Source organism: Oncorhynchus nerka, linkage group LG20, assembly GCF_034236695.1.
Source record: "Oncorhynchus nerka isolate Pitt River linkage group LG20, Oner_Uvic_2.0, whole genome shotgun sequence".
In the NCBI taxonomy this organism is placed as follows: domain Eukaryota; kingdom Metazoa; phylum Chordata; class Actinopteri; order Salmoniformes; family Salmonidae; genus Oncorhynchus; species Oncorhynchus nerka.
Window position 1 is genome coordinate 45,908,329 of NC_088415.1, and position 144,179 is coordinate 46,052,507.

At 43.3% G+C, this 144,179-nt stretch overlaps 2 protein-coding genes and 1 pseudogene across 6 annotated transcripts; 2 read left to right on the forward strand and 1 right to left on the reverse strand.

Annotated features, from left to right (window-relative positions):
• The window catches only part of LOC115101917 (nucleolar complex protein 2 homolog), a 65,928-nt pseudogene extending 29,602 nt beyond the window's left edge, over positions 1-36,326 (reverse strand).
• A 10,620-nt stretch (positions 36,327-46,946) lies between these two features.
• On the forward strand, positions 46,947-82,729 carry LOC115102613 (kelch-like protein 17). Of its 5 annotated transcripts, none has more exons than XM_029622738.2 (12): positions 46,947-47,258; positions 57,829-58,093; positions 60,541-60,662; positions 64,815-65,036; positions 76,738-76,854; positions 76,958-77,171; positions 77,526-77,670; positions 78,635-78,802; positions 79,193-79,281; positions 79,550-79,623; positions 79,968-80,149; positions 80,817-82,729. In XM_029622738.2, exons 2-12 carry the CDS (start codon positions 57,880-57,882, stop codon positions 81,043-81,045), a joined length of 1,776 nt encoding a protein of 591 aa, XP_029478598.2. In that variant the 5' UTR covers positions 46,947-47,258; positions 57,829-57,879; the 3' UTR covers positions 81,046-82,729. The 5 variants fall into 5 exon arrangements, with proteins under 5 accessions (XP_029478598.2, XP_064861621.1, XP_029478597.2 ...); XM_029622737.2 differs by lacking the exon at positions 46,947-47,258 and adding an exon at positions 55,428-56,514; XM_065005549.1 differs by lacking the exons at positions 46,947-47,258; positions 80,817-82,729 and adding an exon at positions 55,426-56,514 and having other exon boundaries at positions 79,968-80,787.
• Positions 82,730-91,618: 8,889 nt separating this feature from the next.
• LOC115102612 (pleckstrin homology domain-containing family N member 1-like) lies at positions 91,619-116,506 on the forward strand. Its single transcript, XM_029622736.2, is given in 17 exon segments — positions 91,619-91,958; positions 94,641-94,731; positions 95,961-96,122; positions 100,030-100,110; positions 101,061-101,151; positions 105,258-105,394; positions 106,029-106,175; positions 109,107-109,187; positions 109,535-109,610; positions 109,737-109,882; positions 110,359-110,592; positions 111,992-112,228; positions 112,884-113,001; positions 113,004-113,056; positions 113,430-113,648; positions 114,384-114,444; positions 115,441-116,506. Coding segments are annotated over 17 exon segments (2,196 nt in total). The 5' UTR covers positions 91,619-91,884; the 3' UTR covers positions 115,629-116,506.
• Positions 116,507-144,179: the final 27,673 nt, after the last annotated feature.

Genomic DNA, 144,179 nt, shown 5'->3' on the forward strand with positions numbered 1-144,179 from the left:
TAATGGTGGTCGGACCCATCTATGTGAAGCTAAGCACAATAAGGATTAGCCACAATAGTGGACTTTTAGGTTAAAAGTATGTCATTAACAGTGATGCAAATGAATACAAATTGTAGAATTCTGCCATAATTGATTAGATCATGCTAAACGAGGTTGGAATGTTGTTATATAAAATCAACAAAGACAATCATTTGTTAATTTGACAAATCTGTTGAAATCACACTGGAATTATTAGACTTTGCATTGGGGGCATTTCACTATACAGCCTTACCTATGGATTGTGGATCTATGACATGAGGTATCAGTCTACTCAGTGACACCCAGCTCTTATTGCGGGACTCTGAAGCAACTGTGAATTGAACCACATTTATTGTCAACCTACAATGTGCATTGAACACTATTCCAGAGGAAACACAATACTGTGTGGATGTTTTGGAGTCTGATAACTCTGAAGAAGAAAAAATATCTTTGGTATTGTGTAGACTGATACCCCATTTCATTGTTCCCCAATCCTTAGGTAAAGCTGTAGAGTGCAATATGAATGTCAATACACACAATAGGCTGACTGGTAAGGTGATTTCACACAGTCACAGTCTCGCGATAAGAGCTACAACGCTAGCTTTTGCGTAAACGCTTCATAGTTGTGTTCTGTGGGTGTCACCGAGTAGACTGATACCCTAGTTCATTGCTTCACATTCCAACCTTGTTTAACATTATTTAGTCTAAATATGGCATGATTCCACCAATTGTAGCCTTCTGCACCACTTTCAAATAGTTACTTTTATTTTGAAGGCAAACCGCAAATTCCACAATTGTGCCTAATCGTTATTGTGGCTAGCTTCACAACACATAACCCGGTCCGGTCGAGCCTGAAGTTCAATTTCAATAGGTGAACAACAAGTGGCTACCTAGCTAATACTTACTTACTCACAAGGATTCCTAAATTATTGTTAAGAATAATGAAAATGACTGCAGTTTCTACTGGTCATTGTTTTCAGGTTGGTTGTATTGGTGCTAGCTAGGTGCCAAGCTAAAGCTAGCTAGCTACCCCAGAAGTTGTGGTCAAACAATGAATGCTGTATTGTAAACACATCGTTCGTGGCCGGTGTTTGCTTGTTTGTACAGCTTTGACAGTGCTACTGATAGTAGTGGTGGAACTTGGCTAGCACATGCATATTCAGAACACACAACATTCTATAATAGAACTGTTATTTGACGTATCAAATTAAAAGCTAATTTAACACGTTATATAGTGTAATTTGACGTGTATCTTTTTTGACACACAAAGACCCAAACGGCGTTCCATAGGAGACTTTCTTCAGCAAAGATGGCTGACAAAAATACTAGGATGTAAGTGATTATAACATCATAATGAATCATGCAAAAACAATGACAGTTGACAGGAATATGTTAGTTAATATAGAGACAAACGATTATGCATATTTTTTTATAAAGTTAATTTACAAAAATCACGATTTTGCAAGCTAGCTGACGAGCTAACATTAGCCAGCTGGCTGCCTTCACGGGTGTTGTGACATGAGTATGAAATTGTAATTCTGGTTGTTTAACGTTTTAGGGACTCCTGAAACAACCAGCAAACCAGGCTGTCGTCTTGTGAAACAGTGGATGTAAAGAATCTAGCTAGCTAAAGCACTTACTGCGCATTGAATGTACAATGGTGTAAGCCTGCATTGCTGAAATTTGCCATGCAATGCAGATAAATGAAATAACGTAGCTAGCTTACTATGTTCTTGCTTACTGTGCAGTGGAGGATAGAAATACCTGTATGCCTATGGATGGAGCTAGCTATGGATGTGTAGCTAACTATGTACCCGATCTATGTATGGACCCAAACATTTGGTATACATATTAGTTCAGAACCTATCTTTAATAAAGATGAAAGTACAACAATCTACAAAACAAGAAACGTGAAAAAACCAAAACAGTCCTATCTGGTGCCACAAACAGAAAGACAGGAACAATCACCCACAAAACCCAACACAAAACAGGCTACCTAAATATGGTTCCCAATCAGAGACAATGACTAACACCTCCCAATCAGAGACAATGACAAACCAGACACACAACATAGAATGCCCACCCAGCTCACGTCCTGACCAACACTAAAACAAGGAAAACACACACGAACGATGGTCAGAACATGACAGTACCCCCAAGGTGCGGACTCCGAACGCACAACCTAAACCTATAGGGGAGGGTCTGGGTGGGCATCTGTCCGCGGTTGCGGCTCTGGCGCTGGACGTGGACCCCACTCCATAATTGTCTTAGTCCACCTCCTTAGCGCCCCTTGAGTGGCAACCCTCGCTGCTAACCTTGGCCTAGGAACCCTAACAACAGGCCCCACTGGACTGAGGGGCAGCTCCGGACTGAGGGGCAGCTCGGGACTGAGGTAGCTCAGGACTGAGGGGAAGCTCAGGACTGAGAGGAAGCTCAGGAAGGTTGATGAATCTAGCAGATCCTGGCTGGCTGGTGGTTCTGGCAGATCCTGGCTGACTGGTGGTTCCAGCAGATCCTGGCTGACTGGCGGTTCTGGCAGATCCTGGCTGACTGGCGGTTCTGGCAGATCCTGGCTGACTGGCAGTTCTGGCAGATCCTGGCTGACTGGTGGTTCTGGCGAATCCTGGCAAACTGACGGCTCTGGCAGATCCTGGCTGACTGGCAGTTCTGGCAGATCCTGGCTGACTGGCGGATCCTGGTTGAATGGCGGATCCTGGCTGAATGGTGGATCCTGGCTGACTGGTGGATCTAACCGATCCTGGCAGACTGGCTGCTCTGGCGGATCCTGGCAGACTGGCGGCACTGGCGGCTCCTGGCTGACTGGCGGCTCCTGGCTGACTGGCGGCTCCTGGCTGACTGGCGGCACTGGCGACTCCTGGCTGACTGGCAGCACTGGCGGCGCCTTGCAGACTGGCGGCACTGGCTGCGCTGGGCAGACTGGCGGCACTGGCTGCGCTGGGCAGACTGGCGGCGCTGGGCAGACTGGCGGCACTGGCGGCGCTGGGCAGACTGGCGGCACTGGCGGCGCTGGGCAGACGGGTGGCTCAGACGGCGCTGGGCAGACGGGTAGCTCAGGCGGCGCTGGAGAGGAAGGCTCTGGCAGTGCTGGACTGAGGAGCTCTGGCGCCTCTGGAATGAGGGGCTCTGGCGCCTCTGGAATGAGGGGCGGGAGCTCTGGCAGCGCCGGACAGGCGGGAGACTCCGGCTGCGCTGGAGAGGAGGAAGGCTCTGGCCGCTCTGGACAGAGAAGCTCTGGCGCCTCTGGACTGAGGAGCGGGAGCTCTGGCAGCGCCGGACAGGCGGGAGACTCTGGCAGCGCTGGACAGAGAAGCTCTGGCGCCTCTGGACTGAGGAGCGGGAGCTCTGGCAGCGCCGGACAGGCGGGAGACTCTGGCAGCGCTGGACAGAGAAGCTCTGGCGCCTCTGGACTGGGGGGCTCTGGCGCCTCTGGACTGGGGGGCGGAAACACTGGTAGCGCCGGACAGGTGGGAGCAACTGTGTTGATGGGACGGAGAGACAGCTTGGTGCGGGGTGCCGGCACTGGTGGTACCGGGCTGGGGACACACACCTCAGGGCAAATGCCTTGCATACTACGCCAAATCAACTGCTCTCTCTCTTCACACTCCCCCAATTCTATTAACACCTCCTCGAGTGTCTCCTCATCTCCCATCCGTTCACTCTCCTCCATTCTGTCCAATAACTCCTCGACCCTCTCAGACTCAGCCCTCAGCTTCGCCGATAGCTCCGATAACATCCATGGCTCCTTAGGGTAAACAGGGGGAGTTGGCTCAGGTCTGGCTCCTGACTCTGCCACACTCTCCCTGTGCCCCCACCCAAGACATTTTTGGGGGGTGCCTCTCGGGCTTCCAGCCGCTCTGCCGTGCTAGCTCCTCATAATGCCGCCTCTCTGCCTTCGCTGCCTCCAGCTCGGCTTTGGGGCGGCAATATTCCCCTGGCTCTGCCCAGGGTCCTTTCCCGTCAAGGATCTCCTCCCAAGTCCATCTCTCCAAATAGTGCAGCCTCTCCCACTGCTGCTGCTGCTGCTGCTGCTGCTGCCTCTGTTGCTTCTCCTGCTGCTGCCTTTGCTGCTGTTGCTGCTGCTGCTGTTGCACCTGTCGCTTCTCCTGCTGCTGCTGTTGCTGCTGCCTCTGTTTACCACGCCGGTCCTTGGTTGGTGAGTGATTCTGTAATGGTTTTCTTCTGGGGAAAGAGAGGCGGACCAAAATGCAGCGTGGTTAGTTTTGTGCATCTTTAATAAAGATGAAAGTACAACAATCTACACAACAAGAAATGTGAAAAAACCAAAACAGTCCTATCTGGTGCCACAAACACAAAGACAGGAACAATCACCCACAAAACCCAACACAAAACAGGCTACCTAAATATGGTTCCCAATCAGAGACAATGACTAACACTTATCTCTGATTGGGAACCATATTTAGGTAGCCTGTTTTGTGTTGGGTTTTGTGGGTGATTGTTCCTGTCTCTGTGTTAGTTTGCACCAGCATAGGCTGTTTCGTTTTTTTCATGTTGTTTGTTTTTTGTATTATGTTCATGTTTGAGTTTTTCCTTTATTAAAGAACATGAACACCAACTACGCCGCATTTTGGTCCGATCCTTGCTACACCTCTTCGTCAGAGGAGGAGTTAGAAAAAAACTGTGACAACCTAGCTATAAACCTCGGCTATCATAGCCAGTTGTATCAACTTCAAAACAGTCTGAATGACATTAATGAAACCTATGAATTGAGTAGAATATAATATAACTTTGTGCTAAGCATGCAAGTCGTATATACATGTAGTTATTACCATGCATGAGATCCTCACATTGTACCCTGTACATTTAATATATTCACTGATCATGTACTCTACCTTCGCAAATAAAGGTGCAGTTCAGGCATGAATGTCTTTGAGATTATTTTTCAGTCATTTCCAATACCAGGAGTATCAAATTCCAGTCTTTGAATGATGCTGTGTCTGCATGTATGTATTACAATTATACACTTCATCAGTGTTACCAATCTTGGTCCTGGGACGTCAATGGTTGCACAATGTAACTATGCAATAGACTAGAAACACGATTTAACTAGTTAAAGGCTGATTTTAAATGCATATATACAGACATAGAATTTTTAAAACAGTACACTACACTTCATATGCATCATGTAAATACTCAAACCGGTTCATCTCAATATCTAATGCCCTTCATCTGCATTGATCTGATAAACACAGGACAGGTGTAGTATTTCATCAAATGAGAGGTTTAATTTCAACCAGTAGAGAATGTGAAATGCTTTATTGAAAGAAGTTAATTATCCAAGTGTTATAAATAAATGCATTTGAAATATTATAATTGTAATACATTATAAATACAAGTTCAATCTGTACTTCAATGCACATCTGTTTTGCATTATAAAAACAGAGGAAGAAACGTGGCGAGAGAGGTGTTAAAGACAAAGGGAAAGAGGTAAGGACATTGGAGCAGGGAAGGCAGCATCTGTTTAATGAATCACAGTGCTACCCTAATATTCTCTTAGTTCATCACAATTACATAAGTGTCTCCAGTGGTGTCTCCTTAACCAGCCTTGGGCTCCCAGTCGGCCCGAAGGTTATCTTAAGAGCGGGTGAGGTGGTGATGACGGGACTGGGGGTTGGCATCCTCTCACACATCAAAACATACAAGAACGGCTGAGGTGGCGATGACCGGACTGGGGGTTGGCATCCACTCTCACATCAAAACATACCTGCAGATGAGAGACAGATGGGGAGAGAGAGAGATAGAAAAATATTTTAAAAACACGCTAACGCTGTCGGTCATAATAATCAGGAGGGGAAATACAAAACTGACCTTGGATCATTAACTCTGGGACTACTGCATCAATGTAAAGCATCTCTTTAAAAACACTTCCTGTTGGCCTGACCAACTGACCTCTCAAGTCTGATCATGCTGTGCCCTCTATGTAGCCAGTTCAGATGTGGGAGGGGTTCACCGACACAGCTGATATGGTTCCCAAACTTTTTATAGTCCCGTACCCCTTCAAACATTCAACCTCCAGCTGCGTACCCCCTCTACCACCAGGGTCAGTGCACTCTCAGATTTTTTGTTTTTTGTTTTTTTGCCATCATTGTAAGCCTGCCACATAAGAATAAGTGTGAGTTTGTCACAACCCAGCTCGTGGGAAGTGACAAAGAGCTCTTATTGGACCAGGGCACAAATAAAAATAATGTAATAATAATCAATCATTTTGCTCTTTATTTAGCCATCTTACATATAAAACCTTATTTGCTGTCCAATACTTAAAAAATATCCTCTCATGTCCTGGTTTCCATTGGTTTACAGAAGAGGATGTCTTCCTTAATTGATCCCCCATAAACGTAACGGACATACACCAGGAGCTGTGCCAGGCCCGCCACGTCTACAGCTGTAACGCATGGAATTCACTAGCTTGTATGCCAAGCAGTAATTGTTTCAAAACATCTCCTGCCATGTCACTGACGCGTCGTGAAACAGTTGTTTAATTGTATTTAATTGTATGTATAGTTTTTGGCCCTTTTCACCCAGCATTGTCCTAGCCATATCTGCGGCAGCAGGAATAATGAAGTCCTCCACAATAGTATGGGGCTTGCCTGTCCTAGCCACTCGGTAACTCATCATATAAGACGCTTCTAGCCCCTTCTTAATAATGGTATCTGTTGCTTTTATTCATTTCTTACTACTCGAAAGTCATCTTTATTCTCGCTCAAAAAACTCCTGTGGCTTATTTTTCAAATTGTCATGTTTCGTTTCTAATGTCTGCGCAAGATTGAAGGTTTCCCGCGAGAGATTATCGGTTAATGTGATTGGATGTTCATTATTTGACTAGGCACCTGTATTTGACATTGTGTTGTTATTTTGCTGAGCACTAGATGGTTGAATTGTATTTTTGGCAGTGAAACGAGGCTACTCAGGCAAGAAAAAAAACTCAGCCAAATGTATAACTCTGCGTACCCAAGTTTGGGAATACCTGACCTCGAGGATTTAGGGAGAAGGTGAGAGAGTGATGAAGTGAAGGAGAGAGACTGTTATTTTCTCTATAATGTAGTTAAAGCAAGTGTTCAACAGGAATCTGTGTGTGTGACCTCACCTGGTGTCCACACTGTTGCTGCAGAGTACTTTATGTAGAAAAACTTGAACCGACACACAAGGACCAACAATATGGCGTAGTTATAGAAATAATGAAGTGTCTTACTATTCTCCATGGTTGGCCCTCTTGCCTATTCTTTGAAGGTGGAAGGAGCCACAGCAATACACCTGAGCCTGCTTACAGCACAGCACAATCCATCAATCAGATTGATACATGAGTGTGTAGGTGTGGGTTATAGGGTGTCTAATTGTTCTACATTTGTTTCAATATGGGTGTAACGTACTGGGTGTCGTGAGTATGAAGTCAGGCGCAGGGAAAACAGAGAGTTCAATATAGTGCTCCTTTAATGCACACACGGTGAACCCCGCCCACCCCACTAAACACTGGATGCTCAAAACCAAAATGCCCCAGACACGGGGAACGAAAACAGTCCAGCACTATATACGAACATACACGAACACGTTCGTCTGTATCAAACACCAGGGTTACAGTAATCAATCCCGCACAAAGAAACGGGCGGGCCGGCTGACTAATAAAGCCCAACTAATTACAACCAACTCAAAACAGGTGTAATCAATAAACACATAAGGAGGGGGAGAAAAGAATCAGTGGACTTTAGTAGGTCGGATGACGACGACCGCCGAGCGCCACCCGAACGGGAAGGGGAGTCGTGACAATGGGTGACTTAAAATATTTGATTTGATTTATTTCACCTTTATTTAACCAGGTGGCAAAGATAAAGCAAAGCAGTGTGACAAAAACGACACAGAGTTACACATGGGATAGACAAACGTACAGTCAATAACACAATAGAAAAATCTATATAGAGTGTGTGCAAATATAGTAAGATCAGGGAGGTAAGGCAATAAATAGGCCAGAGTGGTGGAATAATTACAATTTAGCATTAACACTGGATTGGTAGATGTGCAGATGATGATGTGCAAGTAGAGATACCAGGGTGCAAAAGAGCAACAAAACAAAAAAACAATATGGGGATGAGGTAGTTATTTACAGATGGGCTGTGTACAGGTACAGTGATCGGTAAGGTGCTCTGACAGCTGATGCTTATAGTTAGTGAGGGACATATTGTTGGATTTATTATGGATAAATGAATAAACATTATCCCCATTTTAAATAGAATTGTAACTAAGTAAACTTATACTCTGTGTTATAAGTGATTAACAATATGAGTTCATAAGAAGGGATTGTGTGACACGGACAATGAGCAATAAAAAGTGAATGAACACCATTCCAACTAGGAATGGAACGAATGGGTTGTGGACTGTGAAAACAGATAAGGTCGTTAGCTTATGGTTGACCCTACAGAAACTTAGCTCTGGGGTTTTGAGATAAGGCAGTGAGTGCATTCCTAGGTTTTCTGTTAATTAAAAGTGTCAGTTCAGTGGTGATCGATAATGTTGAGGGATCAAAAGTTATCTGGGAGTGTGTTAGTAAGTTAGAATGAACTTTTCACCTTACTTTGTCCCGATCGAGAGGAGGGGATTCTGTTAAAGCAATGAAATGACGTCATGATCTGTATATAAACTGCTGCACGTGATTAAGTGGGAGCGCGCTCCGAGAATAAATTCTATTACCTATTACTGGCCTGCGTCTATTTTATGCAAACAAGAAATCATACAAATTCTCATAAAATAGATTAAGGGCTTTCAATTGATGAAAGCACAATGGCATAATTAAATTACAGTAACACATATGTCTCCAGCTTCAGTTACTTTTGCAGTTCGTTCCAATCATTGGCAGCAGAGAACTGGAAGGAAAGGCGGCCAAAGTAGGTGTTGGCCTTGGGGATGACCACTGAAATATACCTGCTGGAGCACGTGCTACGGGTGGGTGTTGCTATGGTGACCAGTGAGCTGAGATCAGGCGGGGCTTTACCTAGCAAAGACTTATAGATGACCTAGGGTTTAGTGGGTTTAGCGACGGTTATGTAGCGAGGGCCAGCCAACGAGAGCACACAGGTCGCGGTGGTGGGTAGCATATGGAGCTTTAGTGACAAGACGGATGGCACTGTGATAGACTACATCCAATTTGCTAAGTAGAGTGTGTGAGGCTATTTTGTAAATGACATCGCCGAAGTCAAGGATCGGTAGGATAGTCAGCTTTACGAGGGTATGTTTGGCAGCATGAGTGAAGGAGACTTTGTTGCAAAATAGGAAGCCAATTGAAGATTTCATTTTGGATTGGAGATGCTTAATGTGAGTCTGGAAGGAGAGTTTACAGTCTAACCAGACACATAGGTATTTGTAGTTGTCCACATATTCAGAACCGTCCAGAGTAGTGATGCTAGTCGGGCGGGCACGTGTGGATAACGATCGGTTGAAGAGCATGCCTTTAGTTTTACTAGCATTTAAGAGCAGTTGGAGGCCACGGAGGGAGTGTTGTATGGCATTGAAGCTCGTCTAGAGATTTGTTAACACAGTGTCCAAAGAAAGGCCAGAAGTATACAGAATGGCGTCGTTTGTGTAGAGGTGGATCAGAGAATCACCAGCAGCAAGAGCGACATCATTGATATATACAGAGAAAAGATTCGGCCCGAGAATTGAACCCTGTGGCACCCCCATAGAGACTGCTAGAGGTCCGGACAACAGGCCCTCCGATTTGACACACTGAACTCTATCTGACACGGAACCCAAACCGGATGCGCGCGTGCGCCATTGTGCATACATTTATTTTGTCCCCATACTCCAAACGCGATCACGACACACAGGTTAAAATATCAAAACAATTACATTAATTTGGGAACAGGTTGAAAAGCATTACACATTTATGGCAATTTAGCTAGTTAGCTTGCACTTGCTAGCTAATTTGTCCTATTTAGCTAGCTTGCTGTTGCTAGCTAATTTGTCCTGGGATATAAACATTGAGTTGTTACTTTACCTGAAATGCACAAGATCCTCTACTTCGACAACTAATCCACACATAAAATGGTCAATCGAATCGTTTCTAGTCATCTCTCCTCCTTCCAGGCTTTTTCATCTTTGAACTTATATGGTGATTGGCATCTAAACTTTCATAGTATTACTACACCGACCGGCAACACAGTTCGTCTTTCAATCACCCTCGTGGGTATAACCAATGAGGAGATGGGAGAGGCAGGATTTGCAGCTCAATCTGCGTCATAAATAGAAAGGACTTCTATTTTAGCCCATGGCAACACAGACGCTCATTGACGCGCACGAGCAGTGTGGGAGCAATAATTGAATAACATAGATTTCTAAATTTATTTTGCAACGCTCGCATCGTGGTCAGCATGAGAAGTAGTTGGTGAACCGGGCGAGGCAGTACTTTGGGAAACCAAGGCTATTGAGTCTGCCGATAAGAATGCAGTGATTGACAGAGTCGAAAGCTTTGGCCAGGTCGATGAAGACATCTGCACAGTACTGTCTTTTATCGATGGCGTTTGTCGCACCCATGACTAGCTCGGGAACCAGATTGCATAGCGGAGAAGGTACGGTGGGATTCGAAATGGTCGGTGATCTGTTTTTTAACAGGATGGATGTAGGTCTGTAACAGTTTGGGTCTAGAGTTTCTCCCCGTTTGAAGAGGGGGATGACAGCAGCAGCTTACCAATCTTTAGGGATCTCAGACAATACGAAAGAGAGGTTGAACAGGTTGCAACAATTACAGTGGATAATTTTAGAAAGAGAGGGTCCAGTTTGTCTAGCCCAGTTGATTTGTAGGGGTGCAGATTTTGCAGCTCTTTCAGAACATCAGCTATCTGGATTTGGGTGAAGGAGAAGCAGGGGGGGCTTGGGCAGGTTGCTGCGAGGGGCGCAGAGCTGTTGTCCGAGGCTGGGGTAGCCAAGTGGAAAGCATGGCCGTGCTTATTGAAATTCTCGATTATCGTAGATTTATCGGTGGTGACAGTGTTTCCTAGCCTCAGTGCAGTGGGCAGCTGGGAGGAGGTGCTCTTATTCTCCATGGACTTTTTGGAATTAGTGCTACAGGATGCAAATTTCTGTTTGAAAGAGCTAGCCTTTGCTTTCCTAACTGACTGTATACCGTATATTGGTTCCTGATTTCTCTGAAAAGTTGCATATCGCGGGGGCTATTCGATGTTATTGCAGGGCTGGCAGATGGGTCTTCAGCGACATCGCAACGGAAAAGCCTGTTAAAATCACATCGGACGATGTAGCCTGTTTTGTTTTTGTACAGATATCACACCCTTACCTAAACAGCACCCTCACCTGAGAAGTAGAAATCAAAGGGAGAGAATCTGGGAATTGGATAACTGCAGTTGACATAGCTAAGTAAATGGAAGTATACTCTTATTGCAATGTAGATGGCTCTTAATAGAGCATTTGGTTGTGCATAGTGTAGTCTATGGTTTTGCCAGGGAACAGCACCCTCTTCGAAGAAGTAGGAGGTGAAATGTTTTACATTTTTTATTTAGCCAGGTAGGCCAGTTGAGAACAAGTTCTCATTTACAACTGCGACCTGGCCAAGATAAAGCAAAACAGTGTGACTCAAACAACAACACAGAGTTACACATAGAATAAACAAACTTACACTCAATAACACAATAGGAAAAGTCTATATACAGTGTGTGCAAATGGCGTAAGGAGGTATGGAGCGAAATAATTACAATTTAGCAAATTAACACTAGAGTGATAGATGTGCAGATAGAAATACTAGTGTGCAAAAGAGCAAAAAAGTAAATAAAACAATATGGGGATGAGGTAGTTGGATGGGCTATTTACAGATGGGCTGTGTGCAGCTGCAGCGATCGGTAAACTGCACAGATTGCTGATGCTTAAAGTTAATGAGGGAGATATAATTCTCCAACTTCAGTGATTTTTGCAATTCGTTCCAGTCATTGGCAGGAGAGAACTGGAAGGAAAGGCGGACAAAGGAGGTGTTGGCTTTGGGGATGACCAGTGAGGTATACCTGCTGGAGCGCGTGCTACGGGTGGGTGTTGTTATGGTGACGTAAAAGATCTCCCGCAGACGGATTGCCTCTCTTGCTGCGTTGTTGGACCCCATCCTTGAAACATCCTGCAGAGCAAGCTACATATCCCCTCCTGGTCCTCATGTCCATCCTCATGAAGTTATGCAGGACAAATCTGTCGTTCTGCCCCTGAACAGGCAGTTAACCCATTGTTCCTAGGCCGTCATTGAAAATAAGAATTTGTTCTTAACTGACTTGCCTAGTAAAATAAAGGTTAAAAAAAATATTAAAAAATAAAATAGGTAGCCTTCACACATCTGAATTCCTCCAGGAGGCAGTCCCAGATGGCCCTTGTCAACCAACCTTGCAGTGCCCTACACAGTAACTGTAGGCAATCGGTTTGAAATAATCTACAGTTACAAGGTCTCTGTGGTAATATGGAAGATAGTCATTATTAGACTTTTACATCACCAGGTAATTGTGGATTACTAAAGTATAATATCCCTTACAACAAATCATGATAAAATTGGATTTATAGATGCATGTGCACACACACATGTGCAGCATGTGCAATAACAGGATCATATCAAGGAGGGGTCCAACAAAACCAAGCTTTTCTAGTTAAATGGATTTATTAGACTGGAGGCAATTGGTACTCCTCAAGGCCAGGCTATTCTAGTGTTAAATATGCATACGATCATTTTGACCGTCATTGTGTTTTGTGGATGAAATGCACATATTTAGGAAAGTCAAGGACTTTTTTTTATTGAAGTTAAGTTATTGAAATTGAAAACTGTCAGATTGACCATCTTGGCGGTTCTAGTGTTTAGTAAGCGCAACATGGTGCATTGGCCAATTCATTGAAAACTTCAACTTTGTCTTGCTTATAGAGTCGGTACTACCTGTTTGCTGAAATGGGTGCAAGAGGGAATTTTGTATCGTGTCTCGAGCACTTTCACAAGGTGCTGAAACCCCCTATTCTCAACCAATGAGAATGGGTGCATATCCGCAGCTTTAAACCAAAAGACTGTAAAAAATAAACACAGCCTACCTATCGCTCTTGTGATTTCTTTGGCCGGGTCAGAATCAGCTGCCAAGGGCTGCTTATAAATGCAGAAGGGAGAAGCTGTTGTGTTGTTGTTTCTTCGCATTTGCATCTTGCTCCGGTTTACTGGAGTGATGTTGTTGTGTCAACATATTTGAGGTGTTGGCAGCTGCATAGGCTACTCTCGTTGAGTGTTGTGACATACTGTTAATATTTCATCCTCAACTCTCCATCGCCGTAATCTACTGGGAAGCCAAAATGTTCCCAAACTGGAGATAAACGATGATGCATGGAGGATCCTCTAATTCTTGTTTATCGACGCCAGCACTCGCCATCGTACAGAACTAGTTCTCGGCTGCGCCTCGCAAAAGGACAGTTTGAAATGTGAATTTTGATTACAACGTACTCAGTTGTTTTAGCTGTATAACCTGAAATGTTAGTTTTTTTCAGCTCAGAAATTACTCAAGAGGCATAGGCATAGCCTAGTGTTTTAAAAAAAATCTTTTTAATTTTTTTTTATTTGGGATCACAGTGCGGACGAACAGAGGTCCCTGTACCGAACGGATCAGTATGAATATGTGTACCATTTACGCCTCTAGATAAGAACTTTGCCAACCTGCATGGCAAAGGAACATTTTAGAACACAAAGACTTCACGACTGGGTCGCGCCTCTGGCAACCTAACCGATAGAATGAAAGACCAGACATTGTGGACATGCTAGCAAAGTCGACAGGCTAGCGTGCTGTAAAAACAGTTGGAGACGGACCGAAGGGTGTGTTCATAACAATTCAACTGTTCTACCTTGTTAGCTACAGTAGCAAATAGATCCAAGTTGGCTGGACTCATCAAACATATGGAATTGTTTTATGATGGCCATACCAAGGATCATTTAGCTATTTGATTTAGAATTTTAGTACCCCTTTAGGTATCAGAAATACATGTATTTACATATTTTGAAGAAACATTTCATTTTGCCATACTGCCATAAGCCCATAGAAACACACTGAATAACTGGTTCATACATGGGGAAAAAAATCAATGTCCGTCCGATATATATATCCGAGAGATATAAGATCAGGATTTTTAACAAATATTTAACTACTTAACTACTTCTGTATGTACATACCTCCATGGGTGTCCTAGAGCAAAACCGAGAACAGTGTGTAGACCAAACGGGTCGGACGCTATAGACAGAAATGGTCAGATCAGCTTTACCGACTTCAGACAAGTCCCCTGACATTTTTAGGGTTGTAGAGCAAAATGGATATAATAGTTTGTAGACCAAACCGTTCGGACGCTACAGACAGAAATGGTGTTTTGTGTGGCTGGCAGGTAGCCTAGCGGTTAGAGCACTGGGCCAGTAACCGAAAGGTTACGGGTTTGAATACCCGAGTCGACAAGCTGAAACATCTGTTGATGTGCCCTTGAGCAAGACACTTATCCCTAATTTGCTCCAGTGGCGGAGTACTACTATGGCTCTCCCTGTAAAACACATTTCACTGCACCTACCTGGTGTATATGACAGTAAAAAAAGTATTTATTTTTTTGTGAAAGGCTTATATGTAGCCAAGGTATAATTTCACTAGCCAAGGTATAATTTCACAAGCCCGGAATTCATTAGATTACTGCTGACTATTTGAAATGCAGTGTATTTGACCTTTTATTGCACAACAAAGCTTATTTAGCGATAATTATTGTGAATCGCCCATTCACATGGGCCCAATTGTTTTTTTATAGGATTTACAGGTCGCCCAGCCCTCGTTAAGATGACATATTACCACCAGCTTATCCAAAGACATGGTCCTCTTTTCCAAATGATTTAGCGTGGGTCCGTCAACACGGCAGTTAGGCTATACATGAAATACAACACAGAGGTTATGACCGACTGTTCCATCCATTTGAGTTCTATTATGGTAATAACGCTAATTTCTGTACTGTAGGCCAAGCTAAGACCCATTGTCGCATAGTCTATTGTGGTAGTTGGTCACTCTCGACTTGGTCTATTGGGCAGATAGGTGCTCGTTTAGCCAGGTCTGACAGTAGCAGGGTAGAGTCATGATACACTGACTGCATGGTAGAAGCAATCGGTGGAGCCGGTGGCGTTGGTTGCCCCAGGCGACAGCAGCGAAGCCAGCCCTGACGAGAGGAGTGCGAGGGATAATCCCAGAGGGCCTTGAGGCAATCCTCTTGGCAGCGACGACGAGCACTGCGATTTACACCCGGGTAAGAGCCCTTGACATCCGCTTTCGCCCGCTGCCCTTAATCCTCTTATGCACACATGGAGGGTAACACCCACAGTGTCGGGGACGAGTGTGAAAATATATTAGTTAAGGCCTGAGCCACGGAGCTCATCAGCTGCTCTTATTGCCTTGTAAATGCCATCGTTATTCTATTACAGTGACACAGACAATAGGTTGAGTAGTGCACCATAATCTAATCTGGAATCTTTCCCAAAAATTTTTAAAATTTAAAGCAGGGTGGAATTGTGAGCAATTGTATAATGGTCATATATGAATCAAATCTGACTGGATTTTCATGAGGAAGTCCAGAACAACTAATACAGTAAAAATATGAAACTCAACTACCTGACAATGCAGGACAACGAGAGGTATTTTCGCTAAATGCCCGTAGGTTGAACATAAAAGGACATCCTCTCTCATCCTGTAGATTTAGGCTACTCCGACAAACATCTTAAGCTAGTTGCACATTCCCTCTAGACATGCTACAATAGCTAGGGCTAAGAGAAATACCTGAGCTCCTGACCAATGACCTATCAGACTTTCAATTCTTGTACTAAGGCACCAAGCCATTGTAGGCACCACAATTTCTGCAACTGTCACGACATCCGCTGAAGTCGGCCCTTCTCCTTGTTCGGGTGGTCGACGTCACCGGCTTTCTAGTCACTACCGATCCATTTTTCTTTTTCGTTTAGTTTTGTCTGATTACATACACACCTGTTTTACACTCCCTCATTACATTCCCTATTTACCACCTGACATACATTTCTGTTCTGTCTGTGATTGTTTATGTCGTTAGTGGTTGTGTTCGTGTTAGAGTTTTGTTTGTTCCATTTTTGGAATTTTGCTTTATTCTTTGAGTAAACTCAGTTGGATTACTCCGCCTGACTCCGCTTTCACTCTGCACCCAATCGCTGACAGCAACCATTATAAAACAGGTGCATCTCCACGTGGTCTGTCAGAACAAGTCATAGAAATAACCCAGTTTAAAGGAAAGGAACATGAACAAATGCAACAAAAACTCCCAAATACTTTTTTTTAGAAACGGAAACACTCTCAGTATAGTGATGCAGGCATTTAGATGTTGTACATATGAAATTGTGTCATTCTGAACTTTATCCACAATATAAAACAGGTGCATCAATTTGACAGTATATTCCATTTTGTGCGACTCGAGCTGTTTCCCCTATCCAGATGTTTCATTCTCTGAGTAGCATGAAGCTAGAATGAACAGAAGGGTATCACTCGAGTCGCAACAAAATTAAATATAACATTGCAGATAAAGTTATTAATGACACCATTTCATTTGTACAACATCTAAAACAGCAATTCTCAACTGGTAGGTCGAGACCCAAGTGTGGATCCCGGAAGGTTTTGAGTGGGTCATAGGTGTCTGAGTAAAATAAATATATATATTATTTTTTATGAAAAAATAATACTCCGGTCTGAACTTTAATGGCTTAAACCAGGTAGAACGTGTGTAGAAGTCATAACGAACTTAAAATTGTCAAATAATTTACCCCCCCCCCCAAAAAAAAACATTATTCAATCATATTTTCAATATAGAGCTATTACCCAGCTAGCACTGTGGATTCCAGCTGAGTTTCGGGGAACTCGGCTGAGAGTCAGACTCAGCCGACGTCATGTGGCCCGAGTCTGGGCCGCCTTAGGCAGTATTACTTATGGCTAGGATGCGGAGATTGAGCTCGGGCCGATTCCGGTGCGATTTATCTGGCCCAAATGTATTACTTGGGTCTCAGGACGATTGGGGCTACTCTCTGGCAGATGATTACATTGGCTGCTTTATATAATTAATGCTTAATTATTTATACATTTTTCCATATTTTCTCATTGTTCCTGTGATCAAAAAATACAATTACCATTTAAATTGAATTCTTTAAGAGTCCTGTTTAAGTTGTATTTTAGTATTTTGATACTTTGTGCAAGACAATAAGCATTAAAAACCTTGTGGGTGGAGCTTCCAGAGTGACACAGTGCTCTGAGACACTGCATCTGTGCTGACACTGTCACCAGGTGTATGATGTTTCCTCCAACATATATTATTTTGGGGGGGTGGATGATTATAATTTGTATGCATAAAATGTAAACTAGTCATATTTAAAATGACTAAAACGGATAATTTTGTATACATTTATTTAAATTTGCATCGGGCAGCTTCTGGGTGCATTCTGGTAAGATGCCGACGGAAACGGCCCAGTGTACATGGGCCAATTCTGGGCAGTCATTCATTTTGATTCCGGGCCAAGTCCGACACCCGATTCCTGGCCAATTCAATCAGTTCCGGTCTCTCGGAAGAGGGCCGCTTCTGGGTCGATTCCTCATGGCTAGCTGGGTAGCAGCACTATTTTGGTTGATTTTTGTGGTCTCAAACCAGTGAGTTTAACATTCTTCATCAAGAATATGGGTAACATTTAATTATTGACAATGAAAGAGGTGGGAATGTTGTTCCCTTGTCATATATTTGCCATTACCATCAATATAGCATCAACATTGTTTTCCTGATTGTATTTTGGCTATTATTTTTTCGCGATGTGAGTTTTGGGTCGCAACCGAGACAACCCGGTTGGGTCCCGAGGCAAAACCTGTTGAGAACCACTGATCTAAAAGACATGCAACACCTGTACTGGGAGCTTTTCCCTTTCTTAAAGGACGTATTTGGGTATTTTTGAGCATTTCATGTTTTTTTTTAGAGCCCCCGTACTGCACAATGAGGAAGTGAGTCGCTGGTTGGGGTAAGTTTCTCCAAAACAAGTGAAATCACAACAAGAACAAAATACAAAAAAAGTGTTTGGACCCTTCTATAACATGCCATTTAAATAAAACTATACAGCAACATTCTCCTTTATAGCCTAATTACTGGTAGCCTAATTAGATTACTAATTGAGATGATTCAAGTATCAAGAGGTCAAGTGTCATGAGAAGATACTATATTGACCTGCTTGAGGACAAGACTAGGCCTCCCAGTTAAAAATAAATCTTCCTAGCCATTACAACCTATGAATCTAGTAGTACTAAGTCTAATTCCCACCATGGTCAAGACAAGCTAACTGAGCTAGCAGTACTCACCCAGTCTAAGTCTTCCCTGTGGTAACAAGCCTAGTTAGCATGCTAAGCTAGCAATACTTACCCAGTCGAAGTCTTCTCCTGTTGTATACAAGCCTATTCAGTTAACATGCTCAACTAGCAATACCCTCCCTCTAGGCCTTCTCCTTCAGGTTGGTGTTGCTGAGCTTCAGGATAACATCAAATTTGATGTGCTTCACACTCATCCGACCAGGCTTCTTGTTAAAGTCCACCTGACGGATGATCTAAAGGACACACAAAGAACAGAAAAATGTGTGCCTTCAGAAATCATGCTAAATAACCAAAAACTTTACACACGTTAGACATCATCAAAACACCAGTGACAGTGCCTGCCCTCAAAAACACACAAGCCAGGACGTCACCATCCTTTAGTTCGGGGCTTGTACAATGGGAAAATAATTGAGGTTCCTGACGACAGACATTTTAATAAATGATCAATGCAAATATATGACCAAATGTTACAGTCCGTAAAAAAGCATATAATTAAAAACTACAACCCATCAAACACTATATGCTTGGTGGTTTTTGAGTGAGTGTTTCTGTGCCCCTGGTGATGTGACCCTTTAGTAGCTGTGTCTTCTGCAAAAGCTACTGGGGATCCAAATGAACAAATGCCAATTATATTGTGCATGTCCTTCAGAATCAGCACATTATGTGCCAGTGCTATATTTCTGTATTTTTACTGATATCATGTTGCATATCACATTGTGTGTTTTATGTGTACTGAATTGACCAAAAACTGTATATTTCATTTGTGTATCTGTGTGTGTGTGCATGTGAGGTCGTTGGCACTAAGCGAGCGGGAGCACTCCTGGCCAGGTCTGTCTGTACAGACATCGGATGTGGTGGTGGTCGCCTGGGGGTGGGGGGTATGGGCCAGCCCTGATACACAGAGGGGGGCACTGTAGCAGGAAGCTCCAAATCGTATACCCCCCAACACACACACACACACACACACACACACACACACACACACACACACACACACACACACACACACACACACACACACACACACACATACACACACACACACAAAGTATGTATGATGGTGTGGTTTGTTATTGTATATGGAGTGTGTCTTAGCGTTTGTTGGTGTCCTGTGGTAAACTAGCACGAAAAAGGCAGTATGGGAGGTGACCGCTTGTTCCTGTGTGCATGTGCACAGTTTGACCAGAGCGATAAAGACCAGGCTGTGGTTTACGCTCTGCTCCTAACTCAGACATACCAAACTTGACACATTTTTATGATCCCACAATGCACGCATTTGCCTAGGCCCTTTTTTAGTCTAATAATGTTGGCAGAAGACTGCCTCAGTATGAATTGTAATTTATAGACTGTTATGGGTACTTGGTAATTGGCTTCTCTTCATCTAGCTAACTAGAAGAAGACTTCAGGGCGCCCAAGAAAGTCCAGCAAGCGCCAGGACCGTCTCCTAAAGTTGATTCAGCTGCGGGATTGGGGCACCACCAGTACAGAGCTTGCTCAGGAATGGCAGCAGGCGTGAGTGCATCTGCACGCACAGTGAGGCGAAGACTTTTGGAGGATGGCCTGGTGTCAAGAAGGGCAACAAAGAAGACACTTCTCTCCAGGAAAAACATCAGGGACAGACTGATATTCTGCAAAAGGTACAGGGATTGGACTGCTGAGGACTGGGGTAAAGTCATTTTCTCTGATGAATCCCCTTTCCGATTGTTTGGGGCATCCGGAAAAAAGCTTGAGAAGACAAGGTGAGCGCTACCATCAGTCCTGTGTCATGCCAACAGTAAAGCATCCTGAGACCATTCATGTGTGGGGTTGCTTCTCAGCCAAGGGAGTGGGCTCACTCACAATTTTGCCTAAGAACACAGCCATGAATAAAGAATGGTACCAACACATCCTCCGAGAGGAACTTCTCCCAACCATCCAGGAACAGTTTGGTGATGAACAATGTCTTTTCCAGCATGATGGAGCACCTTGCCATAAGGCAAAAGTGATAACTAAGTGGCTCTGGGAACAAAACATCGATATTTTGGGTCCATGGCCAGGAAACTCCCCAGACCTTAATCCCATTGAGAACTTGTGGTCAATCCTCAAGAGGCAGGTGGTCAAACAAAACCCCACAAATTCTGACAAACTCCAAGCATTTATTATGCAAGAATGGCTGCCATCTGTCAGGATGTGGCCCAGAAGTTAATTGACAGCATGCAAGGGTGGAATGCAGAGGTCTTGAAAAAGAAGGGTCAACACTGCAAATATTGACTCTTTGCATCAACTTCATGTAATTGTCGATAAAAGCCTTTGACACTTATGAAATGCTTGTAATTATACTTCAGTATTCCATAGTAACATCTGACAGAAATATCTAAAGACACTGAAGCAGCAAACTTTGTGAAAATTAATATTTGTGTCATTCTCAAAACTTTTGGCCACGACTGTAGGCCTAAGGTTTGCTAGGGGGGAGGTCCGGATGGGGTCAGTCAAGTTGTAGCATTTAGCATTTTTGAAACACCTGTAACCGACATTCGCTGAAACCTAGCGTCTTAAAATATATCAAACATTGTAACCAAGACAGAAGTATTTTTTGATCCTAAATTAAATTGAAGTGTCTCAATGACGCTTTCAAATTTTGTAGGTTACATTTTGGGGTAATGATTATTCTAAATAATAGGCGTATTTATGTGGATAGTCGACTGAAAATGTCAACTGGCTTAATTGTTTTTGGGGAGAAAATTCAGAATAATTCAATTACTGGATTCAATTAAGACAGTTTCCTGTAGGCTTTTTGTAATATGAAACAACTGAACTAGGCCTATAGGAGCTTGTTTCAGTTCTCCATCCCTGACCTAATCCATCAAATCAAACTGACTACTAGACTACCATTCATTCAACATGCCTTGTCGTAATTGGCGAACTATTATCACACCATTAGCAGCCTACTGTTGACATATAGCTAGCTATATGAAGAGGACAGATGAACTGATTAATTAACGTAGGCCTGCTAATCTTTAATAGCCTAAATACATTTTTTGTGAAGGATGATATTAGCGGAACAGCTCTCTGCTACTGTATGTCTGCTTCCATCTACACAGCGATGTGTACTGAACTACTACAGCACTGCACGTTTCATTGCTTGTCTATGCGCTCGCACCTACTACAGACATCAAAGCATATGAAATGTGCTATTTTACAGGGTCTACCTGCCAGGGTAAGCCTTAGCTAAGGCACTAACTACAAAATAATAGTGGTTATGTGCTTGACTAACACATATCATTTTGGAAAATGTATTTGGCAACCAGTTTGTTCTCCATTTGACATACCCTGTGGTATCAAGGAATGAAGTGGAGAGCTGCCATCCAGGTAGAGGGAGGAAAAGCAATAATAGTACTATGACTACAGGAGTGAGCCTGAGCAGAGAACTAGAGTTTTCTTTCTCCTCATCCAAGGCCTCTGAATGGCTCAGCTCCAACTTCAGACAGTTACAGATACCACAATGTGCCAACTAGAAGCCTATTTTTGGGTAGTTTTTCGTACCAGCGTACTTTGACCTCAAATTGTGTGCATGGAATGCAAAATGCGTGCAGGTTGACAGGTTTACTAATGCACTCTGCAGACCACATCCTCTCTGCCTATGTCGCAGCCGGCCACCCCCCCCACCCACACACACACACACACACACACAAACAGGGGAGGACGAGGGGGGTGCTTTTCTGCTGCTCTAATTAAAACAGTAGCAGCGCGCACCTCAGCCTCTTTTCTCTTTAACGAGGGGAACAGTTAAAAAAATGAATAAACAGGCAGTGGGGTGCATCATGAATAAACACTGTGCGCTGTGAGGGGTTCTTGGAGTGTGTGTGCTGGAGGGTGGACGACTGTGCCGTAGGCAGAGAGGATGTGGTCTGCAGAGCACGTTAGGAGTAGAGTAAACCACAGCCTGGTCTTTATCACTTTGGTCAGACCATCAACACACAGACACACACACACACACACACACACACACACACACACACACACACACACACACACACACACACCAGACCATCACAGTGACCACTCCCACAAAACCAAGCAGTCGCCTCCATACTACCGTTCTCCTGTTAGCTTACCACAGGAGGCTAGCACTCACTAAGACATATATGGGTATGCACACCACATGTACTCAAAGCCAAACCCACACGCACACAGTCAAACATGTTGACAGTTTGCGACCTTACCCTGATAACAAAGGTTTGTAACGCGCAGACACAACCCTCAGATGTCCTTCCTCCCCCTCATCGTTCCGAGCCTATGCAGTCGTTAGCCGTTGAGACCTCGCTAACTGCCTTGACACACTGGACTGTGTTTTCCACTGATACCTGAGAAAATGTTGCATAACTCTCACCCCAGTTGTTTGTTTCCATTGGGTTTGTTGTCAAATGTTGTCCTCTTGTTGTATTTCTCACATCGAATCAACCCCTTCAGATCAAGGCTACACAAGTGCTAAGGGCAGGGGTGGCCAACCCTCCTCATAGTGAGCTACTGGTTATGCAATGCTACTGGTTATTCCGCTGAGCATGGTCCAGTGAGCATATTACCAGTTCATTTAGGTGTGATACCTAGATTAGGGTTGGAGCGAAATCCTTCAGGGCTCGTATTCACAAAGTATCTAAGAGTAGGAGTGCTGATCTAGGATCAGGTCCCTCCTGTCCATGTAATCGTATTCATTATAAAGTAAAGAAGGAAAAACTCGTTCTAGATCAGCACCTCCACAGGGAGACGCTTTGTGAATAAAGGCCTAAGAGGGCAGTGCTGTTGGGGGAAGGTGGGGGACCCTTAGTATAGAGCAGTGGTTCATTGTAAACCTGCCACACACACACACACTATATGATTCATTTATTAAACATATGAATGAGTGTGAGTTTGTCACTTCCCACAAGCCGGGTTGTGACAAAGAGCTATTATAGGGCCAGGGCACAAATAATAATAATCAATAATTTTGCTCTTTATTTAACCATCTTACATATAAAACCTTATTTGTTCATCGGAAATTGTGGATAACTCACTACAGGTTAATGAGAAGGGAGTGCTTGAAAGGATGCACATAACTCTGCAATGTTGGGTTGTATTGGAGAGAGTCTCAGTCTTAAATAATTTTCCACACACAGTCTATGCCTGTATTTTGTTTTCATGTTAGTGAGGGCCAAAAATCCACTCTCACATAGGTTTTTTATTTTATTTTAACCAGGCAAGTCAGTTAAGAACAAATTCTTATTTACAATGACAGCCTATGGGGGAACAATGGGTTAACTGCCTTGTTCAGGGGTAGAACAACATATTTTTACTTTATCAGCTCTGGGATTCGATCTAACAACCTTTCAGGTTACTGGCCCAACACCCTAACCACTAGGCTACGTGCCTCCAGGTACATGGTTGCAAAGAGCATCAGTGTCTTACCAGCACGATTTGCCAAGACAGGATACTCTGAGCACAGCCCAATCCAGAATCTGGCAGTGGCTTCTGATTAAATACAATTTTCACAGAACCTCCTGTTGCAATTTTCGATGAGACTTTCTTGTTCAGATATCAGTAAGTGGACTGGAGGCAGGGTATGAAAGGGATAACGAATCCAGTTGTTTGTGTCGTCGTAATTGCGCACCCAACTCACTCAGGTGCTTCGCTATATCACATTTGACGTTGTCCGTGAGCTAGAGTTCATTTGCACACAAAAGTCATACAATGATGGAAAGACCTGTGTGTTGTTCATGCAGACAGAGGAGAGCTCCAACTTCTTAATAATAGCCTCAATTTTGTCCAGCGCATTGAATGTAGTTGCGGAGTGTCCCTGTAATCCTAGATTCAGATCATTCGGGCGAGAAAAAACATCACCCAGATAGGCCAGTCGTGTGAGAAACATGCTAGTGGTCAGACAAGTGAAAATGATGGTCAGTGAAGAAAACTTTAAGCTCGTCTCTCAATTTTAAAAATCGTGTCAATACTTTGCCCCTTGATAACCAGCGCACTTCTGTATGTTATATAAAAGCATTACATGGTCGCTGCCCATATCATTGCATAGCGCAGAAAATACACGAGAGTTCAGGGGCCTTGCTTTAACAAAGTTAACCATTTTCACTGTAGTATCCAAAACGTCTTTTAAGCTGTCAGGCATTCCTTTGGCAGCAAGAGCCTCTCGGTGGATGCTGCAGTGTACCCAAGTGGCATCGGGAGCAACTGCTTGCACGAATGTTACCATACCACTCTGTCTCCCTGTCATGGCTTTTGCGCCATCAGTACAGATACCAACATGAGCAGCAGCTACGTTTGGATACATACAGACCGTTAGTGGAATTCCCCCGAGAGAGTAGCGGTTAATGTGATTGGATGTTAATTATTTGACTAGGCTACCTGTATTTGACATTGTGTTATTTCACTGAACACTGGTTGATGCTTATTTATAAAATCCTCTTAGGCCTCACTCCTCCCTATCTGAGATATCTGCTGCAGCCCTCATCCTCCACATACAACACCTGTTCTGCCAGTCACATTCTGTTAAAGGTCCTAAAAGCACACACATCCCTGGGTTGCTCCTCTTTTCTGTTCGCTGCAGCTAGCGACTGGAACGAGCTGTAATAAACACTCAAACTGGACGGTTTTATCTCAATCTCTTCATTCGAAGACTCAATCATGGACACTCTTACTGACTGTTGTGGCTGCTTTGCCTTGATGTATTGTTGTCTCCACCTTCTTTCCCTTTGTGCTGTTGTTTGTGCCCAATAATGTTTGTACCATGTTTTGTGCTGCTACCATGTTGTGTTGTTACCATGTTGTTGTCATGTTGTGTTGCTACCATGCTGTGTTGTCATGTGTTGCTGCCTTGCTATGTTGTAGTCTTAGGTCTCACTTTATGTAGTGTTGTGTTGTCTCTCTTGTCGTGATGTGTGTTTTGTCCTACATTTATATTGTATTTATTTTTAATCCCAGCAGGAAGTCTTTGCCTTTTGATAGGCCGTCATTGTAAATAAGAATTTGTTCTTGACTGACTTGCCTAGTTAAAGGTAAAAAAATAAGAAAAAAAACACTAGATGGTTTAATTTTATTTTGGAAGTGAAACGAAGCTACTCAGGCGAGAAAAAATAACTTACCCAAATGTATAGTCCGCTGGAAAATATAAATGGACTGTTTGAAAATGTGCATTTTTTTTATGTTCTTTAAAAAAAAAGTTACATGTGAATCACATTTTTATTTGGCCAGATGGCATTGTGTACCACAGTTTGGGAATATCTGGTAAATAAGGTAGGTTCGGGATGGTGATGGGGGATTTGGCTCTTACCTCCAGTAGGAAGGGCAGAACAGGCACAACGGTGTGTGTGCTGCGAGAGAGGAGGGTGAGGCCACGCACACAGTGCATCCTCTGAGGGTAGTAGCATGACGTGGGCACCAGCCTGCACAGCAAGACAGACACAGATTCAGTGGTTAACACTACCACCTGCTGGTTGAAGTGTGAAGTACAACTTGCTTTTAGGGAAGGGGTGGGCAATACATTTAGGCTCGAGAGCCACATAGAGATTAAGAAATTCTATAGCAGGCCAAACATAATTTATATGTGTGTGTGTGTGTGTGTGTGTGTGTGTGTGTGTGTGTGTGTGTGTGTGTGTGTGTGTGTGTGTGTGTGTGTGTGTGCGTACCCACTTGATGGTGCCCACTATGACCTGGCACAGTGGGTAGATGAGGGGCTGCAGGACGTTGCTGGGGTGCAGCGTGCTGAGAAAACGACGCCACAGGTATTTGTATTTATTATGGATCCCCATTAGCTGCTGCCAAGGCAGAATCTACTCTTCCTGGGGTCCGGCAAAAAAATTATAAAAATGTTCAGAACATTACAACACACTGTGTGCCCTCAGGCCCCTACTCCACCACACATCTACAGTTCTAAATCCATGTGTAGATGTGTGTATAGTGCCCATGTTAAGGTGTGTGTGTGTATACATGTGTCTGTGCCTATGTTTATGCTTCTTCACAGTCCGCGCTGTTCCATAAGGTGTTTTTTAATCTGTTTTTTTAAATCCAATTTTACGGCTTGCATCAGTAACTTGATGTGGAGTAGAGTTCCATGTTGTCATGGCTCTATGTAGTACTGTGCACTTCTCATAGTCTGTTCTGGACTTGGGGACTGTGAAGAGACCTCTTGTGGCATGTCTGGTACAGGCAGTGGACAAACTGCCAGTTATACACCGACTGGTATGTCTCCTGCAGCGATCACACACAGAGACACACAAGGACACAGACACCTTAAATTAACATCAGCACCGGTCTACATTCCATTCGTAGTTTGTAATGGAAATATTGTAACAAGCTTTTTGAAATCACTGCTTTTCTAACGATTTGTCCCAATTGTCTGAAATAAAAGTGGAACCCTTGACTCCTATGTTAATATGTCACTTTGACCACGCAATAAAACCTTTATGAATAACATTATTCCTTAATATCACTTAATATCACTGTACTTCCTAGTCTCCGATATCATACCTCATAATCATGAACCTGTTTACGTTTATGTCACACATAGTCCTTGACTATGTTCTCCAAATGTTGCTATTTGATTAGGATCCCCATTAGCAGATATTCTTCTTAGGGTCCACACAAAACATTGCATAATACAGAATATTAACAAGAAAAGAAAAGCTCAAGAAGATAACTACATACATTTAAAATGTCACAGCCTACAAAGCAATACATACACAAAATATATCTAGGTCAAACAGGGGAGGTGTTGCTTTCAGTTTTTTTGAAACCAGGTTTGCTGTTCACTGCTTTGCTCAGGGGCAGAACGATAGGTGTTGACCTTGTCGGCTCTGGGATTTGATCCAGCAACCTTTCAGTTACTGGCCCAATGCTCTAACCACTAGGCTACCTTCAAATGAATAGGAGCTCCATGCAATCATGGCTCTAGAAAATACTGTAGAGTTTTTTGAATTTGTTGTGGATTTGGGGGACTGTGAAAATCTGGTGCCATGTCTGGTGGGGTAGGTGCGTGTCAGAGCTGTGTGTAAATTGACTATGAAAACAATTCTGAATTTAAGACATCGTTACTTATATAAATAAGAAGTGATGGAGTCAATCTCTCCGATACTTTTAGCCAAGAGAGACTTGCATGCATAGTATTGATATAGACCTCTGATCACAGTGAAGAGCAACACGCGCCAGTCTGCTCTGGGCCAGCATCGTTTTTCTTTATGTACTTCTTTGCAGCACCTGACCATATGACTAGGCAATAATGAAGATACACTATATATACATAAAAGTATATTGACACCCCTTCAAATTAGTGGATTCGGCTATTTCAGCCACACCCGTTGCTGACAGGTGTATAAAATCGAGCACACCTCCATGCAATTTCCATAAACAAACATTGGCAGTAGAATGGCCTTATACTGAAGAGCTCAGCGACTTTCAACATGGCACCGTCATAGGATGCAACCTTTTCAACAAGTCAGTTTGTCAAATTTCTGCCCTGCTAGAGCTTCCCGGGTCAACTGTAAATTCTGTGAGGTGGAAACATCTAAGAGCAGCAACAGCTCAGCCGCAAAGTGGTAGGCCACACAAGCTCACAGAACCGGATGGCTGAGTGCTGAAGCGCCTAACGTGTCAAAATCGTCTGTCCTTGGTTGCAACACTCACTACTGGAAGCAATGTCAGCACAAGAACAGCCTCACGCACACAAAGCCTAAGATCACTATGCGCAATGCCAAGTGTCAGCTGCAGTGATATACAGCTCACCGCTATTGGACTCTGGAGCAGTGAAAAAACGCCTTCTCTGGAGTGATGAATTACGCTTCACCATCTGGCAGTCCAACAGACAAATCTGGGTTTGACGGATGCCAGGAGAACTCTATCTTCCCCAGTGCATAGTGCCAACTGTAAAGTCAGGTGGAGGAGGAATAATGGTTTGGGGCTGTTTTTCATGGTTCGGACCCCTTAGTTCCAGTGAAGGGAAATCTTAATGCTACAGCATACAATGACATTCTACGATTGTGTTTCCAAATTTGTGGCAACAGTTTGGGGAAGGCCCTTTCCTGTTTCCGCATAACAATGTCCCCGGTGCACAAAGTGAGGTACATACAGAAATGGTTTGTTGAGATCGATGTGGAAGAACTTGACTGGCCCACACACAGATCCCTGACCTCAATCCCATCGAAACACCTTTGGGATAAATTGGAACGCCGACTGCAAGCCAGGCCAAGATCATTGCCCAACCTCACTCATGCTTTTGTGGCTGAATGTAAGTAAGTCCCCGCAGTGACAATGACAGTCTAGACGATTCTGTGCTTCCAACAGTTTGGGGAAGGCCCTTTACTGTTTCAGCATGACAATGCCCCACGTGCACAAAGCGATGTCCATGCAGAAATGTTTTTCGAGATAGGTGTAGAAGAACTTGACTGGCCTGCACAGAGCCCTGACCCTAACCCCATCGAACACCTTTGGGATGAATTGGAACGCAGACTGCAAGCCAGGTCTAATCACCTACATCAGTGCCCAACCTAATTAATGCTCTTGTGGCTGAATGGAAGCAAGTCCCAGCAGCAATGTTCCAACAACTAGTGGAAAGCCTTCATAGATGAGTGGAGGCTGTTATAGCAGCAAAGTGGGGACCAACACTATATTCATACCCATGATTTTGGACAAGCTGGCGTCCACATACTTTTGGTCATGTAGTGTATGTTGCACTGATGCCACCTTTTCAACTTCCCATGTATTGGTTCACCAAGACCAATGTAAAAAGATAAAGATGAGGACTGAGCCCAGTAGATTGCTTTAGTTCTGAAGAGGCATTGTTTCAGAATGGAGGGTGCGTAGCATGGGCTCGGGGAGAGAGTGGCGGGGTCAGAGAGAATGACATCACTCAACAGGGTCACAGTGAAGGGAGAGCGTGCAGGGAGAGTGATGTTGAACAGTTGACCAACCAGCCTTACATCTGGACTGAGCTGAAGGAGCTGAGAGACATGGTGGGGGAAGAGAGAGTGGAGCTGAGAAACATGGTGGGGAAGAGAGAGTTGAGCTGAGAGACATGGTGGGGGGAGAGAGAGTGGAGCTGAGAGACATGGTGGGGGAAGAGAGAGTGGAGCTGAGAGACATGGTGGGGGAAGAGAGAGTGGAGCTGAGAGACATGGTGGGGGAAGAGAGAGTGGAGCTGAGAGACATGGTGGGGGAAGAGAGAGTGGAGCTGAGAGACATGGTGGGGGAAGAGAGGGTGGAGCTGAGAGACATGGTGGGGGAAGAGAGAGTGGAGCTGAGGAACATGGTGGGGGAAGAGAGAGTGGAGCTGAGGAACATGGGGTTAGGACCAGGCGATATCGCTAAAATATCACCAAAATATTTTTTTAAACGTTGACAATATTTGCAGTTGTTGAATAATAAAAGTTCTAAATATGCTTTATGAGTAGGGCATGGCCCTAGGGTGACAATACATTCAATGCCTTTTTAATGGGGCTTTGGCCATTCTGATTGTGTTATACAGCTCAATAAAACTTCCACCAAAAGTTGGAATATAGTGGGCACTTTGAAAACAGTGTTATTTGACATGATAACGAATGAAAATGCCAGGGAGGGGCTATTGTGACAGGGTAGGAACCAAAGTGTTTGGCAGCTTTTACCAGGTGGACCCTAATTCATGTTAAATTAAAATGTTTTTGATTACTGTCGCTTTGAGTAGCTAAAATACAAGAGCAATGGTATCAGGCTCTATTAGAGAGCTAGCTACGTTTGCGCTGACTAACTATATTTAGCTAGCAATTAGCATTAGTGGCTAACATTATTTATTTGAGCAACAACTTGCTGTTTGCAGATAGTAAGACACAAAAACTAATAGTGCGATTATAGAGCGATTATGGATTTAAACTCAGCAAAAAAGAAACGTCCTCTCACTGTCAACTGCGTTCAGTTTCAGAAAACTTTGCATGTGTAAATATTTGTATAAACATAACAAGATTCAACAACTGAGACATAAACTGAACAAAACTGAACAAGTTACACAGACATGTGATGAACAGAAATTTAATAATGTGTCCCTGAACAAAGGGGGGGGAGTAAAAATCAAAAGTAACAGTCAGTATCTGGTGTGGCCACGAGCTGCATTAAGTACTGCAGTGCATCTCCTCCTCATGGACTGCACCAGATTTGCCAGTTCTTGCTGTGAGATGTTACCCCACTTTCACCAAGGCACCTGCAAGTTCCCGGACATTTCTGGGGGGAATGGCCCTAGCCCTCATCCTCCGATCCAACAGGTCCCAGACGTGCTCAATGGGATGGAGATCCGGGCTCTTCGCTGGCAGTGTGAAGCCCCAGACCACTCCACCTCCAAATTCCCACTCAGAGTACAAGCCTCAGTGTAACGCTCCTGTCTAGTGAATCCACCATCACCCCTGGTGAAACAAAACCGACTGTGAAGAGCACTTTTTGCCAGTCCTGTCTAGTCCAGCGACTGTGGGTTTGTGCCCATAGGCGACGTTGTTGTCTGTAATGTCTGGTGAGGACCTGCCTTACAACAGGCCTACAAGCCCTCAGTCCAGCCTCTCTCAGCCTATTGCGGACTATTGCATTCCTGGTGTAACTCGGGCAGTTGTTGTTGCCATCCTGTACCTGTCCCGCAGGTGTGATGTTCAGATGTACTGATCCTGTGCAGGTGTTGTTACACGTGGTCACCAAAATATGAAGTATGCACGCAGAGAACACTATTTCCGTACTATAGGGCCCATAATGCAATTCTTCAGGAAATGGGCGTGGCTTCACATAATTTTCAGATTTGAAGAAAATGGCGGAAAATATGCAGCCAAAGTACAACCAGAGCGGATACAAATTCATTACTTTAACTAATTATGACAAATGTTAAGCAATGTAATAAAGTAATGACTTAACAAATAAGTTACCTTACACGTTATGTTTTCTGACAATTTGTTAGCTATGCTGTCTTTATGAACCACATAGCATATCATTACAGCAGTATGTTCCGGTATGTTAGCTAGCTACCTAATGTTAGTTGGCTGCTTATACATCAAACTTGCCAGTATATTAACTATAGGCTAACTACCCAACATTTATTGACTTGATTATTCCTGTTATTATTAGCTTAGTTATTAAATGGTATAGTCGTTGTGCGTTCTCAATGGACATTCGGGTGCTTTCGTAAATTCGCTCTGGCTATCTACTCCGATTTCAGAGCACTCTCGTCTGAGTGTACCAGAGCACAGAATAATGAATGATGAAATGGCCGGTGTCAGCAAACGTTGGCAAAAAAGCATAATTCAATTGTTGCCAGCAGCACTGTTACAGTCACCAACGCTCTGAATAACATGAAAACTGCCTAACCAGCTCTGCTAGAGCAAATAAAAGAGTGGTGTCATTTGTGTCTGGAAGCAGCTTGCAAGATAGCCAACGTTAGCTTGGGTGCTTGACTGCCGTTGCAAGGTCAGAATGCTCAAATCAACTCTACTCCTCGTCCAGTGTGCCCTCCTCCGAGAGCGGAACCCGTACCAACAGATGCATATCTGTATTCCCAGTCATGTAAAATCTATAGATTAGGGCCTAATGAATGTATTTCAATAGACTGATTTCCTTATATGAACTGTAACTCAGTAAAATCATTGAAATGCAAAATGCAATCATTTCAAAGATTTTACTGAGTTACAGTCAATATAAGGAAATGAGTCTATTGAAATAAATTGTTACATGACTGGGAATACAGACATGCATATGTTGGTACGGGTCTGGATCAGCAATCCAGTCAGTATCCGGTGTGGCCACCGTTTGCCTCATGCAGTGTGACATCTCCTTCGCATAGTTGATCAGGCTGTTGATTGTGGCCTGTGGAATGTTGTCCCACTCCTCTTCAATGGCTGTGCAAATATGCTGGATATTGGTGGGAACTGGAACACGATGTCGTACACATGGATCCAGAGCATCCCAAACATGTCTGGCTAGTATCCAGGCCATGGAAGAACTGGGACATGTTCAGCTTCCAGAAATTATGTACAGATCCTTGCAAAATGGGGCTGTGCATTATCATGCTGAAACATGAGGTGATGTCGGCAGATGAATGGCACGATAATGGATCAGGATCTCGTCAAGGTATCTCTGTGCATTCAAATTGCTATCAAACAAATGCAATTGTGTTCATTGTCTGTAGCTTATGCCTGCCCATACCATAACCCCACCAGCACCATGGCGCACTCTGTTCACAACATTGATATCAGCAAACCACTCGCCCCACACGTTGTCTGCATGGCCCACTGCATGCCAGTGGCCCACTGAAGTCGGTTACGACACCAAACTGTAATCAGGTCAAGACCCTGGTGTGGATGACGAGCACACAGATGTACGTTTCTAACCGTTTGTGCAGATATTCTTTGGTTGTGCAAACCCACAGTTTCATCAGTTTCAGGGTAGCTTGTCTCAAACCATCTGGCAGGTGAAGAAGTCAGATGTGGAGGTCCTGGGCTGGCGTGGTTACACGTGGTCTGCGGTTGTGAGGACGGTTGGACGTACAGCCAAATTCTCAAAAACGGCTTATGGTAGAGAAATTAACATTCAGTTATTTGGTAACAGCTCTGGTGTAAATTCCTGCACTCAAGCATGCCAATTGCACACTCCCTCAAAACTTGACATCTGTGGCATTGTTTTGTGTTACAAAATTGCACATTTTAGAGTGGCCTTTTATTGTCCCCAACACAAGGTGTGTAATGATCATGCTGTTTAATCAGCTAATTGATATGACACACCTGTCAGGTGGATGGATTATCTTGGCAAAGGAGAAATGCTCACTAACAGTGATGTAAACAAATTTGTGCACAAAATGTCAGCACTCTATAGTCCCTCGAATCATTCGGACATCAATGCAATATCATCAAAAATCGAATCAAACACTTTATGAGAGCCTATACGCTCATGGTGCACAACATTTCTGTAGGCTATGCAACTGCCTGAGAAAAGAGAGTTTTGATGACCTCTATTAAAATGAGGATCCCATCAGCTTTCTATAGGCTAGGCCTACTATATTTATCAACTTTCCTATTATTAAGCACATTGCTGTGCTTTACAACAGGAGTATAGCCTACCTGCCTGGCATGAAAATTAACCACGGGAAAAGAGTCCTCCATTCGCTGTTTAAGTGCAAAGATTATTTAAAAATGTTTTACCCATGCCCCTGTTCCGACAAGTGCATGATAATGGTCCATTCTAAATCAAAACTAATTCCACATATATTATTTAGTATATGTAAAGACACTAACTCAAGAATAGTCTGATGGTTGACAATATTTGTGTCCAGTAAGACAAGAAACAGGGCATGCCTTTTTCTTTTCTGCAACTTTTTCAAATCATAGTTGCATGCCTCATGTAGCCTAGCCCATAGGCCAATATGTTTTGATAAGGTTTGTATCACAACTAAAGTGGACAAATAACCCCTAGCTTTACAAGGGGTTTCGAGCCTAAGTTGTATCCAAATCAAATCAAATGTTATGTGTCACATACACATGGTTAGCAGATGTTAAAGCGAGCGTAGCCAAATGCTTGTGCTTCTAGTTCCGACAGTGCAGCAATATCTGACAGGTAATCTAACAATTTCCCAACAACTACCTAATGCACACAAATATAAAAGGGTGAATGAGAATATGTACATACACATCATTGCAGTATATGGATGAGCGATGGCCGAGCGGCATAGGTAAGGTGTGTCGTGTAAGGTGTGTCGTGTAAGGTGTGTCGTGTCTTTGGCTATGCCGGATGAAGTGATATGACATGCTATTTTATAAAATCATTTCTCTGTAATTCATATTACCTGATTAAGCGAATCAGGTGAATGTAATTAACTAGAAGGTTGCGGCACCAAGTTGCGGCACCACGAAATAATGTTTATAGAGCTGTTATCTTCTGAATAAACTCTTTATTAAGACCTAGTAATCTTTTACATCAATATTAGTCAATATTTAGTCTCATCTGAAAGTTGTAAATTCTTGGTTATCTAACAAGTTGAATCAGCAAGTTGAATCAGCAATGCAAAAATTGGTTTAATTATTTATTTACTAAATGCTTAAATAATCACACAGAATTACATCTACACAGAATGGATCATACATTGATTACAAATTATGTCATAAAGAAAACATCCCTGGTGGACGGAACAGATGTGACAGCTGGTTACACAAAGAGAGGGGGTTGGGTTTGAGTGAAAGAGCGGGAAGACTGAGTAACAAAGGGAGAAGCTATGCTATCGTAAATACAGAATCTTATGCATTCTAAATAACCGCCCATTTGAAAAAGGAGAATGCAATAAATATTTACTCTGAGCTGCGCTTCGGTAGATTGGTCGTCGATGGAAGGCCGGTGTGTCCTTTGAAGAATATCTCTGGTGGTAAACTGGATACTAGGTAGTACCGTCATCGTTTGGTAGACAGATACTCTGTCCGTCCTCTCCTAGCCCAAGTCTACAGTTGCTGCACTAACGCAACGGCTGGGAGGTATCACTTCTTTAGTGAATAAGGGTTCAAAGTTCATACCAGGTTGCCATGCTATATGCTGATGCTATATTCTGGCTGGTATAGTCGAAATTCATCTTTCCGGCGTGTAGGTCGTCACCTTCACATTGAAATTCGATGCTAATTTCGTTAGGTTCTCTAAGGTTGGCTAAGTTCTGTAGGTGGTCTTTGTCCTTTCAACATGGGGACCTCAAGTCGACACATCCTTGGAACAGAAAGTTACATTTTCGTCAAGGGGCTTATACAGGATTGGGAGAGAGGGCCTTGTTTCATAGTTTACAACCACTGTCTGTTCACATGGGCGGGGCCACTGAGTTGGCAGAGTTTACTCTATGACAAAACGTTCTCTCATTAAGAAGCTAAATTACATTTCATCTTTTCACAAATAGTTTCATATTTAAACAATTCCATGTGAATCTGATCACTATAATGTGTAGACTTTCCAAGATACAGTTTATGTCATCCTATCATTAGTAATAATGTCTCAGATGACAACTGATCTTGCATCATATTCTTTAAGTACCAACACATATTTTCAGCTGGTTGGATTACCGAAATATGGTTCCTATCCCCACCCTTTTGATCTTATAAGACTCTCTCTATGTTAACAAAGGACTTTCCAAGAGTCACTCTGTGGAGTAGGGAGATAGAAAGGGGGAAAGGTATTTATGGGGGTCATAATCCTCTCCCATCAGGCCAACTTCATGACAGTTGCAATAGGTGGTATAAAATACCGTATATACATGTGATAGGAGTAATGTAAGATATGTAAACATCATTAAAGTGGCATTATTTAAAGTGGCATTGTTTAAAGTAACTAGTGATCCATGTATTAAAGTAGCCAGTGATTGGATCTCAATCTAGGCAGCAGCCCCTGAGTTAGTGATTGCTGTTTAGCAGATGGCCTTGAGATACAGAATGAAAAACAGCTTCTCGGTCCCAGCTTTGATGCACCTGTACTGAACTCGCCTTCTGGAACGTGGCGGTGGTTGTTGTCCTTTGATATTTTTGGCCTTCCTGTGACGTCGGGTGCTGTAGGTGTTCTGGAGGGCAGGTAGTTTGCCTCCGGTGATGCGTTGTGCAGACCACACCACCCTCTGGAGAGCCTTGCGGTTGAGGGCGGTGCAGTTGCTGTACCAGGCTGTGATACAGGCCGACAGGATGCTCTCGATTGTGCATCTGTAAAAAGTTTGTCAAGGTTTTGGGTGACATGCCAAATTTCTTCAGCCTCCTGAGGTTGAAGAGGCGCTGTTGCGCCTTCTTCACCACAATCTGTGTGGGTGGACCATTTCAGTTTGTCTGTGATGTGTGCGCAGAAGAACTTAAAACTTTTCACCTTCTCCACTGCTGTCCCTTCGATGTGGATAGGGGGGTGCTCCCTCTGCTGTTTCCTGAAGTCCGCAATCATCTCCTTTGTTTTGTTGAGTGAGAGGTTGTTTTTGTGACATCACACTCGGACCTCCTCCCTGTAGGCTGTTTTGTCATTGTTGGTAATCAAGCCCACTACTGTCGTGTCGTCTGCACACTTGATTGAGTTGGAGGCGTGCATGGCCATGCATTCGTGGGTGAACAGGGAGTACAGGAGGGGGCTGAGCACACACCCTTGTGGGACCCCAGTGTTGTGGGTCAGTGAAGTGGAGATGTTGTTTCCTATCTTCACCACCTGGGGGCAGCCCGTAATAAAGTCCAGGACCCAAATTGCACAGGGCAGGTTTGAGACCCAGGGCCTCCAGCTTGATGAGCTTGGAGGGTACTATGGTGTGGAATGCTGAGCTGTAGTCAATGAACAGCATTCTTACATAGGTATTTCTTTTGTCCAGATGGGCAGAGTGCAGTGTGATGACAATTGCGTTGTCTGTGGATCTGTTGGGGCGTTATGCAAACTGAAGTGGGTCTAGGGTGGCCGGTAAGGTGGAGGTGATATGATCCTTGACTAGTCTCTCAAAGCACTTCATGATGACAGAAGTGAGTGCGGGCCGGTAGTCATTTAGTTCAGTTCTCTTTGCCTTCTTGGGTACAGGAACAATGGTAGCCATCTTGAAGCATGTGGGGACAAAAGACTGGGATAGGGATTGATTGAATATGACCGTAAACACACCAGCCAGCTCGCCTGCGCATGCTCTGAGGACGCAGCTAGGGATGCCGTCTGGCCCAGCAGCCTTGCTCGTTTTTTCTTCTGGTCTTTATCTGCCTTTAGGTTCAGCATCCTCTGCAGAGCCACGCATACGTCTTGGATACAGAACAGGACCAAGGTGTTGAACACTGTTGGAAAGAAAACAAAGAAACAGACAATTCTATCATGGTCTTTGGACGTGTACAGGCCTAAATTCAGTTGATGTTACTAAATAGGGGATCATGCACACTCATGGGTTAAGTTCACTATCAGCCAGTTTGTATCGACACAGATATCCCCCCCCCCCTTTCATTTGGTGGTCGCCACGGTAGCCTTGAAGGCCTGTGTGACCTCTCTGAAGATGTGAGGTGTAGGCTCATCCTAAAGACAAAGACAGGGAGGGGAGGGGGAAAAATTGACTGACATAAGGATGAGAATGAAGGGCAAAAGCCCTGGTATTGTGGTACACTATATACATGCTACAACTCTTAACACCCAAGAAGAAGCCCCTTCACTCCATATTACGTTATGTTTTCAATATGTTATGCTACAGGTAGGTAGCCCAGATGTTTGAGGTGGAAGATGGGATAATTAAAGTACCATTCTATCATGAAGAAAAGAGTGCTCTAAAAGTGGGCTAGTGATAAGGACCATCATGCAGCCTGCATCCGTATGGGATCAAGTCTGTTCTCATTTACTACACCTAAAGTTTGGTAGAGGTCAAGGTGGAAGTCTATGCTTGGTGGACAGTCTGTAGAAAAATGTTTCCTTGATTGCAGCTCTCCACTCAACCATTTTCTCCGTGACTTTGATAACCTCCGCTGTCTTCTTGAATTTCTTGGCAGACTCTCCTTGTTCCTCCTCATCATTATCAGAGCTGGCCTCCTAGGGTCACACAAAAGATTCAAGTTAGCCTGATTTTGAAGAATGTTAAGGCCATAAAGGCAATGTGAAAAACAGTGCATGCCTAGGGACACAAATCACATCAATAAGTAACTGAAGACAAGCTGGGTTAATGGACCTGTCAAATTACAAAATATATATATATATATAATTGCAAGTGTAGAGTGACATTTTCATCCTCTGGCTAAATTGTTAAATAAAGCATAGACATACATATTAGAAACAGAAAAATAATTTGCGTCAACTCACTATATTCAGTGGGGTCTGAAATTAGTGACACCCTTGATAAACATGAGCAGAAATTGCTCAATTGAATAATGAGCTACATTGTATGCTACAAATTATTTGGAAATTCCATTATTTTACACTAATACAATTGCTCAGAGAAAGTCATTTTTTGTCTCATAAAAGGTAGGGGTCAAAATGATTGACACCCCTGTTTTAAAATCTTTCAATAATAACTCACCTGGCGAGGATAACTTCACTGAGCCAAAGAGTTCAGTCTTGGCATCATCAGACCTGACAATCTTGTTTCTCATGGTCTGAGTCCTTTAGGTGCCTTTTGGCAAACTCCAAGCGAGCTGTCCTCTGCCTTTTACTGAGGAGTGGCTTCCATTTGGCCACTCTACCATAAAGGCCTGATTGGTGGAATGCTGCAGAGATGGTTGTCCTTCTAGAAGGTTCTCCCATCTCCACAGAGGAACTCTGGAGCTCTGTCAGAGTGACTTTCGGGTTCTTGGTCACCTCTCTGACCAAAGCACTTCTCCCCCTATTGCTCAGTTTGGCCGGGCGGGAAGAGTCTTGGTGGTTCCAAACGTCTTCCATCTAGGAATGATGGAGGCCGCTGTGTTCTTGGGGACCTTCAATGCTGCAGACATTTTTTGATACCCTTCCCCAGATCTGTAGCTCGACACAATCCTGTCTCGGAGCACTACGGACAATTCCTTTGGCCTCATTGCTTGGGTTTTGCTCTGACATGCACTGTCAACTGTGGGACCTTATATAGACAAGTGTATGCCTTTCCAAATTATGTCCAATCAATTGAATTTACCACAGGTGGACTCCAATCAAGGTGTAGAAACATCTCAAGGCTGATCAAAGGAAACAGGATGCACCTGAGCTCAATTTCAAATCTCATAGCAGAGGGTCATGAATACTAATGTAAGTAAGGTATTTAAAATTAAAATTAAAATTTATACATTTGCTAACATTCTAAAAACCTGCTTTCGTTTTGTCATTATGAAGTATTGTGTGTAGATTGATGAGGAAAAAATATATTTAATCCATTTTAGAATAAGGCTGTACTGTAACAAAATGTGGAAAAGGGGAAGAGGTCTGAATACTTTCTGAATGCACTGTAATTATTCCATTGCTGACGATGTCTGTCATTACATCTTGATCCAAACCCATGCTTGCCTTCTATTATTATTTGAGCCATGTTTACCGAGCCACTGATCATAAGAAAATAAAATGACAAATGTAGATTGTTTATGATGATTGTACAAATGTTATGGCATAAGTGTTGAGAGAGAAGTTTTGCTCCTCTCGAAAGTGAAACAATATATTGGGCAAGTGCATTAGCCTACTATCATCTAAATCTGTGTCTGGAATAAATGCAGCCAGTAGTAGCCAGCCATCCGTTAGGCTATTTATTAGCCTATGTCGTTGATAATTGAATAGGACTAAGAAACTCATGTGCATTAACAATGTGTGAGAATGAGTGAAGGAACATGACGATGTGCTCACAGATGCACTCTGTGATCATCTTCTTTAAAGTTTTATGGCAAACTACACCCCACTTACTGTACAGGGTATTGAAGCAGAAACAAAAAATAATGCTCACTTGAGGTATAGGCTTTACTGGCATTAACAGCGCACTCCTGGTTTGGCAATCACGAGTTGCATTCAAAACAACTGAGAACTTCAGGGGAAAAATCTCTGACTGGGAAAAATCTATTTGAATGGCCATCCTACTACCAGGCCTCTTTTTAGAGTTCCGACTTTCCGACCTGAAGATCACTGACGTCATTATTTGGCCTCATATTTTTTCGAGTTCCCAGTTGTTTAGAACGTGGCATGATTCCGATTACGAGTATCAAGTGTGATAAAACGGATATGATTACGAATACGAGTATGACAAGATTGGCACGCCCCTAGACTCTACTTCCGTGGGCGGCTTAATTATACTTGACCACATGGTCACTTTTTTGGGTTATGAACCCAGCCTGTACAGGGAGAGTTCTCCCATTGGTTGTTGAGGAACGCCTAAAGACACTGGTCATGTTCCCCTATTCAGGCATTGCATGGATCAACCAATGGTTGTGTTGTCAGGCACCTGATTTCTATAACAAATTATGTGGTTAGCTAATATGTAAAATACCTATCTATCCAGGCGTTGTAAGATCTGACATGTGTCAGCAACGCCTGAACAGGGGAACACGACCACTTAGTTCCAGTGTGCAGGAGACTGGTGTGTGACCCGCATGAGTCTCTCGTTGCATACGTACAAAGGTGGACAAACCGATGGCTCAAAACCACAGAAGACAAGGTCCACAGAAGACAAGGTCAAAGGGTAACAGTGACCACATGGGCGGTTCAATGACCACATGGGTGATAATTATGGGCGCAAAAGTGTTATGCATTCTGGGGGGAAAAATAGTCGACGGCATGAAGTTTACAATAATCATGTAATCAAAGGTCATGACGTATTGACTGCAGTCAACTAAGTTTCTATAGTCACTCTTCACGAACTTCATTCTGCAGTATCGGCTGCATTGTGGGTGGCACTATTGTGGCACAATCATTAGGGTGTTTTTGTTTGACCTACACGAACGTGACCAAAGACATGACTGAAAGAGGAACCAACTTTGCCACCATTCATGTATAGGCTAGAGTCGGTATACACAAATTCATGTGATATTTGATACTCTCTCACTAATTGATTGTACAGTGTACACACATTTGATTTTAGTTTGTGAGTGTGTGATATGGGGGCATGTTTCTTTCAACATTATAAAGAATATATTTTTTTAAACAATAACAACCCTGCCATGTTGATCTGAGCCTTGCTGTTGGAAAACCACATTAATGTCAGACTTTTGGCTGTCCCAAATGCACCTCCCCCGACTACACTCCTAGACTTTAGTCTACAGTCGGAGCTTCAGCTTTACCACTAAAACGAGCCCATTGTCTACATTTAAATGGCTTGCTTAAGATGGCAAGTATGGCCCCAGTGTTTGTATCATATGAAAGTGGTTCTTATGGCTTTAAAGGGGCAATCAGCAGATGAAACGTACACTGATGAATATAACTACTGCTCCCTGAAAGAGCAAACAAGGTATATTATAAACTGGGTGGTTCGAGCCCTGAATACTGATTGGCTGACAGCCGTGGTATATCACAGGTATGACAAAACACGTATTTTTACTGCTCTAATTACATTGGTAACCAGTTTATAGAAGCAATAAGGCACCTCCGCATTGCGTCGTGCATAAGAACATCCCTTAGTATATTGGCCATATACCACACCCTCTCGTGCCATATTGCTTAAATGTACTATGGGGAGTCAACGAACAATCATATCCACCTGAAAACTGAAATCACGCCCAATGGGTCAACGGATGCCAAGCCCACCCTCAGAAGTCCCGCCTTCCCGGCTATAATACTGATTTTGATCAATTTAAGTTGATTTATTTTTTCACATAACTCTTAACACTGGAGGCTGACATATACATTTTTACAATCAAAACTCATTTCAAACCACCTATGGAGAACCATAGAGGCTGCCAGCTATTAAGAATGTTTTACATAAAAAACAAATAGATATATAATCATCTTTTTAAAACGTGTATAAATTCCTGGAGTGGACTTTTAAAAACATGAATACTTACCCTGAGCAGCCTTTTAAATATAGGCTTTTAATTGCATGTCTTTTTAAACATGTACAGGTGAAGTCGGAATTTTACATACACTTAGGTTGGAGTCATTAAAACTCGTTTTTCAACCACTCCTCAAATTTCTTGTTAACAAACTATAGTTTTGGCAAGTCGGTTAGGACATCTACTTTGTGCATGACACAAGTAATTTTTCCAACAATTGTTTACAGACAGATTATTTCACTTATACAACACTAAGTTGATTGTGCTTTTAAACAGCTTGTAAAATTCCAGAAAATTATGTTATTGCTTTAGAAGCTTCTGATAGGCTAATTGACATCATCTGAGTCAATTGGAGGTGTGCCTGTGGATGTATTTCAAGGCCTACCTTCAAACTCAGTGCCTCTTTGCTTGACACCATGGGAAAATCAAAATAAATCAGCCAAGACGTCAGAAAAGAAATTGTAAACCTCCACAAGTCTGGTTCATCCTTGGGACAATTTCCAAACACCCGAAGGTACCACGTTCATCTGAACAAACAACAGTACACAAGTATAAACACCATGGGACCACGCAGCTGTCATACCACTCAGGAAAGAGATACATTCTGTCTCCTAGAAATGAACGTTCCCTTTGTGCAAAAAGTACAAATCAATCCCAGAACAACAGCAAAGGACCTTGTGAAGATGCTGGAGGAAACAGGTACAAAAGTATCCATATCCACAGTAAAACGAGTCCTATATCAACATGACCTGAAAGGCCGCTCAGCAAGGAAGAAGCCACTGCTCCAAAACCGCCATAAAAAATCCAGACTACTGTTTGCAACTGCACATGGGGACAAAGATCATACTTTTTGGAGAATGTCCTCTGGTCTGATAAAACAAAAATAGAACTTTTTGGCCATAATTACCATCGTTATGTTTGGAGGAAAAAGGGGGAGGCTTGCAAGCCGAAGAACACCAATCCAACCGTGAAGCACGGGGGTAGCAGCATCATGTTGTGGGGGTGCTTTGCTGCAGGAGGGACTGGTGTACTTCACAAAATAGATGGCATCATGAGAACGGAAAATTACGTGGATATATTGAAGAAACATCTCAAGACATCAGTCAGGAAGTTAAAGCTTGGTTGCAAATGGGTCTTCCAAATGGACAATGACCCCCAAGCATACTTCCAAAGTTGTGGCATAATGGCTTAAGGACAACAGTCAAGGTATTGGAGTGGCCATCACAAACCCCTGACCTCAATCCTATTAAAAGTTTGTGTGAGGAAGGAGGCCTACAAACCTGACTCCGTTACACCAGCTCTGTCATGATGACTGGGACAAAATTCATCCAACGTATTGTGGGAAGCTTGTGGAAGGCTACCGAAAAGTTTGACCAGAGTTAAACAATTTAAAGGCAATGCTACCAAATACTAATTGAGTTTATGTAAACTTCTGACCCACTGGGAATGTGATGAAAGAAATTAATGCTGAAATAAATAATTCTCTCTAGTATTATTCTGACATTTAGCATTCTTAAAATAAAGTGGTGACAACTGACCTGACAGGGAATTTTTACTGGGATTAAATTATAGGAATATTGAAAAACTGAGTTTAAATGTATTTGGCTAAGCTGTATGTAAACTTCCGACTTCAACTGTATACTTATCTGCAGTGGCCTTTAAAAACATCCATACTTACCTAAAGGTGACCTTTTAACAAGCATACCTACAACACCTTTCAAAAGTTTGGGGTCACTTAGAAATGTATTTTTTTGCCATTAAAATTACATCAAAATGTTTAGAAATACAGTGTAGACATTGTTAATGTTATAAATGACTAATGAAATGGCAGTTTTGTAACTACCCATCCCGTGTCCGGGAGCGTTGTCATCTGACACTAATTAGCATAACGCAACGGACATAAATATTACTAGAAAATATTCCTATTCATGAAATCACAAGTGAAATATAGTGAAACACAGCTTAGCCTTTTGTTAATCACCCTGTCATCTCAGATTTTGAAGATATGCTTTACAGCCAAAGCAAGACAAGCATTTGTGTAAGTTTATCGATAGCCTAGCATAGCATTATGCCTAGCTAGCAGCAGGCAACCTGGTCACGAAAATCAGAAAAGCAATCAAATTAAATCATTTACCTTTGATGAGCTTTGGATGTTTTCACCCACGAGACTCCCAGTTAGATAGCAAATGTTCCTTTTTTCCCAAAATATTATTTTTGTAGGCGAAATAGCTCCGTTTGTTCTTCACGTTTGGCTGAGAAATCGACCGGAAATTGCGGTCACGACAACTCCGAAAAATATTCCAAATTAGCTCCATAATATCGAGAGAAACATGGCAAACGTTGTTTATAATCAATCCTCAAGGTGTTTTTCAAATATCTATTCGATAATATATCCAATTGGCTTTTCAGTAGGACTGAGAGGAAAAATGGCTACCTCTGTCTTTTTCGCAAGAATCACTCTGAGAGCCATCAGGTGACCACTTACGCAATGTAGTCGCTTACGCTCATTCTTCAACATAAAGGCGTCAAACTACGTCAAAATGCTGTAGACACCTTGGGGAATACATAGAAAAAAGAATCTGGTTGATAGCCCATTCACTGCTCAATAGGGACGCATCGGAACGCAGAGCTTTCAAAACATGAGTCACTTCTGGATTGGATTTTTCTCAGGCTTTCGCCTGCAATATCAGTTCTGTTATACTCACAGACAATATTTTTACAGTTTTGGAAACTTTAGAGTGTTTTCTATCCTAAGCTGTCAATTATATGCATATTCTAGCATCTTGTCCTGACGAAATAGGTTGTTTACTTTGGGAATGTTATTTTTCCAAAAATGAAAATACTGCCCCCTAGCAGGCTATTTGGGTGGTCCTGTGTCAGAAGTACAGAGCGGTTGGTACAGCCGTTTCTTCTTTGTTCCCAAGAGCAATGGAATGCTGCGTTGCGTCCTATCCTGAATATGAGTGTTTTAAACAAACACCTCACAGCTTGCTTGTTTAAAATGCTCACAATTCGCCGGCTATTGCAGTCGGTGCTTCCCAGCGATTGGTTCACTTCCATAGATCTGAAGGATGCATATTTTCATGTGGCTACACATCCTCCCTACAGAAAGTTTTGGAGGTTTCATTTCGAGGGTGTGGCCTAAATGTGTATCTGTTCCTGCTTTTCAGGCTCTCCCTATCGCCCTGCACCTTTTCTATGGTGGTGGAGGCGGCTTTGGCACCGGTGCGATGCCAGGGGATCAGATTATTGGCCTATCTGGACGATTGGCTGGTCATACCGGTGGAGCTCCACCCTGCCACGCTGGTTTCCCATATTCAGTCTCTGGGGGTTCATAGTGAATCACAAGAAATGTTGTTTCACTCCGGCTCAGCGCACTCAGTTACTGGGTCTCGTTCTGGACTCGGCTGAATCATGTGTTTATGTGCCAACAGAGGAGGTTCGCATTTAGCTATGAAAAGGAGGATGCACAGCGACCTGCAGACCATACCTCCACGTCACTGTCCTCATCAACAATGCCAGTCTCCCATACATTATCTCCTGAAGGTGCCAACCTGAGGACTGGGATAATTCATTTTTATTGTCATTGTTGTTTTCATATCTACCACTCTTGACAACCAACCGCGTGTCTGAATGTGGGGCAGGAACTGTGTTTGTTATGCCCACAACTGGAAGATACCGCACTCTTGATAGGGGTGTGGATCAGAAAACCAATCAGTATTTGGTGTGACCATCATTTACCTCATGCAGCATGACACATCTCCTTCACATAGAGCTGATCAAGCTCTGTTCACAACGTTGACATCCGCAAACCGCTCACCCACACGATTCCATACATGTGGTCTGTGGTTGTGAGGCCGGTTGGACGTACTAGCAAATTCTCAAAAACGTTGGCTTATGGTAAAGAAATGAACATTCAATTCTCTGGCAACAGCTCTAGTGGACATTCCTGCAGTCAGCATGCCAATTGAATGATTCCTCAAAACTTGAGACATCTGTGGCATTGTATTGTGTGACAACACTGCACATTTTAGAGTGGCCTTTTAGTGTCCCCAGCACAAGGTGCAGCTGTTTAATGATCATGCTGTTTTGTTCAGTGAAGTTAGATTTTAGCAAACACAAAAACCAATACCAAGACCCAAAACTCGCAACATCTATAGGGACGTGTATGTCTCCCCAGTAACAGACACCTAAGTCAGAGCCCAATCTAGTAGTCTTCGTGTGCTTGAAAAGTTGGTAAAATGCATGACGTGTTCTTTCTTCTGCCAAGCTGAAGAGAGAAAAATTCAGGAAATGAATGCGAGCTCTGGTATTATAGCCAGAAAAGAGGGGCTTCCGAGGGCAGGCTTGGCATCCATTTTTCCTGATAGGTGTGAATTCAGTTTTCTTCATGTGAATATGATTGGTCGTTGACTTTCCATAGTATATTGTATCGAGTTACTGACTGACGGGGAACAACAACAAAGCAGAGTCCCCGCCCCTGTTTTGGTAAAAAGATGAGGGATGGGGCTGGAGAAATGTAACCACTCTTAAATTCATAGATAGCGTTATGGTTGCAAGGACTGACCATCCGGGATATCAAAATGTGAGTTTTAACCATGTTTTGAGGCTATATAGTGTTTGTTTAGATTGACTTTTTTTAAATAAAACATTGGAGTGAAACAAGTTTATATTTTGGGTTCTGATGGGGTACGACAGTTGATCTAAGCTCATGAGGCATTTCTAAGTTACATTCTTCAAGAATCAATGGGTACATAGTGTATAATACATTTCTAAATAAAAAAATGTATGCAGATTGCCCCTTTAAATGCTTTTCCATTTTGTGGGCTTGTTCAACATTGCAGCCAAATGATCTACAAAGAACCTTGCAATCATAAATAACTACTCATTATTATTTGCAGATCCGTCAGTCACAATTTACTCATGATACATTACTGTTTTGATCCTCTCGAACATAGGTATTGTGAGACTGATAATTCGCCAACCGTGACTACAAAAGAAGACGACCTCGAACTTCACCAATCTAAAGCATTGATATTATGGGTGACGTTCAATTTGAGAAGGTTTATGCAAATCCAGTAGATTTAGCAGAGACTGTAGTTCATCTAAATTGATTTTGTATTTCGCTTTTCAATCTGTATCATGTGCAATAGCAAAACACGTCTTAGTTCACTTTGTGTTTTTGCAAGATATAAAAACTGTTTTAAAATGTACAGTCTGAAAGAAGGAGAAACGAAGTATTTGTCAGTGTCACTTGTGTGGAGCGAGCGATACAAGCATTGTTTTGATGCGACATCATGTAATGTTGACGTGATGATTAGCAATTCAAAATACTGATAAATCAAATAAGTTACATTCTGAACTTGGACTATAACATATCAAGAAACTGGAAAAGGTTACAGCTAGAAATACGTTTGTGCTGTCCTTGCGACACAGACGACGGCTGGTGAGTCTTGAGTTCTACTGTGTAGTAGTAGCTAGCTAGCTAACTTTAACTAGCTAAATCCCGACATCACATTGTCATTTTGTCACGGCTGCGGGTGGCTATGTAGTAAACAATGTAGCAAAATCAATGACAGTTATGTTTTAGCCACAGATGAACAGGGAAACGTTTAGCTAACCATATGGAAGACTGTCGCTAGCTAAATAGCCATTCTGGAAATTCAAAATTGCACTTTATGTTCATCTCGTGGGACATCAGACGCAGTCACTCATTTCTAGCTATAGTACAGCTTTTTTTCTGTGGTAACGTAATCTCAATAGAGCGGCTAAATATAGTTAGGATTCGATGTTCTGACTTCAATATCGATTTGTCTGTCTAGAGAGAGGTTGATCATTTGCTGCAGGTTATGTTTTGGGACAGGGCTCTTCCAACCCTGTTGCTGGAGTGCTACCGTTCTGTAAGTGTAGGTTTTCACTCCAACCCTAATCATTAGCTGGTTGATAAGATGGATGAATCAGGTTAGTTACACCTGAGTGAAACCATTCAGGAGGATAGCTCCCCAGGAACAGAGTTGGAGTGCCCTGTTTTGCGATAATGTTCTTGAGTGGCCAGACCAGACGATCCAGCGATTTAAGGTGGTGTAGAGATAGCACCTTGCACATAGTAGATAGCTAATGATAATGTATGAATGTCATAAGCGCCTTTTAGTCGATATCACAATTACAGCAAAAAAAACCATAATTTATTCCTGTCAGTGTCTAATTTTATTCACGCCGCAACGATGAGGATCTCGTCACTGCTGCAGATCCACCTTAAATTTGATGTCGTTGCTCATGCAGTCAGCAACGTCATAGAGGATCACTGGTGTAGTGCTATTTTTTTTTTTTGATGAGAGGGTGACTTAAAAAAAAGTGACTTCATATTTTTATCACTCAGTGTGTACCGACAGATCTAGCCAATTGAATAATTATTAAAAAAAATGCATCCTCCAATTGCAACGTCTGCCTATGCCCACACACAGGCTATTGTCTAAATATTTGTAATACTCGAGTATTCGAGTTAGGCATAGGTTAGCATCGAGTTAGGCATAGGTTACCTAATTTCAAAATATAGGCCATCATCACTGTCAATCATGAATGATCATTATTAATGTTTTACCGGTGAAACGTCCAAACGTATCTCCATTCTGATTTTTTTATTGATCTCAATCATTTTCATGGGAATAGGCATTTTAGTTATTCTTTAATTACTGTTTCCTGAGTGAATGAGAGAAGATGGTGTTAAACTATTACCCTTTCTCGTATTTTGTTTAAATCAAAGCACATATCCTGCCTAGTGCCACGATCTGTGGAATTTTGGTGCATGAGAAAGAAATGACTATTCGGTTTCAGCTAAACCATTCTAAAATCTCATTAGAAAAGGAGGTGCTTTTGGTGTAGCAGGAATGTTACAGCCCTATGTTGGTATTGTATTTGGTTATGTAACACGACATTGATGATTTGATCTAGCTTTACTAAACAAGCACCGTTGTGAGAAGGGACAATCTTCGATTTGTAATAATAAGCGATGAGTATGACTATTATAGGCATAGGCAACAGATCTTGATGAAATGTCATTTTAAAGGGATATTTTAATTAAAAGGTTCTGAAAGTACAGTGCCAGGATTGTGCAATGATGTCAATTAAAGAAGTTGAACCAACTTGTGGTGCTGAAGGATAGCTCTTCCATTTGGCCAGTTCAGGATCAAACAACAATCATTTGTAATAGGCCTATGACTACATGGCATAGCTATTTGTAGGCTATAGCCTAATGTAAATACATATAGCTTAGTATCATTGCACTATTTGCAAGGAAGGCTTTATTGCGTGTAGGTCTTACATTGTATAGCACTTAAATGTCACATTTACATACAGCACCAGTCAAACGTGGTTTTCTACATTGTGGATACAAGATGATGTTATATTTATGCACCAAATGGTTGTTTTATTTAATAGAGTATGGTTCTTAGGACTGTCTCGCTCCTTTCTGAGTTAACTGAGAGGAGTCTTTATGGAACTTGGACTGGCAACTGATTAAGTGATGGCTTGGTGATATAAAACCTACAGCTGGCATTCCATAGATCAGATGTGGTGGGTCTCACCGAAATAGAGAGAGCCTGGAGGAACAGCCCAACAACCTGCCCGCTTGACCCTATTCCCTCCTCTCTTCTCCAGACCATTTCCGGAGACCTTCTCCCTTACCTCACCTCGCTCATCAACTCATCCCTGACCGCTGGCTACGTCCCTTCTGTCTTCAAGAGAGCGAGAGTTGCACCCCTTCTGAAAAAACCTACACTCGATCCCTCCGATGTCAACAACTACAGACCAGTATCCCTTCTTTCTTTTCTCTCCAAAACTCTTGAACGTGCCGTCCTTGGCCAGCTCTCCCGCTATCTCTCTCAGAATGACCTTCTTGATCCAAATCAGTCAGGTTTCAAGACTAGTTATTCAACTGAGACTGCTCTTCTCTGTATCACGGAGGCCCTCCGCACTGCTAAAGCTAACTCTCTCTCCTCTGTTCTCATCCTTCTAGACCTATCGGCTGCCTTCGATACTGTGAACCATCAGATCCTCCTCTCCACCCTCTCCGAGTTGGGCATCTCCTCGGCGCGGCCCACGCTGGATTGCGTCCTACCTGACAGGTCGCTCCCTACCAGGTGGCGTGGCGAGAATCTGTCTCCTCACCACGCGCTCTCACCACTGGCGTCCCCAGGGCTCTGTTCTAGGCCCTCTCCTATTCTCGCTATACACCAAGTCACTTGGCTCTGTCATAACCTCACATGGTCTCTCCTATCATTGCTATGCAGACGACACACAATTAATCTTCTCCTTTCCCCTTCTGATGACCAGGTGGCGAATCGCATCTCTGCATGTCTGGCAGACATATCAGTGTGGATGACGGATCACCACCTCAAGCTGAACATCGGCAAGACGGAGCTGCTCTTCCTCCCGGGAAGGACTGCCCGTTCCATGATCTCGCCATCACGGTTGACAACTCCATTGTGTCCTCCTCCCAGAGCGCTAAGAACCTTGGCGTGATCCTGACAACACCCTGTCGTTCTCAACTAACATCAAGGCGGTGGCCCGTTCTTGTAGGTTCATGCTCTACAACATCCGCAGAGTACGACCCTGCCTCACACAGGAAGCAGCGCAGGTCCTAATCCAGGCACTTGTCATCTCCCGTCTGGATTACTGCAACTCGCTGTTGGCTGGGCTCCCTGCCTGTGCCATTAAACCCCTACAACTCATCCAGAACGCCGCAGCCCGTCTGGTGTTCAACCTTCCCAAGTTCTCTCACGTCACCCCGCTCCTCCGCTCTCTCCACTGGCTTCCAGTTGAAGCTCGCATCCGCTACAAGACCATGGTGCTTGCCTACGGAGCTGTGAGGGGAACGGCACCTCAGTACCTCCAGGCTCTGATCAGGCCCTACACCCAAACAAGGGCACTGCGTTCATCCACCTCTGGCCTGCTCGCCTCCCTACCACTGAGGAAGTACAGTTCCCGCGCAGCCCAGTCAAAACTGTTCGCTGCTCTGGCCCCCCAATGGTGGAACAAACTCCCTCACGACGCCAGGACAGCGGAGTCAATCACCACCTTCCGGAGACACCTGAAACCCCACCTCTTTCAGGAATACCTAGGATAGGATAACGTAATCCTTCTCACCCCCCCCCCTTAAAAGATTTAGATGCACTATTGTAAAGTGGCTGTTCCACTGGATGTCTTAAGGTGAACGCACCAATTTGTAAGTCGCTCTGGATAAGAGCGTCTGCTAAATGACTTAAATGTAAATGTAACAGAACAAAGGCCTCAGTATTCTTAATTGTCCTGTGATCTGGGAGACAACACCAGAGGCAGATGACCAGAGGATGAACACAAAATGGCTTATGGTGCCCCCCAATCTATATGGGATGGGTGGAACCAAGCATTCTGGTATCAGCTATATAAACTGTTCATTGTCTGTGAAGGGTAGGCTCTCGGCCCGATAGTCAAGAATGTTGAGTCGATGGTTTCATTATTGAAATAATTAATCAACATTGAATAAAGATGATTGTTTGAATGGAATATTCCACGTCAACCTTTGACCCAGCCTGAGGTCCTGAGCGCTCTGGAGCAGGTTTTCATCAAGGATCTCTCTGTACTTTGTGCCGTTCATCTTTCCCTCGACCCTGACTAGTCTCACAGTCCCTGGCGCTGAAGAACATCCCCATAGCATGATGCTGCCACCACCATGCTTCACTGTAGGGATGGTGCCAGGTTTCCTCCAGACGTGAAGCTTGGTATTCAGGCCAAATAGTTCAATCTTGGTTTCATCATACAAGAGAATCTTGTTTCTTATGGTCTGAGAGTCCTTTAGGTGCCTTTTGGCAAACTCCAAGTTGGCTGTCATTTTCCTTTTACTATGGAGTGGCTTCTGTCTGGCCGCTCTACCAGAAATGCCTGATTGTTGTAGTGCTGCAGAGATGGTTGTCCTTCTGGAAGTTTCTCCCATCTCCACAGAGGAACTTTGGAGCTCTGTCAGAGTGACCATCGGGTTCTTTGTCTCCTCCCTGACCAAGGCCCTTCTCCCCCAATTGCTCAGTTTGGCCGGGCGGCCAACTCAGGGAAGAGTCTTGGTGATTCCAAACTTCTTCCATTTTAAGAATGATGGAGGCTACTGCGTTCTTGGGGTATTTCAATGCTGCAGAAATGTTTTGGTACCCTTCCCCAGATCTGTGCCTCGACACAATCCTGTCTCGGAGCTCTACGGACAATGCCTTTAACCTCATGGCTTGGTTTTTGCTCTGACATGCACTGTCATTTGTGGGACCTTTATATAGACAGATGTGTGCCTTTCCAAATCATGTCCAATCAATTGAATTTACCACAGGTTCACTCTAATCAAGTTGTCGAAACATCTCAAGGATGATCAATGGAAACAGGATGCACTTGAGCTCAATTTCAAGTCTCAAAGCAAAGGTTCTGAATACTTATGTCAATAAGGTATTTTAGTTTTTTATTTCTAATAAATGTGCACACTTATTAACCTGTTTTCGCTTTGTTATTGAGGTATTGTGTGTGGATTGATGAGGAAAACATTTTATTTAATCGATTTTAGTATGAGGCTGTAACGTAACAAAATGTGGGAAAAGTCAAGGGGTCTGAATACTTTCCGACTGTATCGTACTGTTTTACAGAATAAAATAAAGAGAAGGCAACTATCAATTCATTGCATTTTAGTCTTTAGTCTACTTTTATCAAGTAATTTGACCAAGTAGTGAACATAAATCATTACTATGTAGAATTGCACAGCCATAAAATCAAGTGTTTGGTGTGTTGTATTCATGCTTCTCAAAAACTATAACCTAAATGCATTATTACCTCCAACTTGGCCCATTTCACATTTCCAATTGTCTACCCTGACATTCCAAGCTAGAATGATCCTTGTGTCTCCCTTTGGCCACTCTGGTTTGGGAGTCTTCAGCAAAACGTTGTCGCCTTAAGAAGTGGTCACATATTGTTCAGGGTTCCACTGTGCAAGAGGGTCCATGGAGTTTTATGAACATCTTCGAGGCAGACACACAGTGAATGACTTTTTTCCCATCGTTCTGATTGGCCAATGTGAGCAAGAGTCTTACTGGCCTCTGCAGTGCACACAGGTAGCCTAATAGTTCATTCTTGCCACCGCCAGAGAGAAGACGGGGAAGAAACCACCAATTTACCTACCTCTAGGCTGCTATACATTTTTATTTGTCATTCTATAGTTTTTCATTGAATTTAAGTGGTAATTAAATATAATTTATTTAGAATGTATCAGAATTAATTTTCCAGAAATAGTTTTATAAGCTCAGTGTATTCTCGAGTCAAAAGGGAAGGAGCCTGCACTCCGGCAGCACGACACCCCTGCAGAGGATTGAACGGAGGCTTTCTTCATATATCATATGCTTTACACAAATATGGACCGAGACAGACCGTAGCGATTATCAAATTGGATGCTTCACGTGACGCCATTAATTCCTATGTGAATTGAAGCCAAATTAAGTCGGTTAAGCTGGCGTCTCATGGAGAGTTTGAGCTACTCCAGGAAAAGATGTTGCAGGCTAGCTCAGTGCTGCCCCCTCTTGTTAAGTAGTCTACATGACTATTTCAGCCACACCCATTGCTGATAGGTGTATAAAATCGAGTACACAGCTATGCAATCTCCATAGACAAACATTGGCAGTAGAATGACTCGTGCTGAAGAGATCAGGGACTTTCAACGTGGCACCGTCATAAGATGCCACCTTTCCAACAAGTCAGTTCATCAAATTTCTGCCCTGCTAGAGCTGCCCTTGTCAACTGTAAGTGCTGTTATTGTGAAGTGGAAACATCTAGGAGCAACAACAGCTTAGCCGTGACGTGGTAGGCCACGCAATCTTACAGAACGGGACCGCCGAGTGCTGTAGCGTGTAAAAAATTGTCTGTCCTCGGTTGCAACACTCACTACCGAGTTCCAAACGGCCTCTGGAAGCACAATGTCAGCTTGTGGCTGAATGGAAGCAAGACCCCGCAGCAATGTTATAACATCTAGTGGAAAGCCTTCCCAGACGAGTGGAGACTGCTATAGCAGCAAAGGGGGGTCCAACTCCATATTAATGCCCATGATTTTGAAATGAGATGTTCGGCGAGCAGGTGTCCAGATACTTTTGGCCATATTGGTTCAAAGACATATGTCTTTCTGGTCTATTAGAAGCAATTATTGGTACCATGATTGTCTTAAAAAAAATATATTGACATGAAGATTGACCACGATTATCGAACTTCCGTGACTTCATTGAGAGGGATCAGTCGTTCAAATAAAATGTCCTTGGTAAACAACAGGTGTAGACTAACAGTGAAATGCTTGCTTACGGGCCCTTCCCAGCAATGCAGAGTAAGAGAAAATAGAGAAGTAATAGAAAAGTAATAACACACAATAATAAATACACAATGAGTATCGATAACTTGCCTATATATTATATATATTTATTATTATGTGTACCAGTACCGAGTTGATGTGCAGGGGTAATTGAGTGCATAGGCAACAGGATAGATGATAAACAGTAGCAGCAGTGTATTTAATGAGTCAAAAATGTTTGTGCGTAAAGGGTCAATGCAGATAGTCCAGCTAGTGATGTACTGGGTCACACGCACTACTCTCTGTAGTGCCTTTGCTGTCGGCTGCCAAGCAGTTGCCATACCAAACAGTGATGCAAGAGGCTCTCAATGGTGCAGCTGTAGAGATGTTTGAGGATCTGAGGGACCATGCCAAATCTTTTCAGCCTCCTGGGGGGGGGGGAAGAGGAATTGTTGTGTCTTCTTCACGACTGTGTTGGTGTGTGTTGACCATGATAGATCCTTAGTGATGTGGACACTGAGGAACTTAAAGCTCTCGACCCACTCCACTGATGTGAATGGGGGTGTGCTCGGCTCTCCCATTTCCTGTATTCCATGATCCGCTCCTTTGTCATGCTGATGTTGAGGGAGAGGTTGTTGTCCTGGCACCACACTACCCGGTCTCTGATCTCCCTATAGGCTGTCTCGTTGTCGGTGATCAGGCCTCTACCACCGTCACGTCGTCAGTTCTTCCCTGGTTCCACGAAACTGCAACGTTTATCACTGGTCATTTTGTATTTTCTGCCATTGCGTTTCTTGCTGATGATACAGTTATTCAAAACTAGATGGTGTTGGGGGGTGCAATGCCACATCTTTAGGAATAGAAATGAATAGAAACAACCTCAAGGGGGAAGGTGAACTGACCAAATGCATGCTGATTGAACAAACAAAGCGGAGGAATGGTCTGCAGAAATTGAAGCAGTACGTCTGGCAGTCATCCGGAATACCTAGTGAGTCAGAAAAAAGGTATCGTTATGTGTGTGTGAATAGGTTTGCGTGTCCCCTCAGTGACACTGACGGTGGCATGGCTACGGATAATAGTCAGTGTTTCAGTTAATGACACATCACTGCAGTGACCAACAATGCATTCTTATTCATTGGTGCTGGCAACCTTGTATCTGTTGAAAATATGAACTTGAAATGAATGTCATGTCAACATTTGGAAATGATCAATGTGCAAAAATAGCCCAATGCTAGCTATTTGCCCAGGGCATTAGAACGTGTGGGTGGGTGGGTGTGGTGTGTGTGTGAGAGAGAGAAAGAGAAAGAAACAAGCCCTGTTATGCAGTAGTGGTGACATTTTAAGATGCTTCTCTATCAGTTTAAGAAAGGAATTTGTTGAAGGAGCAAAAAGTAATGCATCTCACACTGATACATACTACATAGTCTCCATTGAGTCTATATAATCTATGGCATAGGCCTCATAGAAATGGACAGTGGATTCCTAAAGTGTAAGCTAGGTCTAGGTTATCACGGCATGAAACTTACACTCTGTTACCACAGAACCAACGTAAGATAGTGTTACCGTTATCCAGTTGTAACATAACTCCACTGTTATCGTAGTACCCCACCCTCGCACACACACTGAAGTACAACCTTGGCCAGGTGAAATGCTTTACTGTCAAGATGTTACTGCCAGTAGGGTCCCAGAACAAGCATACAGTCACAGCAGTCCAGTTTGCCAAAAATATGTTCAGGATGGATCCCGAAGGGGCCCAAGGCCTGGTCTTTTTACAAACATGGCTGTAGAGTCCGAATGGTTTGAATTACAAACTATTAAAAGCTGTATTAAAAGCTGAGACTCTCACAAAGCTCACAAGTTTTTACGAAGAAGATAGGAAATCCCAGGACATAGTGTTTATAGTACTGTAATAAGCTCACATAGTTGCTTTCACAAACTCCACACAGTTGTCACTGACTAGTTGGATGTTGTGCTCTCAGTGAGCAAACAATTTATGTACTTACAGAATTCATATAAATTCATCTTTATCTGTTTTTTGCTTTGGTGGACCTTATTTTTAAATTGACATTTGTCAACAAAACTCATGAATTCAACTGTTTTTGTCAAATAGTTTTGTGTTCAGCTTGTAACCCTGGTTGTCCTGGAAAGAACATGGTAAAACACTTGTGAGGCGAAGTATAAGGGCTTTACATATAAATGAAAGTCAGATAATGAAAAGCCAAATCTTTTTCTGGGGTCACAGGACTGATAGGGTTAACCGTTTTAACAGTGGTTATCTTTCAGACTGGTTACACCCCCAGAACGCACAAACTTATGGCATGTGTGTACACCCAGCCTTCAATCAACAAACATCCAGCCTATCAGAAAGGTAGGCTATATTGACAACAATATCATTTCCAGCAGAATAATTTTACAGAACCTTGGTGCAATGTCTTCAGACATTTTGGGTTATGACGGGGTTAGACCGGGCTGGTTAGCTCAATAAAGCTGACGAGGCATTTACAAGTGATATACTAAGAGTCAACAGCTGTTCAGGCTAAAATGGCAGTACATATCATGGTGGGCCTTTTCATGAAGCCTTCCTAAAACTTTTATAAGGCCTACTTTAGATTCTAAAACACTACTACGAAAATATACCATATTTGGTAGAAAAAGGACCTGATTAAATGACACTTTTAGCCACTTGTGGCATTGACACACACAGTTGAGAGGAATGTAAATATTCATTATAACACGATTCTACAGAGTACAGTATAGGGCATCTAGATGCTTATGCACCATTTTAAAGTGTGTTCTTAACGTGAGAACTCACTGGATGAGAGAGTCCAAAGGTGCGTGTGTGTGTGTGTGTGCGCCCGCGCGCATCCTTCTTTACCCCACACACCCTGCCAGGAGCTGCAGCTGGCAATGAGCTAAGACCTTATTCTATTACAATACATACGATATCAAGATTGCCTTATAAGCAAGGATAACATTGAACAAGAATCCATAAGGGATAATCAAACAAGAGGCTATGCGTTTTATGGAAAATAATGAACTTCCACGGAGTTGACAATCCCTTTTTATACCATCATATACCATCATTTAACACATTTCCCACTAGAAATGTGTTCATCCATAGCTAGCAAGTTCACTCGATGGCGACAGTAGATGCTTTGGTAACCAAACACACAGACTTGCAAGTTTAGCTAACCAAACCATCAGTCCTAGTCAAACTAACTCGACCCGTATTGTCCTTTTGATTTGACATACATGATTAGGACCTACATCAACATCTTCAATGACATTGACGGTCAGACTGAAAGCAAAGTAGACTCAAGCAGTCTTGATCGCTGATGTCAGTATTATGATGTGGATATTACTGGCTAACACAGAGTGCTATACAAACTAACCATGCTGGCCTAGCTAACCTACATTTTGGTATACCTGGCTGTCATGATTGTACAGTCAGTTGTCACATCAGCTACTATGACTGTTATGACACCTGTCATGCCTATTACAGCAGTGGTGATGTAAGAGTTTTTTTTGATGACAGTCACATATGACAAAACAGAGATTTATCGAATTGGGTCAATTTTAATAGGAATGATCCTAGGGCTGCAAAATTCATTCTGGGATTTCTAGAAAACCTGGGAATCTGGGTAAAATTCTTAGAATTGGTTGATCCCCTTGTGTGTTGCAGTCTCCCAGAGTGAGGCCCAGGCAGGAGCCGGCTGCAGCGGAGCAGGGCACCATGATGGAGGGGGGCATGCAGCTGCTGAACCGTGACGGCCACAGCATCTCGCACAACTCCAAGCGCCACTACCACGACTCGTTCGTGTCCATGAACAGGATGCGCCAGCGCAGCTTGCTCTGCGACATCGTGCTGCACGTCTCCAACAAGGAGATTAAGGCACACAAGGTGGTGCTGGCATCCTGCAGTACCTACTTCCACGCCATGTTTACGAGTAAGTATCCCTCCTCCGAGTCCGCACCCACGGCTACTGAGACTGCTATTCTGTTTTCCACGCCCTCACCAGTGTTCACTACTAGTGTTAGTCACTCACTTTTGGACACCGTCTCCCCCTCTTTACCATGAACAAAGTGGTGTGAGGGGTTTGTGGGGATTATTGGTTGTTGCTTGAATGCTCAGACATTGAACTGTGCTACATTTTGCTCAATGTGTGTGAGTGGCAGTGGCACCTCAACTTGTTAGCAACACCTCATTTGTTTGCTTCCTTCCTCGTCAGTGACCTCTTCCTTCCTTCCTCCCTGTTGTCTGTGTGCGTTCTTTCCTGTTTGGGTCATAGATCACCAGGTGAGGTGTTTTTCTCCTCCCTCCTACAGCTCAGACTAGAGCCTTATGAGGGTATGAGGCTTTAAGACTCACCACTAGACTCATTTTCAACTGACCATGCTCTAAACCTAGGCCTATTTAAGTCTGCTGATACAGTGCCTTCGGAAAGTATTCAGACCCCTTCCCCTTTTCCACGTTTTGATACGTTACAGCCTTATTCTAAAATGGATTAAATACAAAATAAAAAACATCAAAATACACACAATACTCCATAACGACAAAGCGAAAAGTTTTTATTTTTATTTTAGCAAATGTATTAAGTAATTTTCTTAGCAAAGGGTTTGAATACTTATGCAATGAGACTCGAAATTGAGCTCAACTGCATCCTGTTTCCATTCCTCACACACCTGTCTATATAAGGTCCCACAGTTGACAGTGCATGTCAGAGTAAAAACTAAGCTGTGAGGTCGAAAGAATTGTCCGTAGAGCTCCGAGACAGGATTGTGTTGAGGCGCAGATCTGGGGAAGGGTACCAAAAAAATTCTGCAGCATTGAAGGTCCCCAAGAACATTCTTAAATGGAAGAAGTTTGGAACCACCAAGACTCTTCCTAGAGCTGGCTGCCCGGCCAAATTGAGCAATCTGGGGAGAATGTCCTTGGTCAGGGAGGTGACAAAGAACCCGATGGTCACTCTGACAGAGCTCCAGAGGTCCTCTGTGGAGATGGGAGAACCTTCCAGAAGGAAAACCATTTGTGCAGCACTCCACCAATCAGGCCTTTATGGTAGAGTGGCCAGACAGAAGCGACTCCTCAGTAAAAAGGACACAACAGCTCGCTTGGAGTTTGCCAAAAGGCACCTCAAGGACTCAGACCATAAGAAACCAGATTGTCAGGTCTGATGACGCCAAGACTGAACTCTTTGGCCTGAATGCCAAGCGTCACTTCTGGAGGAAACCTGGCACCATCCCTACGGTGAAGCATGGGGGTTGCAGCATCATACTGTGGGGATGTTTTTCAGCGGAATAAATACTAATCAGGATCAAGGGTAAGATGAACAGAGCAAATTAGAGAGAGCTCCTTGATGAAAGCCTGCTCAGGACCTCAGACTGGGGCGAAGGGTCACCTTCCAACAGGACAACAACCCTAAGCGCAAAGCCAAGACAACACAGGAGTGGCTTCGGGACAAGTTTCTGAATGTCGTTGAGTTGCCCGGACATGAACCCGATCGAACATCTCTAGAGTGACCTGAAAATAACTGTGCAACGACGCTCCACATCCAACCTGCTAGAGCTTGAGTCAAGGGGTCTGAATTCTTTCAGAGTGCCCTGTACAGCCAACAATCGAATCAATATAACCAAAACGCTGTTGTGCGTGTGTGCTGGTTCTTTTGACCTGTTGGAACAAACGGACTACCTTCCATGCTAAAATATGCTTCTTCACTGTGTTTGGCTTAACACAAGCGCCTCATAGTTCCAGGAATCGGAATTACACACGGATTATCTGACAGTCAAAACAATTAATCACTCAGACGCAGACAGCTACAAATGCTAAACAATTTCATAGTGCTATGCAGTGACTGTCCTCTGAGAATTTGTGTATAATGGGAGGTACGTGCTTCATGTCTGTGGCAATAGAGCAGGGATCATCAACTAGATTAAGCCGCAGGTCGATTTTTGTTCTTGAAACAATGGTCATGGGGCCGGAACTTAGTTACAAAACATTTTTAGAATGCAAATTGAGCGCAAGAAGCCCAAACAGATATAACATTTGACTAAAACATAATAATTTCAAAGCTAGCTGTTATGTGTGGGAATACTTTGAAACATATTTTAAAAATGAATCACTTTGAGCTGTGTTGCTGGTGTTATTACAGTCTTTTATGTCACCCCCTGCCCATGGGCTGCCAGTTGGGGAACCCTGCAATAGAGTATGTACCACATTACACACACACACACAAATCTTTCAGTTAAAATGGAGTGTTAATTGCACTTGAAATCAACTCTGATTTGATTTCTCTCTCTTGACATGTTGAATTGGTTTCGCATATGGTTTGTCCGCACGGACACAGGCACAGACTGGAAAACTGGAAAACTCTGTTGTCTGTCTGTGGTCATGCAGATGAGATGTCGGAGAGTCGCCAGACCCACGTGACCCTGCATGACATTGACCCCCAGGCGTTGGAACAGCTGGTTCAGTATGCCTACACAGCAGAAATCGTGGTGGGGGAGGGCAACGTGCAGGTAAGAAGAAAAGACTACTGCATCTCAAATAGCCCTTTTTCCCTACTTTTATTTATTTACTTGTATTTAACCTTTATTTAACTAGGCAAGTCAGTTAAGGACAAATTCTCATTTACAATGACGGCCTACCAAAAGGCAAAAGACCTCCTGCGGGGACGGGGGCTGGAGAAAACAATAAAAAATAATGAAATATCGAACATAACACACATCACGACAAGAGACACAACACTACATAAAGGGGGACCTAAGACAACAACCATAGCAAGGCAGAAACACATGACAACAACATGGTAGCAGCACAACATGGTACAAACATTATTGGGCACAGACAACAGTACAAAGGGAAAGAAGGTAGAGACAACAATACATCACGCAAAGCAGCCACAACTGTCAGTAAGAATGTTCATTATTGAGTCTTTGAATGAAGAGATTGAGATAAAACTACATTTGTAGTGCGCTATATATTCAAAAGTAGTCAGTATGTAGGGAATGTACCATCATTATTCTACATGGTGGTCTCGAACACTCTCAAAGTTTGTAAACTTCTCCGACCGCTGTCAAAGTAATAACGTGAGAGTTCTGTACTCTGATGTTCGTGGAGAGCATGAAATCTGAACGGGTTTGAGAAGTGTTTAGCTCTTGTTTTAATAGCTTTGTATACGTACCTCTCTGGAACTAATACATTTAGTAACATAAAGTAAAAACCGTAAAAGTATTCCACGAAAACACACTGATACTGATTATTACATTACTTCGTTAAAGTATTTCTGTTCCTAATCTCTTATATATTGTCACATCCTTTAGCATGACGCCACAAACCATTTACATCCTACCCCATATGATCCTATACTAATCTTCACACCCCACATCATCCTAAACTCATCTTCACACCCCACATCATCCTATGCTCATCCTCACACCCCACATCATCCTATGCTCATCCTCACACCCCATATCATCCTATACTAATCTTCACGCCCCACATCATCCTATGCTCATCTTCACACCCCATATCATCCTATGCTCATCTTCACACCCCATATCATCCTATGCTCATCTTCACACCCCACATCATCCTATGCTCATCTTCACGCCCCACATCATCCTATGCTCATCTTCACACCCCATATCATCCTATGCTCATCTTCACACCCCACATCATCCTATGCTCATCTTCACACCCCATATGATCCTATACTAATCTTCACACCCCATATGATCCTATGCTCATCTTCACGCCCCACATCATCCTATGCTCATCTTCACACCCCACATCATCCTATGCTCATCTTCACACCCACCCTCATCATCATCCTATGCTCATCTTCACACCCCACATCATCCTATGCTCATCTTCACACCCCACATCATCCTATGCTCATCTTCACACCCCACATCATCCTATGCTCATCTTCACACCCCACATCATCCTATGCTCATCTTCACACCCCACATCATCCTATGCTCATCTTCACACCCCACATCATCCTATGCTCATCTTCACGCCCCACATCATCCTATGCTCATCTTCACGCCCCACATCATCCTATGCTCATCTTCACGCCCCACATCATCCTATGCTCATCTTCACGCCCCACATCATCCTATGCTCATCTTCACGCCCCACATCATCCTATGCTCATCTTCATCCTATGCTCATCTTCACGCCCCACATCATCCTATGCTCATCTTCACGCCCCACATCCTATCTTCACACCCCACATCATCCTATGCTCATCTTCATCTTCATCCTATGCTCATCTTCACGCCCCACATCATCCTATGCTCATCTTCACGCCCCACATCATCCTATGCTCATCTTCACGCCCCACATCATCCTATGCTCATCTTCACGCCCCACATCATCCTATGCTCATCTTCACGCCCCACATCATCCTATGCTCATCTTCACGCCCCATCCTATGCATCATCCTATGCTCATCATCCTATGCTCATCTTCACGCCCCCCACATCATCCTATGCTCATCTTCACGCCCACATCATCCTATGCTCATCTTCATCATCCTATGCTCATCTTCACGCCCCACATCATCCTATGCTCATCTTCACGCCCCACATCATCCTATGCTCATCTTCACGCCCCACATCATCCTATGCTCATCCTCACGCCCCACATCATCCTATGCTCATCTTCACGTTTTCTATTGCTCCACCCATTGGAACCAGACTTTATGTAAAAGTGGGAGTACAATGGAATAACAAGGAATAACAAAGTGTAGTCTCAGCAAGCACATTACTTTTCCGTTCTGCCTTTTTGGCCCTGTTGTTTTTATGCGAATAAAGGTATACCATATAAAACAAATCAGGACAGCTGATGGTTTGGTACAAGTTTATATTTGCCTAAAGATAATTTGTTTGTCCGACAAGGTGGGATCTTTTTGTGTCGGTAAAATGTATTCTGTGAGAAATGGTGGTGGAAACTCATTTATATGCAAATATTGATATAATAACCATCATATCAAAGTAAACCTGGATTCACATGATGATATGGTGTGTGGTCCTTCCACTAGGATTTGGGAAACCATGCAGTGTATTAGGTTACCGATGAAATAAGTTATTCTGAACTTCACAGGGTGGTGAAAGTGCAAGGTGATGAGTTTGATGCTCCTTTCCAATAAATATTGAGGGTTATATTCTGGTGACAGGATCGATGCTTGACTGCCGTTCTCGATTTTATCAGTAATAATCTCATGTAGATTAGCCTACCCACACTGTAGAATATCTTCCAGCTGTTGGCTAGAGCACATGTACCAAGACCAGAGTAGGGACATTTGCTATTTAACCCAACAGTTTTAGTCAAAAATACAATGGAAACACATTGAACTATTTATTTTTATTCAGTACATTTAAACTTAAGCACTGATTTTTATCTGCAAGTCCGTTTGGTGGAAACACACCACTGGTGAAAAAATGCACATGTTTTCTTCATGCATATTTTAGAATATTCGCATGAAAATATGTCGCCAATTGGATAGAAACCTAGCTGCTGTCACCATCGAAATGTTTCAAATCTGTCTCAGCAGCATACATATTTGATGCAACAAGGGTAGAAATAGCTAATTAAAGCAGAGCTGTTTCATCAAGGTACAAATATCCTGTGCTTTTTCAATTTGCACACAGGCACATATAAACACAGCTTGGCTACATTGTAACCGTGACGCGGCCAAGGTGCACTCTCATGGGGCTCAGCCAGGCTGTTTACTTTTGTAACTGAATGAAAACAACATTTTGACAATGTGGTTTAAACCAATTTATTTTGGGGAAATGGTTGGCAAAAATGCCAAATGGTGCTAAATACCTGTAAACAGCTTGGGGAGAAAAGTTATTTCACAGATGTAATATTAGGCCTAATGATTATTTCTCACTATCTACTTGTCAGCTACTCATTGACAGCCCGCCAGCTACCGGACACGCGGTTTCCCGCAAAGGTGGTAGGCTGATGGAAGGCTACTCAAGTCAGTGGGAGAATCTCAAGTGTAAACTCCTCACGTCCCCTCTCCTCGCCTCCTTCTCAAATCGCATTGGATGAGAAAGCCAGAGGTCCCGCCCCTCTGACCTTCTCCTCCAATGAGTTTTGTGAAGGAGGTGAGGAGAGAGGACTCCAGCAATTTGAGGTTCTCTCAAGAGGCTGCGATACAGCAAAGCCTTATCAGACATGCTCGTGCTCATCAAGGTTCTTACAGGCAACGTGAAATGGCAAACTTTGCTCGTGGTGCTGCCTCTCAATGATATGTAACAACACCCTGTGTGCATCCGACATGAAACAGTGATACAAATGTTCGTTTTTTTAACACCAGTGGTGCAGCGAGTGCTTTCTAACTGCACTGAACCAAAACGGTGGAGCAAGGGAGTGAAGCATCGGTTTCAAGTGAGCCAAACCATTCATCTTGAGGCAACGAGGGGAAGGGGTGCAAAATGGAATCTGTTACTTCCATTTTGATGTATTATATAATAATGTATTTTAAGACGAGTGCAAAACACTACTAATCATTTGAAAATGAGAAATGACCTAATGGATCATGATACTTTTCTGGTAAAAAAAAAGATGGGGGTGCAAAAACTGCAGCTGCTACGTTTGCTACATCGCTCAGGCGTCTATGGCTCCCCCCGATCGTCCTCTTTTTCTTCTAGACCTTACTCCCAGCGGCCAGCCTGCTGCAGCTCAACGGGGTGAGGGACGCCTGCTGTAAGTTCCTCCTCAGCCAGCTGGACCCCTCTAACTGCCTGGGCATCCGCGGCTTCGCAGACACACACTCCTGCAGCGACCTGCTCAAGTCGGCGCACAAGTACGTCCTGCAGCACTTCGTGGAGGTGTCCAAGACCGAGGAGTTCATGCTGCTGCCGCTGAAACAGGTAGAGGCCAGACAGAATACTGAGCTAGCATGTCATATGCCTTTCCTTACAGAATGACGTGACAGCGATGGGGATCTTATTTTAGTCATTGTTTTGCATTGGAGTTGTTGAAAGTTATTGTGGCACTTTGGTTTATGACTTGTGCGCTGATGTTGGGAGCCTGCAAGCTCTAGGCACACTAGGAATATAAACCTTTTCACCTCTTAATCAATCAAGGTGATCTACAGTGCTGTCCACTCGTCTGACAGTTATTGGTAAAGACAAACAAAGATGCTCAGCTGCACTGGGATGCATTTAGTCTCCTCCCACTCTGACTGTCCCTCTCTTTCCTGCAGAAAGAGGAGAACATCTTGTCATGTTCTATCCTTTCCTCTACCCCCTGAAGGTCCTTCATAGAGCAAGCAGCACTTGTTCATTGTCTGGACTTGTCCAATGACAGCCTAGTTTAGGGGTATGACCTGGAAGTGGTAATTAGGCAGAGCACTGTCAAGTATGGTTCATGTTCCAGACTGAGTACATTGCAGATGTTGCATTGCATCGACCAATGGTTGCTTGCCACATCATCGACTGCGCAGTCGGTAATCCGATTTCTAGTGGGTAATTCCACGAAAGGATACAGCTAAAATATTTGTTTGTATCCGAATGTTCTGGCAATTGTCACATAGAAACGTCATTGGGAGGAAGGATCTTTGACTTGTTTTTTTTTCTATCACAAACTATTTTGGAGAAAATCATGATGAAAGTGACCCTATGATGCATGAACCGTACATGATACCTTAACATTTTAGTTGTCTTATCCGGAATGATTTACAAACGCAATTTAGGGTTAAGTGCCTTGCTCAAGCATAACGGACAACATCTTTGTGTCATTACACTCCCTATACTGTGCTCAAACCTATGGAGTATGTCGAGGTCCTGTCAAAACACAATTACATTTATTTAACATAAAATATATCAATAATTCAGAAGGACCCTTTTTGATTTCGTACATTTGAAGACATATAGTTTGTTACAATATACTGTACAAGTACATACTATTTCCAGAGTGGCTCCCTGCTCATTTTGAAGTGTTTATACGTTTAATGAGCACCATCAACACAGTGAATGTGGAAATGGATTAAAAGGGAACTCCCTCTGTTGTGATTTGGTTATAATGTCAATTCTATGTATATATAAAATGGGTCATAGCTTCAAAACCAAGTTTGACAATTTGCCAGTTTATCAACTTTCAAAAAAAAAAAGATCCTAAAAAATGCAGTGTACCAGTCTTTACTTTTTACCAATGTAAAACAACGATTTTAATGTTACTACATAAGACCAAATCCTGGTGGTGAGACACATATTGTTCCAAACAATATGTCTAAAAATAAGCTAAATCAAATAGGGCAAATAGGATTTTGTTTTCAAAATCTAGACATAATCCATATGTTAGAGCTTAATGACACCAAGATGTTGCATGTATCGCGTACGATTCCCGGATCATAAGGTCTTACACAAGGCATGTAGAGGTCTGAAAAAAGGTCCTCAAAAAGAACTCTTCGTCATGAATTTCCCCCAAAAATGGTTTGTGAATCAAATGTCAAAAGCATGTCAAACATCCTTCCTCCCAATTAAGTTTCTATGTGAGAATTGCCAGAACAATATAAGATATCCAACATTTTTGGGGGTCCTGGCACGGAATCGTAATGTTTAGCTGATACGTTAAACAGCCATCGAGGCGTTGTAAGATCCGGCATGCGTCTTGAAGCCTAGAACACGGCCGTGGTGTATGTGCTGCCAAGAGACTGAAACATCTACAGGAACCCGCGTCCATGAAAAGCGAATGGGGAAGTAGCGACCTGGACAGATGTGAACGCTCATTTCATCCTGTGGTCAGAGTTGAGGGGTAGGAGTCAGTAGTCTCTGTTGGGGTTAGCAGCGTGCCTAGTTGTGTTGGTGAACATCCGTTTCGAGACAATATCAGAGACGGGACAGGTCAAGCTATGTGATAGCTGTGACAGCACCAGCTGTTCGGATTTTCCTCCTGACTGAAACACTACACTAACGATTTGATTGCTCTTTAATTCTCTTCCATCTCAATGTTACCCAGCCAGATTGAAATGAATTGGGCACTATCCATTAGCCAAGAGTAGAATGCCAAGAGGGCTAGAATGACTCTGTAGTGCTTATTAGTGACATCCGAAAAAAGCATGTCAAACATCCTTCCTCCCAATTAAGTTTCGGAGCTGTAGGGCTGCCAGCTGTGACTCTGCTCTTTCATCCTGTGGTCAGAGTTGAGGGGTAGGAGTCTCTTTTGCTTTCTCTTTGTATTCCTTTGTCTCTCTCTTTCTCTCTCTCTCTTTGTGTCGCTCTCTACTTTCTGCCTCTCTTTTTCTTCCTTTCTCTTTCTGCAGCGGTCGTGTGCCAGTCACAGATCTGCACAGGGGCAGGATTTATTTACCTGCTCTAAGTGTTTTTGAGCTCCCCGAGCCGTATGAAAAGCGCCCCCACATTTTCTCGTTTTAGACACGAACACTGGCAACTGGAGTTTTGACTAGGCCTTATGGTCATCTACTACACAGTGTTATTGCTCACGTACACAGATATTTGGTTTATTCATGTTTTTAAATATACATTTTGTATCTGTTCTTTCTGGCTCTCTCAAACACGCTTGTACTGGTACACTTTACATGTCAGACACAGACACATTGTCTGTCTGGCTCTGTACTGTGCTGCTCTGTACTGTGCTGGCTCTGTACTGTGCTGCTCTGTACTGTGCTGGCTCTGTACCGTGCTGGCTCTGTACCGTGCTGACTCTGTACCGTGCTGCTCTGTACCGTGCTGCTCTGTACCGTGCTGCTCTGTACCGTGCTGGCTCTGTACCGTGCTGACTTTGTACCGTGCTGCTCTGTACCGTGCTGCTCTGTACCGTGCTGCTCTGTACCGTGCTGCTCTGTACCGTGCGGACTCTGTACCGTGCTGGCTCTGTACCGTGCTGGCTCTGTACTATGCTGCTCTGTACTGTGCTGCTCTGTACTGTGCTGGCTCTGTACTGTGCTGCTCTGTACTGTGCTGCTCTGTACTGTGCTGCTCTGTACTGTGCTGACTCTGTACTGTGCTGCTCTGTACTGTGCTGCTCTGTACTGTGCTGACTCTGTACTGTGCTGTCTCTGTACTGTGCTGCTCTGTACTGTGCTGCTCTGTACTGTGCTGACTCTGTACTGTGCTGCTCTGTACTGTGCTGCTCTGTACTGTGCTGGCTCTGTACTGTGCTGCTCTGTACTGTGCTGCTCTGTACTGTGCTGCTCTGTACTGTGCTGCTCTGTACTGTGCTGACTCTGTACTGTGCTGCTCTGTACTGTGCTGACTCTGTACTGTGCTGCTCTGTACTGTGCTGCTCTGTACCGTGCTGCTCTGTACCGTGCTGACTCTGTACCGTGCTGTCTCTGTACCGTGCTGACTCTGTACCGTGCTGACTCTGTACCGTGCTGCTCTGTACCGTGCTGCCCTGTACTGTGCTGCTCTGTACTGTGCTGGCTCTGTACTGTGCTGGCTCTGTACTGTGCTGCTCTGCACTGTGCTGCTCTGTACTGTGCTGGCTCTGTACTGTGCTGCTCTGTACTGTGCTGGCTCTGTACTGTGCTGCTCTGTACTGTGCTGCTCTGTACTGTGCTGGCTCTGTACTGTGCTGGCTCTGTACTGTGCTGCTCTGCACTGTGCTGCTCTGCACTGTGCTGGCTCTGTACTGTGCTGCTCTGTACTGTGCTGGCTCTGTACTGTGCTGCTCTGTACTGTGCTGGCTCTGTACTGTGCTGCTCTGTACTGTGCTGCTCTGTACTGTGCTGACTCTGTACTGTGCTGCTCTGTACTGTGCTGACTCTGTACTGTGCTGCTCTGTACTGTGCTGCTCTGTACTGTGCTGCTCTGTACTGTGCTGCTCTGTACTGTGCTGCTCTGTACTGTGCTGCTCTGTACTGTGCTGACTGTACTGTGCTGTCTCTGTACTGTGCTGCTCTGTACTGTGCTGCTCTGTACTGTGCTGCTCTGTACTGTGCTGACTCTGTACTGTGCTGCTCTGTATTGTGCTGACTCTGTACTGTGCTGCTCTGTACTGTGCTGCTCTGTACTGTGCTGACTCTGTACTGTGCTGCTCTGTACTGTGCTGCTCTGTACTGTGCTGCTCTGTACTGTGCTGTCTCTGTACTGTGCTGCTCTGTACTGTGCTGACTCTGTACTGTGCTGCTCTGTACTGTGCTGCTCTGTACTGTGCTGCTCTGTACTGTGCTGCTCTGTACTGTGCTGCTCTGTACTGTGCTGACTCTGTACTGTGCTGCTCTGTACTGTGCTGACTCTGTACTGTGCTGTCTCTGTACTGTGCTGCTCTGTACTGTGCTGACTCTGTACTGTGCTGCTCTGTACTGTGCTGCTCTGTACTGTGCTGGCTCTGTACTGTGCTGGCTCTGTACTGTGCTGGCTCTGTACCGTGCTGCTCTGTACCGTGCTGCTCTGTACCGTGCTGGCTCTGTACCGTGCTGCTCTGTACCGTGCTGCTCTGTACCGTGCTGCTCTGTACCGTGCTGCTCTGTACCGTGCTGCTCTGTACCGTGCTGGCTCTGTACCGTGCTGGCTCTGTACTGTGCTGACTCTGTACTGTGCTGCTCTGTACTGTGCTGCTCTGTACTGTGCTGACTCTGTACTCTGCTGCTCTGTACTGTGCTGACTCTGTACTGTGCTGCTCTGTACTGTGCTGACTCTGTACTGTGCTGCTCTGTACTGTGCTGCTCTGTACTGTGCTGCTCTGTACTGTGCTGACTCTGTACTGTGCTGACTCTGTACTGTGCTGCTCTGTGCTGCTCTGTACTGTGCTGACTCTGTACTGTGCTGCTCTGTACTGTGCTGACTCTGTACTGGGCTGGCTCTGTGCTGCTCTGTACTGTGCTGGCTCTGTACTGTGCTGCTCTGTACTGTGCTGCTCTGTACTGTGCTGCTCTGTACTGTGCTGCTCTGTACTGTGCTGACTCTGTACTGTGCTGCTCTGTACTGTGCTGCTCTCTACTGTGCTGACGCTGTACTGTGCTGACTCTGTACTGTGTTGGCTCTGTGCTGACTCTGTACTGTGCTGGCTCTGTACTGTGCTGGCTCTGTACTGTGCTGCTCTGTACCGTGCTGACTCTGTACCGTGCTGTCTCTGTACTGTGCTGACTCTGTACTGTGCTGACTCTGTACTGTGCTGCTCTGTACTGTGCTGCTCTGTACTGTGCTGGCTCTGTACTGTGCTGCTCTGCACTGTGCTGCTCTGTACTGTGCTGGCTCTGTACTGTGCTGCTCTGTACTGTGCTGGCTCTGTACTGTGCTGCTCTGTACTGTGCTGGCTCTGTACTGTGCTGGCTCTGTACTGTGCTGCTCTGTACTGTGCTGCTCTGTACTGTGCTGACTCTGTACTGTGCTGCTCTGTACTGTGCTGACTCTGTACTGTGCTGCTCTGTACTGTGCTGCACTGTGCTGCTCTGTACTGTGCTGCTCTGTACTGTGCTGGCTCTGTACTGTGCTGCTCTGTACTGTGCTGCTCTGTACTGTGCTGACTCTGTACTGTGCTGCTCTGTACTGTGCTGGCTCTGTACTGTGCTGCTCTGTACTGTGCTGGCTCTGTACTGTGCTGCTCTGTACTGTGCTGGCTCTGTGCTGTGCTGCTCTGTACTGTGCTGCTCTGTACTGTGCTGCTCTGTACTGTGCTGCTCTGTACTGTGCTGCTCTGTACTGTGCTGCTCTGTACTGTGCTGACTCTGTACTGTGCTGCTCTGTACTGTGCTGCTCTCTACTGTGCTGACGCTGTACTGTGCTGACTCTGTACTGTGTTGGCTCTGTGCTGACTCTGTACTGTGCTGGCTCTGTACTGTGCTGGCTCTGTACTGTGCTGCTCTGTACCGTGCTGACTCTGTACCGTGCTGTCTCTGTACTGTGCTGACTCTGTACTGTGCTGACTCTGTACTGTGCTGCTCTGTACTGTGCTGCTCTGTACTGTGCTGACTCTGTACTGTGCTGCTCTGTACTGTGCTGACTCTGTACTGTGCTGCTCTGTACTGTGCTGCTCTGTACTGTGCTGCTCTGTACTGTGCTGCTCTGTACTGTGCTGACTCTGTACTGTGCTGACTCTGTACTGTGCTGCTCTGTGCTGCTCTGTACTGTGCTGACTCTGTACTGTGCTGCTCTGTACTGTGCTGCTCTGTACTGTGCTGACCCTGTACTGTGCTGGCTCTGTGCTGTTCTGTACTGTGCTGCTCTGTACTGTGCTGGCTCTGTACTGTGCTGCTCTGTACTGTGCTGCTCTGTACTGTGCTGCTCTGTACTGTGCTGCTCTGTACTGTGCTGACTCTGTACTGTGCTGCTCTGTACTGTGCTGCTCTCTACTGTGCTGACGCTGTACTGTGCTGACACTGTACTGTGTTGGCTCTGTGCTGACTCTGTACTGTGCTGGCTCTGTACTGTGCTGGCTCTGTACTGTGCTGACTCTGTACTGTGCTGCTCTGTACTGTGTTGGCTCTGTGCTGACTCTGTACTGTGCTGACTCTGTACTGTGCTGCTCTGTACTGTGCTGCTCTGTACTGTGCTGCTCTGTACTGTGCTGCTCTGTACTGTGCTGGCTCTGTACTGTGCTGGCTCTGTACTGTGCTGGCTCTGTACTGTGCTGCTCTGTACTGTGCTGCTCTGTACTGTGCTGCTCTGTACTGTGCTGGCTCTGTACTGTGCTGACTCTGTACTGTGCTGGCTATGTACTGTGATGGCTCTGTACAGTGCTGCTCTGTACTGTGCTGCTCTGTACTGTGCTGGCTCTGTACTGTGCTGACTCTGTACTGTGCTGGCTCTGTACTGTGCTGCTCTGTACTGTGCTGCTCTGTACTGTGCTGGCTCTGTACTGTGCTGGCTCTGTACTGTGCTGCTCTGTACTGTGCTGGCTCTGTACTGTGCTGGCTCTGTACTGTGCTGGCTCTGTACTGTGCTGGCTCTGTACTGTGCTGACTCTGTACTGTGCTGCTCTGTACTGTGCTGACTCTGTACTGTGCTGCTCTGTACTGTGTTGCTCTGTACTGTGCTGACTCTGTGCTGAGATGGCTCTGTACTGAGATGGCTCTGTACTGAGATGGCTCTGTACTGTGCTGCTCTCTACTGTGCTGCTCTGTACTGAGATGGCTCTGTACTGAGATGGCTCTGTACTGTGCTGGCTCTGTACTGCTCTGGCTCTGTGCTGCTCTGGCTCTGTACTGTGTTGGCTCTGTCCTGTGCTGGCTCTGTGCTGAATGGCTCTCTAGTTGTGGATTAGCTAATGCTGTTCGTCTGAAGCTGCTGCTATTCTATTGATCTCAGCAGCAGCTGGCAACTCCAGCCCTGCCCTGCCTGACTAGGAGCTGTGCCACCCTCTCTGCAGTGCGCACACACACACACACACACACACACACACACACACACATCGCCCTAAAAGAGGCACACACACACACACACACACACACTACACCCACGCACTACATAGTCACGCTGTAATATATCAGGACACGCCCATACCCATTTAGCTTCAGATAAAAGGGTACACACAGCATATGTGCATTTTTTTAAACATTTTTTCATCTTTATTTAACCAGGTAGGCTAGTTGAGAACAAGTTCTCATTTACAACTGCGACCTGGCCAAGATAAAGCAAAGCAGTGCAACACAAACAACAACACAGAGTTACACATGGAATAAACAAACAGTTAATAATACAGTAGAAAAAGTCTATATACAGTGAGTGCATATGAGGTAAGATAAGGGAGGTAAGGCAATAAATAGACTGTGGTGGCGAAGTAATTACAATATAGCAATTAAACACTGGAATGGTACATGTGCAGAAGATGAATGTGCAAAGGAGCAAGATAAATAAATAAATAAATACAGTATGGGGATGAGGTAGTTGGATGGGCTGTTTACAGATGGGCTATGTACAGGTCCAGTGATCTGTGAGCTGCTCTGACAGCTGGTGCTTAAAGCTAGTGAGGGAGATATGTGTCTCCATCTTCAGTGATCTTTGCAGTTCGTTCCAGTCATTGGAAGCAGAGAACTGAAAGGAAAGGCAGCCAAAGTAGGAATTTGCTTTGGGGGTGACCAGTGAGATATACCTGCTGGAGCGCGTGCTACGGGTGGGTGCTGCTATGGTGACCAGTGAGCTGAGATAAGGCGGGGCTTTACCTAGCAAAGACTTGTAGATGACCTGGAGCCAGTGGGTTTGGCGATGAGTATGAAGCGAGGGCCAGCCAACGAGAGCGTACAGGTCGCAGTGAAAGGTAGTATATGGGGCTTTGGTGACAAAACAGTGTTGGAGGCTATTTTGTAAATGACATCGCCGAAGTCGGTAGGATCGGTAGGATGGTCAGTTTTACGAGGGTATATTTGGCAGCATGAGTGAAGGATGCTTTGTTGCGAAATAGGAAGCCGATTCTATATTTAAATTTGGATTGGAGACGCTTAATATGAGTCTGGAAGGAGAGTTTACGGTCTAGTCTGACACCTAGGTATTAGAACCGTCCAGAGTAGTGATGCTAGTCAGGCGGGCAGCGATCGGTTGAAGAGCATGTATTTAGTTTTACATGCATTTAAGAGCAGTTTAAGGCCACAGAAGGAGTGTTGTATGGCATTGAAGCTCGTCTGGAGGTTAGTTTACACAGTGTCCAAGGAAGGGCCAGAAGTATACAGAATGGTGTCGTCTGCGTCGAGGTGGATCAGAGAATCACCAGCAGCAAGAGCAACATCATTGATGTATACAGAGAAGACAGTCGGCCCGAGAATTGAACTCTGTGGCACCCCCATAGAGGCTGCCAGAGGTCCGGACAACAGGCCCTCCGATTTGACACGCTGAACTCTATCAGATAAGTAGTTGGTGAACCAGGCACGGCAATCATTTGAGAAACCAAGGCTGTTGAGTCTGCCGATAAGAATGTGGTGATTGACAGAGTCCAAAGCCTTGGCCAGGTCGATGAATACGGCTGCACAGTATTGTCTCTTATCGATGGCGGTTATGATATCGTTTAGGACCTTGAGCGTGGCTGAGGTGCACCCATGACCAGCTCTGAAACCAGATTGCATAGCGGAGAAGGTGTGGTGGGATTCGAAATGGTCGGTGATCTGTTTGTTAACTTGGCTTTTGAAGACCTAAGAAAGGCAGAGTAGGATAGATATAGGTCTGTAGCAGTTTGGGTCTAGAGTGTCTCCCCCTTTGAAGAGGGGGATGACCTCGGCTGCTTTCCAATCTTTGGGAATCTCAGTCGATACGAAAGAGAGTTTGAACAGGCTAGTAATAGGGGTTGCAACAATTTCGGTACATCATTTTAGAAAGAGCGGTTCCAGATTGTCTAGCCCGGCTGATTTGTAAGGGTCCAAATTTTGCAGCTCTTTCAGAACATCAGCTATCTGGATTTGGGTGAAGGAGAAATGGGGGAGGCTTGGGCTAGTTGCTGTGGGGCGTGCAGGGCAGTTGACCGGGGTAGGGGTAGCCAGGTGGAAAGCATGGCCAGCCAATAAAAAATGCTTATTGAAATTCTCAGTTATAGTGGTTTTATTGGTGGTGATTGTGTTTCCTAGCCTCAGTGCAGTGGGAAGCTGGGAGGAGGTGCTTTTATTCTCCATGGACTTTACAGTGTCCCAGAACCTTTTTGAGTTTGTGCTACAGGATGCAAATGTCTGCTTAAAAAAAGCTAGCCTTAGCTTTCCTAACTGCCTGTGTATATTGGTTCCTAACTTCCCTGAAAAGTTGCATATCACAGGGGCTATTCGATGCTAATGCAGAACGCCACAGGAGGTTTTTGTGCTGATCAAGGGCAGTCAGGTCTGGAGAGAACCAAGGGCTATATCTGTTCCTGATTCTATTTGTGGGGTGGGGCATGCTTATTTAGGATGGTGAGGAAAGCACTTTTGAAGAATAACCAGGCATCCTCTACTGACGGGACGAGGTCAATATCCTTCCAGGATACCCGGGCCAGGTCGATTAGAAAGGCCTGCTTACTGAAGTGTTTTAGGGAGCATTTGACAGTGATGAGGTGTGGTCGTTTGACCGCAGACCCATTACGGATGCAGGCAATGAAGCAGTGATCGCTGAGATCTTGGTTGAAAACAGCAGAGGTGTATTTGGAGGGCAAGTTGGTTAGGATGATATCTATGAGGGTGCCCGTGTTTACAGCTTTAGGGTTGTACCTGGTAGGTTCATTGATAATTTGTGTGAGATTGAGGGCATCAAGCTTAGATTGTAGGATGGCCGGGGTGTTAAGCATGTCCCAGTTTAGGTCACCTAGCAGCACGAGCTCTGAAGAAAGATGGGGGGCAATCAATTCAAATATTGTGTCCAGAGCACAGCTGGGGGCAGAGGTTGGTCTATAGCAAGCGATAACAATGTGAAAGGTGGATTTTTAAAAGTAGAAGCTCAAATAGTTTGTGTACAGACCTGGATAGTAAGACAGAACTCTGCAAGCTATCGCTGCAGTAGATTGCAACATCGCGCCCTTTGGCAGTTCTATATTGTTGGAAAATGTTATAGTTAGGGATAGAAATGTCAGGGTTTTTGGTGGTCTTCCTAAGCCAGGATTCAGATACGGCTAGGACATCCGGGTTGGCAGAGTGTGCTAAAGCAGTGAATAAAACAAACTTAGGGAGGATGCTTCTGATGTTAACATGCATGAAACCAAGGCTTTTACGGTTACAGAAGTCAACAAATGAGAGCACCTGGGGAATAGGAGTGGTGCTAGGCACTGCAGGGCCTGGATTAACCTCTACATCACCAGAGGAACGGAGGAGGAGTAGGATTAGGGTACGGCTAAAGGCTATAAGAACAGGTCGTCTAGTACGTCCGGAACAGAGTGTAAAAGTAGCAGGTTTCTGGGCGCGATAGAATAGATTCATGGCATAATGTACAGACAAAGTTATGGTTGGATACAGTGCAGGTAGGCCTAGGCATTGAGTGATGATGAGAGAGATATTGTCTCTAGAAACATCATTTAAACAAGGTGATGCCATCGCATGTGTGGGAGGTGGAACGGAAGGATTAGCTAAGGCATGTTGAGCAAGGCTAGAGGCTCTACAGTGAAATAAGCCAATAAACACTAACCAGAACAGCAATGGACAAGGCATATTGACATTAAGGAGAGGCGGGCGTAGCCGAGTGATCATAAGGGTCCAGTGAGTAGTGAGGCTGGTTGGAGTCACGGCGATTCAGACAGCTAGCGCGCCGGGGATAGCAAGCATACACAATGTTTTTGTGGTGCTAATGGAAATACGATTCTAAACCATTTTCTTCATGAAAATTGATCCCACACACACACATTTACCTCGGCTCATTGTTTCATTTTTTGGGACATTTCAGTAAAGCTGACCTTTTCAAGATGTTCCAAAATTAACATTCCTTCCAGATAAATAGGAATGAATTCATGTTATAATTTCTTGTTGTGACAACTTTTGTGACTCATCCCACGTGGGATGAACCCCTTTGTGGGGGACTAGCTTCTTTCATTGATGTAAGAGAATCGCTAGCAAATGTCAAGAGGTGTAGAGACTGCTGTGTTTGTAACTTTTGAGTAAAATGATACTCTCTCTTGCCCTCTTTTTCTCTACTTCTCTCTATGCCTACCCGCTCTCTCTCTCCCCCACACCCCTTCTCTCTCCTCCTCCTCTCTCTCTCCCTTCCTTCTCTCACTCCTCTCTGTGTGAAGGTATTGGACCTGATCTCCAGTGACAACCTGAACGTGCCGTCGGAAGAGGAGGTATACCGGGCCGTGCTGAGCTGGGTCAAACACGACATTGACGGGCGCAGGCAGCACGTTCCCTGGGTAAGATCAAATATGCACCTGTGCAGCTCAGTGTGTATAGCATGACACAATGTCAGGATTGTGGGTTTCATTCCAGCCGCACACCTCCCATTCCCCTCTCTAGCTGATGAAGTGTGTACGCCTGCCCCTACTGCGGAGGGATTTCCTCATGAGCAACGTGGACACGGAGCAGTTGGTGCGTCACCACTCGGAGTGCAAGGACCTGCTCATCGAAGCCCTCAAGTACCACCTGATGCCCGAGCAGAGAGGCGTGCTGAGCAACAGCCGCACCCGGCCTCGTCGCTGCGAGGGCGCCAGCCCCGTGCTCTTCGCCGTTGGTCAGTGTGCCCCAGACATTACCCACCAGGGTACATACACACATGCGCGTACACATACTTTATGAAGTACTTTCTACATATAAAGTTCCATTGTTTAAACAGGGATCCTGAATTTGGCCCTTGGTGAAAAGGCTAACCGGTTCACAGATACTGGGTAACATTCAAAACACATAACATTTTAAATAGATGTGATTTGGCAATTATCCAAAATGAGTTTGGAATATTACAGTTCGCGACTACCATCTATAGAATATTTGTTCGTATTTGAACTGAAATGGGACCATCCTCAGCACTGTTGTGCATGTTGTTAGCCATGATGATTATGTGGTTGTTGTCTGTGTGTGTTGTGCCCAGGTGGGGGCAGTCTGTTTGCCATCCACGGCGACTGCGAGGCCTACGACACGCGGACAGACCGCTGGCACATGGTGGCCTCTATGTCCACCCGGCGGGCACGGGTGGGCGTGGCGGCCATAGGAAACAAGCTGTACGCAGTGGGAGGGTAAGAGATGAACTCATCTGACCAACCTTTGACCCCTAGATAGGATGAGGATAGATCTGGATGTGGGTAATAAGTCTTAACCAATGTTGTGCTAGCTATCTGAAATAGGACTGTTTAACACTGGTATGCTAGTGGTAGTTTTGCTAGCTAGCTAGCTCGGTTAGGTTAATATGAATGTCTTAAAAGTGAGACGAGGATTAGGGGAGATAACTTGTTGTAATCTTATTTAACCGAACACATTGAATGATATTATTTTGTATGATAAGATAAACTTGTTGTAATCTTATTTAACCGAACACATTGAATGATATTATTTTGTATGATAAGATAAACAGTTGAATGTGGCAGCAGGACTAACATGAGCGTTGCCCTTAAAGTGTAATTATTCAAATTGACTTTCAATGCCAAAGCACGTCCCCTCTATCCGAGAGAGGGAAACAAAACGAATACCCTTTGCTTTTGTACATCAAGTGAAAGGTAGAACAAAGTACTATCCAGACTACTATCACTGTCTGGAATGTCAGAGTCTCATCCAGGTGCCCCTGATGGAAATAAGCCATGACAAATAAATAAACAGATGATACCTTATTTAAAATCCATTTTATTTCAAGAAGGTTTATTGTATTTTTTTAAACTGTTAACAAAATACAGTTGTGAAGAATTGCTTAGTGAGATTTAAAGAACGAAACCTGAAGAGGTACCAGATACCACTAGTGTCAGAGCCCATCCTCCTATGGTTGGCCTAGGATATGTCCAAAATGACACCCTAATCCCAATATAGTGCACTGTTTTTGACCTGAACCTTATGGGGAAAAGGGAGCCATCTGGTAAAAAAATAGTGCACTATATAGGGAATAGGGTGCAATTTGGGAGTCATCCTAGACCAACCATAGGAGGATGGGCTCTGCCACCAGTGTCTGGTACACAACCCTTAAGCCCACTCACTGGCCTCTCTCTCCCTCAGGTATGACGGTACCTCCGATCTAGCGACTGTGGAGTCCTACGACCCGGTCACCAACTCCTGGCAATCCGAGGTTTCCATGGGGACGCGACGGAGCTGTCTGGGTGTGGCGGTGTTGCACGGCCTCCTGTACGCGGCCGGCGGTTACGACGGAGCTTCCTGCCTCAACAGGTCCACTTCTGTCGCTGCTCACTAGGCCTGTAGCGGTTAGTGCTGCTGACCCCGGGAACACATATGCCAGGGTCGGGATTGGGTTCAAATCTAGCCCCGTGCCTTTTGACTTGGAACTTCTTCTATCTACTGTACTATCTACCCACTCTGAGGACTTGGACTCCTCCATAATAACTTCGGGACACCGTCATAAATGTTACAACGTTAACATGTGTAGCTCCATAAAGTGTTACAAATACTAGCTCACTGTCTACAGGGAGACTTCCTTGAATGTCAGTGAATAAATCCGCCACTGGTTGTCTCAACAGATTTTCACTCACATATACAAATACTGAGCTGATTGTTGTACTCCATCCATGCATGTAATGAGTGTCCCCTCCACCCCAACAGTGCAGAGCGGTACGACCCTCTGACCAGCACCTGGACCTCCATCGCTGCCATGAGCACCCGAAGGAGATATGTCCGTGTGGCCACTCTGGGTGAGCATGTGATGTTCACCTTGGTGTGATAATGTCATCTATTGAGCACGGATATAATGTAGGCTAGAGTGATTTTCCTACTGGGTTCCTGGTTATTATGGGCCTCATCAAACATTTGCGAGCTTTAATCTGGCATTTGGAGCTTGTCATCAAGTGACTCTCTGTCTCTTTTGATCTTTTTCTTCTGTTCTCTCTCCACCATCTCTCTCTCGCTTTTCTCTCTCCCTCTCTCTGTCACTACCATCTCTCTCTCTCTCTCTCTCTCTAGATGGTAGTCTGTATGCAGTAGGAGGGTATGACAGTTCCTCACACCTAGCTACAGTGGAGAAATATGAACCACAGGTAAAAAATAAAAACCCGAAACAAACAATGAGATCTCTATCAATATGAACATGTTTCCTGGACCCAGATTAAGCCTATAGAAGAATCTCAACTGAGCATGATTTTCAGTAGCCTGGTAGAACCAACTTGATCGCTGTGTTCACCATCCTATTAAATACAATGGGGAACGTAGCGATTAGGCTGGTCCCACCAGGCTATATTTTCAGTCCGTTAATATGCTTAATCTGGTTAAAACCGGCCCATAAAGCTGAACTTCTGCCCAGATCAAAAAGTAGAACCAACACTAATGAGTCCCTCAACTGACCATGTGACTCCTAACAATCCTCTATGATTGGTCGGAACAGAGCAACGCGTGGACGGCAATCGCCAACATGCTGAGCCGACGCAGCAGTGCCGGGGTGGCTGTGCTGGAGGGCATGCTCTACGTAGCCGGGGGAAATGACGGCACCAGCTGCCTGAACTCAGTGGAGCGGTTCAACCCCAAGACCAATGCCTGGGAGGGCGTGGCGCCCATGAACATCCGCAGGTGGGCACCGCCAGCCACGTCACAATCGCTACCAACCACCTGTGGCTATACCTTCATTACCAGTGCATATATAGAGCCTTCTCTCGCTCCTCATAGGTGCCTTTATATGTACATGAAGGCTGCGAATGCATTTAGAATGTATCCCACACAAGTGCCTTTAAGGTGTTATGATGTACACAATACTTGATGCCATTCTGTTATACAAGAGTATTTGAAAGTAGTCTCAGAGTGTGATGAGGTGTTCATTACAGCCGTTACTCACCTAATGATTAGGGTTTCTGAACCCTGCACATGCAGTGGGCCTTAGCGACCAGGATTGGGAGATTTAAATTGGAGTCAAACATGCACATACACACACACACACACACACGAACATGAAGACAATCACACACACAAGATCACACACACACACAGGGAAATAGACGGAGTCAACAGGAAATGAATTGACCAGGGAAACCTGATGACAATGGATGCTCCAGTCCATAAATAAACCATTGTTGTAATCAGCAGTGTGGCTCATATTCATCTAAAAACAGGCCCCATCTAGTCACAGCAAGGTCGTATTCACTACAACCAAACGGAAGCAAACGGGCTGAAACAGGGAGGGACCTGCCTGAATTTGACCTGCCTTACTGAGTCTGCATGTTATGCTGCACCCCTTTCCCAGAAGCACCCATGACCTTGTGGCCATGGACGGCTGGCTGTACGCAGTGGGCGGCAACGACGGCAGCTCCAGCCTCAACTCCATTGAGAAGTACAACCCGCGCAGCAACAAGTGGGTGGCGGCCTCCTGCATGTTCACGCGACGCAGCAGCGTGGGCGTGGCCGTCCTGGAGCTGCTCAACTTCCCGCCGCCCTCGTCGCCCACGCTCTCCGTGTCCTCCACCAGCCTTTGACACGGGGCTAGGTTCCGGCTGACCTCAGCCCCCGCCTCGGTCACCGCCGCCCCCGCACAGCCAGGCCCAAGCAAGAGACGTAACTGCTCTGTGTGAAGGGGGGGAGGGAGGGAATGGAGGGGGTGCAGTTAAACAGAGAAGAGGTGTTGAGGTTGGAAGAGCGAAGGATGGGGAGAGAGAGAGAAACACAGAGGTTGCTGGTGGATCTTTTGCGGTCTCGTTTCCTGAGGTCTCGCTGTATTACCGTAAAGATACCAGCTCCTAGTCTCTTGAAGAACACGGTAGAGTTTTCCTTGGAGAAAGATAAAAACAAACTAAAAAACATCCTCCCTTTATCCCTCTTTCCCTTTGCAATCCAATGCTTGAAACACAGTCTCTGAAGACAGTCACTTTGTGTATCATGTGTACTGTAAATGTCACCATTTTTGCAATAATATATGGATATTGAAATTAATTATTTTAACTAAGGAATGTAGCTATAGACTGGTTCTGCCATGCATGCTTATCGTGTCCTGGCCGGCAGGAATAAAAATGTATAGTGCTGCTGAATGTGTCACACTAGGTGGCAGTAACGGCCAATGTTGTTTACCGTCCAACCCCACAGACGCACGTGGGGAGGAGGGTGAAGTTACCCCTAGACGCTGATCTTGGGTCAGTTTAGCATTTTCCCCACGAATGGTTAAGGTTAGGATTGGGGAAGGGGGAGCTGATCCTAGATCTGTACCTAGGGGAAACGTCACACTGAAAAATAGATCTATTGATACTAGATCTACCGTTACTCGAAACTGTAGATTTGTTTAAATCCCTTTTTTTATATAAAAAAAAAACAATTACGTTGAATTCTATTTCTTATTTATTAAATGTAAAACAATCTATAGCTAATATATTCAGACAATTTCCAAGATGCTTTATGAAAAGCAAATGGACCACTGCTACAATTCAAGAGAGACGTATTGTTTTTATTTTGTTGCGTTAACTTTGTGCATATCATGGATGGAAGTGTGTCATCGAAAATGTCAAAGTGTGACACTGTTAGTCATTCAGTTTGTGCTTGAGAGTTGAGTGTATGAGTGAAGAGAGGATTGATAAGGATGTCTTAAACTGAAGACGATATCAGGGTCGTATTCATAAAGTATCTCAGAGGAGGAATTCTGATCCCGGATCAGGTCATCCCTCTTATTCTGAATGATTTAAAAGGCTACACTGATTCTAGATCAGCACTCCTACTCCGAGACGCTTAACACATACGGGACCCCGGTCAACTGAAATATCTCTTTTATTATTTGTAAATGGAAAACAGTTGAAAGATAAAGGTTTATTTTTTTCACGCAGTGGTTCATGTAACCATGAGAGAAATTAGCTGATGCATTTACAGGTCCTCGTGGATATTCTTTTGTGTGTTGGTACCTTGACTGTAAATGTAAGTCTATTTTTTGTGTTTGTTTTTTTTATTGCCATGTCACGTGCATGACACCACCAATGTCATTAATCGTTCATGAGGGCGGCAGGGTAGCCTAGTGGTTAGAGCGTTTGACTAGTAACCGGAAGGTTGCAAGTTCAAATCCCCGAGCTGAGGTACAAATCTGTCGTTCTGCCCTTGAACAGGTCGTTCCTAGGCCGTCATTGAAAATAAGAATTTGTTCTTAACTGACTTGCCTAGTTAAATAAAGGGAAAATAAATTAACATTACATACATTTCAGAATGAATTTGTTGTGCAACTGATGTCCAATACTCTGACACCACCATCAACCACCATCACTCAAAGTGGAAGGCTATGGTATGCAAGCTTGCTTGTCCACTAGCTAACTTAGAAGAACCTAATGTGCTGTATAGATCATTATCATTCATAAACGCACACAGTGGTATCATGCTTCTGGCAGCTTTGAAATGGCTTAAGTGCGTAAAGTTCAAGTTAGCAAGTTAACACAAATGCCACCAATCTGAACACTTTGACACTAACGACGGTCATGTCAATGTAGAACACCTATGGTGCTGTCATTTTGTCTTACATATACTTCAGTTTGTACTTTCACCCATACCTCATCCATGTATTGTTGGATACAGATGTATAAACGTGTGACAACATGTCATATAACTCTAAGCTCGAATGATACTCTGAAACACGTACGTAAGATAATACCAGGATTATTTGGAAGTTAAAAGGTGGAGTGGTTAAAATAATGAACCTATTTGTACAACGTTGATACTGACTCTTTGCCTGAGGTGAAAGAGCTGTGTCAGCCAAGGTTACAATAGACTACAACGGCTCCTAATTTGAGTTCGTGACTCAGTCACCAATAAATATGTAGCACAGTGTGATAAGATGTCAAACTTCTGAGAAGTCATTTTTTTCTCCTTTTTTTTTTATTTTTTAGAAGGATTTTGATTTTCTAGTTTTGTTTTTTCCGGAACAACCCAATATTGGTTAGTTGTAGAAAGACCCCCTTAGAAAACAAAGCTCTGTTTGTCTAATACAGATTATTTCCTGAAATGGTGAAGTGTCTTGTTCCCAAAGGGCAAAAGTGGTTGCACTGATATTTTTTGTGACATCAGGGTCAGGTTGTATACTGATTAGATGTATTTTTAGCAACCAGAAAAGGACATCTTTAACTAGTTGTAATCTGGTATCTGACCATACAACCAGAAAACACATTTACAACCAGAAAAATAACTCATAACATTCCATGGCAAATTTTGCCTTCTGGGTTCGTGTGAACTCCTTATGTACCATGAGTGAAATCTATGAGTGAAATCCGCACTCAACCACACAAGACCTTGGCTCCCATTTTGTTGATTCAAATATAAATCAGAAGTTACCCAATTTCTTGGATTAAAACATTTGTGCAATGTCAAAGTGACTGTAGCTTTTTCAGTTAACACATTGTCACATGCATTGTTTATTTATAATATGTTTGTTATATTTATGAGGACACTTGTAAAGTAATTTTGCACTATTGTGAAAATGGAGCAATACACTGTATAGAAAATAAATGAATAGATGTTTTCCGGTGTGAGGACCCGTGTTGTCTATGGATTATGTTTTGAACACACAGCCCACTAAGCACAAGATGTTGAAAATATGTCTTCTTTGTTAAAAAGGCGTTAAAAGACGTCTTTGAACCAATTTTGCTCAGTGGGCGCTAGTTCAGTTGAAGGTTGCTTTGCTAACAGCGTGTGTGTGTGTTGCTATGCCCACTACAGTATCCATTTAGTATCGTCCCAGCATGCTTTCCTTTCACACTAATCTGAGTGGACAGCTGAGCACTCTCACTTTTACCCCTCATGACCTCGGTCACATAAAATGCACACTCACTCAAATACACTAAGACACATACACAATGTGAATATAAATGCACACACTGATATGAAAAGTGCATACTATGTTGGTCTTCTTTTTTTATTAAACTTACTGTGAGCCATCAGAAAGAACTGTTACACTACAACAATCTGCTGTACGGAGTCAAATGGAAGCCTATTGATGTCTTTGGGGGGGTATAAATGAATGGTTGCCCTGTAGTCCTTCTGTCCCCTGTGCTGATAGGTGGATGGTAATGAGTTTACAGCCTGGGCCCATAAATGCAGGCACAGCTATGTAGCCAGTCACACAGTGGATCAGAGACAGCCAGACCCCCTTCACCCCTCCCTGGTCCCTCTGTGACTGTCACCCACTGACATTCCTGTACTGGTGTCGATGGCCAAACGGCCCTTATCTGGCTATGGTGATTAAGCCACCGTCCCTGGAAAAGTTGGAGTGTCAACTGTGCCACAACATGAAAGGGTGGGACCCATATGCTTTTGGGGCTGTTGCCTAAGCTTGGGGGCCTTTTTACTTCTGAAAACATCACAAATCCTAATAAATCAATGTAAACTCCTGGTTTATGAAAATGTTATTTAGGTAATATTGGTTATTTGATGTTCTCTGAAAAACGATGGAGCCTCCTGATTAGGTTCAGGAGGGTTAAACCAGTTTGATAGGAATTAATGTAAAGTCCTTGTCATACTAGTTTATGAACTTGGTCTTGGTGGTAATATAGGTAATTTGAGGTGTGGAATAGGAATGGAATCATCATTCTTGAAAAACAGATGTGGCAAACTGATTACAGGTTCAGAACTGAAAGGGGAAAATGTGTGTGTGAATATCCATTAGACTTGTCACAACAAAACTTTGTGATTCACATTCTTGCTCTGTGGAAATCTATGTATGTCAGTGGTACCCAATGGGGGAAAACAAAAAAAAGTTGCAACGTGTTGTATGTGGATAATCCAAAATGCAGTATTACCTGCCTTGATACATACATGGATACATTTACATTTACATTTAAGTCATTTAGCAGACGCTCTTATCCAGAGCGACTTACAAATTGGTGCGTTCACCTTAAGACATCCAGTGGAACAGCCACTTTACAATAGTGCATCTAAATCTTTTAAGGGGGGTGAGAAGGATTACTTTATCCTATCCTAGGTATTCCTGAAAGAGGTGGGGTTTCAGGTGTCTCCGGAAGGTGGTGATTGACTCCGCTGTCCTGGGCGTCGTGAGGAGTTTGTTCCACCATTGGGGGCCAGAGCAGCGAACAGTTTTGACTGGGCTGCGCGGGAACTGTACTTCCTCAGTGGTAGGGAGGCGAGCAGGCCAGAGGTGGATGAACGCAGTGCCCTTGTTTGGGTGTAGGGCCTGATCAGAGCCTGGAGGTGAGGTGCCGTTCCCTCACAGCTCCGTGTCAAGCACCATGGTCTTGTAGCGGATGCGAGCTTCAACTGGAAGCCAGTGGAGAGAGCGGAGGAGCGGGGTGACGTGAGAGAACTTGGGAAGGTTGAACACCAGACGGGCTGCGGCGTTCTGGATGAGTTGTAGGGGTTTAATGGCACAGGCAGGAGCCCAGCCAACAGCGAGTTGCAGTAATCCAGACGGGAGATGACAAGTGCCTGGATTAGGACCTGCGCCCGCTTCCTGTGTGAGGCAGGGTCGTACTCTGCGGATGTTGTAGAGCATGAACCTACAAGAACGGGCCACCGCCTTGATGTTAGTTGAGAACGACAGGGTGTTGTCCAGGATCACGCCAAGGTTCTTAGCGCTCTGGGAGGAGGACACAATGGAGTTGTCATTCGTGATGGCGAGATCATGGAACGGGCAGTCCTTCCCGGGAGGAAGAGCAGCTCCGTCTTGCCGAGGTTCAGCTTGAGGTGGTGATCCGTCATCCACACTGATATGTCTGCCAGACATGCAGAGATGCTTTGGTCATCAGAAGGGGAAAGGAGAAGATTAATTGTGTGTCGTCTGCATAGCAATGATAGGAGAGACCATGTGAGGTTATGACAGAGCCAAGTGACTTGGTGTATAGCGAGAATAGGAGAGGGCCTAGAACAGAGCCTGGGGACGCCAGTGGTGAGAGCGTGGTGAGGAGACAGATTCTCGCCACGCCACCTGGTAGGAGCGACCTGTCAGGTAGGACGCAATCAAGCGTGGGCCGCGCCGGAGATGCCCAACTCGGAGAGGGTGGAGAGGAGGATCTGATGGTTCACAGTATCAAAGGCAGCCGATAGGTCTAGAAGGATGAGAGCAGAGGAGAGAGAGTTAGCTTTAGCAGTGCGGAGGGCCTCCGTGATACAGAGAAGAGCAGTCTCAGTTGAATGACTAGTCTTGAAACCTGACTGATTTGGATCAAGAAGGTCATTCTGAGAGAGATAGCGGGAGAGCTGGCCAAGGACGGCACGTTCAAGAGTTTTGGAGAGAAAAGAAAGAAGGGATACTGGTCTGTAGTTGTTGACATCGGAGGGATCGAGTGTAGGTTTTTTCAGAAGGGGTGCAACTCTCGCTCTCTTGAAGACAGAAGGGACGTAGCCAGCGGTCAGGGATGAGTTGATGAGCGAGGTGAGGTAAGGGAGAAGGTCTCCGGAAATGGTCTGGAGAAGAGAGGAGGGAATAGGGTCAAGCGGATACATCACACCCCTTCCTTGAGCCCACCCCCCTTTGTTAATGTTTTTGTTTTAGAACCTTTTTGAGGAACATAATTGAAGTGAGCCATGGAACCTTTCAAATATCTTATGACATCTTCATAGATTCATACGATCCTAAATGGATTGATCTTCTCTTCAAAGACAGTCCAATTAAGATTCCTTTATTGTTCTCCTGTGTGTGAGAACTTTGGCCCGAACGGTTCTCTCTTTGACACCTGATGATGGGGGGGGGCTCTAACCCAGACTCCATTTTAAAAGGGCCTTGGTGTGACTTTTATCACCCCTGCTGTCACCCACTGAGTCTGGATAAACACAGGCGGGTGGCTTCCTGGGTAGGCCCAAAGTTAAACTCAGACCACATATTGGGAGACATCTTCAGTCGGCAGACTAGAAGGTTATGTGAACACATATCTTAAAACGTCTAGTGACACCCCATCCCATGAACGGGACCGCTGTCATCTTCTGACACTAATTAGCATAACGCAACGGACATAAATATTACTAGAAAATATTCCTATTCATGAAAATCACAAGTGAATATATATTGAGACACAGCTTAGCCTTTTGTTAATCACCCTGTCATCTCAGATTTTCAAAATATGCTTTACAGCCGAAGCTAGACAAGCATTTGTGTACGTTTATCGATAGCCTAGCATAGCATTTTGTCCAGCTAGCAGCAGGTAACTTGGTCACGGAAATCAGAAAAGCAATCAAATTAAATCGTTTACCTTTGATGAGCTTCGGATGTTTTCACTCATGAGACTCCCAGTTAGATAGCAAATGTTCCTTTTTTCCCAAAATATTATTTTTGTAGGCGAAATCGCTCCGTTTGTTCTTCACGTTTGGCTGAGAAATCGCCCGGAAATTGCAGTCACGAAAACGGCGAAAAATATTCAAAATTAGCTCCATAATATCGACAGAAACATGGCAAATGTTGTTTATAATCAATCCTCAAGGTGTTTTTCAAATATCTATTCGATAATATATCCATCGGGACAATTAGTTTTTCACTAGGACCGATTGGAGCAATGGCTACCTCTGTATTTTACACGAAAATCTCTCTGGGAGCATCAGGTGACTACTTGTGCAATGTAGCCGCCTACGGTTATTCTTCAACATAAATGCGTAAAACTACGTCACAATGCTGTAGACACCTTCGGGAATACGTAGAAAGCGTAATCTGGTTGATAGCCCATTCATTGCTCAATAGGGACGCATTGGAACGCAGCGCTTTCAAAACATGAGGCACTTCTGGATTGGATTTTTCTCTGGCTTTCGCCTGCAACATCAGTTCTGTTATACTCACAGACAATATTTTTACAGTTTTGGAAACTTTAGAGTGTTTTCGATCATAAGCTGTCAATTATATGCATATTCTAGCATCTTGTCCTGACAAAATATCCCGTTTACTACGGGAACATTTTTTTTCTCCAAAAATGAAGATACTGCCCCCTAGTCACAAAAGGTTAATAATCTCAGTATACCTGGGTGCCAAAAGTAGATTATTTCATATATTTACTACCGCTATAGGCCTACACAAGCATTTCGCTACACCCGCAATAACATCTGCTAATCATGTGTATGTGACCAATAAAATGAGATTTGATATGGATCGTACACTACATGGCCAAAAAGACCTGAATGGCTTGTTATTATTACAGTGTGGTGCTAATTGTGGCAAAGCAGCCTATTGCCTCTACCCATTGAGCATGCTATGACACATAATCATAGGACAAAGTTGTGTAAATCCATCCTTGTTGGGAATAAAGAGATGGTATCTCATTTAGGACCCACTAGAAGAAAAATCCCCATCCAGCAAGCATGAAATAAATGACTGTCATCTTGAAAGATATCACATTAAGTAGGTCATTTATCTTCACAAAACTGACCTAATTGAATGATTGTATACTACTATTTACTATTTAGTTTTAGAAGTTTGATATGATGATTGGGTAGCTGTTAGGTGTGCCCAGTGCCCTACATGAACAGGAAATATGTAGGCCTGTTTATCAGGGTTTGGATTGCTTTTTGGCACTTAGCGATTTTATTTTATTTTTCACGGTATCACGTCTTTGTGTAGGACAGTTCATGCACTTCAGCAGAAATGCAATCGAAACCCGACAGAGACCGGAGTGACGGCAGAGAACTTTCCCGAACTGTCAGTTTTCATAAGGAGCGCTGCTTCCTTCTGGGATATGCGCGTTGGACTGGAGTGCGCGCGGTGACTGCATGGGTGAGTCACCATTTGGTGTGCAGTTGCTGACAAGCGCGCACATTTATTTTTCCATGACATCCTATGACAGACTCACTCATCCGTCACACACACTAGACTACACAGTCAATAAATCGCTTCAGATTTTGGTATATACCTGCCAACTCGTGGTTGGCTTGTCTGCTCCGGGGGAGTTATAACTATAAAAGGCTGTAATGTAGGTGAAACACTTTTACAAACTCCACTGCCTCATCAATTAGAAAATACTTTTTACGTTATTTTATGTTTTTTTTCATTTTTATTTGTATTCATACTAAGATAAGGGAATAATAAGAGACTAGAGGACACTATGTGTTAGGGTACTTATGTGGCTTGGCATAGAGACTATCAGTCATTGTATGCAACATCATTACAATTGGCTCATTCATCCACTCCCCTGTAATTATTCCTCAGCTCCTTCCTGTAAAATGAGAATGTGTTCTCAGTCAACTTACCTGGTAAAATAAGGATAAAATAAATAAATACAATTAGGTTACATCAGAAAAGTCATGGACAGCCTCTAGTTTTTTTTCTCACTCAATGTTACATCTGAAACATACCATGGCTGCTTGTCTCTATCAAATTACAGCTATACTCCACATTCCCCCTTGATTAAATTATTCATGCTTGAGTAGCACCTAACCTTGTTATGGTAAATGTGGCTTTTCAGACAGGCTTTAGATTGCCATCTTGAAGAGTAGAGATTCCCAATAGTGTGTTTAACTAGGATGATGACTGATTAGTGCCTGGGGTGAATCCATTGCCATGACATTTAAAGCCCAGTCATGGACAGAAACTGGAATTAAAGCCTTAGGATGTGGGATGACCCACAGGCGATCATTAGTTTGTGACTCACTGTCTGATTGACCCGAGAAACAATCACTGTCTATTTAAGAAATGTTGTTTTGGGGTATAATTTTGAATGGAAAATTTTAGGTTTTTCAGTATGACAAAGATGTGCCCTCTCTACTCATAATAACCTCTAATTATGCTTTTATGAAATCCGGGAAACAGTTGCATCGCTCCTAGTCCTGAAGTATATAGCAGATACTTTGTTTCACTTTTGTTTCACTTTTCCTCTGTTCCACATTAGTTTGAATGACAATGAAATTCACCTGGCTGGTTCTTTTGATAAATCAAACAGGATATCATTTGTCTAATGTGTTCTTTTAGGTAAACAGGAGCTTGCATCCTGCTGAAACGGTAGAATCCCCCTATCCCACACTGACCGGTAACTGCTTCAGCATTGGATTGTGAGGATGGATTTCATTTAAATGTGGGACTATATTTCATATGCAACAATCATACAAGGCTTAAACAGTGCACACATATTAGAGACAAATAGGTCAAATACAGTAATTACATAATATTCTCATGGTCTGCTGTACAAGTATGATATCTTCATTTTTGTCAAATGTCATGTAATATACTAATTTAAGTTAATTTTGGGTCTAAAGTGATGTTTTCAAAAATATAGTTTTCTCAACACTGATTATATTAACACGTTTCTTTCCTTTGTTGACCCATGTGGCTCAGTTGGAAGAGCATGGTGCTTGCAACCTCAAGGTTGTGGGTTCGATCGGATGGCACTGTTATAGACTGCATCCAATTTGCTGAGTCAAGTGTTGGAGGGTATGTTTGGCAGCATGAGTGAAGGAGGCTTTGTTTGCGAAATAGGACGCCGATTCTAGATTTAACTTTGGATTGGAAAGGCTTAATGTGAGTCTGGAAGGAGAGTTTACCATCTAGCCAGACACCTAGGTATTTATAGTTGTCCACATATTATAACACGGAACCATCAAGAGTACTGATGCTCGTCGGGCGGGCAGGTTGCGGGCAGTGATCGGTTGAAGAGCATGCATTTCATTTGACTAGTATTTAAGAGCAGCTGGAGGCCACAGAAGGAGTGTTGTATGCCGTTTTTTGGCCTAGCGTCGTCCGGGTTAGGGTTTGACCGGGGTAGGCCGTCATCGTAAATATGAATTTGTTCTTAACTGACTTGCGTAGTTAAATAAAGGTCAAATAAATTAACATTACATACATTTCAGAATGAATTTGTTGTGCTCAAAGTATGTGGGGCCATAATAAACACTCCTTTGGGCCACAGGCAATTTCATGCTCAGACATGCCCCAGTCTGACACCACCATCAACCACCATCACTCAAAGTGACCTGTATCTTCTCATGATGGCCTTCAAACATTGAGAAGAGGCCATTTGGCTGGTGAAAAGTGTGAAATGGCACATTTCGCTGGGCCCAGTCTTTGTTGTGGAATGGCTTTAACAGAGGGATCCCAGGCATGGTGTGAAATCCCTCACCCCACAAACACGAACACACACACACACACATACACACACACACACACACACACACACACACACACACACACACACCCTGTCACAACTCAAAGCCCCTCCCCCTGCACACACACACTCTCACTCCCTCACACACACACACACCAGTCTGTCTATACAGCACTCAGCCCTGCCCACTTCTCCCTCAGTATCTGCCTGACTTCAGCAAGGAGCACACCACCATACAGTCTGTTTTGGATTACACATTCACCATCACACAGGGAATACAATCCAGGACGTCTACAGAGGAGGTTACAGCCCCGACAACAATAGAGCAACATGGGGAGCAGCATGTCATGTGTTCCTCAACACAACTTCAGGTTCTCCAGCAAGAGTTTCATACGCAGGAACAGGTAAGGAAGGAATAACAATCCCTCACAAAACACTCAACTTTGTCTTTTCACTGTACGTGTTTGTTCAAGACGGAGCCTAAATGTCATACGTGTCTGGCTCATTTGTTGCGGTGTGTGTTGTTTTAGACTGGCTGTTTCAGCTGGTAGGGAATCCTGGTTTTTCACAACGTTGGAGCTGTGTGGTTTAAATGGAGGTTGTGAGGTTCATGGGGTCAGAGTCAGGATCACAAATGTACACGAGAGCACATGAGCAGTGATATCTTTCTGACTCTGTGTGAACCATAATTACAACGGTGTTTTAAACTGTATGTGTGTACTGCAGTTACCATTTGCCTCTTATTTGCATCTAAGCTGATATGTCGGTTGTCAGATAATATGGTTGCTTCCTCTTATCAGGATCGAAGCCCCATTAGAATAGAATAGACTGGTTTGAATTGAATAGGAACACTGCCAGAACATGAAGTGTCAATATCCTGGTCATGAAAGAATGATCTTGTAATGGTTGGACGACTGCTCAAGAATTGATTAGCGGTGCTGTAAACTTATGCTACTTTAATGAAGTATCAGTATAAATAAATCAAGACTTTCTTATGCTACTTTAATGAAGTATCAGTATGAATAAATCAATACTTTCTTATGCTACTTTAATGAAGTATCAGTATGAATAAGTCAATACTTTCTTATGCTACTTTAATGAACTATCAGTATAAATAAATCAAGACTTTCTGACCCTCAGAGAAATGCTTTTTCTTATGGGCGATTTCCCCACAGCGGAACATATTTTTGGTATCTCAGATTGTTCTGGCAATTCTCACATAGAAACTTCATTGGGAGAAGGATGTTTGACATGCTTTTTACATTTGTATCCCAAACCATGATTTATTTTTCATCATGATCAGTGTGTCCATTTTAGGCCCTTTTTAGACCTACTGTATATATGCCTCCTGTAAAGACCCTGTGATCTGGGAATCGGACATGATACAGACAAAATCTTGGTGTCATTATACTCCATGCAGTGTGCTCTAAAATATGGAGAATGTCGAAATACACATTTTCACATTCATATATTTAATATGAACATCTCAAAACGACCCTTTTTGATGTTGTTCATTTTAAGACATTGTTTGGAACAATATACTCTACAAGTAAATCAACTTTTCAGAGTGGGCTCTCTCTCTCTCTCACACATACACAGGTGAATTTATTTTTCAACTTGGAACAATAACATCAGTGTTCTCACTTCCTCTATGTCCTGCTGCCTGTGTGTTAGCGAAACAGGCCAGATTCAGTTCAGGTATTCCCTACAGAGCCAAGCGAGTGAATGTCAATGCCAATCCAGTGACACAAAGAATGCTAAGGTTCGCAGCTACCTGTCTATTATCTGCATTCCTCTTTGAATTTACATTTCTGGACTGCAGTCAGACAGTCAGTGTACACAACATATGGTTCTGTTCAGAACTCAAAGAACAAGACCCTGCCAAATTGTGATCTCTTTATTTGATGATTGATGCTTGCCAGTCATGTTAGTCAGTTATCAGATACTGATCCGAAGTTGATTCCCACATAGTGCGAACAATATCTTTGTTGTTATGCTAACTACATTCAGATTGGACACAGGGAGATAGACTCGAGGGAGATTGTAAAAGTTGACTCCCTCTCTTATCAATGCACCGGAAAAGCTTCGTTATAAAGATGGGACACTAATGATGACAGATAGGGGTCAGTCGTGACAAAGGAAGACATTGAAGCCTGATTCATCTATTCAGGGCCCTGCCTATCTCAGACACAAGCCCCGATTGTTCTGCTCATTTAAATTGGTGATATCGAACGGAACTGACAAGGGGGTTCCTGGTCAATTGAGATGACACGGTGAGACACAAACCACGTTTCGACGTCATTAAGCTGTCAAGAAAAAAAGGAGCAAAGGTTGTGTTGGAATGGGAACTTGACCACTTGGAGAAACCAGAAAAAAAAGCCAATTTACAATGTGACACCAAGCTGTTTTTTTTACACTCCACACACTATTTCAAAACAAAAACTAGACAACAGAACTCTTCAGAAAGAAACACATTTGTCTTGAACTCATTGTTTTTATCTGCCATTGGGAACCCAACTGGTAGCACAGCAAGCAGATAGGCTACAGGCCTGTATGGTAAACAAGTTCTAACACATGCTTCTCCCCTCCCCTCACTCACCTCACTCTCCTCCCTCCACTCTCCTCACTCTCCTCCCTCCCCTCACTCTCCTCCCTCCCCTCCCCTCACTCTCCTCCCTCCCCTCCCCTCACTCTCCTCTCCCCTCCCCTCACTCTCCTCCCTCCCCTCCTCTCCCCTCACTCTCCTCCCTCCCCTCCCCTCACTCTCCTCCTCCCTCCCCCTTACCTCCTCCCTCCCCTCCCCTCACTCTCCTCCCTCCCCTCCCCTCACTCTCCTCCCTCCCCTCCCCTCCTCACTCCCCTCCCCTCCTCACTCTCCTCCCTCCCCTCCCCTCACTCTCCTCCCTCCCCTCACTCTCCTCCCTCCCCCTCACTCTCCTCCCTCTCCCTCCCCTCACTCTCCTCCCCTCACTCTCCTCCCTCCCCTCACTCTCCTCCCTCCCTTCACTCTCCTCCCTCTCCTCCCTCCCCTCACTCTCCTCCCTCCCCTCCCCTCACTCTCCTCCCTCCCTCTCCATCCCGAGCAGCAGCCGCTTGTTCCGTAAAAATTATCCCCAGGAAGGACAGGAGAAGTCCAACAGCATCATCAATATCCTCTGCACTGTCACCCCGAGGAAGGTAAGGACTGCTGAAAATATGCATCTCTCTCTCTACCGTAGACATATTTAATGTCATATTGTCTTATCTCACCATATCAGACAACACACTTACTATGTCCATACCTGTATACGGTGTATATATAAAAAAATGAGCTACACTTCTGTCCCTGTACCTTTGGAACCAGAAAAGTGTTCTCCTACAGGGACAACCAAATAACCCTTTAAGAAAACACATTACCTCTATGTTAGTCTTGTCTTAACAACCAAATGTATTTGACCTTTTACTGCAGTGGGCTAAATCAAGGTCACACAGAGTGATTCTTGGTCGTCTTAAACATGTCTACTTTGAAACAAAAGTGCACACCTCACACACATGGTGAAGGGCTTTTGAATGAGGAGACACCTGTACCATGTCAGATACAGACACCTGTACCATGTCAGATACAGACACCTGTACCATGTCAGATACAGACACCTGTACCATGTCAGATACAGACACCTGTACCATGTCAGATACAGACACCTGTACCATGTCAGATACAGACACCTGTACCATGTCAGATACAGACACCTGTACCATGTCAGATACAGACACATGTACCATGTCAGATACAGACACATGTACCATGTCAGATACAGACACATGTACCATGTCAGATACAGACACATGTACCATGTCAGATACAGACACATGTACCATGTCAGATACAGACACCTGTACCATGTCAGATACAGACACCTGTACCATGTCAGATACAGACACCTGTACCATGTCAGATACAGACACCTGTACCATGTCAGATACAGACACCTGTACCATGTCAGATACAGACACCTGTACCATGTCAGATACAGACACCTGTACCATGTCAGATACAGACACCTGTACCATGTCAGATACAGACACATGTACCATGTCAGATACAGACACATGTACCATGTCAGATACAGACACATGTACCATGTCAGATACAGACACCTGTACCATGTCAGATGTAGAGTTCAAATGTATTACATGTTGAGTTTGCATCCCAATATGACACTTTATATGCATCACAGAAGACTAAAATATAACTAAACTGTTTGACATAGAAAACACTTTATTAATGATGTAAATATGAAAAATATGAATGACATTCCACCCATGGGGCCAAAGAGGGCGCTTTTGGTCATTGACTACAGGAAAGGGCTACGTTATTTTGTTGTGTACAGCGGTCTAATGTTCATTGACGCGACTGTCGGTTGCAGGAAATGACCCATAAAGATCTGCAGACGATCGAGAACGTTAAGTGGGACCCTCCGTTCCCTTATGACCCGGTCCACGGCTGGAAGAAGAGCAGCATCAATGTCAAGAACTACGGCAGAATGGTCCACCATTCTAAAGTCCGTTTCCGCTTTCTCCACTGCCAGGTGAGACACACCTACACACACACTCTACACACACACACCTACACACACAGACATACACACACAGACATACACACACACACCTACACACACAGACATTCACACACAGACATACACACACAGACATACACACACAGACATACACACACAGACATACACACACACACACAGACATACACACACACACAGACATACACAGACATACACACACAGACATGCACACACAGACAGACATACACAGACATACACACACAGACATGCACACACAGACATGCACACACAGACATGTACACACAGACATACACACCAAAAGTATGTGGCCAAAAGTATGTGAACACCTGCTCGTTGAACATTTCAATCCAAAATCATGGGCCTTCTGGGAAGGCTTTCCACTAGATGTTGGTATATTGCTGCTGGGACTTTCCTTCCGTTCAACCACAAGAGCATTAGTGAGGTCAGGCACTGATGTTGGGCGATAGGGCTGGCTCAGAGTAGGCATTCCAATTCATCCCAAATGTGTTCGATGGCGTTGAGGTCAGGGCTCTGTGCAGGCCTGTCAAATTCTTCCACACCGATCTTGACAAACCATTTCTGTATGGACCTTGCTTTATGCACAGGGGCATTGTCATGCTGAAACAGGAAAAAGCCTTCCCCAAACTGTTTCCACAAACAGAAACAACGAGAAAGTACAATAAACATATCTCCACACAGTCACTTTGATAAATGAGGTATTTAAACAAGCCTCAGCCGCACAGTGAAACAGCGTGTTAGTCACCCCGACGGGAGGTGAACCAAACAAACAGGTGGAGGGGACAGGATATAGCCTATGCTCTGTGGCAGTGTGAAGCGCTTTGCTAACGCTTAGCTAACATTGACGCGGTGACCAGCAATGATGAATCAAAACAGGGTTCAGCTTAGGGGACCTGTGTTTGAACATGCTGAGGGGAAACACCTCCCTGAGACAAACTCAGGGCTGATCTCAGAACAGGTATATGGAAAAACAGGCGCCCAACCGTGGGAATCTGTCACAGATGCAACCATGCTGTCAAGAAGAGGGAGAGAAAAAAAGGTTGAAAGAGTGGAGTGTTGGATGAGGTAATAGGAGAAAGATCACATTGTTTGGTAACTCAATACAATGTCGAACGTAAAGCGACAAAGTATTTCTTCACTGTTTTGTTAAAAAAGAGGTGAACCCTAAAACAGTTGAGGGCTAGGCTTGTCAAATGTCAGGAAGTGATTGTAAATCACAAGTGGCTCTTTGGGAAATCCCACAAGCCCTCATAATAACACAAGTCCTTATAATAACACAAGTCCTCATAATAAAACAAGTCCTCATAATAACACAAGTCCTTATAATCCCACAAGTCCTCATAATCCCACAAGTCCTCATAATAACACAAGTCCTCATAATAAAACAAGTCCTCATAATAAAACAAGTCCTCATAATAAAACAAGTCCTCATAATAAAACAAGTCCTCATAATAACACAAGTCCTCATAATACTCATAATAACACAAGTCCTCATAATACTCATAATAACACAAGTCCTCATAATAACACAAGTCCTCATAATAAAACAAGTCCTCATAATAAAACAATTCCTCATAATAAAACAAGTCCTCATAATAAAACAAGTCCTCATAATAAAACAAGTCCTCATAATAAACAAGTCCTCATAATACTCAAGTCCTCATAATAAAATAATAAAAAAGTCCTCATAATAAAACAAGTCCTCATAATAACACAAGTCCTCATAATAACACAAGTCCTCATAATACTCATAATAACACAAGTCCTCATAATAACACAAGTCCTCATAATAAAACAAGTCCTCATAATAAAACAAGTCCTCATAATAACACAAGTCCTTATAATAACACAAGTCCTCATAATAAAACAAGTCCTCATAATAACACAAGTCCTTATAATCCCACAAGTCCTCATAATCCCACAAGTCCTCATAATAACACAAGTCCTCATAATAAAACAAGTCCTCATAATAAAACAAGTCCCCATAATAAAACAAGTCCTCATAATACTCATAATAACACAAGTCCTCATAATACTCATAATAACACAAGTCCTCATAATAACACAAGTCCTCATAATAAAACAAGTCCTCATAATAAAACAATAATAAAACAAGTCCTCATAAAAACAAGTAAAAAAACAAGTCCTCAAGTCCTCATAATAAAACAAGTCCTCATAATAACACAAGTCCTCATAATACTCCTCATAATAATAACAAGTCCTCATAATAAAACAAGTCTCAAATAAAACAAAGTCCTCATAAAAACAAGTAAATAAAACAAGTCCTCATAATAAAACAAGTCCTCATAATAAAACAAGTCCTCATAATAAAACAAGTCCTCATAATAACACAAGTCCTCATAATAACACAAGTCCTCATAATACTCATAATAACACAAGTCCTCATAATAACACAAGTCCTCATAATAAAACAAGTCCTCATAATAAAACAAGTCCTCATAATAAAACAAGTCCTCATAATAAAACAAGTCCTCATAATAACACAAGTCCTCATAATAACACAAGTCCTCATAATAAAACAAGTCCTCATAATAAAACAAGTCCTCATAATAAAACAAGTCCTCATAATAACACAAGTCCTCATAATAACACAAGTCCTCATAATACTCATAATAACACAAGTCCTCATAATAACACAAGTCCTCATAATAAAACAAGTCCTCATAATAAAACAAGTCCTAATAACACAAGTATAATAAAACAAGTCCTCTCATAATAAAACAAATAACACAAGTCCTCATAATAAACCAAATAACACAAGTCCTCATAATAAAACAAGTCCTCATAATAACACAAGTCCTCATAATAAAACAAGTCCTCATAATAAAACAAGTCCTCATAATAAAACAAGTCCTCATAATAAAACAAGTCTTCATAATAAACCAAGTCTTCATAATAAAACAAGTCCTCATAATAACACAAGTCCTCATAATAACACAAGTCCTCATAATAAAACAATTCCTCATAATAAAACAAGTCCTCATAATAACACAAGTTCTTATAATCCAAGTCCCAGTACACCACTTCCTATAGGTGTAAAATGAACCAATGTTGACAGCATTATAGAATCATTAAGAATAAGACCAACCCGTTAGAAACATGTTGTCAACAGGATGTTAGGCTCTGGTCAAAAGTAGTGTTATTTGGGGGCCTCCCGGGTGGCGCAGTGGTTAAGGGCGCTGTACTGCAGCGCCAGCTGTGCCACCAGAGACTCTGGGTTTGCGCCCAGGCTCTGTCGTAACCGGCCGAGACCGGGAGGTCCGTGGGGCGAAGCACAGGGATATCTAGGGATAATCCTTGTAGTATCATGGCGCACCAGCGACTCCTGTGGCGTGCCGGGCGCAGTGCACGCTAACCAAGGTTGCCAGGTGTTTCCTCCGACACATTGGTGCGGCTGGCTTCCGGGTTGGATGCGGGCAGTGCGGCGTGGTTGGGTTGTGTATCGGAGGACGCATAACTTAAATCCTTCGTCTCTCCCGAGCCCGTACGGGAGTTGTAGCGATGAGACAAGGTAGTAGCTACTAACAATTGGATACCACGAAATTGGGGAGAAAAAGGGGTAAAATTCAACAACAAAAAACAACAAACAAAAAGATGGTGTAATTTATAAGGAATGGGGTGCCGTTTAGGACACATAAATTGCACTGAGTTAAGAAAAAAAAAGTGCAGAGGTCTGGGTAGAAACAAAGACTATGTTGCCCCTCAGGACCACCGTGATGGACATATAGTCATGACGTGATATTCCAGTTGGTGTTATTAGACAAGCTGAAAGTAGATTATGGGATTCTGGTGTTATACTGTTCTCGCTTCAAGTTCCAGACCTTATGATCTCTCTCTCTCTCTCTCTCTCTCTCTCCAGGATGTGCATGACTGCTACCTGGACCTTTTCCAGACACATCTTCATTTCGTCTCCAACAACACCACTGGACTCACCTACCAGGTGAGGCTTTCCAACCAACTGTTTTTCAAAGGCTGTTGTTTATGGACATATTGCTGTCAAAATGTTGTAAATGAATGAGTGATGATCGCAAATCACTGAAATGGTGAGGAAATGTTTACTATGACTCAGTAGTTTCAGTGCAGCGACTGCAAGTCTCGTTGTATAAGAGCATCCGCTAAATGACAAAAATGTAAAGGCTACATCATTTTCAATCTCTGTTATGCCTCTAGACATACGTTCCTTGCCAACAGCTTGTGTGTTGGTAAACATAGTGTGTATGATTCTGTCTCCTAAACCTGTCTCGCAAAGTATGAGCAGTCATGAATCACTGTGGTACAGTGTCTATGTTTTGTTGGCTCTAGACTCGCACCAGACTCAGTGACAGGATGTGAAGCTGCTGGATATTGGATATTAGTCATTGAGTAAATGATGACAAATGTAAGGCCTGATACAATCATAAATGTACCTGGCTAGCTTTAGTTTCAAGCCAAACCAATAGTGATATTTGTGGAAATTAGAAATGTAATTAGATTGAAATCTTTTACAAAAGGAAAACACAAGACCGGACTACGATATCGTGACTATTGGATGAAAACCGTGTATCTCCAAAACTGAAACAAATTATGATCATAAAATCACCAAACTTCAGAAGCTATTTTGAAAACATTTTCTCGGTCCTAGAGTCATATAATGTTCAGAGTACATAAAGGGGAGTGACTGATTTCAATTCATATAGGTTTGAAAATGTTATTGTTCCATTAAGTTTACAGAGAATTGGAAAAAATATCAAATTTGGCAAAGAAAATGAAGTTATGATGTACAGTACGCTTGAAAAACAGTGCACCCCATCCTTTCTATATAGTATATTTCTATGGTCCCGACAATGATACTGTATGATGAAATGGAATGATTGAACGACTAAGATTTGACTTGTGTTTTGTGCTGTGCAGGGGACTCTTCCTCTGAAAGAGCTCACCATCTGCAACCTGCAGCAAAACGGTAACTACAGCCAACCCCAGGAATTTGCATTACAGATCAACGGTGAGTTGACCTTTAACTTGAAAATAAAAAACGATGAACTTCATGTGCTAGTGGTATCCAGAACTGAGACAGCATGGAGCGCTGAGATGTTGCAATTGTCTGTTTTATCTTTTCTATTGACTATAGACAATCAGTCTGTGTTGAGTTTCCATTGGATCGTCTTGTAGGCTGTTTATAGTTGTTTATGATTCACAGGCAAGCTTCAAGCTACTCTGTAACACAGTGGTGTACTAGGCAAGGTTTTATTCTCAACAATTGAGACAAAAATATAGGAATGTTGGTTCACATTTGCATAAAAACACCAATAATGTAGTGTCTAGATGCCTGTCTTCTTTCAACAAGTCTCAAAGTTACATGAGATGTGTGCACGTAACTCGACTGTCACGGAAATCTTGTATTGCTGTCAATGGATGACGTGTGCAAAAACATGACGTAAAGCACACGGCGCTCAAGTTTCGTTTCTCTCTCAGCAAAAACAGACAGAGCCCACATTCACTTTCACGATCCCAAGCCTGAACATCACATGCTATTTTCAACTGGGGGGCGTTTCTAATGTTCCGACGTTCCGGTGATTCAAAAGTGCCATGACCCCTTTCACCTCCCCTCAACCACCAAAACTAACTAGAGTTGCCCCTCTCTGCTCTCGGGTCAGGGGGCCAAGCCTCTCTTGAAAGCCCCACTTGTTATACGACAGGTGCCCCTGAACTCTCTCAGCTGTCGAGGCAGAAAGGCCAGGGCCCGCTCTCAGCCCCGTGAAGACATATAATCTATAACACATTCCAGCGGCACCCTAATTAACGCCTACTAGTTTGGCCTCTTAGGATCTGGGCCTGTATCCACAAACATATCAAAGTAGGAGTGCTGATCTAGGATCTGTCCATGTAATCTTATTAATTATTATCTTAAAGGCAAAACTGATCCTAGATCAGCACTCCTTCTCTGAGAGGCTTATGCCCTGATCTCCAAATGTTCAAGGTCGTCGTTATCAACTTCACTGTGTCTTTGATAATGATGACCAAAAAGAGTTGTAAGCTTAATTTGAGCATGGTTGCCATATCCGGATGTGCCTTAGTCAGCTCCTCTATTGTAGGTTCTATGGCATGAAAATGAAGGTCAACGGAGTTGGCTAAAGCACAGACATACCTGGCTAGAGTTGTTATGGTTTGGGATTGAAATGTGTTCGATAATGGGATCTTCGTTGTTTCTCTGAATTCAACATGACACTAATATGATACTTTTTGTAGACACATGAAGTCAGCTCAAGTCATGGAGAATTCAAAGTCTTTATTTATGTATTTCTTTATAATTCCCTAAATGTTTTCTTTGTTACGCAAGGCCAAAACATACTTCCCATTCAGATATACTTCTTGGAACAAACTGATTTAATAAAATATTGTGTTTCAGATGTTTTCCCTGTTCTGAGAGAGCCTTTATTTACCTAGAGGGAGGCTGCAGTGCACTTGACTGGAAACACATGTAGAGTTAGCATGACGAAACTCTGAGTCAAGTGAGAGATTGTGCTCAGCAGCGATATCTCGGAATGAAAATCTTTCACATCTTCCTCATTGCTACACTGATGAATCAGCTTTCCTGTAAGCCGTAGTAACAACAGGAGTTGACTTAGCATGATGTATAGGTGCACGTACACTCCCGAATACTGCCCTAGAAAGTCCCGGGAAGTTCCTACAAAGGTTTAGTTAGGGTCATGTCGCAACAGTCATAACTTGAGTAAGTCTGTGTATTCATCATATTTTTGTATTCTGATACAGATACATTTGAAATGGGGGGGGTGAGACATATGAGTGGGCACCACAGCCAGGAATGTGTGGCGAAGGGAAGGAAGTGGGAGCTGGACACAATGGGCTCAGAAGTCTGGAGTCGACAGCGCTACTCTCGCACTTCTATGAGTCAGTTAATAACACTTAATGACATCAGCCATGGGTCAGAACAATAGGGCTAGGCCCCAGAAATAACCTGTCATACCCTCGGTCAGGCTTTCTCCATCCTCGCTTGACCCGTGAAAAAATGCCTCAACTGAGGGAGTGTCATGATCAAGGGCAAAAATGAAAGCTGGAATGAATAGAAAGTAAATCTACAAATAAGAGCAGCAAGGCTGCGGATAAGGGAACAGTCAGCTGGCAAGGCAAGCGTTCCTGACGATCAAGGCCAGCCCTAACCTTTTGGGGGCCCAAGGCAAGCGTTCCTGGCGATCAAGGCCAGCCCTAACCTTCTGGTGGCCCAAGGCAAGCGTTCCTGACGATCAAGGCCAGCCCTAACCTTTTGGGGGCCCAAGGCAAGCGTTCCTGACGATCAAGGCCGACCCTAAACCTTTTGGGGGCCCAAGGCAAGATTTTGTGGAAGGGGGAAACACTTTTTAGTGGCTTCCTCTTGACGTCTGAGAGAAATTTTTCAGTTTTAAAGTAAATATCCTGCAGTTCTACACTTTTTGCCATGGGGCGGAGAGAACATTTAGCACTTTTATAACACATTTCTTGCAATTATTCCCATTTTGCCATAGGGTGGAGAGAAATCTGTGCAGTTTTAAAGCTAATGTCTTGATATTCTAAAGATTGTGCCATGATTTATGCCATGTTAATGATATTGAGTGATTGTCAGTAACTGTCATAACAAGAGAAAAACAGCTAATGCACAACCACATTTTGAACTTGCACTTTGTGTATTCTACTATTCCAACTCTCCAAAGTAAGTTGAGAGCAGTTCCTAAGCAATCACTTATGCCTGGGGCCTGCCCTGCTAACAATGATGAAGGCGTGGGAATGGAATGAAAGAGGCTATCTCGCCTGTTATCTTTGGTATGTGTAGGGCTGATAAAGGGAGATTCCAGCTCTTTTAACATCAGGTTCTGTAGGCTTACATTCCTCTTGGGAAGGAAGGCAGTCCGGAGGAAGGTGGGCTTACTTCTCCACTAGGTGAGCTGTTAGGAGGCTAAAGAGAGCAGGGGCCATATGTGTCAAGCATCTCAAAGTAGAAGTGGTGATTTAGGACCAGTTTTACCTTTTAGATCATAATGAATAAGATCACATGGACATGGGGGACCTGATCCTAGATCAGCAGTCGTGCTCTGAGATGCTTTATGAATACTGGCGCAGGTCACACACGCTCTCCTGTAATGGTTTACATGTATAGTGCATTCGGAAAGTATTCAGACCCCTTGACATTTCCCACATTTTGTTACGTTACAGCCTTATTCTAATATGAATTCAATCATTTTTCCCTCATCAATGTACACACATACCCCATAACGACAAAGTGAAAATCATTTTTTAGAAATGTTGGCAAATGTATAAAATAAAACAGAAGTACCTTATTTACATAAGTATTCAGACCCTTTGCTATGAGACTCGAAATTTAGCTCCGCTGCATCCTGTTTCCATTGATCATCCTTTAGATGTTTCTACAACTTGATGGGAGTCAACCTGTGGTAAATTCAATTGATTGGACATGATTTGGAAAGGCACACATCTGTCTATATAAGGTCCCACAGTTGACAATGCAAGTCAGAGCAAAAACCAAGCCATGAGGTCGAAGGAATTATGTCGAGGCACAGATCTGGGGAAGATTTCTGCAGCATTGAAGGTCCCGAAGAACACAGTGGCCTCCATCATTCTGTGATATCTCCGTTAAATTATTTTTTATAAATTTGCAAACAATTCTGAAAACCATTTATTTGCTTTACATTATGGGGTATTGTGTGTAAATTTATGAGAAAAAAAACAAACAATTTCATTCATTTTAGAATAAGGCTGTAACGTAACAAAATGTGGAAAAAGTCTAGGGGTCTGAATACTTTCCGAATGCCTTGTAAGTCAGTGGTTTCACACGTAACCGAACCTGTTTTGACGCTACAGGGGATATTTTGTGGAAGTTTGACAGAATGTGTAATTAACATGACAGGGAGCTCTACTTATTTATATACATATTCTTTTACATAGATTCTTTCTGAAATAGCGGAAAACCCAAAAGCACCCAAAAGCAGGATTTACCGGCGACGACAAGCTGCCATTGGTATAACGTAGAGCTTTCTATCTGTAAATAAATAGGCTAGGGCTTGACACCTCTGACCCCATGATCTTTGACCCCTGCAGGTGTCAGCCTGAACCCCATCATTGTCTACTGTTCCAACCAGGAGGAGATGGACCTGTGGTTTGGCCTGCTCAAAGAACACATCGAGATCAACGGGGGCACCCCCATTGCACCTCTCGAGACCTACACCAGGGTTAAGGTAATCAAATAATACTGTTTCATTTGTATGGCAGGTCAGATGGAATTGAAGGAAAGAAAAACCAGTTGAGTAGGCCAACGTAGGAGCTACACCCTGGGATGATCCTGATGTTAAAAAGTCATCCATCAGCAGGATGTGTTGAGTCATGGCTGTCTCTCCTTGAGGGCATCATGATCCCAGGGAGCGGTCATGACTGTGACCGCACCACGACCACATCACTAGACTCACATCTGCACTGGGTCATAGTATGGCTACACCCACATGTGTGGAAAAGGCTGATCACATACATTAAATAGGTGATGAAATACAAGTATCGGGGCACAGTTCAGCAATGCAATGTTCTGAGAATGAAAACAAAAGCAAAAAATAATGAATGCCGTTTTGCTTCTGTAGCACCTGCAATAGTAACAGCTGGTGTAGGAACAATTTGTTTCATTATACAGTTGTATACGATATTATTTACGTATGACTGTGCCACTATTAAATGAGGGAAAGCCCCAAAGTTATGGCAATAATAGCTCACACGGTGGAGAAGTTCTGCTATGTGTTTAATGTTTATCCTTCATAACTGGTGGGGTAAAGTTGATTATTTCCATGCCTCGCTAATGTGAACATGTCTACCTGTTTCTAGCAGAAAGTAGAAGAGAGCACGGAGGGGAGAGAGGAGCTGAGGAACTCTATCAGTAAAGAGCCCATCTATGAGTGGGAGGGTTCTCAGCGTGAGAGTCTGGGGCCCATCACCTATGTGACCAAAGTCCACCTTCAGCACCTCCCATGCCAGGTACAACACCCACCTCACTGAAATGCTATAACCTGTCATGTTACTGAAACATTATAACCAGTCACTGAAATGCTATAACCTGTCATGTTACTGAAACATTATAACCAGTCACTGAAATGTTATAACCTGTCATGTTACTGAAACATTATAACCAGTCACTGAAATGTTATAACCTGTCATGTTACTGAAACATTATAACCAGTCACTGAAATGTTATAACCTGTCATGTTACTGAAACATTATAACCAGTCACTGAAATGCTATAACCTGTCATGTTACTGAAACATTATAACCAGTCACTGAAATGTTATAACCTGTCATGTTACTGAAACATTATAACCAGTCACTGAAATGCTATAACCTGTCATGTTACTGAAACATTATAACCAGTCACTGAAATGTTATAATCTGTCATGTTACTGAAACATTATAACCAGTCACTGAAATGTTATAACCTGTCATGTTACTGAAACATTATAACTAGTCACTGAAATGTTATAACCTGTCATGTTACTGAAACATTATAACTAGTCACTGAAATGTTATAACCTGTCATGTTACTGAAACATTATAACTAGTCACTGAAATGTTATAACCTGCCACTGAAACAGTATAACTAGTCACTGAAATGTTATAACCTGCCACTGAAACATTATAACTACTCACTGAAATGTTATAACCTGCCACTGAAACATTATAACTAGTCACTGAAATGTTATAACCTGCCACTGAAACATTATAACTAGTCACTGAAATGTTATAACCTGCCACTGAAACATTATAGCCACTAAAACATGACGTGTCAGTAAAAAATTATAACATTTGGCCATCTTCTCTGGAAGTTTGACATGAGTATCGAAATATCACCAAAACAAAGAACCCTGAATGCGCACAATACACTTGCTCATAAACAAAGAAAGCATATTAAGATAGATGAATAAGATGGTGTGTTCATGGTCTTGACTGTTGCTAAGTCGTTTTGCGAAACTAGACGATTCGTGGAATGGTCCAGTAGACTGTTATGACTCCAACCCATTATCAGACTGACAGCAGGGAATGAGTAAAAAATAACATAATCAATCAATAGCATTTACCGCAGAGCTCACTGTCTCACACACACAGTATTCTAGAACTAACATTGTGGGGACACACAATTCAGTCCCATTCAAAATCCTATTTTCCCAAACCCTTACCCTGAAAACCTAACCCTAGCTCCTAAGCCTAAACCTAATTCTAACACTAATTCTAACCTTACCCATAAACCCCCTAAAAATAGCATTTGACCTTGTAACGAAAAAGAAAATAAAAAATGTTTTGTTTGTTTACTATTCTTTTGGAGACTTCTGGTCTCCACAAGTATAATTAAACACGTACACACACACACACACACACACACACACACACACACACACACACACACACACACACACACACACACACACACACACACACACACACACACACACAAGGAGCGGGTGGTGTTGCTGTGACTCTATACCTTGTGGAAGGGTATGGGCAGTATAGGAGTCTACTACAATTACTGAGACTCCTACAAAACATGTTACTCTGCTAGACAAACAGGACAGGAGCCAAAGAAGTACATGCTGCCCATTGCTGACTAGGCTTAATCCTATCAAAAAACATGACTCATGTAGCCCGAGGGTAAATCTGCAAATGAATGTTTGGTGGGAAATAGCGGTAGGCTGGTTGAAGTCTCGGGGGGGGGGGGGGGGGGGGGTTGAGGGCTCGTAAACTGGGTGTGTGAAAGGCAGTTGCTTGGCTCAAGCAACAACTTGACTCACCACACAGCTGTAACGTCTCACCTCACAGCTGTCTGTCAGCCACGCTCACATGCAAGCACACGCGCTCACGCACGGTCGGGGAGATAACAGCCCACTTGCATTTAGCTACTGTTTCATTGTAAGGGCCTTTAATATTTGACACAGAAAGCCCAGTAGAACTGTGTAACAGCAACACTGCATCTGACTTGAACACACATTAGCTCTAAGACATGACACTTCATCTTACACTGAACACAAGATGCAATCTAAATCAAATCAAGCTTTATTGACACAGCACATTTCAGACATGGAATGCAAAGCAATGTGCTTCAAAGGAAAAAACGAATAAAAAACTATTCAAATAAAAAACTGAAATATTTACTACACAACAAACATGAGAGGATAAAAAACTGAAGAATAGCATAAACTGAATTACTAAAAAGCAAAGCTAAAAAGTTGTGTTGTAAGATCTCTTTTAAGTATTGTCCACAGTTTGGTCCCCCTCAGGTTCTCTGGCAGGCTATTCCAGAGGCTGGGGGCATAATAACCAAAGGCTGCCTCTCTATGCCTCTTGGTCCCCCTCAGGTTCTCTGGCAGGCTATTCCAGAGGCTGGGGGCATAATAACTAAAGGCTGCCTCTCTATGCCTCTTGGTCCCCCTCAGGTTCTCTGGCAGGCTATTCCAGAGGCTGGGGGCATAATAACTAAAGGCTGCCTCTCTATGCCTCTTGGTCCCCCTCAGGTTCTCTGGCAGGCTATTCCAGAGGCTGGGGGCATAATAACTAAAGGCTGCCTCTCTATGCCTCTTGGTCCTGAGTTTTGGGATAGTTAAAAGGCCAGTGGACCTGAGGGACCTACTGGGCACATAACTTAAAAGCATGGCTGACATGTGTTGTGGTGCACAATTGTGTGCTCTCTGTCTGGTCTTGTTCAGTACCCGTGCTGCAGCATTCTGTATGTTTTGCAATGGCTTTCTTGGGTAGACCAGACAGGAGAGCATTACAGTAGTCAAGCCTGCTTGTAATGAAAGCATGGACGAGTCTCTCTGTATCAACCTGAGAGACAAACATCCGCACCATGGCAAGAAACTGAACATTGAATTAGCTATTGAATGCAGTGAGAGTTGATTGTTGCTATTGTGTCCACTATAGGAGCATAGTGACAGACTACTCGTGATGTACCCCACCACTCTGATCATCCTATCAGAAGAGTGCCACGGCCTGTTCTACAAGGTAATTTTAAAACGTCCCGCTGAACCATGGATAGACTCTTAGCTAGCCTGGTCCCAGATCTGTTTGTGGCATCATGTCAAATCCTTGTCATGCCAAGGAGTTGGCATGAAATCATAAACAGACTGGTACTCAGGCTTACTCTTAGCTGCAGTATAGATATTTAGCATACAGTAGATGTACTGCTCTGACCCTAGTCTCACCTCTAGCTCGTATGAGTGACTCATAGCCTATGACAGCTTGATTACAGTCAAGGACATACTTTGTCATGTTTGCAATCGTCTCCCTCTGACCTGTCTGTGTGTCAGAAGTGTGTGTAACAGTGTGTGTGCGTGTGTGTGTGATCACAGGGGAAACTTCCACTCAACATGATCACTGTGACCACACCCTGCCAGGATGTCAAGCCCAACACCTTCATGATCGAAGGTAACTTGACCGCTGAGCTACACTCATTTTTAAATCTAAATTGCAAATTAAGTTCACTTAAGTGCAAATTGCCTCATGCACACTCCAATGAGTGACTGAATCCATGAACTGGCTCTGCTTTCCCAGGCAAGCTGATAAACCCTATCGTGGTGTCCTGTCTTGATAAGAGGGAGTTCTGCGACTGGATCCAGTGCTTCAAAGCCTCTGATGTCCCCGTGCTCAGTCCCCCGCCCCCCGTTTATGATATCATCTACACCCCCACGCCGAGAGAGGTGAGACCCCCCCCGTTAGCTCAGGACCATCCTAGATTAGAACAATAAGAGTTGGAGTCCAAAAACAGATGGAGCAAATAAGGACTCTATCTTTAATTATCCATATAGTGTCTCAGAGTAAGACACTGACTTAGGATCAGTTTCCTCCTATTCATGTTCATTATGATCTAAAAGGCAAACTGATCCGAGAGCAGCAATATGTTTGTAGCCCTGATTTGACTATAGCCTCATTCTATTCTATTGGAACCCCTGTGGACAGCATTATATTGTAGGCTATTGCCATATCAAGGCTATGAATATTGCATTAATGTACCCATTCTAAGTTACCTTGTTTTGGTTTGGTGCAAGCACGTTGTCTTATTTATGATCCATTAATGTGCAACTCAAACTATATTCCACCTCAATTGGAACTTTGTTCGACTGTCCGTTTGATTGGGTTCATTTGTTAACACATCGTGCTGTATTGTTCCAACTAGGCTCCAGAGTTTGACAGGTGGAGTGTGAACAGCCAGAGCCAGGGTCGGAACAGCCAGGGTCGGAACAGCCAGGGTCGGAACAGCCAGGGTCGGAACAGCCAGGGTCGGAGTGAGTCTCTGAGGCTGGGCCAGTCCCACAGTGGACGTGGTTCAGGGTCTGGATCCCACCACCTCCAGTTCCCCCCCAGACACGAGGACAACCCTCTGTCCCCAGGGTACACAGAACCCCTGTGTGTAAGTGTGCATTTAAACACTTTCTACCAGACCTGGCCTGGTTTCCTGATAGCGATGGAACTTACGGGTGTTTTAACGATGCATTGTTCCTATAACGGTCAGAATTGTCATGTGCTTCCCAGAACACCACGTAAAGAGAGTTTTCACAAGTGCATCATTGGAGCATGTGTCAATACTGATAGGATCAAAAGCAAGGCAAGCGCTGATCTTGGATCAGCTTTCTACATTCAAATCTTAACTTAACATTCGATTTATTCCACAATCCTGACGACGGATCAGCTCCTAGAGAGATGTTAGGCAGCAATTACAGACAGCAGCCCACAATTAGCAAAATAAGACTATTAAATTCACATGAAATTGCAAACTCCAAGCTCAATGAAGTACACCTCAAAAACAGTGTTCGAAAGTGCTTGACCGAGGTCTGCTTTCTACTAAGAAACTAGAGTGAATTTGAGTGTGTACTACTGGTATGCCTATGTAAAGTTAATGTATGTACTTTTACACTACGGCATGTGGTGTTGTAAGGCTCTGCTCTGTGTTGGGGGTATTTACGTAGCTGGTATAAAGCACGTATCTGATGTCCACAGGACTCTATCATGAAAGAGCTTGTTTGTTTTGGTGGAGTTGGGCAGAGCAGTAGGAGCACTTTTCGTTTCCAAAGGTTAATTATTAACCAAGGTCTAGACCGTGCCTCTCCTGTTACAACCCAAGCCAACGCTGAAGTCCTGAAGCCTCCCGAAAACGAGATCAAAACATATTTGTTTTTTCCCTCCGATATAACACCATAAAGACACATTTGACCATAAGAAATTAGGGGCACTTACTCGCTGCCTTAGCAATCAACAGGTTACCTGAGAACAGAAAGACCTCAAGAATCAACAGTACGCTATCAAGACCTTGATCGGACTCCCTAAATAACGAAGGACCCTGCAGATTGGTCGCTCATCCAATTAGCTTATAACGGGAAAAGCTCTCTGCCCAGAAAACATGTTGTTCTTGGACTGCACCTCCCCGGTACGAATTAAGATGATTTGAAATCTTCAACGTTCCTTGCTTATACTTTGGCAGCGAATAACATCAGCTAGACTTTGGGTGCTATTCAAGCAAAGCAGGAATAGAACTTTACTTTTCAGGGCGGGTATAGGAACAATAGCATCATAACAGGTTCGCCAGATTACAGATTTGTTTGAACTCTTTGGGCCGATTTCCCGGATCCAAATTAAGCCCTGGACTAAAAAGCATGCTCAATGGAGAATATCTTGGTGCTTTTTAGTTCAGAACGAGACTTATTCTGGGTCCGGGTCCTGCACATCCCTTTTGTGTTCATTCGTATCACCCCTGTTAGTTTTGATGTTACTGACCATCTTGAACTTTGCCCTCTGTCTGTGTGTCCTTACAGTACAGTTCCAGTCGGCCCACGTCCACCGAGATGGCTCGACTGGGAAGCCGCAGCAACAGCGTGTCATCCCACACCAGGCCCGAGCGCGACCTCCGACCTTTGTCGCAGCGCTACTCCTCCCCGCAGCGCTGCTCCTACCTCACCCCTGAGGGGCCGGTGTACAACATGCCCTACTCAGGCCTGCACTGTGACCGCGCCAGCACCCAACAGTATCTGGAGAAGGCCCCTCTCGTCAAGGTACTCGCTAACTTGATTATGGAATATTCCCTCTGGGACTATGCTTTGCTGTTCATCATGTGTGCAAGAACCGAAACAGTCTACCACAAAACAACAGGGCTGTCAGTTAAAGGAGTAGAAGGATAGTTGCCAGGGGTGTAAAAACGATATGTTACAGTACCTCTCCAGCTTAATTCAGTAGATATGTCTTAGGGAAGATATTACCCCATAAGTGCTGGACAGGAAACAACTTTCCCTAACCTTCGGCTGTCATTGGGTTCCTAAACGAAATCAGACAGCACTCAGGGAGAGCAGCCTATTTTACGCCGCCCCACTAAAGTCACTAAAGACAGATCAGTGTAGCAGGCTAGCGGCAAACACTCCACGAGTCACACACTGCACACAAACTCGGACAGTTGTCACGCTAGCAGACTACACCCTCCAACTCCCCCCAACCCCTCTGTAGATCATGTCTGAGATTAGCCCCGTCTCTCCGCTTGGTAACCCTACCCTAAATCCCAGCAGTAAGTGTGGCTTAAATGATTAGCGTCTGCTAGTCCCCGAGCGTGAGAGCGCTAGAAAAGAGAATGTCCATTCATGTCCTGTGCTGAGAGCAAAGACTGACTGTGAGCGACGGAATAATAATGATGACCGCTGGAAATCCATGTGTGATCAGTCCAACAGCTGGAGCACTCCACAGACGTCCCTGAAGTACGCGTCGCTTTCTGCCCCCCAACGGCACTCGGACATGTGTGCCCCCCGGCAGCCCCTGTCGCCCCTGTATGACGAGCCCTGCACCCCGACATCTATGCCCAGGAGGAGGAGAGCCGGCTCAGGCAGCAGCCAGCGGTAAGTGGGTCATGATACTGGATTCAAGCGTCTCAGTTTACACCACAAGCATACCCGGGAATTTCAGTTGTGTGTCTGGACTCTAGTCTCAGCATTGACACATTGGCAGGTTTGAGGTCCATTTCTCTTCAGTGGCTTTATATGCATGACTGTCATTGGACAGATACTTCATCCAATTAATAAATGCTCATAGTGTAAATTGGGACATTTCATTTCAAAACATTTTCCATGTTCAATTCAATTTCTTTCAATCAATCAAATCTATGTGACCCTTTTAACATTTATCACAAAGTACTTTACTACTTTAATTCTACCTCTATTACCAATTTGACCTTATGGCTTTCTAATGTTCTCTTCCTCTGACCCTCAACAGCAGTGTGTGAGAGGACCACCACAGCAGCAGCAGGACCCTCATCTCCTACCCTCCTCCTTCCAGCTGCGCACCCCTCCCCTGGGCAAGCGCTGCCGGAGGAGTCTCGTACTCATCCAGGGCCAGGGGCTGGAGATGGAGGGCCCTCAGGGGCCAGACCAGAGAGCTAAGGCCGTCTCCAGACTGAGGCTGCTGCCTGCACCCAAAGCAGTGCAAGAGGAGGTGAGAAACTGAAACTCAATAACTCACAATCACAAAGCGTTACTGCTGGTCCTAGATCCCTCCTACTCTGAGACACTTTATATATACCGGCCAATGCAACTTACAGTGTGGAGTTGTAAATGCAATGTTTATTTGACCTTGTATGTATGGTAAGCATGTGGCCGAGATTCAATCCATACTGTGTTGGAGAATTGTAGCGCTTGACATTCAAAGGTAATTTCTAATGAGAGCTTGGGACTATAAGGTTCTATCTTAATTTTTGTCAAAATTATAGTTATTGACATAGCCTTGTTCTGTTCAATGTTCTCTACCTACAGTATGTAGTACTCTAAATATCCCAATTCATGTTGTTAAATAAAAAGAATGCAAGATAAAAAATGCTGACACCATTCAAACCAATGAGGGTTCGGGAACTTTAAAGCCAATTATCAGGATCATCTTTGTGCAGATATAACCTTGTATTCCCAAGCTCTCGAATTAAGCCGACATCCACAGCCCTTACCTTGAATGCAATCTCCACAAACACAGGAACATTGCCTTTAAAAGGCACATTGTCGACAGCGCTGGAAGGTTTTACATTCCGGTCATAGTTTAATGCATTATGGATCAATCATATTTATTTTTGAATACTGTGGGTATCATTTCCATTTGTTGTACTCTATAATAATCCCCCCTAAAGTACTATTTGTTGTTCTTGTACATGCGAAGCAACTTTGTGTCCTCGTCTTTTGACAGAGGGTCTTCCCCGTGATGCCTGCTATGAACACCACCCAGATGCTATATGGTTTCTCACCAGGTAAGAATGTCAAGCGTGCTTATGTAAAACTTGCACACTGCACTCACAATGGAACAACATTCTTCACCTTGTACTGTTAGGACCAGTAAATGATACTACGTTATGCTATGTTTTAAAACTGAAACAGCAAGTAAGTTGGTTACCTTTAGCCTACTATGTATTTAGCATTTCTTTCTGACAAGAAAAAGGAATGTTCACCATTTCAAACCTCTCTATGATATTGTCGCATCGTCAAATCACGCACTTAAATCCCACGAAAATCAGCCTTAGTTGGTAACAATTTGCTTCAAAATCCTCAATGACACAGAAGCCTATTCATAGGGGGACTGTAGTTGTACAACTTCCGAGAAAAACAGGGCATATTTACACATACAGTATAGGCCAGTATAGTACAGAACGGTAGACTATTGGACTGGGTGTGTTTGTCACTGTCAGCATGCAGTCAGACAGGCTATCTCTGCAGAGAGAAAAGTGCAGGAAATGCACAGGTGTGCCAATGAAATGGAGCTTAGGCCAGCTTTAAATGCCATGTGTACAGGTGTCTCATGGGGTGGGGGGGGGATCCAATGTAAGAGAACACTGTTCCAGACAGGGTTACTACCAACTGTGATTGACAGCACACAACTGGGCAAGGAGAGATATGATATCTAATATAAAAACAGGATGCGTTTTAATAGGTTATCTCCAAATATAACCCACGATGTCATTGGATATTAGGACATTCCCGGTGATCATTTCAAGCTCGGTGTCTTTGCACAATTCCCAGGAGAAAACAGAGGACAAATGTGGGTGATGTTGTATAGGCATGCCACAGTACTGGTTTTACAGCACAGTATGATTGTATGTTAAGCCGAAGAAGGCAGTTCACACCATGAGAGAGTTATATACATTGGACCTGGTCCAAAACTGTTTCCCAATATGGGCGAGGCCTTCTATTCTTCTTCTTCTACTGCTATCAAACTAAAAGCCTGGGAATCGTTTCTCTTGCCCCCACAGATCACAACTCGTACCTTGAACCATCTGAGCCAGATGACCAGCAAATGGACTATGATAACATTTGGGAGTACGACTGCAATACTGGGATGATTCAGCCCATGTCTGGAATTTCACCACACCGGACGGGATTAGACTTCGGGGCCAGAGGCCTGGGTGCCATGGCTACCAACCAGCAAAGATGGTTATAAAACCAAACAATGGACTGGCGCTCGTCTGGACGTGTGCAAACAACAGATCCCCATCAGAGAGCCATAAAAAAAACACTGTGGAAGCTCACTACTGCATATAATGCTTGTGTCCTAAATGGCACCCTAATCCCTATTTAGTGCACTGGGCTCCGTTTAAAAGTCATGCTCTGTATAGGGAATAGGGTGCCATCTGAGACTCACACCATATCATCCACAAACCTCATGAACAATGTATTTGTAGGATATTCAGTAGTCAGAAGAATGCTTTATGTGGGTGTGATAAGAGTACGGTATTTGTATTTACGCTGCACTACTGTACTGTAGTTAACGCAGATAAACATGATTCAGCAAAATCACTTTCCCACACAACAGTATGAAAAGGTAGGAAACAGCCTGATATTGTAGCATTAATTAAAGTGCAAAGTGTACATAGTTTTTAACCCTGTGCGCTTGAAATTGTATTTTTTTCCCCTACTGTGTGTAGGCTACTGTGCACTGCATTGGGCTTCAAATTTTACATTTTGTGTGTTTTTGTACTATTTATGAACATTTTCTTGAAAACCGTCCTGTTTCCATGCTTTTTTATTGTGTTAACTTTTTGATTCGTATATTATATAATTATTATATTCTATCCTCAGACGACTTGTCTTTGGTTGTAAGCTGTAAAAAGCATTCCACAAAGCTAAAAATAGCAACATCTGCATTATTTATTCAATGTTCTGAAATCACAAAGCAAACTTTGAGGGCTTAAAAGGACTTCCTGCATTGTGCTGCTACCTCTGCCAAATGTTGCTCATCTTTGTGTGGCTTGTTTCTTCTACTTTGTTTGAGGTGTTCTTTTTTATTTACAATAAAAAGTACATTACATTTCTCTTATTCTTGCCAAATGCTTTGAATATCAACTTGGACTGATAATATTTGATTTATACTTTTGTTATTTTTAGTGATGTTTAGTAGTAAGTAAACTGAACAAAAATATAAACGCAACATGCAACAATTTTACAGAGTTACAGATCATATAAGGAAATCAGTCAATTGAAATAAATTCATTAGGCCCTAATCTATTTATTTTACATGACTGGGCAGGGGCACAGCCAATCAGAATTAGTGTTTGCCCACAAAAGGGCTTTATTACAGACAGAAATATTCCTCAGTTTCACCAGCTGGCCCGGTGGCTGGTCTCAGACAATCCCGCAGGTAAAGAAGCCAGATGTGGAGGTCCTGGGCTGGCATGGTTACACGTGGTCTGCGGTTGTGAGGCTAGTTGGACGTGCTGCCAAACTCTAAAACAATGTTGGAGCTGGCTTATGGTAGAGAAATGAACATCTGGCAACTGTTATGGTGGAGAGTCATTCAGTCAGCATGCCATTTGCACACACAAAACATCAGACATCTGTGGTGTGTTGTGTGACAAAACTGCACATTTTAGAGTGGCCTTTTATTGCCCCCAGCGTGAGGTGCACCTGTGTAATGATCATGCTGTTTAATCAGCTTCTTGACCAGTCAGGTGGCTGGATTATTTTATCAAAGGGAAATGCTCACTGACAGGGATGTAAACACATTAGTGCACCAAATTTGAGAGAAATAAGCTGCGTATGTAACATTTCTGGGATATTTTATTTCAGCTCATGAAACATGGGACCAGCACTTCACATGTTGCGTTTATATTTTTGTTCAGTATAGTTATGACCTGAAACAAACTAAGACCTTATGTAAATAGGTAACACTTTCATGAACAAGCATTAGAAAACAATTTATAAATGTGTTTAAGCATTACAATTCATTAGCATGTTATCTAGTATGTATAATAATCAATAAAGCATTTTAAACATTTATGAACATTTATAAAAAATGATAATGGTTCATTAATAAAAGTCAAAGAATTACATTTGAATACGGGTTACGATGATAGTAGAGTTCCACTGTACAACAGACAAGCTCCTTTGAATGAAAAGAAGACAATGGATCAGATAGATGTGTAAGGAAGATTGACTTCAAATCTGATATTTTCAACCGTACTGAGGAATGCCATTTCAAGAAATGTTTATTAGTCAGGCTCTTTTTCATAAAATTAAATAAATAAACTTTGCAAAAAGAGCACATTCCAGTAGACGTGTTATTTCATCCAGGACCTTAAATCTGTGACGCTTTTCTCTCGTTCTCGCTCATAGCCCAACGTCGCCGTCTACTGGTGAAAAACTTAATTGTATTGGAAATGGAATCAGGCTTTATGGTGTGCTCATCTATGCACACTTTACACACACTTTACACACGCACGCACACACTTTACACACACACACACACACACACACACACACACACACACACACACACACACACACACACACACACACACATAATCATCATATATGCTGCTGCTACACTGTTTATCATACATCCTGATGCCTAGTCACCTTACCCATATACACTGAACAGTGTTATAGAAATAGTTGCGTGGCAGCAATTTGGCTGAAATACAATGTCAGGATTGTGACTTTAACATCAGAATTATTATGATCAACATTTCAACTAATATTGAACATAACACACACAAATCGGACAGTATGACATTTAATGTTGGGTATGGTTATATGGATTGTGTTTTACAGTTTTTAACAATCGCTAGGACCCATTTCTCAATATTTAGGTCACTTTTTCTAAACTCTTCACACAGTGAGCACAACAGCAGTCTATGTGGGCTAAACTGTGGATCGTTTTTCATTGTTTTGGCACAAAATGCATTCAATGACTACATCTTTCAAATTTCCTGAATTCTTTTCTCACTCAGACACGACCACCTCCAAAACCTTATGTACCTACGGCCAATTTGCACATGTTTACATACTCTTTTCAAAACTGTTAAACTTAAGTTCAAAACCTAAAATAATACAAACTTGAATAAGACAGCAATTTACTACATATCTACAGTAATACCGTATTGAAATATATTCCAAATCTAAAAAATGAAATACTATCAAAACAATTAGACCAACCACAGCTGATTCCCATTGTAGCGGAACACCTACCCAGGTGTTAGTCTTTCAATTTCATTACCATCTATACAAAAGGGGACATCTTAGGAATAATGATGTACTGTAATGTAAACATGGACCCAGCCAGAGATAGAGAAGTGGCTGATAGAGGAAGAAGAGTGGCTGGGAGAGGAAGAGGAGTACGTACGCGTGGTGGAAGAAGACTGAGAGGAAGATCAAGAGCTGTAGTCCCAGATGAGATTAGGGCTACTATAATTGGTAATGTAATAAATCATGGTGTATCAATGAGAGAGGCTGGTCTGAGAGTGCAGCCTAATCTGCAACACTCAACAGTGGCATCTATTGTGAGACATTTCCGTCAAAACAACAGGTAAGATGTGCATTCTGCATCTGACTGAACTGCACATTACAGAAGTCAATTGAGCAAAGCCTCCAAACACACTTGTGTGTAATTGTTTTTGTATTTCTGCTTAGTACCCAACGGTTGCCTCCTACAGGTGGGAGAGGTAGGATTTTCACTGCTGTGCAGGAAACTGCAATCGTTGATATGGTCATCAGAAACAATGACATAAAACTCACAGAGATTGTTGGCAGACAACGTTACATTTGGAAATATTCACAATGTAAGCATAACAACTATTTCTAGAGTCCTGAAACAACATCAAGTCAGGATGAAGCAGCTGTACACTGTCCCCTTTGAGAGGAACTCTGGTGGCGTCAAGCAACTCAGGAACCAATATGTCCATGTATGATGACTATGAAATACAGAACTGGTTTTGAGCAAAACAGGGCAGAGGCACACAATGGCATGTTTTAAGGTATAATGTAAACTACCGTAATAGCCTAACTCTTATGTTGCCTTGTGGATTTATTTTAGAGAGTCATGGAGATTGAAGTCAGGCAAACACCCCACATAATCATCTTTGTGGATAAGGCTGGTTTCAACCTGGCCAACGTTTGGCAGCGAGGAAGGAATGTGATTGGGAAAAGAGCCACAGTGGATGTCCCGGGCCAGAGGGGTGCCAACATCACAATGTCTGTAGCAATATCCTCTGATGGATTGCTGTTACACAAACCGCTATTTGGGCCGAGCGTCTCATTACATTCCTGGGTGACCTCTATGGAAGGGTTGTACCAGGTGAGGAAAGGGTTGTAATTGTATGGGACAATGTGGCATTTCACCACCCCTGTGCAGTCACAGAGTGGTTTGCAGCCCATCCTAGGATGGTGACACTTTTCCTCCCACCTTACCCTCCATTCCTCAACCCCATAGAGGTGGGAGGTTTATGACCATCATCCACATGATCAAATGTCCCTCCTGGACGCAATGAATGCTGGATGCCTGGAGATTCTTTCCTATGTGCATTGCCCAAGATGACATAATATGTGATGTGAATGAGATCCTGTGGCCAAATGCAGCAGATAGGGTTGACTAGCATTGCTACTGTATCTGTATCGGTAGATGGTGTATATACAAATGATTGTATTTTGGAATCACTCAATGCCAAAAAATGACATAAAACATATTGAAACATAATGCATCATGTCTGATTCATTCCTGTAACATATACTGTAGGGAATTATAAACAGTAGAGAGGTGTCATTCTTGTTTTGTAAAGAAATGTTACAAAAGAAAACATTGTGTAATGCTGTTGTTAGTGTTGTTTAGGTGATTGTTTTCTGAGTGACAACGTGTGCTTGTTGGGTGACGACCTTTGCTAGTGTTATGGCGGAATGAGTTGATTTGAGACATGTATGAAGTGTTTTGGTAGTTTTAGTGCATTTTGGATATGAAATGAACTGCTGTGCCAAGCTGAAAGTTGGTTAGGAGAACTGTGTGAAGAGTTTTGAAAAAGTGACCTAAGTAACGAGAAATGGGTCCTAGCAATTGTAAAAAACTGTAATTAGTATGGGAGACTGGTGAACAAAGTAATACATGAAAAAAATATATAAATGCCACATGTAAAGTGTTGGCCCCATGTTCCATGAGCTGAAATAAAAGATTACAGAAATTCTCTCAAATGTTGTGCACAAATTTGTTTACATTCCTGTAAGTGAGCATTTCTCCTTTGCTAAAATAATCCATCCACCTGACAGGTGTGGTTTATCAAGAAGCTGATTCAACAGTATGATCAGTACACAGGTGCACCTTATGCTGGGGGCAATAAAAGGCCACTCTAAAATGTGTAATTTTGTCACACAATACAATGCCACAGATGTCTCAAGTTCTGAGAGAGCATGCAATTGGCATGCTGACTGCAGAAATGTCCACCAGAGCTGTTGCCAGATAATTTAATGTTAATTTCTCTACCATAAGCCACCTCCAACATTGTTTCAGAGAATTTGGCAGTATGTCCAACCAGCCTCACAACTGCAGACGATGTGTAACCACACCAGCCCAGGACCTCCACATCCAGCTTCTTCACCTGCGGGATCGTCTGAGACTAGCCACCCGGACAGATGATGAAATTGCGTTTTCATAACCGAAAATCTGCACAAGCAGTCAGAAACGGTCTCAGGAAAGCTCATCTGCGTGCTCGTAGTCCTCAGCAGGGTCTTGATGACATCAGTTCAGTGTCATAATCGACTTCAGTGGCCAAATGTTCACCTTTAATGGCCACTGGGATGCTCTGGATCGACATGTACGACAGCGTGTTCCAGTTCCCGCCAATATCCAGCAACTTTGCACAGTCATTAAAGAGGAGTGGGACAACATTCCACAGGCCACAATCAACAGCCTGATCAACTCTATTCGAAGAAGATGAGGCAAACGGTCACACCAGAGACTGACTGGTTTTCTGATCCACAACCCCTACAATTTTATCTGTGACCAACAGATTCATATCTGTATTCCCAGTCATGTGAAATCCATAGATAAGTGCCTTATGAATTTATTTAAATGGACTGATTTCCTTATATGAACTGTAACTCAGTAAAATTGTTGAAATTGTTGCATGTTGCATTTTTATTTTTGTTCAGTGTAAATATCTAACCCTACCATCCCTGCACATTGTAAATATGGTATTGGCACTGACCCTGGAACTGACCCTCACTTACTTTCTCGTGTTCTTCTTCTTTCGATTTCTCATGTGTTTTTGATCTACTTGACTTAACAAAAATAATTATAGTAGTACTGCATTGTTGGGAAAGAGCAAGCAAGAAAGGCATTTCACTGTACTTGTGCACGTGACTAATACTTAGGAGGAGTAGGAGTTAAAGGTGTTCTTTGCGTTGTTTGGGATTGCAATTTTTAAGTGTTGTTTTAACATCATAGTGATTTATAATTTGGTAGTATTGATATTATTTTGGAAGTAGTTTATACATGATACTATATTGCCCTCTGGTGTATAAAACCGGACAGAATCCATTAGACAAACAGCCGTCAACTCAGAAATATATTTGAAACATAATACATCCGCAGAACAAACCATACAATGACGGAGTCGTGTAATAGAGGTAATCAGCCTTCATAATGTGTAAAAATATACACTGGCACAGTCCTAGTGTCCTAGCCACAGACATCTGGTTTGAATGCTTTATACACATTTGTTTTGCAAGAGGGTATGTGATGAATTCATATGTAAAAATACTATGAAGTTGATTGAATCTAAATTATTAGATTATTCTCAATTATATTGCCTCAGAATATTCCGCATACATAGATTTGTTTTGCTCCTAGCAGAAGTCAGCTAGGCGAAGCGAATGTCTCAAAAAATGTGAAAAAAGCGGCAATATTCCTGTTGTTTGTCCCTCTTGAGCCACTGTCGCAACATCATAGTCCTTACACATAAATCAAGAAATCTGTCATTAATCTGGATTTTTTTTTGCAGAGGAAGTCTTAGGTGCGTAAATGTACATCTAATTATGATGTTTGGTGCAGCATTTCTCAAACGAAAAAATGTGCATGAAAACTAGTCATACGTCTCTTGGCTAAGGATTTGGTCATTTAAACCCTTGTTACGGGCTATAATTATCTATGTTTTTGATAGCCAAATGACATCAACTGACCTCAAAACACTAATCAAATGGCAAACACACAGAAATACTTTTATCATACACACTAGCTCAACCATTTCAATGCAATGGACCATAAAATGAATTTCTAACTTCAAGATTATCATATTCATATGTCATAGTGCAAACATTTCAGTTACAGCAAAACATTGATTTTAGTCCTTTACATTTTTACAAGAGGACACCACAGATTTCACCCTGGGGGGCAAATGTCAGATACATGATGTCAGAGGGTCCGAAACATATAGTATAGTATCCCTTGTCAGTATTTCCATGGAAAAAGCAGGTTTGGAGTGTCGTAGCTGTGCAGGTTGACTCACTGTCGTAGCTGTGCAGGTTGACTCACTGTCGTAGCTGTGCAGGTTGACTCACTGTCGTAGCTGTGCAGGTTGACTCACTGTCGTAGCACTCAGCTGTCAGGTAGCTGCTGCAGGCTGACTCACTGTCGTAGCTGTGCAGGTTGACTCACTGTCGTAGCTGTGCAGGTTGACTCACTGTCGTAGCTGTGCAGGTTGACTCACTGTCGTAGCTGTGCAGGTTGACTCACTGTCGTAGCTGTGCAGGTTGACTCACTGTCGTAGCTGTGCAGGTTGACTCACTGTCGTAGCTGTGCAGGTTGACTCACTGTCATAGCTGTGCCTCTCCTCTGCAGGTATCGGATGGCAGAAAGTGCATTTATGTTGGCCAGGAAAACTGTGTAACATTGTGTGGTAAAAAATATCACATGAGCCAATGCCAATTATATCTTCTTCTTATTGAATGATATCGTCTTCTTATTGAATGATATCTTCTAATTGAATGATATCTTCTTCTAATTGAATGATATCTTCTTCTTATTGAATGATATCTTCTTCTAATTGAATGATATCTTCTTCTTATTGAATTATATCTTCTTCTTATTGAATGATATCTTCTTCTTATTGAATGATATCTTCTTCTAATTGAATGATATCTTCTAATTGAATGACATCTTCTTATTGAATGATATCTTCTTCTTATTGAATGATATCATCTTCTTATTGAATGATATCTTCTTCTAATTGAATGACATCTTCTAATTGAATGATATCTTCTTCTTATTGAATGATATCTGCTAATTGAATGACATCTTCTTATTTGAGACATATTGTATAATGTAATCATAAAATAAACTAAGATAAACAAATAGGCTGTTCACAAACATATTACACACATTAACTAGGCTAGAACATAATAATAATCTTAAAAATATATTAATAACATTGCCTTTAAACAACGGGTCTCTATCATTTCCTCAAATGTACAGTAGATACCAGCCTTACAGGCATCTCCAGCTTGTGGATCAGCTGACTTCAACACGTCTGACTGACTGAGGGGTAAAGGGGAGGCATCTAATCCTACAGAGGAGACTGTAAGTTGCTGTGTGAACAGTCAAAAGAAATGCATCCCTTCAAGTTTGAACATTCTCTACTCTTCACATTATCGTGCCAACGGGAACCGTACTGTGCCGGCTTGACTATATCTTTTTCACACCGTCACCACGGTTCCAGCAGCTATGGTGGATACGTAAATACAAAGAATATAGATACATCGAGAGGACCTATGAAATGGTAAACACTGGTGAAACTGGTCTGAGAGTATTTTGTCTGCTCCTCCAATATTAAAAAGATCATTGGGGATATGGCATTGTTCAGCTGTTTTAGGAGTACAATTGTCCCCACAGGGCACAGAGAAAATGGGCTTATAATACACCTTCACAGAGGGAACATGTCCAGGGGGAGATCAGTGTGATTATCATTGACCTCCCCTCCCATAACAGCTGCAGACAGAGCAGTTCTCATTACATTAGGTAGGGGACTTCCTGTTCTTTCACACTGTGCCCAGATCAGGTTCCAGCTACTGTGGTTACATACCTGGGCTGATTCCAAACAATCTACAGTGTGACACTGAGACAGCTCTGTGGCACCCAAGTATTTCTGTGAGGCTTTAAGCGATGTTCCACTCCATACACAACCTAGCATGAGTTTTCCACTTACTTTGGCTGTAGTCGACTCCCAAAGACAGTTTGTTGGATGTTTTTTGCTTATTGAGATATTTGGTTCTGAACTTCACCTTCAGGCCTATCTGAATCATTGTTGACTAGCTTGTTAAAGACACGTTGCTTATCACATGTATGGACAAGTTCACTGTTCCTTCTTAGAGCTGCTTGCTGGATGGAGTGGTGCTCTTTTGGCCACCAATGTGGGCCTATTAGAAGGCATAGACTTGCCCTCGAAAGCAAACATGAATAACGCTTGGCTCAGGGCAGCTTGAGAGGTCACCCACTGTTAGTGAAGATGGGTTATCACGTACAATCATTCCTTTGGCATTTGGCTTAGAACTACTATGTGTGTCTAGTCAGTGTTCATTGACAGCTGGACTTAGGGTGTCAACTAAGATCACGATAGTGAGTAATGGATCATTGCTAATTAAGATTTTGTTGGCATGGTACTTCATGAAGACATCATTTCAGTTTTTACCTGGTTTTCTGGTTGACATAAGGCCACCAGATTGCAACCAGTTAAAGATGTCTCATGACAGTATACAACTTGGCCATGATGTCAAGAAAATATTTCAGTTTTCCCAGTTGGGTTATGCCTTTAAAAAATGTAAATAGCCTACTCGAAGACTCTCAATGGTGAATGTGCATGATAATGTGTACGAGATAATAATTAAGAAAATGGCCGTACAGGGGATTAGCAACAGCCATCTGCAGATCCTGATATATCTTCCTCTGCTAGTTATTTGAAGATCCTGCCCTGTAGGTTGTACAGCAGTTGATCAGAAAAAGGCTTGTCATGGATGCCCAGTGTGTATATAAGTCTGATGGTTCTGAGAAATGACGGCTTGATCTGGTCCAGAGGAACCAGAGACCAGGTTATCTTCCTCATCTCAGTTCGCAGGTGAGACAGATGAGAATAAATGATCGTATGCCTCTAGGAACTGGAGATTCTTGTTGGCTGAACGGCCGCAAGAAAAGACGGACACCAGCTCCTCCTTGCTTTGGACTGACGCCTCCATTACAGGGTAGAACTCAGAGTAGAAATGCTCAAACTCAGGGACTGAATCACTGTGGTGTTTTTGCAACAAAAATGTTTTATAATACTGTCGGGCACTGCCTAAAAAGAAGCAAGCAAGGCCAGTAGGTGGTAATGGTACTGTACACTGTATGGGTGCAGGTTTCATAAATACAATGAACATGGTGAGATCTCCGTTGAGAACCAGCACGAAGTTGGTCCACGCACTGAACTTGGTCTACTATTGAACTTTTTCTGATTCATTTATATAGTCAGTAAATATGTGCCACTGGTTTTGAGTCTATTACAACATCTTTACAAGAACAAAACGCTGAGAATAAGTACAGTTCTAAAAGCATAATAACTACTTCAATGAAAAACCCAAACAAATCAACCAAAATATCCTTCAGAAATACTTAGTTATTGTTCAGTCAGTGTCTCAACTCTTCAAACAACAGCTATGGACAAGTATGTCACACAAAGTATGCCATTTTAAATGAAATAAAATAAATAATTAGTAAGTGTACTGTCATGTACTGAAAACTACTAAACAAAATAACAAATGTCATACTATACACCAGGGGTTCTCAAACAGGGTAGGTGGACCCCTAGGGGTCCCTGGTGTAATGGCAAGGGGTCCATGAAATAAAAAAGTGTAATGAACGTATTCAGCAGCACAAGGATTCCAGTAACTTTACATATAATATAGAGGGGGTGGAGGTCCCTGAGGACCACTCAAAACCTTGCCTGCCTTTCCTCAAAATATGCAGGGGTTGCAGTACTCATAAAAGGTTGAGAACCACTGCTATACACACTACTGAACAAAAGAACAGAACCTATGTTTGAGGGTTTCAATGGATCCAACAAATTGCTGACAGATATTTTCCCTCAAGACTGTCCAGCCTGTCTTTATGTACATTACAGACAAAATTCTGATCAGCACCTCAACTTGGTCAACCAACCCCCGCACCTCCACTGGAAGCCTCCTGAGGACCTCTGCTGCCTCTCAACTGCTGCTACAGGGGTATTTGTTGTGAAAGAGAGGCAACTGCACTGAAAGAGAATCTATGTTCAGCTCAGGGTACTGATCTAGAGACTCATCCAACTCCCCCGTGAGAAGCACTCTTTCCAACTTTTACAGAATGTTTAGACTGTCCTGGTGAAAACGGTCGCCAAACTGAACCTCCACACCATCCAACACTTAAAAAAATGCTGCCCTATAGTGATCCACTGCTTTGCCAGCACATCGTCTTGAGTGTGTCTCAATGGATTCAATCAATATTGTTGCTTTCTCATTATGTAAAGCTTGTCGTCTGGGGAAGGAGAGGAGGACCAAGGTGCAGCGTGGTAAGTGTTCATATTTTAAATATTTTAATGAACACTGAAAACGAAACAATAAACAACCAACGAACAGTCCTGTAAGGTGCAACAACACTAAACAGAAAATAACCACCCACAAAACACAATGAAAAGCAGGCTACCTAAATATGGTTCTCAATCAGGGACAACGATTGACAGCTGCCTCTGATTGAGAACCATACCAGGCCAAACACAGAAATAGAAAATCATAGACAAACTAACATAGACAACCCACCCAACTCACGCCTTGACCATACTAAAAAAAAGATATAACAACAGAACGTGACACATACAGTGCAAGGTAGCTTTCGTCATTTCTGCTGTTTACCCCAATCGCTGGATAACTGGACACTGATTGGATTTAGCTGGTGTGCTGTTACAGTTACACAGTGGCGGTGGGTTTGGCAGTTTTGATGTGATGTGAATTTTACAATGGCTTTTCTCCAGTTCCTAAATCCTGCACTAATGAAGGCAGCATCCGCTCTTTGGCCAAAATATGGCTGGCTTGAAAACCCTTGGCTACAGTGAAAACAACACTCCTTTTATTGATGGATTATAACGTAGCCAGGGGAAATCGCAAAACCATCTCTCTTGAAACGTCAACAATCTGATGGCAAGAGTTTGTGGTTTTATAAATTGTGGCTGTGGCTGATATGGGTTTGTGCCATCACTGAGGTAACTGGACAATGCTGTGCCACTGTCCCCTATACTGGTGCTGCTGGCAACAAGGTTGACACCTGGTCCTGCCGTGGCTGTGACACTGTCCCCTATACTGGTGCCGCTGGCAACAAGGTTGACACCTGGTCCTGCCGTGGCTGTGCCACTGTCCCCTATACTGGTGCTGCTGGCAACAAGGTTGACACCTGGTCCTGCCGTGGCTGTGACACTGTCCCCTATACTGGTGCCGCTGGCAACAAGGTTGACACCTGGTCCTGCCGTGGCTGTGACACTATCCTCTGAAGTCTCTCTCCTTGGCTCTTTCCCTTTCACCATCCTCACTGCCTCACAGTCTGTCTCCTAAAACTACACAATTAATCACAACAGCAATAACATTGCCTTAAACAAATCTTAGTTCAGTCACCAGTTTAAGTTGAGAGTGGGGGTATCCATGGCATTTTCCAATTATGTCCCTATTTTACAAGTCAAAAAAATGTAGAACCTTTCATAATGTTGCCATACAAAGACTCAACAAACTTACCTGAGACTCCCTGTCTCTGCCAGTCTGTCCCTGCCAGTCTGTCCCTGCCCATCTGTCCCCAGCTCTGCTGTCTATGTACCATTTGTTGCCTGATCTGCCTAATGACATCATTGTGACACATTTCCATTAGCATTTAACTTCTTTTTTCTGACATTTTTCTACCTGGCATGCTGGCTAGCTGCACACACACACACACACACACACACACACACACACACACACACACACACACACACACACACACACACACACACACACACACACACAGTGTGTGTAGGTTATTTACAGGAGATGGGCTTCTATCATCTTATCTTCTATCAGTCTATATGGGCTTCGATCTAAAAGGTAGTTAGCAAATCTGAAACGGATTGCAGTGACAAGAGTTGACAGCTGTATGAGTTCACCATTTACACAGCATGTGCTGCAACCTTTTGACATTTTAATATAGTTTGTTTCACATTGGCTGGCTTCCAACAATAGCTGAATTTGCAAAGCTATCGAGCACCAATTCCGTTTCTGTGGTGGTTGCTATAATCTTTGCTATTGTCAGTTTACTCCAAGATCAGCACACGTGCTTCAAAGTCCCATAGCGACAATTTACTTTTTGCAACGAGACCATTAAAAATATTTAAGACAATGGTAGAAGAGAGTGTAGTTCTGTTCAGTTGGGAGTTCAGTTTATCGCTAACCTTATCACAGGCAGGGTAGCCTAGAGGTTAGAGCATTGGACTTGTAACTGGAAAGTTGCAAGTTCAAATCCCTGAGCTGATAAGGTACAAATCTGTCATTCTGCCCCTGAACAGACAGTTAACACACTGTTCCTAGGCCATCATTGAAAATAAGAATTTGTTCTTAACTGACTTGCCTAGTTAAATAAAAAATAAAACAGGGACTTTGAAGCACTACAGCTGCATGCTGATCTTGGAATAAACTGACGATAGCGAAGATTCCATCTTTGCCGACGCCAAATAAATGGAATAGCTACTAGCTAGCTTAATAGTTCATGTTTGCCCGCTAGCTCTGCAAATTCAGCTAGTGTGTGTTTTCTTTTTAAGTAAAAAAAAACATTGCTATGGCGAGATTGACTGGAATAACCTCACGTCAGTTACGTGCATTGAGTGCCTTTCTGAACCCTCTGTTACCTGCCAGATAAGGAACTGGCAGTGGATCAAACCATGGTGAGGCAAAGGGCAGGGGGTTGCAATCTTTTGAAACTTAAAAACACGCTATTAAGTGTCTATTATCAGCACAAGTGCTTTCATTGCGTATTATTAATATTATAGACTTCTGTCCCAAAGCAAGCACCAGTTAGCCTGAAGCTAGCCTCGAGCTAGGCCCATCTCCCGGCTAGCCAAAGAGATCCATCAGACGATTCCTGGGCTTCAATACTTCTTTTGCCAATTGGCCTGGACCCTTTGCTGCCGACACGGAGCCCTGCCGATCCATCCCGACTGGTCTGCCGACATAGGTTTCAACAGGCTCTCTCATTGCGACTTCCCCCTGAGGCCCATCTGTTAGCCTGCCAGCCCCGGCTTGCTAGCTGTCTGAATCGCTGTGGTGCCTCTAGAGACAAAACCTCTCTCATTTTCACTCAATGCCTAAGTTTACCTCCACTGTACTCACATCCTACCATACCCTTGTCTGTACATTATGCCTTGAATCTATTCTTCCTCGCCCAGAAATATGCTCCTTTTACTCTCTGTTCTGAACGAACTAGACAACCAGTTCTTATAGCCTTTAGCCATACTCTTATGTTACTCCTCCTCTGTTCCTCTGGTGATGTAGAGGTTAAACCAGGCCCTGCAGCCCCCAGCATTACTCCCATTCCTCAGGCGCTCTCATTTGTTGACTTCTGTAACCATAAAAGCCTTGGTTTCATGTATGTTAACATTAGAAGCCTCCTCCCTAAGTTTGTTTTATTCACTGCTTTAGCACACTCCACCAACCTGGATGTCATAGTCTTTTCTGAATCCTGGCTTAAAATATAACATTTTCCGATAAGATAGAACTGCCAAAGGGGGCGGCGTTGCAATCTACTGCAGAGATAGCCTAAAGAGTTCTGTCTTACTATCCAGGTCTGTGCCCAAACAATTTGAGCTTCTACTTTTAAAAACCCACCTTTCCAGAAACAAGTCTCTCAACGTTGCTGCTTGCTATAGACCCCCCTCAGCCCCCTGCTGTGCCCTGGACACCATACGCCCCCCATCTATCTTCAGAGTTCTTACTGTTAGGTGACCTAAACTGGGACATGCTTAACACCCCGGCCGTCCTACAATCTAAGCTAGATGCCCTCAATCTCCCACAAATGATCAAGGAACCTACCAGGTACAACCCTAAATCCGTAACCATGGGCACCCTCATAGATATCATCCTGACCAATTTTCCCTCTAAATACACCTCTGCTGTCTTCAACCAGGATCTCAGCGATTACTTCCTCATTGCCTGCGTAATGGGTCCACGGTCAAACGACCACCCCTCATCACTGTCAAACGCTCCCTAAAACACTTCAGAGAGCAGGCCTTTCTAATTGACCGGGCCCGGGTATCCTGGAAGGATATTGACCTCCCGTCAGTAGAGGATGCCTGGTTGCTCTTCAAAAGTGTTTTTCTCAACATCATAAATAAGCACGCCACATTCAAAACATGTAGAACTAAGAACAGATGTAGCCCTTAGTTCACCCCAGACTTGACTGTCCTTGACCAGCACAAAAACATCCTGTGGCGTTCCTGCATTAGCATCGAATAGCCCCCGCGATATGCAACTTTTCAGGGAAGTCAGGAACCAATATATTCAGTCAGTTAGGAAAGCCAAGGCTAGCTTTTTCAAACAGAAATTTGTTTCCAGTAGGACTAATTCCAAAACGTTTTGGGACACTGTAAAGTCTATGAAGAATGAGAGCACTTCCTCCCAGCTGCCTGCTGCACTGAAGATAGGAAATACTGTCACCACTGATAAATCTACGATACACGATAATTTCAGTAAGTATTTTTCTGCGGCTGGCCATGCTTTCCACCTGGCTACCCGTACCCCGGCCAAAATCTCACCTGGCACCCCCTGCAGCAACTTGCCCAAGCCACCCCCCGTTTCATCAGACAGCTGATGTTCTGAAAGAGCAGCAAAATCAGGACCCCTACAAATCAGCTGGGCTAAACAATCTGGACCCTCTCTTTCCAAAGTTATCTGCAGAAATTGTTGCAACTCTTATTACTAGCCTGTTCAACCTCTCTTTCGTATCGTCTGAGATCCCCGAAGATTGGAAAGCTTCCCGTCTTCAAAGGGGGAGACACTCTAGACCCAAACTGTTATAGACCTATATCCATCCTGCCCTGTTAAGATCACCGACCATTTTGAATCCCACCGTACCTTCTCCACTTTGCAATCTGGTTTCCGAGCTAGTCATGGGTGCACCTCAACCACGCTCAAGGTCCTAAATGATATCATAACCGCCATCAATAAAAGACAGTGCTGTGCAGCCGTCTTCATCGACCCGGCCAAGGCTTTCGACTCTGTCAATCACCGCATTCTTATCGGCAGACTCAACAACCTTGGCTTCTCAAATTACTGCCTCGCATGGTTTACCAACTGCTTCTCAGAAAGAGTTCAGTGTGTCAAATCGGAGGGCCTGTTGTCCGGACCTCTGGAAGCCTCTATGGGGGTGCCACAGGGTTCAATTCTCGGGCCGACACTTTTCTCTGTATATATTAATGATGTCGCTTTTGCTGCTGGTGGTTCTCTGATCCACCTCTACGCAGACGACACCATTGTGTATACATCTGGCCCTTCTTTGGACACTGTGCTAACAAACCTCAAAATGAGCTTCAACGCCATACAACACTCCTTCAATGGCCTCCAACTGATTTTAAATTTCTAGTGACACTAAGTGCATGCTCATCAACTGATTGCTGCCCGCACCCTCCCGCCCGACTAGCAACACTACTTTGGACGCTTCTGACCTAGAATATGTGGACAACTACAAATACCTAGGTGTCTGGTTAGACTGTAAACTCTCCTTCCAGACTCACATCAAGCATCTCCAATCCCAAATTAAATCTAGAATCGCTTCCTATTTCGCAACAAAGCCCCCTTCATGCATGCTGCTAAACATACCCTCAAAAAACTGGCTATGCTACCGATCCTTGACTTCTGCGATGTCATTTACAAAATAGCCTCCAACACTCTACTCAACAAACTTGATGTAGTCTATCATCCATTTTGTCATCAAAGCCCCATATACTACCCACTACAGCGACCTGTATGCTCTCGTTGGCTGGCACTCATTACATATTCGTCACCAAACCCACTGGCTCCAGGTCATCTATAAGTCTTTGCTAGGTAAAGCCCTGCCTTATCTCAGCTCACTGGTCACCATAGCAACACCCACCAGTAGCACGTGCTCCAGCAGGTATATTTCACTGGTCATCCCCAAAGCCAACACCTCCTTTGGCCTCCTTTCCTTCCTGTTCTCTGCTGCCAATGACTGGAACGAATTGCAAAAATCACTGAAGCTGGAGTCTTATATCTCCCTCTCTATCTTTAAGCATCAGCTGTCAGAGCACCTTACCGTTCACTGTACCTGTACACAGCCAATCTGTAAATAGCACACCCCACTACCTCGTCCCCATATTATTACTCACCCTCTTGCTCTTTTGCACCCCAGTATCTCTACTTGCACATCATCATCTGCACATCTATCACTCCAGTTTTAATGCTACATTTGTATTATTTTGCCTCTATGGCCTATTTATTGCCTACCTCCCTACTCTTCTACATTTGCACACTGTACATAGATTTTTCTATTGTGATATTGGATGTACGTTTATTTATGTGTAACTCTTTGTTGCTGTTTTTGTTGCACTGCTTTGCTTTATCTTGGCCAGGTCGCAGTTGTAAATGAGAACTTGTTCTCAACTGGCCTAACTGGTTAAATAAAGGTGAAATAAAATAACATAAAACACGGAACCCCAACAATTTTCCTTCCATTTGCAAATCAGGGGAATTAGATTAAATATTTGATTGAGTTAATGAAACATTCTCTGGAGTAGATGGATCAGGGTGGTTTTCTGTGACATTATTACTTATGCCAGTATCTCTTTTCTCCATCTGCCTGATGAGAGTTTATAGCACTCTTTGAGGTAACAGAGTAACAAGAGACAGTGAAAAGACACATTGCTAATACAGGCTTCTCAGTTGCATCCAGAATAAAGTCAGCTTTCCTGTCTGGTTCCCATATGTTCTTTGACTGTCTGATTCTGAACAGCAGGGCACATTAAAACAACTGATTTTGCTAGGTAATGGTGTCTTGGTAGGTTTTAGTGTTGCGTTAGTGCTGACCACTCCTAGCAAGAGTTGGGATGAGTCCATTTTTATATTTTGTATTTTCTTGAGGACTATGCTTTTTCATGAGGCAGCTGCAATGCGCTTGAATAAATAACAGCACTGCTAGCTTTCGAAATGAATGATGTATTCTTTCCGACTGCAGGGTTAGGTTCTGTTGATTCTGGTGTGTTGAGAACCTCAGGTGAGGCCTCCCTGTTTTGAGTCTCTCTATTCATTTCTTGCAGTTGTGGAGGCCCAGATTCTCTTTGATATTGTGCGATGTCTGTGCCAAACTTTCCTTCCTCTGTGAATGACGAAGACTCACTAGAAGCACAGGTGGTCATCGACACTGGCAACCCAGGACAATCTTTCAATTCAGCTGATGCCTGTAATTGTAATGAGCTGCTTGGCTGTAAATTTGTTGCCACATTAACAAAATAATTAGGTGTTGACCAACCGGTGTCAACAGCTCGACCTGATGGGGAGCTTGATCACTCAGTGCCTTCACTGTTTGCAGGCAAGCTAGACTCGGCTGGTTTACAGTTAGCCTGCTTTTACTGGTCTTTCAATCAACTCATTCTTCTCAGTTAACTTTGGACTTTGACAGTCTCTTAGATGGGGAGTCGATAAATGTTCAACTGCAGACGGCCCAGGTGGCACATTGTTTCTGGCTCTCCCTTGGAGTATTTCTGCATATGTGAGTGGACACTGATAACTCTTTGTTTGGAGAGTTTAAGATTTGATATGCTCACAGACTGCCTCAGTCACATAAACTGCTGTGTAATCTCTTGATAGTTGTACATGAGCATCCATTTCTGCTCCCTGTGCACATCTCTCCTCCTCAGAGTTATTCTGATTGACTAAGAATTGCCTCTCGTATCCTTCTTTTCTTTGGTGATGTGACAACAAGGTATTTATTTTCCTTCTGTTGATTTATCATGCGGCATCACTACATGAATCCCTATCAGGGTTAAGGCATGAGTCAGAGCTTTTCTTAAGAAGTGGTTGATTTAGATCATTATGATTACATCTCTGTGTCTTTCGTCACCCATACTTTTACATACAGCTTATTTTGAGAACAGCACTTTCCCAGAGACAGGTGTCTTTAATGAGTCGGCTGTCATTCCCAATACCGCTTTGAGTAAGTCACAGGATTGACACTCTTCTGCCTCCCTGCTTAATTTGCTGACACCAACGACCAATCATCCTGTCTGATGACCAACTACGTGGAGATTGGTTGATTTGTCCGTCTCGCCTTCAGAGGCATTATTGGCTGGGAGCTCAGGGGCCATCTTGGAGTCAGGCTTAACTATTGTGTTGGAGTAGGAGTTGTCTGGCTCTGTGGTTTCCTTGCTAGTTGCTGTCTCACTACGGGCAGACAGGGAGTTGAACTCTGGGTTGTTTATTGGCAGAGAGCCGCCGTTGGCTCGTGGACCATCACCACACACCTCCCCCTGTGCTGCATTGCTGCTTTTTCCAACTGTTGCTTGGCTGTGCTCAATAAGCTGTTCAGCCTCCGGGAGACTTTTAAGCCTTTCAAAGGACCTATTGATGAATTCCAGGTGCACATCCTCATCCTCGCTGCCCGAGAGGACATTCCCCAAGCTATCCACGCCCTACTTGCTGAGGTAATGTTCCACGGGAGACCCCTCATAGTCCGAGAGTAAGTCAATGTGGCAGACAACCTACAAAGCACCTGACTTGAGGTCAGCTTGAAAACCAATGTTTAAGAAAGTGGTCCCCCCCGCGCCATTGATGTCACTCATGTAGAAAGTCACCCATGCCGGATTCCATTCCAGACAGCGTGTGTGGGTGTGTGGGGGTGGGGTGGGGGGGCGTCACACTCCTTGCACTCCTGGAAGAAGAAGTCAGAGTCATGCTCGAAGACTTGCACACTGTGTTCATAGTCATCCATTGTGAGGAGGTGTTCAAAACAGTTTCACCACTACCTGTGAAATAAATCAACACATGGCTTTAAATGTCACTGCAAACATGGCGTACTGTCTGAGAAGATACGGATACTTGTCTCAAACTAGTTTAACATAAAAGAGTGATTCCTAAAAGTTCTACTGCAACAAATGACTGTAGAAATGTGGCAGAAAAGGTTACTGTGATTGACATATACAATTGCCATGTATGAATATCTGATCTTGCACCTAAATGCAGACATAACATGCCCCAACAGGAGTGTGTCACAGTGCTGTTACTGATACACTGTGTATTTCTGTTGATATTTCCCAGCCACTTATGCCATGTCTCTCAGCTGATGCCTAATTCTGTCATGATTCATTCATTTCCTGCAGCACAGAGGACAATAGAGTATATAAGCCCAGCAACAGTTGCCATCAGTGATGCAAGTCTTTCGTCATAGAAACTAAAGACAAGCGTACAGTAGATTATTGCTTTGGTTAGGCTACACATCTCAGCTCTTAATCTCTGGTTGACATCGGTTTAGCCTTCATGATGCGTCTCAACTAAGTACTGGCTACGTTTGCCAAGTGCATTGCCAAAACTTGTTTGAGGAGAGCATCTAAGACCTGCTTTGCCAAACAAGCTTTTATAGATAATGTCTAACAATGCATTATGATATGCGTTGTGGTTCCTGTGAGCCCCCACCTGATGTTCAACTCCCTCTGTCTAGGTGGGGAAACTAAATCAACTAAATAACTATAGTTATTAGTACAGTTATTAGTGAAATAATGATTTAATTATAGTTGTCATGCAATTCATGCATGCCACAGATTCACTAACTTTAAAAACTTGTGCATTCACCATACATCTGTATCAGAAGATGTATTGTCCCTGTGCCCTATGGTCCTACCTGTTAAAACTCTGACTACAATGCCACTGTCCTATATACAGTAGAGTGTTGTACTCCGGAGTCCCAGCAGTGGCATGGTTGTCTCTATGTGTCCTCTGGTGGCTGTCCTTGTGTCATGAGAGTGCAATGTGCCAGGCCCTATTATTCATTATAAATATAGCAGTGCTTCGGCGCTTCTTATCGCGTAAAACATGTCATGCTCCAGTCTGGCGCTCGCCATCATTCCAAACAGAGGTATAACATTTCAGAACCTAAATCAGGCGCCACACTCACAAGCACTCACAAGATCTACCCAATGTCTTCGTGGTATTACAATTGTTTACCGAATCGGTCACAATCACTCTTTTGTATGTATGTTTTTTTTTATTTTTTAAAGATCTTCCTTATAGTCGAATGAGTAATTCTAACATTGGCTGTATGGAACAGCCAAGGAATAGCACAACTGTCCCCGATGTTCCTACAGTAAATACTTGTGAAGCAGTTGATGCTCCTGACAACAGCCATACTCCCACGGAAGAGGGTCCTCTGAGGCAGTCAGTCAGATGATGCATTACTGGATTTGATGTCACAGGGCGACAGAGGATCCGAATCTTTCCCCCTTGGACACAATGAACAGTCAGAGTGAATACGGGTTGGAGTGTTGGAGGGGCTAGGGGAAGACAATGAGACCCGATTCACGCAAGTGTAGTCTGACACAAGCCATGTTGCAGCCAGAATCTCCCTATCTAATCCCTCCATAAGGGAGACATCTGGATACAGAAAGTGACAGTGCAAAATGCAATAAAGTGCTCAACAAAATGGTCAGTACGTTTTCTGCACTTAGCAATGTCTTCTTTTGTAGTCTTTCGAGCATGGCATTAAATTAGGATAATTATTTTGTACCTTGGTCTCCTTGGTTTTTCCAATCTTTTCCTATCTTGGGCTCCTTGGGTTATATGGTTTGAGTGCGAGCACCTGTGGAACTCGATAATAAATGAGATAAGTCCAAATAAAGGAGCTTGACGTTACTTGGAACATAAGGTCTGTCAGGCTTTGTCTGTGGTGGGTTTGAGCCTTTGTTTGCAGTTACCAGGAGGACTCAAATAGGACAACGGGGTTACAGGGCCACATCCCTGCTGTCAAAATGTAATTGAAGGGACAGATATCAGGATGGCATATCATTCATGACTTTATTATCAACACTTAAACAGGGCTTAACAGACTGCTGATGTGCCTTGGTTGCAAATGAATGTAATGACTAGGCTATTGACAGTAAAAATAGTTCAGATAAGTGATTTGATACGTATAGCATTTATGCAAGGCACCAACACACTTTTCACCACATTTCTAAATGTTTTCATCCACAGGGTTTGCTTTTCATGGAGGAACGACTTGTTAAGCATTCAGGACTAGCATCTACACTCCATATTTACAAGCTGTGTTTCTCCACGGCCACCACATTATTCACCATGAGTTTTATCACCAAGGCTAATTATGGGAAAGATTCCCGCTTAATTAACAAACTGCAGGCTGGGCCATGTGCCCAAGAAGGATCTATCAATGCATCGGGTTTCATAAAGAGAGACAAGCCAGGGCCTGTGTGTATACTGCACCTGGGGCAACAGCAGCAGGCCGTTTTGACGCGGGTGGGATTCTGTTGACATCAACAGGATTTGGCCCTCAAAGTTAGTTTGGGATTAAGATCGGAGTCTGTTTAGACTGCTTAACAGTAACTAATGCCCTGTTGGTTCGTGCTAATTGTTTCACCGTGTTAGCTCCAGCAATTCAGTGTTGATTAGACAAAGCCTTGTAAACAGAGGCATTCAGAGAGCAGGCAGAGAGACTGTTTTGTATGGTTTTACTGCACTGGCCTGTAATGCCTTGGTTGGTGTCACCTTTAGCATCTCACAGGTGGCACAAACAGCAATGCTTCCATGATGACCAAGTTGGGGAGAGTACTGTACTCTTTGTTTGGAGCATGCTCTGACAGAACATTTGACAAAAGAGGCAGTTTCAGAGGCTTGGTTGTTGTTTTGACCATTGAACGTGTTACAAATGCTACACGGGGTGTTTGAGGGCTTTATTGTTAGGGGATTAAGTTTGTTCAAGTTCAGCAACAGTCACTTTAAGGCACTGAAGCAGTGCCAAAGCAGAATGTTCTTAGTTGCGTGGCACAAGTAATACGTTTTGTAACAATTAGTGGTTGGTCATTTCAATTAATTTTATACCTATTCAATTCTTGAAGAATATGTTGTACAATTTTTGCAAGATGAGTGCAACTCATATGACGTTATGTTTTTGTTGTCATTTGAGACTTTGTGAACAAGACATGTAGGCCTATAGCTTCATGGGCCCAGTTTCCAAAAAGCATCATTATTAAGGCTAAGTTCATCGTTAGACAGTAGTGGTGCGTGAGTAAAATCACTGGGGAAGCCAAGTCAGACAAAAAGCCATATTACAACCTATGTGTTGTGATAATTCCTTTGTTTGCTCTATAACCTTTAAGTTCAGTTGTTGTTGTCCTAGGCTACCTGGCTAAAATGCTTGCTTGCTAGCCTAACTTCTTTTCATGGGCAACAATGAGCAAGCTAGTTAACATTAGCCTACTACATCTAGCTACATATTGAACTTCTATCCTTCATTTAGGCCAGGGGCACAATGTATGAATTTATGGTTGGTTGGATCAGAATCTACATTATATATTTATTGGCCAGTACGGAGAATTAAGTAAAACCACAAGTCCAAATCTCTATCTCCATCCATGACTAATTTAGGAAAGCGACAATTTTAGCTAGCTAGCTAGCCACCGGAGGACAATGACACAACGAGATGCAACAATTCAAGTTTTTCTGTCAATTATGTTTTGCTTTTGATGTGATGTGATTGGTGTGACGCCAAATCCAAACTGGCTTATGTTTACACTTTTGTTTGGTGTGCCAGGACAATTCCCAGTTGAGCTCACTCAGTTTAGCTTAATGCTGATTGCCTATTATTTTACTTATTTAATTTTTATCAAGGGAGGCCAAATGCTTGCTGGCTTCCCTTGCATTCAATGCTACGGGCGGCGACATTGTCATACTCTTTTTGACCAGACAGCATCAGATAGATGGGCTACACATAAAGAGACAGGGGGGCGCTGTTTTGCTCGCTAGGATTCTTTCTCTGGTAAGATACCATCAGCCTCTAGGCAAGGGAGGAAGGAAAATTACGAAACACAGAGAGACAAAATATCAATTATTGAATATGTTTTTTGTTGGGTCATTTTTGTATTTTTTTACAGGGAGGCTGGCTTCCTTTGACATCCATGAATATCGTTAGAACCTTCTTAGGAGCATAGTTAAATATACTAGCTGTTTCCCAAAACCATCGTTATTATAGTTTCACTTCAAAATGTTCATAATCTAACGCCTGCTTCAGACCACAGCTAAGTCTGTCAGAAGATTTCTTTGCCCTCCCACGTCACTTTAGACACAGAACATCACCGCTAAACATAGACTCACATGGTATATTCATCTCTCTCTGTGATACCAATATCTTCAGAACAAAGTTGACTACAAATGCAAAGTTGTCAATGTCTTTGCAATTGATACAAACAACTGACGTATAAAAAGAGGCTTTAAATGAAAACCGAGATAACTGCATAAAAAAAAGTAGGCTATAGGCCTATCTTAATCCTATTTAAATACATTTTATGTTCAATCAGTTGAGTTCTACTTTACTACTTGTAGTCTACTGTCGGTAATTTCTCGCAATATATTTTATGTGTAGCCTAACGTGCGCAATGATGTGCCGAATCAGTGATTTCGTGCATTTTTATTGGGTAAGCAATAGAATAAGCCACCTCAACATTTGCAGCCGTAGGTGGTAATAACTCTCCAGGAGCTGATCCGTCGTCAGTAGTATTGTGAAATAAGTGTAATGTTAAGGTAAGATTTGAATAGAGAACGCTTATGGAAGGAATCAATACGTTACATACATAGCTTGATCAAATTAATTTACAAACACACAGTACCAGTCAAAAGTTTGGACACACCTACTCATTCAAGGGTTTTTCTTTATTTTCACTATTTTCTACATTGTAGAATAATCAAAACTATGAAATAACACATGGAATCATGTAGTAACCAAAAAGTGTTGAATAAATCAAAATATATTATATATTTGAGATTCTTCAAAGTAGCCACCCTTTGACTTGATGACAGCTTTGCACACTCATGATGTCTTCACTATTATTCTACAATGTAGAAAATAGTAAAGATAAAGAAAAACCCTTGAATGAGTAGGCGTGTCCAAACTTTTGACTGGTACTGTACCTCCTGCGAGTTCTCCCCATAACCGGCAGCTAAAATCAAAATCACATTCTGTGTGTCACTCGACACACCGAGAGTACCCCCAACAGCACACTGATTCAACTCATTGAGGGCCTGATAATTAGTTGACAAGTTGAATCAGGTGTGCAATAAAAATATGTGCTGTTGGGGGTACTCAAAGACTAGACTCTCTAGCGCGTGCAGACATTATCGTCAGTGGAGGAGAAGAGAGGAGAAGAGAGAGTGTCGAGTGACACACACACAGGGTTTGATTTGATTTTAGCTGCCGGTGATGAGCAGAACTCGCAGAAGGTATGTTTGTAATAAAAGTGTAATCAAAAGTGATAACATGGATCAATTAACAACATGGATCTAATTTATGATGTAGGTTAGATAAGAACCAACATTGAGTAAACATGATATGTAGCCTATAGGGTAAATCAATCCTTATTTGTTTTGTTTTACCCTTATTTAACCAGGTAACCTACTTTTTATTTTAGGCGGTGGGATGGAATAGGCCTGTGGGCCTCCCATCTGAAGAAAAGTAGGTTTCTTACAATACTTTTGCAAGTGTGAAGATTGAATCACCTTTGGCAGGGGCAGCAGTCCTGAACTCTTTCATGATTGTGACCACAAGATGGCGAAGAAGAGCCATAAAATCTGAATGGATTCACCAAGATCAGCCAAAAGCCAAACTGAGTTGAACAGTTCATTGGAATTAAAGGTGCGACCTGCAATATTTACTGCTGTTCAATGGTGATATTATAGTTCAAGATGAGTGTAATATAAATGCACATGCTTGTGCTACAACTGAGCATTAGCAGGCTACTGTCATCACAACTCATAACCCATCATTTAACCTTGGTTTTTACTTCAACAATTTAGTGTTCAGTGTTAAACAATATGTTTAGAACAATAATGTTGATCTCATGCACTGTCGGTAGTTGCATCCATATCTCCGTCTATTAATTTGTGAGTGGTTACATTTCTCCAGCTCCATCCCTCAGCATTATATAAAAAGTGGCATGGCTGCGGTTTGCCTGAAATATGAAGTCAGGATTGTGAATTTAACATCAGAATTCATATGTTTAACATTTCATCAATATTGATCTTAACACACACAAATCGGCCAGTATGCCATTTAATGTTGGGTATGGTTTTATTGACTTTAATTAGTGGGGGAGATATGTGAACAAAGTAGCACATGGTCACTTGTAGCAACTATACTGAAGAAAAATATAAATGCAACATGAAAAGTGTGGGGCCCATGTTTCATGAGCTGAAATAAAATATCCCAAAATTTTCCATACGCACAAAAAGCTTATTTCTCTCAAATGTTGTTTACATAAATTTGTTTACATCAGTGTTAGTGAGCATTTAACCTTTGCCAAGATAATCCATCCACCTGACAGGTGTGGAATATCAAGAAGCTGATTAAAACACATTACAGAGGTGCACCTTGTGCTGTGAACAAAAAAAATGTCAGTTTTGTCTCAAGTTTTGAGGGAGCATGCAATTGGCATGCTGACTGCAGGAATGTCCACCAGAGCTGTTGCCAGAAAATGTTCTTTTAATTTCTCTTCCAACGTCGTTTTAGAGAATTTGGCAGTTCGTCGAACCGTCTCAGGGGAGCTCATCTGTGTGCTCCCAGTCCTGACCAGGGTTTTGACCTGACTGCAGTTCGGCATCATAACAGACTTCTGTGGGCAAATGCTTACTTTCAATGGCCACTGGCACGCTGGAGAGGTGTGCTCTTCACGGATGAATCAACTGTACCGGGAAGATGGCATTGAGTGGACGAGTGGTTTGCTGATGTCAACATTGTGAACAGAGTGCCCCACGGTAATGGTGGGGTTATGGTATAGGCAGGCATAAGCTACGGACAATGAACACAATTGCATTTTATCAATGGCAGTTGGAATGCACAGAGATACCGTAACGAGATCCTGAGGCCCATTGTCGTGCCATTCATCCACCGCCATCACCTCACATTTCAGCATGATAATGCATGGCCCTGTACATAATTCCTGGAAGCTGAAAATGTCCCTGTTCTTCCATGGCCTGCATACTCGCCAGACATGTCACCCTTTGAGCATGTCTGGGATGCTCTGGATCGACGCGAACAACAGCGTGTTCCAGCAACTTCGCACAGCCATTGAAAAGAAGTCTGACAACATTCCACAGTCCACAACCAACAGCCTGATCAACTCTATACAAAGGAGATTTGTTGTGCTGCATGGTAGTCACACCAAATACTGACTTGTTTTCTGATCCACTCCCCTACCTTTAAAAAAAAGGTATCTGTGACCAATAGATGGATATCTGTATTTCCAGTCCTGTGAAATCCTTAGATTAGGGCCTAATTAATTTATTTATCGATTTCCTTATACTGCTGAGACACTCAGGGGGCTCCAGAGCGGCGCAGCGGTCTAAGGCACAGCATCTCAGTGCAAGAGGCATCACTGCAGTCCCTGGTTTGAATTCAAGCTGCATCACATCTGGCAGTGATTGGGAGCCCATAGGGTGGTACACAATTGGCCCAGTGTCATTCGGGTCTGGCCGGGGTAGGCCGTCATTGTACATAAGAATTAGTTCTTAACTGGCTTGCCTAGTTAAATAAATGTTAAATATAAAATCAAATATGAACTGTACCTCAGTAAAATCTTTAAAATGGTTGTAAGTTATGTATATATTTTTGTTCAGTGTAGATCTACTCAGGGTTTTCTAAAGCTAGCTAGCTTCAGATAGCTTCACATTCCAGCTCAGGATTTATCAGTACGGTGACGGTGGATATTGCTTGTCCGGCTTCCGCTAACTCTAGCAGGCTTGTAATTGCATGTACATGTCACGATCGTCGTAGTGAGGAGACCAAAGCGCAGCGTGATGTGAATACATCTTTTTAATGAAAGACGAAAAAACACAAAGTACACTAAACAAACAAACAAAATAACAAGACGAACGTGACCGCTATCAAAGCTGAGTGCAAAAATGCAACATCACATATAACAATATCACAATAACCCACAAACCACAATACAAAACAGGCTACCTAAATATGGTTCCCAATCAGAGACAACGACAAACACCTGCCACTGATTGAGAACCATATCAGACAGACTAACTAGACATGCAACATAGAATGCCCACTCATATCACACCCTGACCAAACAAAACATAGAAACAAACAACTCAAATAATGGTCAGAGTGTGACAGTACATGTCGCACGTGGCTAGTCGAATGCCGAACTCTTCATTGAGACAATGCTGAAACATCAATCCATGGGCGAGGCAGTGCCATATTTAAATTTGTGAAATCTGAAATTATCTTGGTGTGGTGTGAAATAGGCTTTTAGAAGTGCTGTTTTAATTTGATTACTTATTGTTAATGCCTAATGTGGTGTGCTTATCAATACACAACCATATTTTATGTTTGGTATGGCTACATAAGACAGAAGGTTACTTAAGGAAAAAATGAAAGGAGTGTGGTTGATCGGGGTGGATGGGTAAGCGTGTAACTCGAACATCT

What these genes read in the sequence shown, in the direction of transcription:
- LOC115102613 (XM_029622738.2), top strand. Translation starts at nt 57,880, where the DNA reads ATGATGGAGGGGGGCATGCAGCTGCTGAACCGTGACGGCCACAGCATC. An exon ending in CCCCGTGCTCTTCGCCGTTG is followed by an intron (nt 77,172 to 77,525) that starts GTCAGTGTGCCC and finishes TGTTGTGCCCAG; the next exon opens with GTGGGGGCAGTCTGTTTGCC. An exon ending in AAGCTGTACGCAGTGGGAGG is followed by an intron (nt 77,671 to 78,634) that starts GTAAGAGATGAA and finishes TCTCTCCCTCAG; the next exon opens with GTATGACGGTACCTCCGATC.